This window comes from Phocoena phocoena, chromosome 16, assembly GCF_963924675.1.
Source record: "Phocoena phocoena chromosome 16, mPhoPho1.1, whole genome shotgun sequence".
Lineage (NCBI taxonomy): Eukaryota > Metazoa > Chordata > Mammalia > Artiodactyla > Phocoenidae > Phocoena > Phocoena phocoena.
In genome coordinates this window covers 492,849-611,066 of record NC_089234.1, presented here as the reverse complement: position 1 = coordinate 611,066, position 118,218 = coordinate 492,849, and the positions used below count along the sequence as shown (strand labels likewise).

At 55.2% G+C, this 118,218-nt stretch overlaps 1 protein-coding gene across 1 annotated transcript; it reads right to left on the bottom strand.

Annotated features, from left to right (window-relative positions):
* Nucleotides 1-1,609: 1,609 nt before the first annotated feature.
* CFAP46 (cilia and flagella associated protein 46) lies at nt 1,610-94,112 on the bottom strand. Its single transcript, XM_065894741.1, is given in 59 exon segments — nt 1,610-1,734; nt 2,506-2,586; nt 2,685-2,821; nt 3,692-3,773; nt 5,039-5,151; nt 5,667-5,769; nt 6,259-6,294; nt 6,365-6,425; nt 6,527-6,597; nt 13,047-13,208; nt 14,135-14,223; nt 15,016-15,140; nt 15,434-15,564; nt 15,724-15,800; nt 16,281-16,378; nt 20,938-21,108; nt 21,540-21,935; nt 23,550-23,738; nt 24,441-24,629; nt 28,199-28,334; nt 29,210-29,386; nt 30,481-30,587; nt 30,693-30,893; nt 32,548-32,694; nt 33,416-33,548; nt 34,181-34,279; nt 35,205-35,353; nt 43,846-43,995; nt 44,609-44,761; nt 45,622-45,824; nt 46,088-46,103; nt 46,311-46,469; nt 49,176-49,359; nt 49,721-49,859; nt 52,011-52,095; nt 53,875-54,037; nt 54,413-54,544; nt 62,507-62,673; nt 63,183-63,290; nt 64,155-64,289; nt 64,998-65,163; nt 66,297-66,509; nt 67,774-67,907; nt 68,927-69,054; nt 69,594-69,724; nt 69,935-70,058; nt 71,318-71,438; nt 71,599-71,827; nt 76,238-76,428; nt 78,278-78,376; nt 84,816-84,915; nt 88,227-88,337; nt 89,190-89,284; nt 89,753-89,876; nt 90,738-90,902; nt 92,484-92,548; nt 93,207-93,338; nt 93,495-93,619; nt 94,064-94,112. Coding segments are annotated over 59 exon segments (7,881 nt in total).
* Nucleotides 94,113-118,218: the final 24,106 nt, after the last annotated feature.

The window sequence follows — 118,218 nt, the reverse complement described above, 5'->3', positions numbered from 1 at the left end:
AGACGGGACGGTGACCAGGGTCAGTCAGCCTGGGACTTGGCATCCTCTGGCCATTGGGTGGCTTCTTCCATCTGCCACGTGGCCCCAGAGGTAGGCGAGGCAGGCAGGGGACTTGAGGCCTGGTTGGGGACATGACTTCTGTGCGGACACCGCACCTGTGCTCGGAGCCTGGCAGGACGGGCCCGGGAGCCCCAGGAACACCTGGGCGCCCTGGAGACGGCACCCGAGCAGCCCCGGGGCCAGCGGCCCAGACCGTGCACTCTGCGGCCTGGCCTCAGCGGATCTGGGGGGCTGCCTGCCAGGACCCATGCCAGAAGGGGCTCTGACCCTCCCCGGCCCCAGCCTGTGCGCCCTCTAGTGGGCTGGCTCCACCCCAGAGAGGCCAGGAGTGGGCTCACCCTCGACCCTCAGCCACAGACCTGGGGGGCTCTCGGGACGCAGGGTCCTGGCCAGTCTGCTGCCCACACGTGGGCCAGGCTGGCCTGGGCACGGTGTGAGGAGCTCTCCCGGTGACTGTGGCATCTGTCCTCCTGTGGCCACCTTCAACTCCAGCTGAGTGTCCACCTCTGGGGACAGTGGCCTCTCCCAGGGCTCACTTTGACCAGAGCGGTGACCACAGGTGGTGCCTGGACGTCCAGCTCTGGAGGAGGCTCTGCTGTGCGTCCCATAGCAGTGGGGGCTCTGAGATCAGCGGTGGGGCCCCTCCCCACTCCCGTCTCTGGAAGCTGCAGTCACCCTGCAGCCCGTGACGCCCTCAGCCTGCTGGGCTCAGCCTCCAAGGCACGCCCGTTCATCCCTTCGCCCTGCAAGCACCTGCTGGCCCCGCCACGGCCTGGCGCTGGACAGTGCCCCTCTCCAGGGATTCCCAGCCCGGTGGTTGGAGGTGACCACAGACTGTGACGCACCAGGAGTGGTCAGCGAGGAACAGGACAAACAGGGTGTCGCAGGCCCGCCCCCGCCTCCCCGAGGATCCCTGGCGTGTTCACACGGCCATTTCTGGTCCCGTGATTCAGGGGAAATGAGGTCCTGGACCCAGTCTGCCCACTGGCTCTTCCCGCCTGCCCTCTGCCCGGGACGTGAGTCCCCACCCTGTGGAAAGCTCTGGGCAGGGAGGGGAGGCCTGGGGGCTCATTTCACACAGCCACTTCCTCTCTTTGAGTTTTGAGGTGCTGGGCAGTGCTGGTGTGTGCGTCGGCCGGGGGTGCAGAACCAGAGCTGGTCCCCGCTTCCAGGGGCACAGAAACACAGCTCGGAGGTGACGCAGCTGTTTACTAAAGCACTTCAACAGACTCTGCCTCCCAGCGATTCTGGTCTAGCAGCCGGGGCACGAGGGGCCCGGGGGCCCAGGCCGCTGTGGGGTGGGCCTGGACGCGTTCCTCCCCCAGCCCGTGCTGCCGAGCCCCCCGAGATGCTCTCCTCCCGCCGACAGGGCCCTGGCTTCACCGTGGAGGGAGGAGCAGGCTACTGCCCCGTGCAGAACGGGGGCCGGGCGGGGTGGGGGTGGGCTCTGACAGCGCAGCCGCGGAGGAGGTCATGGGCGGAGGGGCCGGGGACACCAGGGAGGGGGATGGCGGATGGTGGGGACGGGCTGTGGGGAGGCGCGGCCCCATCACACGATGGCCTGGTGCGGCAGCCCGTAGAGGACCAGGTTGAGGGTGACGGGGAGCCGCTCCGAGCCCTGCGGCTGTGGCTGGAAGAGCACCAGCCTGTCCTTCCAGGTCTGCAGAGCCTCATCTGTGGGGAGAGCAGGCGGGCTTGTGAAACGCGGGGCTCACGGGGACAGGATGCCTGCGGCCCAACCAAGGCTCGCGGCGCATGCGGGGAGCACAGCAGAGGTGAGGGTGCTGCTGGCTCTGCCGCTGGTCGCAGCCCGGACGGGGACGCCGGGCGCGGAGGCAGCAGCCACAGGCCAGCGCTCGCCCACCCCTCACACCTTCACTCGCTCATCTGCTCGCTCGCTCCACAAGCATTTGTTGCTCGGCAACTACCTCGCGGGCACCCGTGGACCATGTGAGTTTTGAATTTGAAGCCCCTTTCGCCTTGTATATTTGAAAATTTCATGATTTAAATGACCCTGGGATAAACCTTTCTTAGTTACGGTAGATTCTCCAATCAACGTATCGCTAAAGCTCAGACTCCCTCGCGCTGCATTTAAGGTTTTTACACCAGAATCCGTGTGTAAGGCCGCTGCTACACATGGACTTCAGGGTTCCATTTGCCTTGAAGGAGGAGTGGGTGGGCTCCCCGCCTCCCAGAGAACACACCAGGGCTTTTGGAGTTTGTGGGACTTGAGCTGTTTTGAAGATGAAGATGTTCCAGTGACCCATGTGTGTTTCCGTAAAGACATTCGATGCCAGATCTCACTGGAGGCAGTGGTCTGTAGGAGGCTGAAGGTCTTTGTCAGGCAGGCTGACCTTCGGAGGCTGTGCAGAAACGGGAGAAGTGGGGGACCCCTGACCCTGTAGCCTGAGGGACGAGCAAGGAGGTAGGGCCGTTTCTAGTTACCGTGGTGGACAGTTTCACCGGTTCCCCTCTTCTGAAGGAGGCGGGTCGTTCTCCCGATCGGCTTGCCAGCTGTCAACAGATCTGGAGGAGAAGCAGCCCTTCAGAGGGCCCGTTAGCAGCCCACAGGCTTCCGGGAGCCCCGCGGGGCTGCAGGACGAGCGGCGGCCGGCACGACTCACCTTCCCACAGGATGCTGGCCCGCGTCGCGTTGTCCCGCAGGACCGTCGGCCACTGGTTCGCCACGATGCTCCTGACCCCCACCAGACTCAGGAGGACAGCCGTCTCGACGGGCCCCTCCAAGGACAGTCGGGGTGCACTGCGGGGGACCGAGCTCCCGTGGGCCGGGCCAGCACCAAAGGGCCTGGTCCGAGCCCTCCTCCACCCACAGCCCGAAGAGCGCCAAGTGTTGGACCGGGTATTTGGACTGACAGCTCTTAGGGCTCTCGAAAGAGCCGAGAATTCCTCCCCCGCCCCCGCCCCCGCCCCACACACAATTAAATACCATTTAACAAGAAAAGTCATTTCAGAGCCCTGCCAAGTCCCTCTGGGCGCTCCCAGTCATGGGGTGTGGGGCCAGGAGGGGAACCCTGCCAGAGGGTGTCCTCTGCTCCGCCCGCCTGCAGCCCACAGAGGCCCTGGGTGGGGGGGTGACAGGTGACACGGGGAGCCCTGAAGCCAGGGTGTCCTCCCAGTTGCCAGCCCTCTGCTTCCTGGCCCAAACCCAGCTTCCTGAAGTTCCAGGCAGGCCTGTGGTCTGTGCCGGCGCCGTCCATCCATCCCCCCGCCCTGGGACTCTGCCAGGCAGGGTCACCGTCCATCCATCCCCCCGCCCTGGGACTCTGCCAGGCAGGGTCACCGTCCATCCATCCCCCCGCCCTGGGACTCTGCCAGGCAGGGTCACCGTCCATCCATCCCCCCGCCCTGGGACTCTGCCAGGCAGGGTCACCGTCCATCCATCCCCCCGCCCTGGGACTCTGCCAGGCAGGGTCACCGTCCATCCATCCCCCCGCCCTGGGACTCTGCCAGGCAGGGTCTGGGGGCCAGATCACGGCATCCCAGCGGCCCAGGGGGTGCAAGGACAGTGCCCCAGGCGGACAGCCGTGGCTCATATGCCCCCCCAGGTTCCTCGTCAGCTGCCGGAGGCCAGGCCGCAGGCCTGAGCCCGAGCGGAGGGGACCCCGGGCACCTCTTGTTCTGCGAGGACTCCACGTGGCGCTGCATGCTCTCGCAGGACCGCGCCAGGTCCAGCAGCACCACCATCTGGCACTCTGTGGTCACAGGAGGGGCGGCTCAGTGGCGGGGCACCCAGGGTGAGGGCGCCGTGCCGGCCGGGGTGTCGCCCAGGGCGAGGAGGATAGCGGGAACTCGGCCTGACCCGACCGAGGCTCCGACCCCACTCGTCCCCGTCCTGGGTCGCGTGGGCTGCACGGGCAAGCCGGCCGTTATTTGCCTTGCCCTCACCCTTCACGTCCTCCTTGAGTGACCGGGCCGGGCGAGGGAGGGAAGCCCACCCCGGGGCCTGCCACAGCTCTCCCTGCCTCGCAGAGGGGTCTTGGCTCCCAGAGGCCACCCATGAGGCAGTCCGGCTTGCCAGGGGCTGGACGTCGGTGGCCCTGGCCCCGTGTGCCCACTGAAACGGGGCCAGTGTCCAAAATGCAGCTCTTGGCTGTGGGTGTGCGGAAAGCCCCACCGATGCTGAGGCCAAGCGTCAGGGGCCGTCCCCAGAGGGGGCAGAGCCTCCAGCTGTGTGAGGACAGGCCTGGCTGGGAACGGCGGGGGCACCCAGCGATGCTGTCACCCTTACAGGCGCCTGGGAGCCTATGATTTCTTCAGTGTCACTCACCGCTCGTCTGAGAAGGTCTAGAATTCAAGTTTCAGAGAAGCCTGTTTCTACCTTCTCCTGGGGTAAGAACGTGCGGACCCCACCCATATCGGCAGGGCCTGGGGAGGAGACGGGGTGACGGGCTGGGTTCAGGTATCCCGACCACGGACGGTGTCCACCTGTGCCACACACCCCAAGGGTAGGGGCCTCTCTGAGGGGTCCCTGAAAAGGTCCCCACTCAACCGTGCACAGTGGCCAGCTACCCAGCAATCCCCTCAGGAGAAGGTCACCTGAGGGCAGGCCAGACGACACTCACGGGCACCCTGGGGGTGGGCTGGGTGACGCAGGGGCCAGTGGACAGTGGGAGGGAAAACAGGGCCAGAGTGCCTGCATCTCAAGTAGAACAACTGGTGGGAAGGGGCTGTGACCAGCACTTTCCAGAAACACCCACCCAGTCTTCCTGCACTCTGCAGGCCCAGCCCTAGAGGGGTGACCCCTCCAACGTCTGACCCTGGCCAGGCCTCTCAGAGGAACGGAGGAGGGGTCCCCCAACCCAGGCCCCGCTGTGCCTTCCTAAAGCGCCCCCCCAGCCCTCCATCAGAGCACAGGGGAGACACCTGATAAGACACAGGGGCGCCCTGCTCTGTCCCCGTGTGGATTCGACTTGTGCCGGCGGGTCTGGCAGAGAGGCGGGCTTTTGGGGGGTCTCACCTTCCAAGTTCATGGCGGCCAACCTTTCTACCAATATGTGGGACAGGAAGCTCTCCATCCCGTAGAAGAAAAAGCCTCCGCAGCTGCCCAGCAGCTGCTCCCACTCGGCCTGGCTGCCAAGGGAAGGAGAGAGACCCGGGGTGGATGCCTGCTGGAGCCGCGGGCCAAGGGCGCGATCCGGAGCGGACTGTTCCCGCGTTCCGCTCCACACCCTGCCCCCGGGGCGGTTACTCTGAAAAGCTGCATAGGGTCTTCCATCCGGCCAAGGAGCCCAGGTCCCTGCCCCAGATGGCCCCGCCCCTCCTGGGCCCCGCCCCGACAGAGCCCCTCCCCTCCATCGCGCCCCGCCCTCTGGGGGCCCCGCTCCCTCCGCGAGGCCCCGCCTGGAGGGGCCAGGTCCTTGTGCAGGGGCGCACACACGGCGGGGGCCCAGGTCCGCATCCAGGATCTGGGGATCTAGGCGCCTCCGTGCACCAGAGGGAAGGGTCTGACAGGACAGAAGTGGGGGTCAGGGCAGGAGGGAACCTCGGCGGGACGGGGAGGGGGGAAGGGGCCGCATGCGGAGCACCCCTCGGGCTGGCGCACCGCAGCCACCGCAGGACGGCGTCCCAGGAACCCAGATGCCAACCTGGGAAACTGCTTCTTCCCCAGATGCCCCGCCCATCTCGCAGTGAACGTGTCTCGGAATCTTTCCAAAATTTCCCGGGTCACGGAGACAGGAGTCAGCATTTCTGCGGCCAGAATCGGATGGTGAGAAAACTTAGGAGCACCGCGCGCGTAGGCACGGGCGGTCCCGGTGCCCTTGGCGGCCCTTGGCGGCCCTTGGCGGCCCTTGGCGTGGCAGGGCGGCCTGGGCCTTGGGCCCTCACAGACGGGGGCCCCGGGGGAGTGGAAATCTTAGTACTCCTTCCCTCCTTTGTGGAGAGATGAAAACACCAGCTCAGCAAAAGAGGAGCTGAGGAATCCTGTCCCGCAGCCGCAGCCGCAGGCCCGGAGTGGGGCACAGCGTCGCCTCGGGCCCAGGTCACACAGCGGTCGCCCTGACTGGCTGCAGACGGTGAGGGCGGGGTCTGGAGCACACCGGGGTCCCCCTCCCGCCCACCTTCAGTGTAGCAGGAGGTGACGGAGGGCCGGGTGGCAGCAGAGGCCGAGGCACCCGGTCCACTATGCTCTGAGTGCTGTGGGCGGTGTATGGCTTGTGCGTGGGCGGGAGGGCTCACCTGGGCCTCGGGCCTCCTCGTAGGGGTCCACAACGACTGGGCCTTGGTTAAGGAGAAACAGGACCACACGCTCGCTGTCTGGGGCAGAAGCAGCAGCAAAGGATACATCTGAAGTTGTCCGCGTCGACCGCGATGCAGTGTGGCGGGGTGATCCGGGACACGACGCGCTGCAAAGACAGGCAGGGGCCCTTGGGGATGCGTCCTGGGGGCACGGCCGGACCTCGGGCCCCGCCCGGCTCTCCGCCTCAGCGGGGCCTCGACCACCTACCTTTGCTCCCTTCTTTGCTATGCCTCTCTTTCTGTGATCTTTACCTCTGCTCTCCTTTTTCACATTGCCTTCTGTTGAGACAATAACAAGAAGTGGTGATGTCCTGGAACCAGACAGGGGCCGTGGTACACGGCGTTCGAATGCTTTAAATGCCACTGAATTGTTCACTTGAAAATGGTTAATTTTATATTACGTGAATCTCACCTCAATGAAAAAAACAAGAAGTGGTGTGAACAGTTGATTTCCATTTTTGTAAAGTTGAAATGGCAGTAATCTCTCAAAGGTAAAGGCTCACAGGGTTGGGAAAGGCCCGGGCCAGGAGACCTCAAGAAAGGAACGGCCGCCAGAGGTTCCCGGGCCCACGCGGCTGTCCAATCACACACCACGCTGGGCACCTACCGGTGCCCCTGCTGAGCTGGGCCAGTCGCAGACAGCTGGGCCCTGCTGGCCGCTCTCCCTCTTGCCGGAGGGTTTACACCTGCCCCCGCTGCGCTCCCGTTCTGGTGAAGGTAACCGAAAATAATGCCAGTTTCCTTCATTCCCGTCCGGCCGCCTCAGAGATGTAAGCGCTGATGTGGGCCTCTCTGCCGTGTCCCAGCCTTACGGGGGCACCGCTGGGAAGCAGCTTGCCCTAGATTTGGACGGCTTTCTCCACCAGGATGAGAAGAACTCCTGGTTTGCTAAGAATTTCTATTACGGATGCATGCTTTTTTTTTTTTTTTTTTTGCGGTGCGCGGGCCTCCCACTGCTGCGGCCTCTCTCGTTGCAGAGCACAGGCTCCGGACGCGCAGGCTCAGCGGCCATGGCTCACGGGCCCAGCCGCTCCGTGGCATGTGGGATCTTTCCGGACCGGGGCACGAACCCGTATCCCCTGCATCGGCAGGCGGACTCTCAACCACTGCGCCACCAGGGAAGACCCGAATGCATGCATTTTATCAAATGCTTTTTTTCCTGCATCATCTTGGATGTTTATAAGTTCAATTTCCCTTTAATCTGTTCTTCTGTGATACCTGTAAGTTTTTAAGGTCAGACTGGGTGATGAAATGTTACATGTTTCTTTCTTTCTTTGCTACTCTTGAGAAGTTTGGGTGTCAGGGTCTGGACTGGCCAGCAGAAGGATGGCTTTTTTTTCTTCTACTTGGGGAGACATGTATAGACTGACATGAACGGTTTCTTGAAATTTTGGTAGAATTCAACAGAAAAATGGTAAAAGCAATATTTTTTGTGGGGAAATGTAAATGTATCGATCGTCCTTTCTTCGCTATGAGGCCGCTGGGTTTTCTTTCCGAGTCTCCAAGTATTTTTGAATATATTGTCAAAAAGTTGTTCCTAATATTCTCTTAAATCTCTGATGTGCTTTAGAGTTGGTGTCTCTTGTATTTCTCATATTGTTTATTTGTGCCTTGTCTGTTTATTTCTGGATCATTCTCACCCAAATGTGTCTATTTTATGAGGTTATTTTTTCCCAAATAACTAATTTTTGTCTTTGCTTCCTATTTTGTTTTGGGGTCTGTTCATGATCCTTTAAGCATTTAAAGCTAAAGGATCCTTCTAGATTCTGCTGTGGTAACATCCAGCCAGTCTTTGGCATTTCTATCATTGCTTCTTCTGAGTCCCGTGAGTTTTTAGAAGTCAGTGTTTTAAAATTTCCAGATGTATGGGAATTTTAAAAACCCGTCTTTTGGGCATTGGTTTCTAACCTAATCACATGTGGCCTCAGCCAGTTTCTGTGATTGTTTCACGTGCACCTGAAAAGAACGTGAGTCTCTAATTTTTAGACACAGGGCCCACGTGTCCATTAAGCCAAGTCTGTTAAGTGTGTTGCCCCAATTCTCTCTGTTTGCGCTCTTTCTGCTTGTCTGACCTTTCAGTCGTGGAGGCGTGCGGGAATCTCCCATCGCGGGAGTGGCCACCAGCCTCGCCCCCGGTGCTTGTTACTTGCTGCTTCCCGTATCGAGGCTCTTTGATCCTCCCACGAACTTCACCGCTATCACTGTGTGATGACCCTGCCCTACGGACGCCCGCGGCTGTAAAGTCGGCTCCGGCCGACAGTGCGATGGAGGCCCTTTTGGGGGCGTGCCCGCCCGGCGCCTCTTTCCACTCTTCTGCTTTCTGGCTTTTGTGCCTCCTTTCTGTTCAGGAGAGTCTCACGTGGCCGGCATCCTATCTACGCGCTCTTGTTGACTGTGTCTTTAGTCGGTAGGTGTGGTGCACTCACTTGTTCAGTTCCTGATCTAATGGATGGGCCACAGCACCTTTTTGCCCGTGGGTTCTCCGTCCTCCCTACTCCGTGTGTGCGTCTCCACCACTGGCTCTTTGTAACTCGACTGAGGGGTTGGTTCACTTGTTTTTCTTATTCATTTTCCCTCTTTATTGGTTTGCAATTTATACACCAGTTATGCTCTTTCGTGATTATCCTTAAAGGTTTGCCGTGAATATTTAACACTCAAAGGGCATTCCTCCAGCCTGAAGGGTTCAAGGCTCTGAGAACACTTCACTCTGGGACCTGCAGAATCCTTTTTATCCCCACTCCGTAATGCATTGAAAAGACTTCACTCACATTTATGCAGTATTTTTGTTACTTTATGGTGAGAGTTTGTATTAGGGTCTAGTTGCTGCTGTAACAAATTACCACGAATGTTGGGGCTTAAAACAACACCAATTTATTACCTTACAGTTCTGGAGGCAGGAGTTGAAAGGGGTCCCACTGGATTAAAATCCAGGTGTGAGGGAGGCTGTTTCCCTTGGGAGGCTCCAGAGGAGAATCGGCTCCCTTGCCTTTTCCAGCCTCCAGAGGCGCCACGAGCCCCTTCCGCTACCTCCGCACCCTCCTGCCTCCCTCTTTTCAGGACCCTGGTGATGACACTGGGCCACCTAGACAATCAGGACAGTCTCCCCATCTCAGGACCCTTCACTGAATCACATCTGCAAAGGCCCTTTTGTCACATCAGGGCACCTCCTCTTGGGCCCGGGGTCAGGGCGTGGGCGCCTTTAGGGCCGCTATTCTGCTAACCCCACCAGGGGGTGGTCTGCTCTTCCAGACAATGCTGACGGCCGCAGAGCGGTGGGGACAGGAAGGCCCTTTCAGTAAATGCGGCACGCACAGCGGGGGACTCACGTGGGAAACAGAGACCTGCCCCTTATCTCACACTGTGTGCAAAACCGATTTCGGATGGAAGGTACGTAAAGACGTGAAGGACAAAAAGAGAGACACATTTAGAAGACATCATAGAACCTTCATGATCTTCAGGTAAGAAAATATTCTTTATAAAAAGACCCCAAAAGCACCAGCTGTTAAGAGAAGATGGATTCATTGGAGTATATTCAAATATTTTGTTCACCAAGAGGTACCACGTAAAGGAGTGAAAAGACCAGCTGCAGACTGGGAGGACATCTGTAGTTCATAAAATGATCAGAAAATTTATACAAACCTAAAGAACAAAAGGCAGATAACCCAAGAGAAAAACTGGCCAAAGACTAGAACGGATTTTCACAAGTGAGGACATCAAACGGCCGATAAAATGTGGAAGGGCTGGGCTCGCCAGCAGCAGGGGCTGCAGATCGGCGGGGCTTGAGCCCGAGGCCCCACCCGCAGCTCCTGGTGAGCCCAGCACCGTGGCCTCTTGGGGGTGCAAGACCTGTTCTCTCTCCCATCCGTTGTATCTGGCCCATTAGCGTCCTTTTATTTACTCTGATTTCCTTAAAGAAGCATGTTTGGGACCTTGCGTTTCCATTCCCAAAGGTGATCTTTACCTTTTAACTGGGATGTTTTGACCTTGTACGGAGACTGTGATTACTGATGTGGTTGGGTGGAAACACACCATCTTGCTGTTTGTTTTCTATTTGTCCTGTCTCTTCTTTGTTCCATGTCCCTTCTTTTTTCTGCCTTTTTCTGATTAATCATATTTTTTTTATGATTCCATTTCGACTTCCTTGTTGTGTACTAGCCGTACCTCTTTGTTTCTGTTTTCAGTGGCTGTGCTGGTCCAGTACCCCGAGCCTCCATTCTCCACCCCCCACCAGCCTTTGCTGTCCAACAAGTTACATTTATATAATGCTGTAGAACCCCATGAAACGTTGCTATTATTTTTCACTCCAAGCTGTCAAAATCTTTTTTTTTAATTAATTAATTTATTTTTGGCTGTGTTGGGTCTTCATTTCTGTGCGAGGGCTTTCTCCAGTTGCGGCGAGCGGGGGCCACTCTTCATCGCGGTGCGCGGGCCTCTCACTGTCGTGGCCTCTCGTTGTGGAGCACAGGCTCCAGACGCACAGGCTCAGTAGTTGTGGCTCACGGACCCCGTTGCTCCACAGCATGTGGGATCCTCCCAGACCAGGGCTCGAACCCGTGTCCCCTGATCAGCAGGCGGACTCTCAACCACTGCGCCACCAGGGAAGCCCCTGTCAAAATCTTTTAAAGAGATTTTAAATTAAGAAAAAAGCTTTAAATATGGACCCGCCTAATCCCAGCTTCTGGTGTTTATTTCTCTGTGCGGATGCAGGTTCCCATCCTTTTTTCTCCTGCCTGGAGGACGCTCTGCAGCATTTCTTGTGGGGTAGGCAGGCCTGCTGGGGAAGAATTCCTTCAGCTCACCTATTTCTGAAAAAGTATTTCACCATTGTTTTTGAGAGTTATTTTCAAAAATATCTGCATTGACAGATATTTTCTTTAATAATTTAAAGACGTTCTTCACTGCTTGCATTGTTTCAGCCGAGAAGTCTGCTAACTCTCTTGTATTTGTTTCTGGATATATAATGTGTCTTTTTTCTTTGGCTGCTTGTAAAATACTCTGTCACTGGTTTTAATCACCCTGACTACAATGGTCCCTGGTATGGTTTTATTTCTTGTTTGGGATTCATTGAACTTCTTGGGTCTGCAGGATTACAGTTTTCTTCAAAATTGGGAAACATTGGCCATTATTAACTCAAATGTTCCCCCTGCAAAGACTCCAGTTACAGGCAGGTTCAGCCACTTCACTTTGTCTAACAGCTCACTGGTGTTCTGTTTCTGTTTTTGTTTTTTTTCAGTTTTTTCCTACTGACATTTCTTCAGCCTCACTAGTTTCTTCTCCTGTCGTGTCAAGTTGCATTAATGCTGCCCAGGGCATGTCCCTCCTCAGCAGAAGTTCAGTTCTGGTCCGTTTTACATCTTCCGTGTCTTTGCTTACCACCTCCTGGAACACGTGGATTATAGTTACAGGAACTGTCACCTGTGTCACCTCTGGGTCTGCTTTCGATTGGCTTTTCTCTTAACCACGGGTCTTTGCATGCCAGGTGGTTTTTGATTGGACGTCAAACATTTTGAATTTTTCCTTGTTGGGTCCTGGATTTTTAAAAAACTCTATCCATCTTGAGCTTTATTTCGAGATGCATTTAAGTTACCTGGAAATAGTTTCATCCCTTGAGGCCTGTTTTTAAGTTCTGTTGGTGGGACTAAAGCCAGTCTCCCTAGTGCAGACAGGCAATGCCCTCTGGTTCCTGTACCTGATAGCTGTGAATTATAAGATGTTCCATTCTGGCTGTAGTCTCCACACACGCTTGCACTGACCAGCTCTCAGCAGAAGACTGATGGGGACCCTCTGCAGGTCTCTACTCCCAGGACCGACTTGGGTGCCCAGTCCCTCGTCTCCTCACCTCGGGGAGACTGCCAGGCTCTGCCTGGTCCCCCCCGCCCCCGCCACCATGTGCTACAGCCTGTAGACTCTCTCCAGGCAGAAAGCTGGGGCTTACCTGCTTGTTTCTCTCTCTTGGGGATTGCTGTCCCCCACTGCCTGTTCTCCAATATCTGAAAACCGCTGTTTCATATATTTTTCAAATTATTTATTTATTTTTTGATGTGGACCATTTTTAAAGTATTTATTGAATTTGTTACAATTCAATATTAGCTCCCCGACCAGGGATCGAACCTGCACTCCCTGCATTGGAAGGTGCAGCCTTAACCACTGGACCGCCAAGGAAGTCCCTGTGTCATGTATTTTTGTCTGAGTTTTTGTTGTTCCAGCTGGAAGGGCAAATTTGGTCCCTGTCACCTCATCTTGGATGAAAACAAAAGTCCAATCGATCTACTTTTAATGTAATTTGATACTTATCATAGCGCAACATACATGCAGAAAACAGCACCAGTGTACATCCTGGAGAATTGTCACACCCCAGGCACATCCATGTCACAGAACATGCATGCCTGAGTCCCCAGCCACCCCCAGGCCAAGCCAGGTCCCCCTTGTCCTCTCCCTCATTGCCTCTCATCATCTGATTGATGATTAACTGTGTAGTTGGTTGGTTACCACCAGCCCCTCCTTTGAAACAGAAGTATGTGAGGCAAAAGCAAAGTTAACGTCCCTGTTCAGGGCACGTTCGGCACCTAACAGAGCACCGGCACACAGTAGATGTTCTCTGGATGAACCAGGGCCTCGAGAAGTATGGTAACATCTGGTAACTATTTTTTGACAAGAGTTACATTCTCTTATCGTGAAAGTCACTTAAATATTTGCATTTTAAAGTCAAGTATCAGTGTAGCTCTTACCTGTCTCCTTTCTATACAGGCGGTTCCACAGCATCTGGAGAGAAAACTCTCGTGACACGGAGGAGACCATCTCTTCATCGAACACAGAGAGACCTTCTAACGGCAGCTCCAGAAGGTGCCTGTCGGCGATCAGGATGACGTTGTCTGCGACCTCGGGCTGCACTGTGGGCGGGAACGCCAGCGGCTACCAAGGCAGCGGCAGACACCTGAGGGCCAAGCTCTGCCCCTCGCCACTGAGGCCGTCTGGCCGCTGCACAGCCCCCGCCCGGCGGGAGACGCGGAAAGGAGTCTGAGCCGGGCACAGCTCGCAGGCACTCCAGCGCCGTCTTGCGGGTACACGCTGGCTTTGACAGTGCGGCCGGGTCACAGCCAGGACCTGGACAGAGCCCAGGCCATGGGGACGTCGAGTCCCCTGAGGTTCTGAGGGCCACCCAGGCTCCGCGGCCTCACCAGGGAGCCCCTTCAAGGGACGAACATCTGCACGAACCCCCCTCCCCAAGGGCTGTCCAGGCAGGGGCCACGGCCTCTGGGGACAGCTCCGTTCGAGGAAGGGTAGTGGCGCTCCCGTGACACCATGGCTTCTCCAGCCGTCGGGAAACCGGTGCAAAGGCTGAGGCCACCAGACATGCCAATGGAATTGATGTGTTTGCAAAGTCAAGTTACTTAAAGTCCAGCAGGTTTTCATCTGGGAACGTTTAGGGCAGAAGCTCCGGTCACACAAGTGGTCACTGGGCTCCCAGCAGCTGTGCACACTCGGCGCGGCCTGGGACCTCGGGCACCGGGGTGGCTCAGCCACGGGGCAGGTGGCAGGGAGCAAAACAAGAGCATTTCATCTTCCACGTAGGAAAGCAGCAGACTGCTGACCCAGGAGACCCATCTGCCCTCCTGCCGTCTGACGTGCTCAGGAGGGTGACGGTGACGTCACCATGGTTTGTGCCCGGGCATCTGGCAGGGCAGGGGCATCTGCGGTCGCGTGGGCAGTGGCGGGGTGGCGCGAACCTTCCGGAAAAGCTGCCCCCGGTGGCCCCGCTGCAGCCACAGAGAGCGTGGCTCTGCCGGCCTGCATCCCACAGACGCGGACCTGGGGCCCCACTCACCCTGCGGCAGGGACTCTTCCCTCTCCTTGTCTTTGCCCTTGTATTTTCCCAAATCCGCAACAACTGTGGGAATCGGTGCTCTGAAAGGCAAAGGCAGAGATTCAGGTTTTAAAAACTCCATGAAAATCACTGAGAACAGGGACAGCATCTCCTCAGGCTGTTCCCACCAGGGCAGTGAGGGCCACAAGACTCTCCCGGCCTGCTGCTGGGGACCGGTCTCCTGAGATGGGGACAGGGACAACAGGCAGGATGTGAACACACAGGATTCAGGACGCTCTGACCTGCTGGCCAATCAGGGAAGTTCACCTGCCTGACCCCTCTACCTTCTCTCCCACCAAACACAGACCCAAGGGGCCAGGCACTTCACCGTGCCCTCCCCTCCTTCTCACACCCAGGCCAGCGGCTCAGAGGGTGGCAGGGGCCGGTACCGCGGGGACGCCCCCAGAAAAGGTTTCAAGCAGGGCCAGACTTCCTCCCGATGGCAGGTGGACAGAGCCCGGGCTTCTGTTCTCAAAGAGCCTGTGCACGTCTCCCGTTTAATCGAATGGTCCGATTCAGCGCAGAGAGAAGCCCACCAAGCCTACGGCGCTGTGGCCTCAGAGATGTTTCCACAAAGGAAACAGCTCTGACTTTCACATGCCCACAGCCAGTCGCTCAGCTGGCCCTGGGACTCAGGGAGTGCTTGCAGGCCGCACCCCCCAGCCTGCCCACCCCAGCCCTGGGTGTCCCTGTACCTGTGCACACCTGGGTGCACCTGTGGGGACAGAGAGACAACACGACCCTGCACCTCGAGGGCTCGGGCAATCCAGACGGCGCCTGCTCTCCGCACTCTCAGTCCCTGAGCTCCTCAGGAATCAGCCCTCGATGGGTACCTGGCTTCTGGGGGGCAGCTGAGCAGCGAGAACAGTGGCCTCAGATACTCCTCCATGGGCTTCACGACCTCCGCGAGCCTCTGCACAGCGTGTTCTTCCCCTCTCAGGGGCGCGCCCTCTGACTCCTTCTCGCCTCAAAGACAGCCGCAGTCAGAGGCGTCAAAGGGGAAGAGGGGCGAGACCCTGCAGGCGGCCCCCCAGGACAGGCCCAGCTCAGCAGCCAGCAGCCCCCCACGCCCGACTCCTCTGCCAGCATTACGGAGGCGTCTGCAACAGACTTGGCTCAAGGATTGGCCCCGTGCCTGGTCGGGGAGCCTGACCCGGGGTCCAGCAGCGCCTGGGGGGTGGTCCTCGCCCAGGCCTCCCCACCCTGCCCTGCGGGGTGGGAGCAGCCCTGACACCGGGCTCGGGGCCTCACCAAGCCTGGGCTCAGGGCCATGTCCTCACTGTGCGCCTCGGCCTGGGCGTGCTCCCGGAACTGCTGGGCACTGGCCAACAGGGAGGAGAAGGCGGCCGGGCTCACGGCCATCCGAGCCACCTTGCAGGAGCCTGCAGAGACAGACGCCGCCGCTGTCCCCACACGCGGCTTCGCAGAACACCCCCCGGGGCTGAGGGGACCGTGGGTGGGAACAGGTGCGCACGCTCGGCCTTGGTGCCGGTGGGCGCACCCTGCATGCACCCCGAGGGTGGTGCGCCGGCAGAACTCACCCCCGACCTGGAGCAGTTTGCCTTTGGCCGCAGGGATGAACTTGGGTTTCTCGTAGGCAGCACCGTAGAGATGGGTCCTGTTGGCAGGATGTAGGGTGGGGTCAAAGCCCAGCTCCGGGGGTCCCAGAGGAGCCCTGATGAGGCCGACTCTGTGCCACATACCACCTGCTGGGAACAGGAGCCTCCTCCCTGCGGTGCCCCAGCCAAGTCAGACACAGGGTTAAAACATGCCCCTGGGGGGTCTGTGTGCGGTGCTGCCAGAGGCTGGGACACCAGCTTCTCCCCAGACCAGTGGGTTCTGCGCCACTTGAGCAGTGAACTTCAGACCAGGGCCACGTGCTGGCGGGAGGTGGCACCGTGCCCTCTCCCCTCCCCAGGTCGTACGGGCCAGCCTGGTCATCGTGGCAGAGGGACGGTCGCCCCTCAGCTCCCCTCAGCGGGCAGCCCCCGCCGGCCTGTCTGTCCCTCGGCTTGGCAGCCCCGTGCTGTGTCCACAGGAACCTTAGCGGGCAGAAGCCTGGGTAGCAAGCCCGAGAACAGGAGAGAGAAGGCCTCACCTGTCCCGTGAGTGGTGCAGAAAGAGGATCCGAAAAGTGGGAGGGATTTCACTCAAGAAGTTAAAGTGCTGTTCGGTGACCCAGAGATTCTGCCAAGCCTGCGGGGGGCAGTCAGGAGTCAGCGCCGGGCGGCGGCTGCGGGGCCGGGCGCCGCCACAAGGGGGCAGCAGACGCACGCGGACTTCACCGCTGCCCCGGACACTGGCTCCGCCGGTACCGCCAGAGCCCGACCCGCCGCCGCACACCCGCAAAGGCACCGAGCCCAAAGGCGCACGGAAAAGCCCCGGCACGTCCTGCAGCACAGCCGCCGCCCTCTCCCCTCCCCGCGGTCCCGGCGCCCCCCGCGCAGACACCGGCAGGGCACGCGCAGGACCCGCGCTCCCGGCCCGCAGGCCGCGGGGTGCGGGGGCGGCCGGCGGTTCAGCCTGCCCGGGCCCGGGTCCCGCTTCTCTGCGGGGAAGGGTCCGCAGCGGGGACCACACAGCACCCCGCGGGCCGCCTCCCCAAAGAGCAGCGGTTGCTCAGAAGCCCATTCCCCACTTTCGGATGAAATGAGCTTCAGCTTTGCCCAAGCCGGCCAGCGTCGGCACTCGAGCCCTCGGAGGTGCGGAGGGGCTTCTGGGACGCTTGCCCCGGCGGCGAGCGGACACACGGAAGCCGTGGAAACGGCGCTCGGGAGGCTGCGGGCTGCTCACAGGGGCCACGGCCTCGCTCCGGGGGAGGCGCCGGCAGGCTTCCACAGCTCGGCGGCCCGCTGTGCGAGGCCCGGGGCCCCTCCGCGCTGGCGCACGTGGCGGCTGACCCTGCTGCCCTTTGCTGCCTGCAGAGTGTCCCATCGGTGAGCGCACCACTTCTCATCCCTTCTGTGGACCCTGGGCACCTGGGTGGGCTCCCTTTTTGGGCCAGAAATGCTGCTGTGAGGTCTGTTCTTTGGGGGCCACCGGCCGCAGGGGAGTTGCTGGGGGACGTCGCTTCCAAAGGGGCCACCGGGCACCACCCCCGCCGGGGCCCCGCCTCCTCTCCTGCCCTTGGGGCTTTGCACCTGTTCCCCTTCAGCCCTTCTGGTGGAGGTCTAGCAGTACCTGAATGGGGTTTTAGTTTTTCCATCTTCCTGATGACCAGTGAACTTGCGCGTCATTTACAAAGTTTACTGGCCACTTGGGTATCTTTTGTGAAATTCCAGTCTTGTGACTGTTTTCTGTGGGACAGTCAGTCTTTCTCCTGCCGAGAGGGGACACCTCCTGTCTACACACAGGACACCAGCCCCTGGCCCCTCGCGTGTGTTGTATCTCCTCTGGGGCTTGCCTTTTGACTCCTGGGCTATGGTTTTGATGAACGCAAGTTCTTACTGTCAGTGCAGTACAACTGATCATTCCCCCTTTGATGGTTAGCACCTGTCTCCTGCGTAGTAAGTCTTCCCTACTCCGAAGGCATGAAGAGGTCCCCTTAAAGCTTCTTCTGAAAGCTCTGCTGTGTTACCTTCTCAGGTAGAGCTGCCCTTCGTGCAGGGCTGCACCATCCGCTCTTCTGCCCTAAGTGTCGCGCTTTTCATCTGTCAGGTGTGGGTGGTGGGTCTGTTTCTGGGCGTTTTCTTGTCCCGTCGGTCATTTTCTCCATTTGTGTGCCAATGCCACGCTGTCTTACCTTCTATAGTTTTTAATACGTCTTGGTATCTTGTATAGTAAGCTGGCATTTCCTTACAGACATCTTAGTATGGAGCCTTCCCCCACAAATTCAGCTGCCTCTGGGCTTACCTAGTTCTTCTTGAATTTTCCTTAGGAAGGTTTGCAGTTTTCAGGGTAGAAGTCATGTGTATCTTTTGTTAGATTTTCCATAGGTATTTGATTGTTTTTGATGTTACTGAAAACGGTATTATTCGGACATTGTCATTGCTTGTTTGTAACTGGCATGTAGAGATACAAGTCATGTTTACAGCCTTCAGCAGTGACCTGCCGAATCTGCATGTTAAATCTGTTATCGAGAGACTATGACTTTCAAGGCCCACAATCATGCTGGTTGTGAATAACGTTTTACTTCTTCCTTTTCAGCGCTTCTGCCCTTTATTCGTTTTTCGAGTCTAATTCTTCCATTGAATAGAAGCAGTGATAGCTTTCTTGTGTCATTCTGACTCAAGGAGAAAATTTTAGTATATAGTATGATGTGGGGGTTTTTTTGCGGTACGCGGGGCTCTCACTGTTGTGGCCTCTCTCGCCGCGGAGCACAGGCTCCGGACGCGCAGGCTCAGTAGTTGTGGCTCAGGGGCCCAGCCGCTCCGCGGCATGTGGGATCTTCCCGGACCGGGACACGAACCCGCGTCCCCTGCGTCGGCAGGCGGACTCTCAACCACTGCGCCACCAGGGAAGCCCTATAGTATGATGTTTGATATGGACTTTTAAAGACATTATCAAATTAAGAAAATTATCTTCTATCTTGAGTTTTTGAAATCACAGACTGGTGCTGAATTTTGACAAATGTTTTTTTTGCATCTATCAAGATGATCTTATGATTTTCTCCTTTTCCTTCTGTTAATACGGTGAATTATATTGAATGATTTAAAAGTATTAAACCACGTGGAACACAGCCATTTGATCCTCATGTATTATCCCTTTTATAGTCGCTGGATTTTACTTGCTAATACTTTGTGTCCACGTTGATGAGAGAGATTTCCCTTCCATGTAACGTCCTTGCTAGGTTTCTAGTATCGAGGCTCACTGGGCCTCTTTAAAGACAGTTAGGAAGTATTCCTTTTATTCCTATCCTCTGGAAGTGTTTTGAAGGATTACTTCTTCCTTCAATGTCTGGAAGAACTTATTGGCGAAGCCATTTGGGTCTGGGATTTTCTTTGTGGGAATGTTTTTAATAAAAGGTTCCATTTCTTGAAGTGATATTATTCAGATTTTCCATTCTGTCCGCTTTGGTAGGTAATATTTTTGGAGGAATTTGTCCATTTCATCCAAATTGTTAAATTTATTAGAGTAAGGTTATAAAAAGTAGTCTCTTATTAGCTTCTTGATGTCTGAAGAATCTCGTGATGTCTTTTTATTACCAATACCGAAATTTTTGTTTTCTTTCTCTTTTTTCTTTATCGGGTCTTTCTAAGTGTTTATCAATTTTATTAGTCTTCTCTTTGGAACCAACACTTGTCATGACAGATTTCCTCTGCCGTAAGTGTGTTTCAATTTCGTGGCTTCTGCTGTTCTCGTTCTTATTTGTTTTCCATTTTTCTTAGGTGTTTTTACTCTAGCTTCTTGAAATCACAGCTTAAATCACTGTTTTTAAGACTCTCTTTTGTATTCGAGGTATTTTCCCTCCACGCCCTGTTCTAGACGAGTCCCCTAAGTTTTGATATACAGTATTTTTATTCTCTAAGTCAACTGAAAATATTTTCTAAATTCCATCGTGAGTTCCTCTTTGACAAACTGATGATGACGGACATGGTTAATTTCACGGCAGTTGTGTGTTTTACAGGTACCTCTTAGTTACTGATTTCTGTATTAACTTCCTTGTGGTTAGAAAACAAACGGAATGACTTCAGTGCTTTGGAACTTGTTGAGCCTCTCGTGGCCCAGGGCTGGTCACGCTGGTGCAGCATTCCAGGCCAGGTCTGTCCAGACCTCCGGCACTCACAGACGCCCCACACGCTTCTGCAGGCCACTGCCTCTTCATCTGCTCATCGTGCCAGCGGCCAAGAGGGCGGCCGCAGCCTCCCCGCAGAGCCGGGGGTCTGTCTGCGGCTGCTCTGTCTCTGGCAGTTCTCTTTTGCGCCTTTGAAGCTGCATCACTGGTGCTCACGGGTTCAGGACGGTGGTCCGCGCTGCCTGGCTCCTGGGCCGTTTCCCTCCAGTAGGGCATCTTAGCAGAACGCTCACTGCTTCTCACCTGGTAGTGTTTTCACGGTTCATGTACTGCTTCTCACCTCCTCCAGGCTGGCCTGGCCCAGAGCAGCCTGCACCCCGTCTTGCCTCCGCCCCGCAGGAGGGAGGATTCCCGTCCCTGGGTCACGGCACTGGCTCTCGGCCTGGTGACTTTTTTGGTTGTCACACCTGGGGAGGTGCTGGAGGCCAGGCTGCTGCTAAACACCCACGGCGCACAGGACGGCCCCACCACAGAGGGTCATCCTGTCCTCAGAGGTCAAAAGGAGGAAAGCAGCCTGGGTCAAGGGATATGAGGTCGGCCCATGCAAGTAACCGTGGAAGCCCCGTGAAGGAGGAGGGCATCCGGGCCTGTTTTCTTTGTTGAGTTGCATCAAGTTTAATTTCTTTAAATCTCCAATTCATATTTGCTAGCCCAAATAAAAGCAGAGGTGCTATTAGCTACCATGCTCTGCAAATTTCCTTCAAAATTAAACTCTAAGACTCGACTGAGTATAAAACTTTCCTTCAAACACAGTGAGGGCTGAAAGCAGAGCCCCGGGGTGCTGTCCCATCGCGGCCTGCTGCAGCCCCTGGGCATTTGTACTTGCGAGCTCGCTGACTCTCGCCGTCACCGAGGAGGTGGGCTACTATCCCCCCACCGGGCCCACGAGGAAGCTGCAGCTCAGAGAAGTTGAGTGACCCTCCCAGAACCACACAGCAAGCCAGGATTTGGACTTGGTCCGAGTGTGTCTGCAGAGCCGCGGGGCCAGGGGCAGGGGCAGGGGCGTCCCTAGCTCGGTCACCTTGGATATGGCGGCCAGTCTCTGCTCCACGCTGGCAAACAGGTTGGTGGACGTCCTCTCCTGGCGCCTCAGCCTGTGCCGCAGCTGCAGCAGCGCCGCCAGCTGGGAGCTGCTGGTGTCGGCCGTGGCCGTGAGCAGGACGTCTCGCATGCCCTCCGAGGCTGAGCAGCTCTGAAACAGACCGCGGAGGCTGCCGAGGGGCCCGGGCGCCGTCCAGCGCGGGTGGGCGCTCAGGTGCTCCTCCTGGCGGCCGGCACAGCCGCGGGGCGAGGCCAGGCCGGACCTTCACCGCTGTGCCCGCAGGCCTGCAGCTCAGGACACGGGGAGGAGGGCTCGACGCTCTTGCCCTACGTCGCAGGAACACGAGCTTGGAGGGCTTCCACTGCTCGTGCACCCGTGAGCCTCCGGGCAACCTCGGGGGGCCGGCCCCCTTCTCCTGGTGCCCACGGTGCTTCCTCCAATGAGCGCCACCCTTGAGGCAGAGCCCAATTGCAGCCTGGCTGGCAGGGCCACCAATGGAGGGAGCACCGGGGTCTCAGGGACCCTCCTTCTCCCCGGTGGCTAAGAGGGACCTTGTGGAAGGCGCCCAGAGCAGAGCGCACCTGAGACAGCGCCAGGAACTGGCAGGTGGCCGCGGGGTCCAGGGTGCCGACACACTCCACCATCTCCAGGCTGGCGGCTGCGGCGATGTCCAGGAGGTTGCTGCCCAGGGCTACCTGCAGGCACTGCAGCAGCACCTCGGACGCCTGGGCCAGGTACCGCTGGGCCAGCGCCATCCTCCTCTGCGGGGAGAGGCTCAGGCTCAGGCCAGCTCCGCGGGCAGGGCGCGCCCGGGGCGGGGCTGGGGGCTGGGGCAGGGGTACCTTCAGATCCCAGCCTTTCCTGCTGTGCCCCTCGGGGGTGGCCCTGAGGGCCAACAGGCCGCCGTAGGACCCCTTGCGGTCCTCGTCCTCCTGGATGCTCTCCAGACATTCGCGGCTGCTCAGCTCAGCGCCCCCCTACAGAACACACACCTCCAGTCGGCCCGCACGTCAGCACGGACGCAGTGCCTGCCGTGGCCAGGCGTCTCTGTAGGACCCCTGGGTGAGGGCGCTGTGGGCGCTGGGCCGGCATCTTGCTGATTTAGGTGACCAGCAGGACCCTGGCCCAAGAGCCTGGCGTTTGGCACGTGAAGCCAGGGTGGGGCCTCGGCGTGCTCAGGTCAATGGCCTTCTGTGCTCACTCCCCTTCAGTCCTTCAGAATCACCTCCCCCGGAATCGGGCCGGCCAGGACCCGGGGAGCCAGCTGCCAGTCTGCCCCAGGGGCCCGGGGGGCAAAGGCACAAACAAGGCCCTCCTGTCTGCAAGACAAGCCCCCCTGACGGGGTCCTCAGGGTGCCAAGGGAAACTGCCTAGGGGGCAGCAGGCCCAGGAGGACTCGGGTTGAAGGGGAGCCCTGGGTTTGAGGGGACATGACACGAAGTGAGGCCTGGGGGGCACGTTTCCCCAGCGGCCCCTGCGAGTTGGGGTGTGGTGAGGGCCGCTTCATAGACGGGACGCCCGCTCAGAAAGGAGCTGTGTATCTGGTCCACGTCTGCCTGACTCAGAGCCTCCTGCTCTGGTGCTCAGTAAATACTGGTTGGACAAGGGGCCAAACGCCATCAATTCACTCAAATGTGAGTCACGTCCTGCGGCCTGGAGACCCAGGACAGACAGTCACGGGCTGACCCCGGGGCCTGCACACCCAGCTGGGTCAGGGAAGTGGAGGCACCAGCCCCAAATCACACAGGGGTGCGGCGCCTGGCTGCTCGGGGCTGGGGGGTCTCCTAAAAGAGCAGGGTCTACGGGGATGAGCCTGGCTGCACCGCCAAGCAGGTGCCTTCCAGTTGGAGGAGGTGGCATCTGCAGAGGTGGTTAGGACGGTGACCTGGAGCTTCCACGGCCAGCGGTGGCAGTGGCTGTCACCAGAGCTCCTTCCGGAGGGGTGCCAGGCCTGCTGGGGGTGGGGAGTGCTGGAGAGAAGGGTGTGGGCTTCTGTGCACTGATGCAGCTGCTGGGGTCAGGGCTTCACCTGACTGTATGGGTGGGGGAGGGGAATGAGGGGGCGGGGCTGGAGGGGAGGGAGGGGGTGGGGGAGGGGAGGGAGGGGGGAGGGGGAGGGGGAGGGAGGGAGGTGGGCGGGGCCCCCCACTGTGCTATAGGATGCAGGCCCAGTGCTCAGGTGCAGGCCAGACGCCCAGGTGCAGAGCTGCCAGGGTGAGGGAGACACCAGGGACACCCACATTTGGGGTGGGGTGGGATGCCCCACTTAGGATGGGTCCGTCCTGCCCTCTGACCAGGACCAGCCGTGTGCCTGCCCTTCCTCTCCCACCTGTTCTTTGCAAAGGGCGGCCGCCCCTCCTCGGGCCTGTCCCCAAAGTCCCTGTCTCCGTCCTTCCCTGCGGGCCCCGGGCAGGGCTGCTGCCGCCCTTTCCTTCCTTCCATAGCCCACATCGCCCTTCTTGACGGGGATGATTTGAGACCTGTTTGCTACCTCAGTTCTTACTGAGGTCAGGTGAGCTCTAAATATCTTGTTTCTGTTTTTTAAGCACAGGTGGTAGGTTTGTGAACCAGCCAGAAGCAGAAGCACGTACCAAGAGGCTCTCCTCCCAGTAGAAGGCGGGGCGCAGGGGGTCTGCGTGCACGGCCAACAGGTGCAGGGCCTTCCCGGCCAGGCCCAGGAGCTGGGCGCGGAGCTCCACGCAGCCGGTGCACAGTGGCTGCAGGCTCCCCAGCTGGGCCAGCACAGTGTGCGCCAGGGTCCGCTTCAGGGTGAACCACTTCTTCAGGGACACAGACCGCCTCAGTTACTCCGCCTCCGCCCCGGAAACGCAATAGGCCCACCGCTGCTGCCGCTCCCCAGCGGGACCCACCCTCTAACACCCCATGCGTTGTGGCGAGGGTCTCCAAGGCTCAGGTGTTGGGAGGGTCTGAAGTCTGCTGATGGAACCTTAATTTGGGGCTGACTGACAAGGACATGAGTTTGTATGCAGCTCCATTTCAGGACGAATTTGATCCGTTTAGAGTTACATCAAATTAACTTGATTCATACTTCATGAAATCTAAGACAACGTCTAAAATGCCAGGACATGTTTCCCTAAAACAAATATTTTGCAAATGTAACTTATTTTCTTAACAGACTGCAGCTGACCTTTATGGACTCCTTACTGTGACGACATGACCGTCAGAGCAAACTCGCGCCTTGGGAAGGGAAGCCGTCTGTGCACAGGGGGTCTCCCCCTAAGTACGACCCTGCTTTCATTAGCCAGTTAGACGGGACTGCTGGGACCTGCCGGGAGCTGTGGGGGCAGGGAACCCACTCTGAGGGTTCAGAGACCTCAGGGGGAGGCCTGTGAAACCTGGCCTCCTGGACTCCCACTGGCTGGTCTGCACTTCAGGCACACGGAGGTGGAGGCCCCACTGCAGCATGACAGCCCCCGTGGGTGGGGGCCCCGTGGGACCGGTGAGCGTCTGTTGACGGTTACCAGGCTGACAGAAGTGTAGTCACTGGGGCTCTGCAGGTAGTCGGCCAGCAGCTTGTCCACGGAGCGCTGCTCCAGCTGCCGCTCCAGGGTCTCCTCCCACATGAGCTGGAGCATGTCCAGACACACCTCCACGAGGCTGAGCTTGAGGTGCGCCAGCCTCCTCACCAGAGGGGTGCTGACGTGCTGCAACTGAGACGCGCGCGCGGGCAGTCACGGCACGGGCGCTCCCACCAAGGCTCAGCCTCCACCCAGTCAGCCCCGACGGGCGCGCGCGTTCTGACGTACTGATACCCACGAAGATGATGGCTGCACCCTCGCCCCCAACCCCCCTGCCCCCCCCCAACCTCCTCCTTCTTAGGCAAACATGTGGCTACTTTCTGAGTCTACAAGTTAGCTTGCACTTTCTCGGATTTTACATGAATGGAATCGTATAGCATGTACTCTGCCTGGCGTGCTTCACTCAGCGTGGTTACGTTAGGGTCCATCCACGTTGTTGCCTGTATGTTAATCCCTTCGTACAGCCGAGCAGTGTTCTGTCGTGTCGATGCGCCAGTGTGTTCACCCACTCGCAGTCTGGGGCTGTTACAGATACCACTGCTGTGAGCATTCATGCACACGTGTGTGTGAACACGTGCTTTCACGTCTCTTGCGTAAACAGCTAGGAGCGGGATGGCTGGGGCATACGGCGGGCCTGTGCTTAACTCTTCAGGAAGCTGCCAAACCACCTCCCAAGGTGGCTGCACACGTTGTGTCCCCACGGGCAGCGCAGGAGAGTCCCAGTTCCTCAGGTTGTTCAAATATTCAGTGCGGTCGGTCCTTCAAGTTGTAACCATGTTAACAGGTGTGCAGCGGTTTTTCACTGTGGTTATAATCGGCGTTTCCCTGACTCACTAATATCATTGGCCATCTTTTCAACCTGATTATCTACCATCCACGTATTTTCTTTGGAGAAATGTCTGTTCAAATGTTTGGTCTGTTTTTATTGGGTTGTTTATGTCTTACTAAGTTTTGAAAGTCCTTTGTATACTCTGGAGACAAGACATTTGTCAGATAAATGATTTGCAAACATTTTCTCCCAGTCATTGACTTGTCTATTCATTCTCTTAATAGTGTCTTTTGAAGAGCAGAGTCCAATTTATAAATTTATTGTTTGATGGATCATGCTTTTGATGTCACACATAAGAAATCTTTGCTAAACCTAAGGCTGCAAAGGTATTTTCCTGTTTTCTTCTAGAAGTTTGATAGTTTTAGCTCTTACATTTAGGCCTGTGATCCATTTTTGAGTTAATTTTTACATATGGTGTGAGGTAAGAATTGAAGTTTATTTTTTGGATGCGGATGTCCTGTTACTCCAGCACCACTGTTCTAAAGATGGACTTTGTTCACTGAACTCTCTGCACCTTTGCTGAAAGTCAGTTTTCTGTCTCTGTGCGTGTATCTTACGTTCCACTGATGTCTGTGTATTTTTAACCCTAAAACCACACTGTCTCAGTTCCTGTAGCTTTTATAGTGAGTCAAAATCAGGTGGTGTCAGTCTCCGACTTTGTTCTTCTTTTTGGAAGTTGTGTTGGCTATGTTAGGTCTTTTGAAATTCCATATAAATTTAAAAATCACTTTGTCAATTTCTAAAAAACAAACAAACCCTGCAGTATCCTGATCAGGATTGCAGATAATTTAGGGGGGAACTGACATCTTAATAACTCCAAGTTTTCTGCCATGCACTTGATATATCTTTTCATTTATCTAGGTATTGTTTAATTTTTCTCAGCAATGTTTTGTAGTTCTTGGGGTACGAGTTTTCACTTTTTTGTCAAATTTCATATTTATGCTGTCATAAATGGTGTTGTTTTAAAATTTTTAATATCCAACTGATCATTCCTAGTATATGGAAATATACAATTAATATTTGTATATTGTGCTTGTATCCTGCAACCTTACTAAGCTCATTCCTTAGTACTAACAGCTTTCTTATTTTGTAGATTACACAGGATTTTCTATACAGACGGCCATGTTAGCTGTGAACAAAGACAGTTTTACTTCTTCCTTTCCAGTCTGGACGCCTTTAATTTCTTTTTCTTGCTTTGTTGAATTGGCTAGAACTCTAATAAAATTCTGCATCAAAGTGGTGCAGGACGCATTGCTGTCTTATTCCTCACCTAAGGGGAAAGCATTCAATCTTTCAACATGTGAGCTCTAGTTCTTTTCATAGATGCCCTTTATCAGATTGAGGAAGATCCCTTCTATTAATAGTTTGCTAAGAGTTTTTTTTTTTTAATCAGAAATGGATGTTGGATCTTGCCAAATGCTTTTCCTGCATCTATTAAGATGATCATTTATTTTTAATTTTTAAAAATATATGGTGAGGGCTTCCCTAGTGGCGCAGTGGTTGACAGTCTGCCTGCCAACACAGGGGACATGGGTTCGGGCCCCGGTCTGGGAAGATCCCACATGCCGTGGAGCAACTAGGCCCATGCACCACAACTACTGAGCCCGTGAGCCACAACTACTGAGCTTGCACGTCTGGAGCTTGTGCTCTGCAACAAGAGAGGCCGCAACAGTGAGAGGCCTGCACACCACGATGCAGAGTGGCCCCCACTCGCTGCAACTAGAGAAAGCCCTCGCACAGAAACAAAGATCCAACGCAGCAAAAATAAATTAATTAAAAAAAAAAAAGAAAATTCTAAAAAAATATATGGTGAACCAAACTGATTGATTTTTGAATGTTAAACAAGTCCTGGGATAACCTCAACTTGGAATATAATCCTTTTTATACGTTGTTGGACTTAATTTTCTAAATTCTGTTTAAAATTTTTCCATCTATATTCATGAAAATAATGGCCTGTAGGTTGTTTTTTTTTTTTTTTTTTAATATCTTTACCTTGTTTTGGTATCATCCTCATAGAAGAGTTGGGATGTATTCCCTCCTTTTCAATTTTCTCAAAGAGTTTGTGCAGAATTGGTATTAATTTTCCTTAAATGTTTGGTGGGATTCACCAGTAAAGCCATATGAGTCTGACATTTTCTTTGTGGAAAATCTTTGAACTACAAATTCAGTTTATTTAGTAGACAGAGGGCTATTCAGTTTCTGTTTCTTTTTGAGTGAGGGTTGGTAGCCTGTGTCTTCCAAGCCATTTTCCATCCATTTCATCTAACTGTCAAATATTTGGGCTAGAGTTGCTCCTGATATGCCCTTATTATCTTTTTCATGTGTGTAGAGTCTGTGGTGATGTCACAGCTCTTATTTCTGGTATTGCTTATTTACGTCCTCTCTCTCTCTCTCTCTTTCTCTCTCTCTCTTTTTTTTGATCAGTCTGGCTACAAGTTTATCACTTTACAGATCTTCTTAAAGAGACAGCTTTTGGCTTTATTGATTTTCTTTTTAATTTTTGTGTTTTCTATTTCATTGATTTGTACTGTGATCTTCAATTTCCTTTCTTCTACTTATTTTGAGTTTGATTTGCTCTTTTTCTCCTTTCACATTGCAGAGGGTGGTGAGATCATTGATTTGGGATCTTTTTCTCTTCTCATACAGGTGTTTAGTGCCACAAAGTTTCCCCTAAGTATTGCATTAGAGATATCTTAAACATTTTGATATGCGCCCCCTGCAGCATTACAGTTCCAAATAATTTCCCTTTTGATTTCTTCTCTGGCCCATAGCTATTTTGATGTATGCTACTTACTTTCCAAACATTTGGGCATTTCCTCCATAGCATTCTAGGTTTTTAAAAATTGAGGTAAAAATCACATAACACACTTACACCCTGAAGGGACAGTAAGCCCTGAATACGGTGAAATAGCTCTTCCTCTTCAGCAGCAGCTCTCTGGACCAGGTCGTATGCCTCCAAGTAACATGCAGTTTTCTGTTCTGCATCTTTCTCATTTTGGGCAGATAACCTTTATTGGACGGAAGAGTGGAATTTAGAACAAAAATGTCAAAGCATTACGTCGTCAGTACTAACAAAATGTGTAGCGTGTAATTTTCTTGTAATTATGATGTATATTTTATTAGTACTTTAAATTTTATAAGTAGATGTTTCACCTGGAAAGATATTCTCAATATATCTCAGAGGAAAAAAAAAAAAAAGGAGCGATCTGGAGCGATGCAGTCAGCACAGTGTGACACTATGTTCATAACTAAGCTGTGCTGATACATCAGGTGAAGCAATGCCACAATATTAGCTGTGCTGGTTTAAACACCTAATTTTCCTGTCTGTGTTTTTTTGCATTTTTTAAAGTTCTACATATACTGCTTCTATGATAATACTGTGTTAGGTTGGGTTTCACAGGTGTCAGGTTTCTTTTCCCGCATAAAGGCTGTTTGTAATACCCTGCCCTTGGTTTGCTTGTTGTGTCTTGGACGCTTGCGTGGCCCTGACCGTGGGGGGGCCTTGGGCGGGGTGCGGGGACAGGGGAGGGTCACGTGGAAGGGTTGCCGGCCCGCTGGAGTGGGGGCAGCGCCCGGGCCTCCCGAGGTGACGTGCGTGTGGCCGCGTGTGCACACGCGTGTCCGCACCCGTATGGTCGTGGGAAGACGCACACGCCTGGGGCCAGGGCTGGGCCGGGATGACGTGGGTGGACGCCCCCCAGAGGCTGCGGACCCCAGTACGTGTCTCTGGGGGAGGGTCGTGGAACCCCACGGCCAAGCCAAGCCAAGCCGTGGGGAGGCCCTGCTGGCAGCTGGGCAGGGGTGGCCCGGGAGGAAAGCTGGGCGCGTGGGGGAAGCAGGGAAGCGCAGCGGAAGGCCGGGAGGGGGGCGTGGGCCCACCCACCTCTTCATCTTGGCGCGCTCCAGCTTGATGTCCACACACTTCTCATTGTGGCCAATGTTGGTAAACTTCTCCTCAATTTCCAGCAAGCGATCATCCATTTCCATCAGCAGAAGCGAGTTCTGGAAGGGCTCAGAGTCCTCCGGCTCCTGGGCGGCTTTGATCTGGAGGCTCACACACCTGGGGGGGGGGCGGGGCGGGGAGGCGCTTCCCTGAGACTCGTGGTCAAGGCCACCGCCCACCTCTAGCTTCCATCTGGGCACAGGGAGAAACACTTTCCCCAGCGTTTCTTGACACCAGAAATCCTACAAGACACGCACGTTCTTTGGTCACAATGCCATAAAATTAGAAAGTAACAACTCCCCACCCCGCCCCTCTCTTAAAACACTCAGGGGCAGAAAAGAAAACCCACTGGAAATGGAATCCGTTCATAGGTCACACCTGCAGGCTGCTGCAGGGGGCGTCAGAGGTGCCTCTGCTAGGGGGAGAGACAGAGCACAGGGGCCAAGGAACCCATCCCAGAGGGGGAGACAGAACAGCCATGACAGAACAAGCCCTCTCCCAGCACAGGAAGAACTCAGCAAAGACCAAGAGAGAATACAGAAAACCAAAATCAGGCAAAATCCACAATTCTTTGGTCAGTAAAGCAGAAGCTGCTCTGAGAAGGTGGATTCAGTTGGAATCTGCAAATCCAACTTAGGAGACAGACCTCGAGGCTTTGCACAGTTACGAGAAAGGCACCCATGAACGTCCGTGCTGAAACCGCGAGGAAACCACTTTCTGCGAGAAGATAAACGACCAGGAGGATGGCTCGAAGATAAGCTGCTGATCTGAAAGCTAGCGATCCTACTTGGGGTCTCTCTCCTGCGGCCTCCCGCCTCCCAGGCAGCTGCAGAGACCCTGGTGCTGTCTCTGTGGACCTGACACGCGGCCCAGAAAACTGGCGAGCAGAGGAGCAGACAGACCAACAGACCCCAGGAGGACGTCTGACCACCTGGCAACGTGGGGAGAGGAGAGGCCGGGCCTGCCCCAGCCTTAGAGGCTGCCCAGAGATGGAGCCACTTCCGGGGGAGCTGAGAATCCACGGGACAAACAAGGCCACTCGCCCCATCCTGAGAGAAATGCTTGCTGCCAGGAAGGGATGCGGGCGGAGGCTGTGGGCACAGGGCCCTGTCCTGTGAGCCTCTGAACTTCGTAGGCTTAAAAATTAATAGATGGAAAAAAGTAAACCACTATTTTCATGTTGATTAACATTTTTTCTTACAAAAAATTACCTGGCTTCTAGGTCTGTGGTCATGAATTCCAGTATGGGCATTCGGTTCGGTCTCTCCTTCTTAAGAACGTTGAAGGTATCTATGAGCTCCTGGAACAGCTGGCAGACCTGAGGCAGGCCCAGCAGGGTCACGGCGGCCCCCGCTGTCCCGCCCCCTCCCCCCCCACCCCCCGCAGGCTGCACCGCTGGGTGGGCACGTGGCCGGCCCCTCACCACTGCCTCTCTCCTCTCGTTCTCGGTGGACAGGAGTGTGTCCGCCAGGGTCAGGGTGGAATCGTACCAGAACTGCTCACTGCCCCCCAGGTGCTGGGCCCTCTCGGCCATCTTCCTAGCTTGCCCGTACTTCTTTTCCTTGTTTGCCAACCGTGCCAACAGGTGCAGGCATTTCGATTCTGCACAAGGATCGTCGAGCTCCTAAAAAAGAGGTGCGTGTTGAGACAGGACGGGGAGTGGCGGGGGGAGAGTGAGCGAGAGAGAGACAGAGATAAAGAGATAGAGAGACAGAGAGGCAGAGAGACAGAGAAACTGAGACAGAGAGAGACAGAGACTGAGAGACGGCAGCCGTGGCACCAGGCCTCTGCACACACCGTCTGAGCTCTTGTCTGGCGACATGCCTGCAGTGTGAGGGCGCAGGGGCTGGGCTTGATGCCTGTGTATGTGTTAAAACCTATTCCCCTGACTCTGGAAAGCACTGACAGCCCTGGAAAGCCCGCTCCTGGCAGCAGGAGGGTCAGGTGGCGGCCAGGTGGAGGTGAGGGCAGCGTGTGGATGACTCTTTCGTGGGTCTGGGGGAGGCTGACAGGGAGGGTCACGGATGCACGGCCACAGGCCAGGAGACGGGACTGCGGCGCCTGTGGCATGTGGGTGTTGGCTCACAGCCCCCCACCTCCTTCAGCCACCTGTCCACCCTCTGGTCCAGATCCCTGGCCCCTGGGAGCCCCTCCGTGCCTGTGCTCCTCTGCATCCCCCCAGGGCCCACCCTGGCCGCTTCCCTTGAGCAGCCGCACGGCCTCCTCTGTCCCTTCCCAGGCCACGCTCCCTCTGGAGTCTAGTCTGCGCACACCTGTCCCCCTGCCGAAGACAGAGAGCTGAACCTCCCAAGGCTGTGAAGTTTTTGTACCTTTATTAGGGATGCTTCTCTTTCTGGAGTTCTTCTACAAAGGAAGTGCCAGCCTGTCTGGTTCTGTAGCTTTGCCCCACCCTCCCAGGGAACAATTCTGAACCCACCTGGAGACAGAAGCACCCGTCTGAGGCCCTGGGAGCCGCTGACGCTGCACCCGAGCTACTACCTCTGGGGAGGGAGGGACGCACACACGGGTGGCTCCGCTCTGTCCTGGGTTTTTCCCGAGGGCGTCCGTCCTCACGGGGGACAGAGCCCAGGAAGAAAGCCACAGCTGAGCTGGGGGAGGAGGCAGGAGCCTGGGGCTTCCAGAAGTTGGCACTGGAGGGGGCGGGGCCTGGGGGAGGGTCCAAAGACCTGTGCTCAGGGGCAGAGCAGGCTCAAGAAACCCAGCAGACAGTAGCGGGGTCCTGAGGGGCTGAGCTGAGATCTGAGCATCCAGGCTGGAGTCAAGCCTTTCTGAGGGGGCCGGTGAACCCCAGGCTTCCAGTGAGACCCCGGAGATGCCACAGACACCTGCAGGGCCCACACCGAGGAGCAGCAACAAAACAGCCAAATGGGTTGGGGCCCTGGGGCCCCATCTATCTGCCTCTTACAACAAAACCGAAGCCCTCGGCCTCGCCAGGGGCGCCTGTCCACACGCACATCGAGAGGCCGGCTCAGAAACAGAAGGGGCCCCCCAGCCCAGGAGGAGAAAGAGGCTCTAACACACTCTGATGAAGGAGCTTGAGAAACCAGAGGAGCCGACAGACAAAGGACGTGAAGGACAGATCTCGGCAGAGCTGGATCTGCACATGGGAGTTGGACGGGTGCTCTAGAACAGGCTTCAGCACAGACAGTTCCCTGCCTCCCAGAGAGAAGGGTCTCAGCGGGGACACGGAGTTGGGGGGCTGCTTCTCGGGGGAAGAGGCCCCACAGGTGCAGTGGGCTGGGTAGGTGTGGCCTCACCTGGAAGGCCAGGTACGCCTCTGACAGGAGCAGCCGGGCAGGCTGGTACAGGTCCATCTCCAGCAGGACTTCAGCCTTGAGGGTCCACAACTGCGGGAAGGACATTCCATCCAGGCCCCTGCCGGTCTCTCCGTTTATCTTCAAAGTCTGTAAGACATGCAGGCCCGCCGGTGCTGCGTGGGTGCAGGGCCCGTGCTGTCGAGCGAGGTTCCCCACCGGCCCCGCACCCGCCAAGCCCAGCCCCCACTCCGGTGCCCGTGGCCGGGCTGTCCCCCGGGAAGTCTGTCTCTCCTCATCCACCAGGCCCACCAAGCAGCCCCAGGTGCAGGTGGCTCGCCTGGCCTGTCCTGCAGGAGGGCTCTGCGCACTCCGGGCCCCGGCCATCCCCCACCAAGAAGGGAGTCCCAGGTGTGGCACTCCCATGGTAACAAGTGCTCGTGACCTCGGAGCATGGTGGTGGGGATGGTTATTTCCTTTACGCGCAAGCCCATACGAGGCGAGCCCACCACCGGACGGGGTCGGGGGCAGGCCGGTGGGCGCTCAGACCTCCTGGCCGCTCTGGCTGCGAGGGCCTCACCCTTTCCCCCTTCTGGTTGGCACGGTAGCTCTCCCGGGGGGGCACCCGCTACTCCCAGCCCGGCCTCTCTGAACTGCAGCTCAGGCCCTGCAGTCCCGTCTTCCCTGGGGACTTCCAGGGCCTGTAGGGAGGGGACACATCCCATCAGTCCCTGGATTTCCCAGGAAACCCCGCACCAGGATTTGGAGGCAGCAGGCAGTTAAGACAAGTCCGAGCTTACTGGCTGGAGCGGGGGCCTGTCACTGCCCCCGCTGGGCTAGGAACCAAGGTGCTTCTGCAGAGAGAGGCTACCTTATCCTTTGCTACGAGGGGCTTCATCTCTGCTTGCTGGACTGGAGTGAGGGGCTCCCTCAGTGTTGGCAGACTTTCTTCTAATAGAGGTTCCTTATTTTTCTCCTTTTTCAAGGCAATTTCTTTTCTGCAGCTAATATAAGTAAAGCGGGCATTATGCCAAAGAAGAAATACAATGGCCAGAGACACCTGAAAATGTTTAGTTTCAGTAGGAATCAAAGAAATGCAAATGAAAATAGCTACAAGAAGCCGCTATCCACTCACGTGTTTACAAAGATTTCTTAAATCCCTATGGTTTAGCAGCATATATGACTCCCAAATTTCCACTCCCAGCCCATTCTCTCTTCCAGACTCCAGGCTCATGCATCCAGCTACTTGTCTGACAGCCCGACCTGGATGTTTAACATGCATCTCAAACTTGCATCCAGGCCAGAACTCCACCCCATCTGGAAAGGCAGCCCGCAGAGGCCCCTCCAGCCCCTGCTTCTTGTGGGACCCTCCTTCCCCGTGTGCCCTCAGGACGCCGCCTCCTTCACCCGTCCCGCTCCCCCGGCCCCCTGCACACGCCTGGTGCTGTGTCCCTCCGCCACGCGGCCCCAGCCCGGGAGACGCCCACACACGGGAGGGCAAGTGAGGAATGAACTGCCCCTGCTGCCCAGCCGTGGTGGGAGACGGGGCCTGGGGCCCGAGGAGACGCGGCCGAGAGCAGGGCCGGTGCCTGAGCGGCACGGCAGCAGGCGGAGCTCCGCAGCTCGGCTGACTTACCTCACCTGCTCCACGTCGCAGATGTAGGCGTGCCCGACAACCTCCTCGTGGAAAGTGGCTGCTTCCCTCAACTTCAAATCAGAACAAACTAGGGCAAGTCTGGGGGGGCGAGAGGAGCATCAGCCCTGAGTCGGGCTGCCCTGGGCTCAGCCAACTTGATATAAGTTGGTAAATGGGTAAAGGAATGGATAATCTGAGGCTATTTTCTATAATTTGTAAAGCTAAGCCAGATTACTAGGGAAAAATAACAGATGGCTCCATCAAATTTCAGGTAGAGCACATTTCTACACTCATTCATGAATTTTACTCCATACGCATTTATAGTCTCAGGGTCAGCTTTCGAGGTCAAGACAAGGTGCAGTGGGTGGGGCTCTGACCCGTTACAACTTTAAGCAAACAAGCTCTGCTTTGATTCTTGTGTAAAACAGTTGTATTGTGAAATGATTTCAAGTTTCCAGAAAAGTTACACAAACAATACAAAGAATTACTACATCCTTCACCACCCAGGTTCTCTCTCTCTCTCTCAATTTTATATATGTAAAGATCTATTAAAATTTTATATAAAACTTTATAAAAATATAAAAATTGTATATATAAAAATTATTTCCTGAACTATATATAAACTTTCATATATAGTTCAGGAAATAATTAAAACTTATTTACACATAAATTTTATATAAAATTTATATATATCAAATGTTTTCCTGAACTATCTGAGAGTAAGCTGGAGACACAAAAATGCTCCTTTTTTCTACTTATTCTACTTCAGTGTGTATTTCCCTGGAATAATCATATTCTCTTAAGAACCAGGCAGAAATTTTAAAACTAAAAATACTATTTTTATGTTTAAGTATTCTGATTTATTTGGCTTGACAAATCTTAGGGACTTTATTATTTATATAAATCGTCAACTACAGAATTAATATTTTAAAATCTTATTTGGTTTTATATTGCTTTGGGAAATATTCACCTTAGCCACTTAAATGTCTCCCAGCTCCCCAAAAATAAAGCAGGTGGTACCAACCGGAGGTGGTAGAGGTCCTTGAGGCTCTTGCTGTCGACCACGGAGGCTGCAATGAGCACCTCCAACTGCAGGACCGGGATGGTGAGCTCATGAAGGAACACCTTCTGCAGGGCCTCGACCAAGTGGTCCAGATAATATAAACTGTACGTCTACATCAATACACAGCAAACATGTAAGGTCAAAGACAGGGGAAGGGTGGGCCCCCAGCTCACAGGGTCTTCCCTCCAGAAACTCTGTCCACAGTGCCACGCGCACAGGGGTGCTGAACTAGTGTCTGTTGAGGGAAGGAGTGATGTGCTCTCTGCCTCCTGTCCTTCAGTTAATGGCTTTCAGCTTGTCGTGTGCAATTTCCTGGAATCTTCAGCACCCAAGTATAAAGATGCTCACAAGAAAAATCTATCTGCTTTCATTCAAACTAATGTCCTTGTTTCATTTCTTTATACACACGTACAATTGCTTTCAAATTCAGTATAGACAGAGACGAACTAATACTTCTTATAATGTCACACTAGGTTTGATATTCTCAGTAGAAAATTAGAGAAGTTGGATGAGCTATTTTAAAAATCTGCTTAAAAGCACTGAAAAGTGAACAATGCAGGCAAAAATGACTGGGCCGAGACACGGAAGATGTGAATCGAGAGATGTGAACCTGGCACCTTGGGATACACGTGTCCTGGGATGTCTGCTGACAGAAGAGGCAGCTGAGAGCCTGAACAGCACCTGTGATTCTTCCTTTGCAGGTGGAGTAGAGGGCCCACTGAAGGCTAGTGCCAGACTGGGTCCCCAAAGCCCGCACCTGAGGCTCAAGGGCAATGAAATAAAACAGCCCTGTCAGGGGTTACATCCCAGCCCAGTGGCATTTGGGTGGCCTGGAAAGGGTGTGTTATTTTGAGCAACTAATAATTGATCATTCCTGGTGAGGCCGACACTAAAAGATGATAACAGGATATTAAGGGGCTTCCCTGGTGGCACAGTGGTTGAGAGTCCGCCTGCCGATGCAAGGGACACGGGTTCGTGCCCCAGTCCGGGGGGATCCCACATGCCACGGAGCGGCTGCGCCCGTGAGCCATGGCCGTCCGTTGAGCCTGTGCGTCCGGAGCCTGTGCTCCGCGGCGGGAGAGGCCACAGCAGTGAGAGAACCGCATACCGCAAAAAAAAAAAAAAAGGATAGTAAGAACCACATTATGCCAATAAATTTAAATTTTTATATTAACTGGAAACATCCTAGAAAAACACAACCCACCAACATTACAAAAAATTTATAAAATCTGAAGCGTTCTGTAACTATTTAGTAAATTGGATCCATATTTTAAAATCTTCTCAAATAGATCTAGGCCCAGAAGTCTTCACCAGGGAATTCTTCCAAACATTTAAGGAAGAAATAACAGTTAATCTTATACAAATTATTCCCAAGAAGAGTTAAAAAAGGGAACACTCTCTAACTGACTAAAAGGTCAGTGTGATGTTGTGATAGAATAAGACACACACCTCTGGTCTTTGTTCTTGGTTCCTGGCACTGAGCTCCTACAACCCTTCGGATTTTGTGGTTCACAAGCCCCTTTCACCCACACCTGAGTTTACACTCGCAGGGTGACTCCTGGCCATCCCTACAGAGCTTCAGGATGGGGGCTGGCGGCCGGAGGAACCAACCACGTGATGGGAGAGTGAAACCCTCAGCCCCGTCCCGACATCTGGGCGGGGGGGCGGGGGCTGGAGGCTGAGTTAATTCCCAACGGCCCGAGAGCCGATCAGCCGTGCCCTGTTCCGGAACCTGCAGGGAAACCCTGCGGGAAGGGGTTTGGAGAGCTTCTGGGCTGGTGAACATGTCCACCTGCCAGGAGGGTGGTGCCCGGCACAACCCAGCTCCACGGGGACAGACTCCCCCGTGTTCGGGACCCTTCCACACCTGCCCCATGGACCCCCTCATCGGGCTGCTCATCTGCATCCTTTACAACATCCTCTGTAACAGACCAGCGATCTAGCTAAGTCAAGCGTTTTCCTGAGTCTGGGAGCTGTCATGGCAAACATCGAACCTGAGGAGGGGGTCGTGGGAACCCGATTCATGGCCACACTGCATGGAGTGCAGTGGCCTGGGGACCCGACACTTGTGACCGGCGTCTGGTGGGGGCGGCCTCGAGGGACGGAGCCCTGACCCTGTGGGGCCTGCACTGACCCTGGCACGTAGTGCCAGAACTGAGTTAAATGGGGGGGTCACCCAGCTGGTGTCCAAGGAGAGCAGAGAACTGGCTGTTGTGCGGAAACCCACACACCTGCGGTCAGGAGCGCTGGGAGCAGAAAACAGTTCAGAGTCAGTGCAGCTTCTTACCACTTCCTGACAAGCGTGTAGTATGAAAGGAAAATTAAACACCAATTTCCTCATGAACATAGAGGCAAACACCCCGAACAAAATACTAGCCAGTTGCATCTGATGATAAATGAAACGAATAATATGTCTCAACCAAGTTGACAATATTCTGATAAGCATCAGGGAATAAAATAAGGAAAGAGAAGAAAGCCATTATGTGATAGATGGAGAAAAATACTTGATAAACATCTGTAGCCATTTGTGATTAAAACTCTCAGCAAATAGAAACAAAGGAACTTCCTTAATCAATAAAGAATACCCGTAAGCACCTACAGCAAACATCGACGACACTGAGTGAGATGCTGAAGCCCCCTTGCTCAGCCGGGGAGCAGGACAAGGAGGTGTCACCATCTCTGTTCAGCGCTGTGCTGGTGGCAGCCAGTGGAATAAGGAGATAAAAAGTGTAATGATCGGAAATGAGGAAAAACATTTGCGGACGAAATGCAGACTCTGTGCATACACATAAGATCCAAAGAATCTACAGATCGATTACCAAACTTACCTAGAAGTTAACTAAACTGATGGCTGCAGGGTCAAGATGAAAACAATTATATTTCTAGATTTCGTCTGGAGTTTAAAAAAATGAAACAAAAGAGGTATATTTATAACAGCAACACAAACATCAAATACATAGAAATAAATCTAATGTGTGTAACCTCCACGCATAAAACTCAAATCCATTATCAAGAGAAGTTACAGAAGACCTACGTCAACAGAGAACTAGAACATGCTCATCGATTGGAATATTCAATGTGGCAAAGACGTCAGTTCTCCCCCAAACCAAAAACTGATCTCGAGATTCAATGCAAGCACAGCCAAAACTCCACCAGGGTTTCCAATGGAAGCCAACAAGCTGACTCTAAAAGACACATGGAAACACATGGACGATGGAAAGGACATCCAAGACCTTCCTGAATAACAAGGTCAGGAAATGTTCTCTCCCAAGCAGTCAAGGTGACAAACCTCAGTAGCTCAGACAGTGAGGTGTTGGTGCAGGTGTGGACGCCTGATTCATGACAAGCGTGGCAAAGAAGCCAGGCCAGCGATTTTTCAATAAGTGTTAGAACATTCAGATTATCCAGATCGGAGAGCTCAGAACCGGATCCTTCACCTCACAGCACACACATGAACCAACTTCAAGTGGACCTAAATCTGACATGTAGAAGTATAAAGCTTTTGGGAAAATATCATAAGAGGACATTTTCATGACCTTTGGGAAGGAAAACATTTTTTTAAACAGGACACAACAAGGCACTAGTCATAAAGGGAAAGATTAATACTTTTTCGTACACTAAAAGTTGGAATCCGTATTCACAAGAAGACCTCAAGACAGTCAAGGCCCAGAGTGGAGGGTGACCTGCTGTCATAAACTGTCAAAGTGTTTTCTCCAAGACAGATAAGGAACTCCTTCAATTCAACAAGGTAAAAACAGAGGCTTAATAAAATATGGGCGACCGATTGCACACGCAGGCCACGAAAGAGGACATTCAAGTGGCCAAAAGGCGCTGAGAGGCGTCCGGCCTCACCGTAGTCAGGGAGTGTCCGGCTGAGCCCAGTGAGAGGCCCACGCCCCCCAGACGGCCAGGTGAGAAGGCGGGCCTCACGGCACGACCACTGCGGAAGGCAGTTTGTCAACATGCTGTAGTTGGAGATACACGTGCTCCGTGACCCAGAAACGCCGCTGCTGGGTGTGCCCTCCAGGCACGTGGGCACGTGGGCCCTGAGACATCTGTAACAGGCACGCTGGAGACAGCCCCGTGCCTTCCGTGGCTGAAGGACAGACAGGCCGTGGTCGAGTCACCAGACGGAATACTCGTCACCGACGATGTGAACACGACCAGACACACGAAGCAGCGCGGAGGATTCCCGCGGACGCCACGCTCCAGAGAGAAGCCAGCCATGGGCGGTTAGAGGCCGAGAGTCTCTATTTCCACAAGCACAGCAACCAGGCAGGTGCGGGGCTGAAAAACAGCCCCCGAAGTAGCCCGGCGCTACCCCTGGAACCTGCGCGCAGGTGTGATCAAGGTAAGGATGCTGAGCTGGGGAGGTTGCCCTGGATGATACAGGCGGGCTCCACGTGTCATCGTATGGGCCCCTGTACGTGGGAGATGAGACACAGACACAGCGGAGAAGCCACGTGACGACGGAGGCGGGGGGTGGGGGAGGTGACGCGGCCACAAGCCCAGGAGCCCCCAGGAGCTGGAAGAGGCAGGAAGGACCCTCCCCTAGGGCCTCCAGAGGGAATGTGGCCCCGCCGACATCTTGACTTCGGCCCAGTGATACTGACTTTGAACCTGTGGCCTCCAGAACTGTGAGGAAAAACCTTTGTGCTGCTTTAAGCACCCGGTTTGCGGTGGCCTGTCGCAGCAGCCGGGGGGCACTCCCAGGCACGGCTGAATTTCACCTTCAGGAGTGTGACCTGTGCAGGGAATGCGTGAGGAAAAGTCCCCCGGGTGCTCGGGGAGGGGGAGGTGGCCGGGGACGAGCCTGTGGGGGGGTCTGGGGGCTTATGCCCAGGAGCCCCTTCTTCACAATTCCCTGAGCTGGAGGGGGAGGCGGCCGGGGACGAGCCTGTGGGGGGGTCTGGGGGCTTATGCCCAGGAGCCCCTTCTTCACAATTCCCTGAGCTGGAGGGGGAGGCGGCCGGGGACGAGCCTGTGGGGGGGTCTGGGGGCTTATGCCCAGGAGCCCCTTCTTCACAATTCCCTGAGCTGGAGGGGGAGGCGGCCGGGGACGAGCCTGTGGGGGGGTCTGGGGGCTTATGCCCAGGAGCCCCTTCTTCACAATTCCCTGAGCTGGAGGGGGAGGCGGCCGGGGACGAGCCTGTGGGGGGGTCTGGGGGCTTATGCCCAGGAGCCCCTTCTTCACAATTCCCTGAGCTGGAGGGGGAGGCGGCCGGGGACGAGCCTGTGGGGGGGTCTGGGGGCTTATGCCCAGGAGCCCCTTCTTCACAATTCCCTGAGCTGGAGGGGGAGGCGGCCGGGGACGAGCCTGTGGGGGGGTCTGGGGGCTTATGCCCAGGAGCCCCTTCTTCACAATTCCCTGAGCTGGAGGGGGAGGCGGCCGGGGACGAGCCTGTGGGGGGGTCTGGGGGCTTATGCCCAGGAGCCCCTTCTTCACAATTCCCTGAGCTGGAGGGGGAGGTGGCCGGGGACGAGCCTGTGGGGGGGTCTGGGGGCTTATGCCCAGGAGCCCCTTCTTCACAATTCCCTGAGCTGGAGGGGGAGGCGGCCGGGGACGAGCCTGTGGGGGGGTCTGGGGGCTTATGCCCAGGAGCCCCTTCTTCACAATTCCCTGAGCTGGAGGGGGAGGCGGCCGGGGACGAGTCTGTGGGGGGGTCTGGGGGCTTATGCCCAGGAGCCCCTTCTTCACAATTCCCTGAGCTGGAGGGGGAGGCGGCCGGGGACGAGCCTGTGGGGGGGTCTGGGGGCTTATGCCCAGGAGCCCCTTCTTCACAATTCCCTGAGCTGGAGGGGGAGGCGGCCGGGGACGAGCCTGTGGGGGGGTCTGGGGGCTTATGCCCAGGAGCCCCTTCTTCACAATTCCCTGAGCTGGAGGGGGAGGCGGCCGGGGACGAGCCTGTGGGGGGGTCTGGGGGCTTATGCCCAGGAGCCCCTTCTTCACAATTCCCTGAGCTGGAGGGGGAGGCGGCCGGGGACGAGCCTGTGGGGGGGTCTGGGGGCTTATGCCCAGGAGCCCCTTCTTCACAATTCCCTGAGCTGGAGGGGGAGGCGGCCGGGGACGAGCCTGTGGGGGGGTCTGGGGGCTTATGCCCAGGAGCCCCTTCTTCACAATTCCCTGAGCTGGAGGGGGAGGCGGCCGGGGACGAGCCTGTGGGGGGGTCTGGGGGCTTATGCCCAGGAGCCCCTTCTTCACAATTCCCTGAGCTGGAGGGGGAGGTGGCCGGGGACGAGCCTGTGGGGGGGTCTGGGGGCTTATGCCCAGGAGCCCCTTCTTCACAATTCCCTGAGCTGGAGGGGGAGGTGGCCGGGGACGAGCCTGTGGGGGGGTCTGGGGGCTTATGCCCTGGAGGGGGAGGCGGCCGGGGACGAGCCTGTGGGGGGGTCTGGGGGCTTATGCCCTGGAGGGGGAGGTGGCCGGGGACGAGCCTGTGGGGGGGTCTGGGGGCTTATGCCCTGGAGGGGGAGGCGGCCGGGGACGAGCCTGTGGGGGGTCTGGGGGCTTATGCCCAGGAGCCCCTTCTTCACAATTCCCTGAGCTGGAGGGGGAGGCGGCCGGGGACGAGCCTGTGGGGGGGTCTGGGGGCTTATGCCCAGGAGCCCCTTCTTCACAATTCCCTGAGCTGGAGGGGGAGGTGGCCGGGGACGAGCCTGTGGGGGGGTCTGGGGGCTTATGCCCAGGAGCCCCTTCTTCACAATTCCCTGAGCTGGAGGGGGAGGCGGCCGGGGACGAGCCTGTGGGGGGGTCTGGGGGCTTATGCCCAGGAGCCCCTTCTTCACAATTCCCTGAGCTGGAGGGGGAGGCGGCCGGGGACGAGCCTGTGGGGGGGTCTGGGGGCTTATGCCCAGGAGCCCCTTCTTCACAATTCCCTGAGCTGGAGGGGGAGGCGGCCGGGGACGAGCCTGTGGGGGGGTCTGGGGGCTTATGCCCAGGAGCCCCTTCTTCACAATTCCCTGAGCTGGAGGGGGAGGCGGCCGGGGACGAGCCTGTGGGGGGGTCTGGGGGCTTATGCCCAGGAGCCCCTTCTTCACAATTCCCTGAGCTGGAGGGGGAGGCGGCCGGGGACGAGCCTGTGGGGGGGTCTGGGGGCTTATGCCCAGGAGCCCCTTCTTCACAATTCCCTGAGCTGGAGGGGGAGGCGGCCGGGGACGAGCCTGTGGGGGGGTCTGGGGGCTTATGCCCAGGAGCCCCTTCTTCACAATTCCCTGAGCTGGAGGGGGAGGCGGCCGGGGACGAGCCTGTGGGGGGGTCTGGGGGCTTATGCCCAGGAGCCCCTTCTTCACAATTCCCTGAGCTGGAGGGGGAGGTGGCCGGGGACGAGCCTGTGGGGGGGTCTGGGGGCTTATGCCCAGGAGCCCCTTCTTCACAATTCCCTGAGCTGGAGGGGGAGGCGGCCGGGGACGAGCCTGTGGGGGGGTCTGGGGGCTTATGCCCAGGAGCCCCTTCTTCACAATTCCCTGAGCTGGAGGGGGAGGCGGCCGGGGACGAGCCTGTGGGGGGGTCTGGGGGCTTATGCCCAGGAGCCCCTTCTTCACAATTCCCTGAGCTGGAGGGGGAGGCGGCCGGGGACGAGCCTGTGGGGGGGGTCTGGGGGCTTATGCCCAGGAGCCCCTTCTTCACAATTCCCTGAGCTGGAGGGGGAGGCGGCCGGGGACGAGCCTGTGGGGGGGTCTGGGGGCTTATGCCCAGGAGCCCCTTATTCACAATTCCCTGAGCTGGAGGGGGAGGCGGCCGGGGACGAGCCTGTGGGGGGGTCTGGGGGCTTATGCCCAGGAGCCCCTTCTTCACAATTCCCTGAGCTGGAGGGGGAGGCGGCCGGGGACGAGCCTGTGGGGGGGTCTGGGGGCTTATGCCCAGGAGCCCCTTCTTCACAATTCCCTGAGCTGGAGGGGGAGGCGGCCGGGGACGAGCCTGTGGGGGGGTCTGGGGGCTTATGCCCAGGAGCCCCTTCTTCACAATTCCCTGAGCTGGAGGGGGAGGCGGCCGGGGACGAGCCTGTGGGGGGGTCTGGGGGCTTATGCCCAGGAGCCCCTTCTTCACAATTCCCTGAGCTGGAGGGGGAGGCGGCCGGGGACGAGCCTGTGGGGGGGTCTGGGGGCTTATGCCCAGGAGCCCCTTCTTCACAATTCCCTGAGCTGGAGGGGGAGGCGGCCGGGGACGAGCCTGTGGGGGGGGTCTGGGGGCTTATGCCCAGGAGCCCCTTCTTCACAATTCCCTGAGCTGGAGGGGGAGGCGGCCGGGGACGAGCCTGTGGGGGGGTCTGGGGGCTTATGCCCAGGAGCCCCTTCTTCACAATTCCCTGAGCTGGAGGGGGAGGCGGCCGGGGACGAGCCTGTGGGGGGGTCTGGGGGCTTATGCCCAGGAGCCCCTTCTTCACAATTCCCTGAGCTGGAGGGGGAGGTGGCCGGGGACGAGCCTGTGGGGGGTCTGGGGGCTTATGCCCAGGAGCCCCTTCTTCACAATTCCCTGAGCTGAGCCCCGTTTCTGTGCATCCCTCTCTGGTCCCACTTCACACCAGAAAGCGTCAGCTGTGACAACAAGCCAGGAGGCAGGACACGGACACAGGCCTGGGACGGCATCTTCAGGTCCACTCACCGGCTTCTGGAGAGTTGACCGGTTGACGGCAAAGTTGCTCTGATCCTGTTTAAATACTGATATAGCTTCTTCGGGGCAAGCGTAGGAAGCCCACTCTTCTATGCTTGCTGGTACGTCTTCAAGGCGTTTGCCGGGAGTGGGGCTTTGAAACTGCAAAGCAGGAAGCCAGGCTCTGCTTTAGGAGGTGGAGCTCGAAGCAGACACCCAGGTGGCCCTGCGGGAAAGGATGGGTCGGCAGCGCCTCTGGGGACGTGCGTGGCGCCCTCCCTGGGCTGCCAGCCCGACGGCAAGCCACACCGGACCCACACGTGTCTCCACTTCCTGGAGAGCAGTGATGGGGGAGGGAGGCAGGGGCGTCCCCAGTGGGGACAGTGAGGCGGGACGGCCGGGAGGGGCGCTGCCGCGAGCGCAGCCCCAGAGACGGGCAATTCCTCCGGTGACAAGGTGACGTGCAGCACGGGCCCCCAGTGGATGGAGACAAGGTGCTGTCCCGCCCCGCATGGCCAGGGCCCAGATGCACCTGGGCAGAGGGAGGGAGCCGCTCTGGGAGCGCAGAGGACAAACCACAGGGGAGAAGCCAGACCCTCCCCGTGTCACCTCCTAACACCCGGGGCAGGGGGACCAGAACCACTGGCTCCACTTCCCAGGGGGGGAAACCGGACAGAGCAGCCGGGACAGCTCTGCCCTCTGCGGCCCAGCCTCTGGGACGAGGAGCCTCAAGGGCGGCTGGGGCAGAGCCTGGCTGCCGGGAGGGCACGGTCACCTGCTTCGAGGCCCTGCCCTTGTCCTTGTCTCTGTCCTTGTCTTTTTCTCTGTCTTTGCTTTTCTTCTCCTTTTGAAGCAACAATGAATGTGAACTTGCTGCTGCTGGAATTCTACTTTCTGAAATTGATTTTCCTGCTGTTAATAAAGAAACCTGGCAAAAGAAAATCCGAATTTGCAACACTGATAACAGAAGCGGGTTCCCCTCCTCCCATGCACTCAGGTATGAGGGCAGGTTGGGAGGGAGTGGCCAGCCCATGAGCCGCCCAGCGCAGAGGTGGCAGCAGTGCCCCTCGGTGGGTGGACACATGGCCGCCCTCCTCTGCCCTCGGGGGGCTTCCTCCAGGACTCTGGGCCTGCGGGGACGCACAGCTGACCCTTAAGAAGAGCTTGTCAGCCCCATAAAATGAATTAACGTCTCTAATGAAGAACACACTCAAGTGACTTTTAGCGGTTCTCAAAGAATCGCAGAGTCGCTGCGTGGTGGGTGGTGGGTGGTGGGTGGTAGTGGCCTGGGGCACCTTTAAGACCCAGGACGGCCTTCCCAGTCCTTCCTGCTGCCAAAGGGCGATGGCCCTGTTGTCCCCAGCACATGGCCGAGGGCAGGGTGCAAACGTGCCCCCAGAAGAAAGGCCTGTCCTGCCAACACTGTCCCACTGGGCGGTCACCGACGGCGGGAGGTCCTTGAGAACAAGAGTCGACCAGGAGCTGCCCCGGGGGCCCCGTAAAGAGGTGGTGGGAAGGAGGGCAGCTCGGAGGCCGTGCAGAGGGGGCATAGAGAAGGTTCTGGAAGCCCAGTGGCAGCGCGGTGGAAAGACAGGGTTCTGCGGGTGGTTGGGCAAAGGCGCTGGGGTGAGTCTTGGGGAGGAGGGGCCACTTCGTAGGGAGCAGCGAGGCCCTCCCTCCTCCCCTGAGTCCCCAAAGCAGGGAGGGTGCTGCTGGGAAGGAGGGGAGAGGGACGCTGTCCCGGGAGAGACATAGGACCTGTGCAAGTGCAGGTTCCCGGGGCCTCACCTGCCAGATGCGGCAGAGAAAGGTGTAGGCCATGAGGCAGTAGTCCTGGTGGCTGGCGGCGCTCGGGGTCACCACCAGGGCCAGCAGCGTGTAGGCGCGGGCCAGCGTCTCAAGCTGCCGTACATTCCGAAGCTTCTCCAGGGAGGGGGGCCCCGAGCCCTCAGCCCCTGGGCCCTCCGGGGCCGCCGGAGTGGACACCTGCTCTTCTGGAAGACAGGGGCCGCTGGGTGTCCTCCCTGCCCGCCCCCTGTGCCCGCCTGGTCCCCAGGGGCCCCTGCCACCCGGCCTGGGGTTGAGACTCTTCCAGAGGGGCGTGCCACCTTCACAGGGGCCACCCTCAGGGACGGGCCTCCCAGGGCTCCCCCAGTGGAGACAACAGGCCCACCTGCAGGGACGCTGCAGCCACCGTCGGGGCAGTGAGGGGATGCCGCCCCTCCCTCCGTCCATCTGGCTGGGCTCCCACCACCTCCCTAAGGCCTGGGCTGGGCCTTCCTGGTGGATGAGCTCTGCTGGAGCGGGAGGGACCAGCAGCCGGGGAGGCAGGGCCCTGACCTCGCCAAGCCCACAGGGCACTGGCCTGCGGGGGCGTCTCAGGGACAGCGGAGCCCAGGAGCCCCTCACGGCGGGCGGCCCCTCCCCCCGCCACCGCGCCGCTCACCTGCGGCCCCCGCGCCTGCGGCCCCCGCGGCTGCCGGCTCCGGGGAGCCCCTGTCGGGCCGCATCCTCAGCAGGATGTCGATCGCCCACTCCAGGTGGAAGACGACGTCTTCAAGAGGAAACTGGTTGTGGTACAGCCACTCGCTGAATTCCATGATGTAGTCGACCTTCTGCCACTCACTCTCTGGCTTCTTTGGGATTAAACAGAAAAGGATGGTAAAGACACACACCTGCCACTCAGCAGCCCGAGGACCGCACGGCAGGTGTTGTGTTCCCCCACCTCCTAGAAACAGAGGGGCTGCTTCTCACCCGTCTCTACCGTCACGAGACCACCAGGCTCGGTAAGACCTCCCACGTGCAGCAGGCAGCAAGACCAGAGCCAGGCGAGTGACCCCGGCCTCTGCTCCCTGCGGACGCCCCGCCGCCTGCCCGCCGGACCCCTCGCGGGCCCCGCGTGTCCCTCCCGCCTCCGGAGCAACGCCAGCCTGAGGGGCTCTCTGCGGGCGCTGCGCCACCAGCCCCGGGTCTCCTCTGGCGCTTGGAGGTATGGACGCTTCTGTGGCTCACGGGGCTCGGAGGGCACTGAAGATGCCTCACCGTGCAGTGTGCAGCCCGAGTCAGACCCAGTGTCGCTCATCAATCATCACTGCACGAAGGGAGGAAGCTGCCCCCCCGCCCCCCCCGAGAGCGGGAGCCAGCCTGCCTTCCGCTTGCCGGGCCCCAGGCCCCACACCCCACACCTCACATGCCAGGAGGATGCGCGGCCGGAGGTGAGGGAAGGGGCCGGTCGGTGGGACATGCGAGGTCAGAGTGGACTCTTCCCAGGACACTGCCTGACGTCACCAGGGAGCGGGGGCATCCCAGCCCTGAGTGGGGTCCTCCCCCCTCATTAGCAGGTGGGCAGAAGGGAAGGAGGAGTGGCCCTGAGCGGCAGGGCCTGGAAGCCAGGTGACAGATGACCACGAGTGCCGAGGAGGGGTCAGATGGGGCCTCAGAATGACCGTGACCATGTGGTCACGGGTGGCTTTGACAAGAGCTGTGCGAGAGAGACGACGGGGACAAGGGCAGTGGAAGAGGGAATGGTCATCGTTTCAACAACGGTGCTGGGAAAGCAGGCAGCCACACACTGAGGAAAGGAGCAGGACCCCTAACTCGCACCAAACACACGGCTGAGCTCAAGACGGATCAAAGACTCAAATGTGAGAGCTGAAACTATGAAACCCTTGGAAGGAAATGTAGAAATCTTCATGACCTTGGATTACACGCTGGTTTCTCAGCTACGATGCCATACGCGTAAGCAGCAGAAGAAATAGATAAGTTGGACTTCATCAAGATTATAAACTTTGTGTTACAAATGACATCATCAAGAATACGAGAAAGCGATTGAAAAGACAAGCCACAGAATGAGAGAAAATATGTACAAATCTTATATCCGATGAGGGACTTGTAACCAAAACACATAATGAATTCCTACAGCACAGCAATAAACAGACAAGAAACCAAATTTTTTTTAAAAGGGCAAAGGATTTGAACAGACATTTCTCCAGAGAAGATGTCTGCACAAACGGCCGATTAGCACAGGACAAACATGCCGCCAGTTACTACGTTAGTTACTAGGGAAACGCAAGTCAAACCACGACTCAGGTAGTTAAAGACAGTCATCAGGTGACCTGGGAGTTCACTCCCAGCTATGTGCCCAAGAGAACAGCTGTAACGTGTCCGTGCAAACACTCGCACACGGATGTCTACAGCAGCCCAGTCACAAGAGCTCATAACTGGAAGCAACACCGAGGCCCATCGGCACAACATCCATCCACACGATGGAGGATTATTCAGCCACCAGCAGTGAAGCCCGGACATGCGCTTCAACAGATGGAGCTTGGACGAGACGTCCAGGGAGGGCAGCCGGACACAGAGAACCCACCTCGTCTGGTTCCATCCGTGTAACGCTGGCTCACTGGGGCCGGCGGGGGTGGGGGGAGGGACACAGTGCCCACGGACCTGGGTTTTGGGGGGCTGGTGAAATGTTCTAAAATTGATTGTGATGATGGCTGCATAACCCCGTGAATTTACTATAAAGCACCTTGTACCCCTAAGAAAAAGGAAGCGAAGGAAGGAAGGGGCAGAGAGCCTTTCCACGGAGTCTGTGCAGAGGGTTCCGGCAGCTCGGCTCGGCCAGCAGCCGCCCCGTCCATAGCACCGCCTGCTCCCCCGGCACAGCTGCCTGGCCCCAGGAACCTTGCTTGGCCTGGGCTCCAGGCGCGAGACGCAGGGGCACCCACGGCCGCTTGTAGTGGGCCCAGGCCTCTGCTTGACCAACGGGTCATGACCGCACGGCCATCGATGGAGCCTGTGTTCGGACCCCTTCCCGGGGACACCCCGATCCTGGAGCGCTCTGAAAACCTTGGTGGGATCTGCTCCGTGAAGGAGAAACATTCTGCTCAACGGAAAAGCCTGTCAGGCGCCTGCCACAGGGCACGTCTTTGGGGCGGCTTCAGTCCCACCACCAAGGGGCCGTCTTTGTCCCGAGGCAAGTCCCACAAGCTCTGCATCAAATCAAGGTGCCCGCCCTCTCCCAAATCTCCAAGCGCGTCGAGAGGAACACGTGTCTTGGCTTCTCGGGGGCGGGGGCCATCCCCAAGACCCCGAAACCCCAGAGGCTGCAGAGCCCCGCGGCCCACCCCCTGCCCTCCCCACACGGCCTCACAAGGACTGCATCCCTCACGTGGGAGGACAGGCTCCGTCTGCTGCCCCAGCTCGTGTCCCGCTGCCCCCCTCTTCCTGCCGGGCCTCGCGAGGGGCTAGGCTTCGCTCCGCACCGCCCCCCCCCGCCCCCCACCGCGCCTTCCCGCCCCCGGGGGCTTCATCCGCAGACACACAGTGAGTCAGAGCCAGACCTGCAGGGCCTGGATGGCGTGGAGGTAGCAGGTCAGCTCCCCGGGGACACTCGTGGAGTTGAGGGCCAGGCGCCGCCACATGTGCGCCAGATACTCCTCACTCTGGTCTTTGAATCTCTGAATTTCCATCACGAAGTTCTGGCCGAGTCTAGCCTTCACCATGACCATATGTTTGAAAATCAAGCTGAAGAAAAGTAAAAGAGAGAAATTAGCGCTTGAATGGTAAAAGTCGTCACTATATAGAAGGCACACAAACTGGAGTATCTGTGCACGTTCCTACTTACAGAGAGAAACCAAAGGAAACCTGAGTGCCTTGGGGGTCTTGTGTCGTGCTGTGTTTTGCTTTTTCTTTATCATTTGAGTGTGTTGGGCTTAAATCCCCTCCCTTCGTGTGTTGTCTTCTTGGTAGGAAAATAAAGCCACCAGGGGAAAGAGGAGAGTCGGGGGCTGAGGAGGGAGCCACCCTGTTGGGGGGCTGCAGGGGAAGGCACCCCGGGGGGGCGGCACGGGGAGGGGAGGCGCCCTGGGGGGCCTCAGGGACTCACAGGCGGTGCGCCGTCCGCGGCAGCACCTGCAGGGCCTCATCCAGCACCTTGAGGCAGCCCTCCCAGTCATGCTGGTCTGCGTGGCTGTGGAACAGCAGGCCATAGAGCGCGGCCCTCAGCGTCAGGTCATCCTCGGCCCCTGCGGTGGGAGAGGGGGCTCAGGAGGGGCGCCGGTCAGGGGGTCTGGGGATGGGGGTGCTAGCAGCTGGGGGTCCACAGGACCGGGAGGCCCCCAGGGAGCACTCGGGACACAGCCGCCTCTCTGGGACACCCCGGGCCTCATGCCGCAGAGCCGGACAGCAGGTGGGACCGCGTGGAGATCCAGCCACAGGACCTCGTCATCTGCGTCCCTTAGACACACACAGAGCTGCCCTTCCAGGGCTGGGCCTCGAGCAGCGGGAGTGACCCCTGATCGTGGGAAACACATCAGTCCTTTTGGGACTGAAGGCTCAGGGGCTCCTCCCGGGCGACATCTGCGCTGCTGTCCTCCCTCCCCCGCCTGCCTCACCTGCACCAGGTGCCCCCGGCTGCCCCTCACCCCCACCCCGCCAGGCTTTCTTGGGCCCCGCAGTCCTCCAAGCCCTTTCCCTTTTGGAAACTCCCGTTACTCTTCCGTAATTTTAAAAATAAACAATGGGAGCGTCAGGAAAGAAGAAGCCTCTCCCCACCAGCCTCGCCCAGGCCGCTCGAGGGGCCGCCTCAGCCCCGCCGTCCAGCAAAGCAGAGCCCCTGCCCCTGGTGCCAGACACTCAGGTTGTCCTCTTTTATCTCGTTGGCTGTGTAGCTCTCTTTCCCGTTTTTGAATCGTTATAGCAAAGGGGTGAACACGCCCATGGATCCTGCCGGCATGTTGTCCGGCTGCTGGCTAAAAGGACAGCACCAACTCACACCACTCTGGGCCTGAGGGCTCACCGTGGCCCCCCACTGCCAGCGCTGGGACGGAATACAGGTGCCCAGGAGCAGGGGGATTGAGGCACGTGACCAGATAAACTGGTCAACGTCTTGACACTTGGGAACGTGGATTCCATAGCGTGCTTTCCTCCTCGCATCTCGGCCGGGCCAACTCGGAACCACACGCCGCGGTGGTGAGGGCTCTTACAGTCAGGGCTCTGCACCCCCTGGTTGGCAGCAGGGCCACATGCCCCTGGACGTGGCCACCCCGCTTGCCAGAAATTCCAGACGGTGCCTCGGACGAGCAGGGAGAGACTGCCCGTGCGAGTTCACCTGCTGAGCCGTCGGGGCCATTTGTTACTCGGTGCAGCATCTCGGAGCCTGACTGATGCAACTGCTCGTGCATTACAGAAGTGGAGCATTTAGCTGCTGAACTTGGTGCCAGTGCTTTTCCAGTGTTTAGTTTTTAATTTTCTCGTTTCTCATTATTTAAATTTTCACGTATTTTGAAAGTGTGCCTCTTTGATCACTCTAAACTTTAGGCAGTAATCTTTCCTCAAAACATTGCTTTGCTCAATTCTACTTTCTCATTTTTTCCTATGGTTTGAATTGTTAAAGCTGCTAGCCCATTTAGCTATCTGAGTATGTTTCAGCACGTGGAGTAAAGCGTACACGGGCTCCACGTGCTCCGGGCGGTGCCGGGACCCCAAGCAGCCGGCTCCTCACTGGGCCTTGCAGTCCTGCGGGTCTGGGCTGCTGTCTGCATCTCCCTCTGCGGCACCAGCAAACAATCTTACCTGCGGGGGTCTAGAGTTCAACTCAGTATTTAATTACACACGGTCACATCTTTGTTCACTATTTTAAATCGAGTTTCTCTCTCTCATAGACTCTGAGGCACCTGATGGAGGGGCCACGGCTCTAATCCACACATTCACGCTTTGCAGTACACACCGTGGCCCTTACGCTAACAGGGATGATTATTTTTTAGCAGATAATCATTTTTTATTTTAGAAATAAATTATACAATATGTTTTATTTTATTAAGGTCACTACTTTTTTTCGCAGAAGTATGTCTCCACATTTTTATGGAAATGGAAAAGTGTGATTTACCTGTCAGAAAAACCCAGAGGCTAGATTTCAAGGCTGCCTGGGAGGGCGCAGGGTGGCCCTGAACTGGGGGGCCACCTAGGCTTGGGGGGTTCCTCATGCTTACAGGGGGTCCCCGATTGCTCGCGAGGAGCCCTCACCCTCACCAGGCCTGCCCGAGTTCAGTGCTGAGCAGGCATTTCCCGTGGTCACTGCCACGACTTCACCTGTTCTACACGAGGCTCGGGATCTAACAACACCAGGCCCTGCCCGGCCTCATGTCTGCGGCTCCGTCTGTCCTGCATCTACAAACCTGAGAGAAAACACCCTTCCGTCGTCCCTCCACTTTGGAAGTCGGCTGTGGGCCACTGGTGCAGAAGCAGCGTCTTCCCTTTTTCCTAAAGCAAAAACAAATCAACAATACAGACGTTGGAAAGTTGCAGTTTCTTCTTTCACCAGTTTGTTTTTCATTTGGTTCAGCATCGGATTACGGAAACTGCGGCTAAATTTCTGAAACACTAAGTCACAAAAAGTGGGATCGCATTTCCCCTGTAAGAGAAGGCACTCCAGTTCAAGGTTTACTACCTTAAAACACATACACACACGCACAGACTAGCCCTGCAGCACAGTCTACGGCTTATAATGACACGAAGCAGACAAGTCAGTTGTATAGCTTTGAGTCAATAGGATCAAAAGCACATTAGGAAAACTTATGGGACATGAAAAAGCAGGGCTCAGGGGGCAGTTGACAGCTGCAAATGCCGACATCGAAGAAAAAAGATCTCAAACCAACAACCTAAGTTTACACCTTAAGGAACCTGAAAAAGAACAAACTAAATCCAAAGTTAGCAGAAGGAAGGGAATGTTAAGGATTAGAGCATAGAAAATAACAGGAAAAAAATCAATGAAACCAAAAGTCCACTCCTTGCAAAGATCAACGAAATAGACAAACCTTTAGCTAGACTGGCAAAGAAAAGATGAAAGAAGCCCAAATAACTAAACTCAGAAATGAAAGTGGAAACAGTACTATCAACCCTACAATGATAACAAGGACTACAATAGAATCCTACCAGCAACTGTCTCCCAACAAATTAGATAACCTACAGGAACGGAAAAATCCCTTGAAACACTCAAATTGCCTAAGCTGACTCAAGAAGAAATAAAAAACGTCAACAAACTTCTAACAGTAAAGACTGAATCAGTAATCAGAAACCTTCCAGTTAAGAAAATTCCTGGACCAGCTGGCTTCCCAGGTGAATTCTACCAAACATTAACAAAAAGAATAACACTTATCCTTCTCAACTCTTCAAAAAATTGAAGAGGAAGGAACATTTCCTAACTCATTCTATGAGACTAGCGTTACTTTGATGGGGGTCCAGGTAAAGACATCACAAGGAAAGACAGTTATAGATGAGCACCCTCTATGAACATAGACGCAAAAATTCTCGACACAGTAAGCTGCTCAACTGCGGATTAAATCCAACAACACAGTGAGATGCTGTTCACGCGACCAAGGGAGATTTGTCCCAGGAACACAAGGGTGGTCCAACCTACGGAGCGTAGCCCATCACCTTAACAGGACAGAGGAGAAAACCGCACGATCAGCTCAATTGATGGAGGAAAGGCATGTGACAAAATCCAAAACCGTCTCATCACAAAATCCCTCAGAAAACTAGGAGCGGTGGGAAAATTCCTCAGCACAGTAAAGTTATGAAAAACTCACAGCTAGCGTGATACTCAAAGGTGACAGACTGACGCTTTCTCTCTCAGATCAAGGGAGGTCCCCGGGCCGCGACCTACCGCACTCCTGGGCGACGGCGGAGGGGGCAGGAGGCCTCACTCCCTGAGGCCCACCAGATGCCTGTCCACTGTCAGGCGAAACCTCCCTGGGCCCTGAGTGGGTCTGCGCCCCCACCCTCCCTCCTCTCCCCTTTCCTACTGGCGCTTTCTAGGTCTGAGTTAGGGTTCCCTCGGGGATGGGGGAGGACAGAGCTGAGCCCTGAGCGCAGCCAGGAGCCGCCCCGCCTGCCCCGCTGGGATCTCACGGGTGTCCGCGTCCCCTGTCCCCCATGCAGCCGTCGTGTTCATTGCCTGAGTGCTTCCACGGGGCCCATCTTTCCTCGGAAGCCTCGCCCACCGTGCTGGAGGAAGGACGCGAGAGGCGGCCCAGGGCGCACCTGCTTTCTGGCCTCCGTCTTGTTGATGACGCTGATGACCTCCTGAGTGGCGCTCTTGCACTTCTTCCTGTTGACCGCAGAGGACAGCAGCGGCAGCCAGGTGTTCCAGAAGTGTCGGGCGGCCTGCATCACCAGGGCGCTGCTCCCCGCGATGCCCCCAAACCTGGAAGGGAAGGTCTGACCTGGACAGGTGTAGGCGCCGAGGGGAGGGGTGGGGCCCCAAGACGTCTCTGCAGGACCAGGACGGGCTCCGCTCAGGGCAGCCCCGCTGTGACCCGCTCACGAGCCCCGGCTCCCCGTTCCTCGGGCCCGTCCTGGCTCAGACGCTCAGGGCTGCCGGGAACCCCCGGGGGTGAGGTGGGTGTCACCGCACGGGGCAGGCGATGACCCTGGTCACAGGGCCACTGGGGGAGGGGCCGGCCTCGGGGACAGTCCCCAGCGAGCACCACGCACCGCAGTCACCATCGTCCCCACCCAAAACACGCACCCCAGACGCGCCACGCGCACGACGACCTGGCCACCGGGGGCCGCAGCCCACCTCGCACTCTCTACGAAGGCCTTGGCGGCCGTCAGGCGCAGCTGCTTCCGGCCCTTGAGGTTATCCATGATGCTCCTGCCCTGGATGCAGGCTGCAGTGCTCAGCATCTCCGCCACCAACTCAGCCTCCACCCTGCAGACAGACAAGCGCCACAGCTCCCAGGAGGCTCCTAGGGGAGGGAGGTGCCGCCGAGAGGGGAGAGCCCTGGGGACACCCCACCCCGGCCCCTGGAGAGAGCCCTGGGGAGTCCAGAGTAACGTCATGAAGGTCCCCAAGCCAGAACTAACTGGCTGAGTCCAGTCAACCCGCAGAACCACGGGACAGAACCATAAGCTGATGTTTGAATGACTAATACGTAGGGTGTCTTGTGTGGCAGCAGCAGCAGAACAAGGCGCCCACCCCAAGCGAGGCCGGGCCCTGCTGGAGCGACCAGGCCCCGTGCCCCGTGCCCCAGAGCACGTCTTGTTCAGGGCGCCTAGGCTCTGCGCTGAGAGCTCAGAACGTACAGTTTAGACTCAGCAGCGTCAAGGGTGCCGTGAGCTCTCTTCTCCCAGCCAAGCCGTGGCTTGTGCTCGTGACAACCACACGCACGTCCCTGCAGCTCGGCTCAGGGGGCACCAGGCTTACTCTAAGAGAAAAGCACTGGTTTCTGGGTAGACCTCCCCGCCACGGCCTGGGAGGCCCACCCGCCTGCAGGAGCCAGCTGCTCCGCCACCCTGCCCGTCAGGAGTCTAGGGGAGAAAGAGGCTGTCCCTCCGCCTGCAAGGATCTGCAGGGCACGGCCAAGCTCATGCTCTGGGGGTGAATCGGAGGCTGGCCCCGTCCCCCAGGATGGGCGTGCCAATCCAGCAGGAGGTGGAGGAGAGCCTGGCCCCGCTGGGCCCTGGCGTTGCTGTCCTGGAGACCTGGATCTTTAGGACGTGGTCCTTGGGGAGAGTCTGACAGTGACAACTGGGTGATCTGCTGGTGGTGACCATCTATATGCTTACGGCTTACTCTGTTCTATCAGCCACTGAGAGAGGAACGTCGAGATCCACAGCTGTAATTGTGGCTGTATCTAACATTTTGCTTCTTGAATTTTGAAGCTCTGCTGTTAAGTGTATACACGTTTAAGATTTTTATGTGTTCTTGCTGATTGAACCCTTTTATCTTTGTGAAATGCCTCTCTACCTCTGATCCCACATCCTGGGAGCTTTACTCCAGCCCCACGGCGTTCTTGCAGCTGGTGCCGCAGAGGCCATCTGTCCCCCTCCTTTTACTTTTCACCTGTGTCTTTGTATTTGAAGAGTGTCTCTTGAAAATGGCTTCGAGTTGGGTCTTGCTTTTTGGGTCCAGTGGGATAAACTCTTCACTTTAACTGGAGTGTTGGTCCATTTACATTTAATGGATCTGTTGGTGTGGTTTTGGGTTAAACCTTCGATTTTGCTATTTGCTTTCCTTCTGTCCCATACGTTCGTCCTTTCTTTCCTCCCCTCTTTTGGATTAATTGAATATTTTTAGTGTTCAATTTTATCTTCTCCATTGGATGTCTAGGTATTATTCTTTTATTGTTTCTGTAGTACTTGCTCTAGAGACTGCAACATACATTCCTAACTAATCACAGTCTCTGGTGAATTAATATTATACCACTTCACAGACGGTGTCAGAACTCTCGACATACCCCTATCTCTCCCATTCCCATCCTTTGTGTTACCACTGTCATACATTTTACTTCCACATTTGTTAATAATCCCACAATGCAACGTATTTTTGTTTGAAACAGGCGTGTGTCTTTTAAAGGATTCAAGAACCGAAGGGGGGGAAACGTTTTATGTTCAGCCACACAGTCACCACCTGGGGCGTTCTTCACTACTTCCTGAACTGAGTTTCCATCTGGTACCATCTTCCTTCAGGCTGAAGAACTTCCTTTAGCATTTCTTGTTCTGTGGGTCTTCTGGGAATGGATTCTCTTAGTTTTAATTAATCTAAAAAGGCTTGATTTTGCCTTCATTTTTCAAAGGCTATTTTTGGTGTATACAGAATTCTAGATCGACAGGGTTTTTTCTTTTTTACCACTTAAGATGGTTTACATTGTTCCTGTTGAGAACTCACCTCTCATTCCTGTTTCCCTGTGTGCAATGCATCCTTTTCCCCTTCCACCTTCCTTCCAGGGTTTTCTTGTCACCTTGGTCTCCAGCGATTTGCCTACAATAAAAATAGGTGTGGCTTCCCTCGTGTATATCCTGCTTGGAGTTCATTGAAAATCCTGGATCTCTGGGTTGATACTGTTAATTCAGTTTGAAACAATTTCAGCTATTACATCTTCAAATATACATATTCCCACCTCGCCCTCTGGCCTCTGTCCTTCTGAGACCACACCTGCACTTGTGCTGGCCCATGGGCACTAGCCCACTGGTCCCCAAGGCACTGCTCCTCTGTTTTTCAGGCCTTTCTCCCTGTGCTTCAGTTTCCATAGTGTGCTGACCTGCGTTCAGAGTTACTGATCACTTCTCCAGTGTTCAAATGTCAAGCTCTCCCAGTGATATTTCCATGTCAGAGATTGTACTTGTCATTTCTAGAATTTCCACTTAGTTCTTTAATTAGAGTTTCCATTTCTTTGTTGGAATTCACCACCTGCAATTTGCCCATTAAAATCCTTTCTTTCCTTTCTTGTATTTACAATAACTGTTTCAAATCCATCGTCTGCTAATTCCAACATCTGTGTCATGTCTGAGTCGGCTGACTGCTTCTTCTCCTGCGATGGGCCACAGTTTCTTGTTTCTCCACATGCCTGGTGACGTCTGCTGTTGTGCTGGGCGGGGGGCGGGGGGCAGGATGGAGGGCTGTCTTGCTGAGAGCGTGGATTATGTTGCCTTCCTTTAAAGGAAGGTGGGGTTTCATTCTGGCAGGCAGCGAATTCACCTGTGGCTCACCCTTATCCTACTGAGATCTGGACTAGGCGTCTTAGGGCAAGTCTCGCGTGGCCCTTAGAGCCCAGCCCCTAAGGCGTGGTCTTCCTGAATGCCCTGGCGGTTCAGCGAGGGCTCCCTGACTCTCCTGGGTCAGCATGGGGCCTCCGGCATCTCTGTCGCCTGCTTCCTGCCAGGCCTGCGGGATCTGGCCTTCTCTGTCCAGGAACATCCTCGCTCGTCTTGCATCCTGTGGAGTCCCGAGGCCCCAGCAGCCCCAGGGTTTGGTCTCTGTCTCCCGCGAGCATTTCTTCTGTCTGGGCTCCAGCTCCCGGAGCTGCAGTTTGGGCAGCGCCCTGCGCCCCCAGGCAGAGCGCGAGGGTGCACGTGGGGCTCACTTCTGATGGCCTCTTGCAGGAAGCGCGGCCTTGGGCCATCTGTTGGCCAATGTCTGGAAGCAGTTGTTTCATGTATTTTGTCAAGTTTTACAGTTTTTTAAATAGCACAAGAGTATGAGATCCACTGTGTGTCATGGCCAGAACCGGTAGAAAAAGTGACTTTTAAGTTCACATAAAAACCCAACAGTGATGATGATTATGTCAAATAAAAGTTCTAAACAAAGTAGAAAGGTAATCTCTGTTGGTCTGTTTTAGAGATCTACATCAAATTCCTTATTAATATATATTCCTTTACATTAATAGTATAAATATGAACCTGATTCTGGTAATTACACACTCAGAGGTGAGAATACTAATTGATTAGTAACTGCACTATTTTTCACCAAGATCTGAAAACTATTTTCACTATTACTGTGAAATGCCATCATAAAAATTACTCTGTGACCAATTCCACACTGAGTTTCTTTACATAACTTGCAAAATAGAAAAAATGAGCATAAAAATTTGAAATACGTATAATTGTTTTGAAAACAGGTGAATCACCTGCGGTACATGCCACGTGCTGAAGTTGACCGCGGGTCCTGCTGACTGGGGACCGGGTCCAGGGCTCTGAGGGGCCAGCAAGACCATCGTGCAGTCGGCATCCCCTAGAGAGCCAAGGGCCGCCTACCTCTGCCTGTCCAGCCTTCCAGCGCCCAGCTCCAGGCCTAGACACAGCTGGCCCTCAGTGTGGTGAAAAACGGGTCAGGTCCACAGCCAAGCCCGGGTAGGGGTGACCCCACTGAGAGTAGTAACACCGACCACCACTAGAGGGCAGCAACAGTCTAAAAATGAGTTCTCCAAGGTCTTGAGGTGAAAACCAAACTTTTACATAGTCTTGTACGACCTCCCCTTTCCCTATTACCATATGTAAACATTTATGTTTTTAGCCTATTTTATCATAAGAATTGCTGTTTTAAAATAAAAGTTAATTTAAAGATCACTGAGGAAAGAATGCCGAAGCTGGGGCACACACCCGTCACCGCAGCAGGCACCCTGCCACCCAGTCCCCTGACAAGCTCTGCAGTGCCCGCAACGAGTAGTGAAATCAGCCTTAACGCCGTTATAGGAAGACGAGGCAGCAGCCCTCAAACACCGACTCTTTCTTTATGAATGTAGTCTTTTTCTTTCTTTTAGAATTAACCTTCTAATTTTTATCAAAGTGGTACCTACCACATGGTTGAGAACTACTCCCCTACCCAGCCCCCAGTCCTATTCGCAAGAGGGAATGACTCCTAGGTCTTCAGCTCTATCTTCTAGCAGGTATACGCTTTCCTCCAAAAAACTGGCTTCTATCTTGATTTCCCAATTTATGAATTTTAAACATTACCTACAGAAGTCCCTTTTCCCAACTTATGAATATAGCTGGTCCCAGCATTACTTTTAATTCCCTTATTTATTATCTTTGTACCTCAGAATATCTTGTGGACCCTCAACAAGTGACACCTGGCTATTCAGCTTCTCAGATGAGGGTCTCACACCACCTGTCCTCTTCCCCCTTCCCACTGCTAAAGTATGTTATCTGTGCTTTTACTTTACTTTCGTACTGTCAAAATTGGTAACATTGATATTTTATTGGGTAACCACAAATAAGTCTTCCTTGTCAAAATGCTAATCCTAACACTGGAATATCAATAAACATCAAGATAATGTCTGTGTTTTTCACTGAAGAGGCAAGCTATTACCTTTGTTATCTCCTGGCATTTCCAACTGGCTTTTCTCCCTCCCTCCTTTACCACAATACCTGTAAACTCTCCACAACACTGGGTCCTCCTTTGGCCCTGCCCGCACCCCCAGGGCCCTCCCCTACAGCCTTGCCGAGGAGGCTCTCTCAGCAAGCAGCGCAGCTGGGCACCTTTTCTGGATTGCATCTCCATTTCCAGCATCCAACATCTTTCTCTTTTCTGGGTTACTCCCTTGTTTTTCTGGAGTGTATCCTCAATTAACTTTCTAAAAACAGGTGTGTGACAAATACATTTTCTAGGTCCTCATCTGTTTAAAAGTAGCTTTCTTTACCGGGATACTTGAAAGTTTGGGTGAGTTAGAATTACATGTTGAAAACTACTTCCACTTAGAACGTTCCACTTTCTTCTAGCTGCTAGTGATGGTTTCTGAGAAGACTGATGCGTTTCTATTTCCTTCTTTTTCTTTTCTTCTAAACACTGTAGGATAGTCTCCGTATCTGCCATGACCTGATGACCCCATGACGTATCTGGATGTGAGTATCTCTTCATTCTTCTCGCCGGTCATTTAGTGGGAGGGTCAGTCATGAGACGGTGTCCTCTGCTCAGGGAAGCTCCTGCTTTTCACCCCTTTCTTAAGAACGCTGTCTCCCCTCTTTCTGGAATTCCAATAGCTGGGTTTAGGACCTCCTATTGTTTCTTCTGGCTTTTCTGTCACATTTCCTGTCTGTCCTTCTTCATATATTTCCTGCACGATTTCCTCACACTTTATCTTCTAGCCCTTCACTGACTTTATTTTCAACTTCAGAAATTACCTTTTTAATTTTGAAGAGATATTTAGTCCTTTTCCTTTTATTCCTCATTCCTTTTCCATAACACATTTTAACTTCTAAATGCTGCATCTTCTCAAATACCTTGGACGTTATTATTATTTTTTTTTTAATACTTCTTCTGATCATCATGTAATCTGTTCTGTGGAATGAATTACAGAAACCTCAGCTACAGCTAGAGTCAGGCCAGGCCTGTCAGGGAGGTCCCACGTCCGCCACACATCGCAATTACCCCAAACAGGAAGGGGCCTCGCCTACATCTCAGACAAGAAGGGGCCTCTACTCACTGTGCAGCAGGAGGAAGGAACCATCCCTCCACCCCCGACAGCCCAGCCGATCAGAGTCCGGCACAGACAGCCAACAGGAAGCCTCCGTACTTTGGACCCCCAACTCCCCCAGTGGACTCTGGCTATCACAGCCCCCCCTGACTCCCTCTTTTTCCTAGCAAAGCAAGATCCCCCTCCTTGTTTTCCACGTTTCCTGTGGTCCACCGAAGTTTGCATTTCCCTAATTGCAATTCCTCCGCTATTCCTGAATGAAGCCGCCTCCCCTGGTGAGGTAACTGGACATATTACATTATAAAGGCTGACAGTTTCTTCCGGAGTAATTCTCCCTATTTCTTCCCGTTGGTCTTCTCTTCAGAGCTGAGGGCCTCTCAAAAGTCTGAGGAACCTCGGTTCACACTGGAGAGTGTGTATAAGATGCTGTGGGGAACTCGGAATGGCTCGTCTGCTGACGGGCACAGCTTTGCAGTTGTTGGTGGAGACCAGTGTCTGGTGGGGACCCCTGTGCTAAGGACCAGAGGCTTCCGGGAAGAACCCCGAGTCCCTGGCTGCTATCAGATGTCCTGCCGGGGGGCCGGGTGTTCCGTGCGCTACCGCTGCGCCTTCTCCATCTCCGTAGGCTGGGCACCTGAGCCAGCGGCCCCCTGGCCGTCACGGAGCCCTCGGCCTCCACCTGCTGCACGGTGAAGCCAGGGCAGGACGTTCGAAAGCCTTTCAGAAGCCAAGTCCTTCTCAGGATGGATTGTTGAGCAAAAGCCACCTCTGTTTTGGAGGAAAGGCAGTCACGAGGGAAAGCCTCTTGCGGGGGTGGGCGCAGTGAGACATGCTGGGCTGGCCTGGGGGCTCCATCCAGCCTCTGCTTCAGCTGCCTTGGTTTTCATGCAAGCAGCTGCCTGGGCTCCGGTCCCCGCTCCGCCTCCACCTGCTGGGTGGCCTCGGCGAGGGCCTCAGCCTCTGCCTGCCTTGGTTTACTTGCTCCCAGTACAGGCACGGCAGCCCCTGCCCAGGAGCCGCTGCAGGTACAGATGAGGTGTGGGTGGGGCCTCCACGGGAGCTCTGAGCAGCCTGTGGCCTTGGCTGCATGCGAGGCGGGTGACCACAGCTCGGGTCATGGTCACTTGTCAGCCCCCAAAAACCCACAGGGGTGTCCCACGCAGGCCCCAGAGCAGCTGCTGGGACGTGGCGGCCGTGCTCCCGCACCTGGCCCCGGGATCCTGACCGAGAGAGGCTCAGGCCTCCACTCCCATCACCCAGAGGCAGGAGGCCAGGCCTCCTTGGATCTGGCCTCGAGCGGTCAGCTTGGCTGTGCAGCCACGATGGGTATCTTCCTGGCCTGGGGGCCAGGATCCCGTCTTTCAGGAAATAGACCCAGAAGTAAGGCAAAGAGAAGAGCCTCAAGGGAAACAGTCTTTACAGCAGAAATACAACAGAAACAACGTTAAAACAGCCTCCTGTTCAGGAAGACGGAAGGATCAGGAGCCCTGATTACCGACGAGCTGAACGGGGCCCGGGGCACAGGAGCAAGCGGCCTGGAGCGCCTGCGGCCATCCCGGGGGCCCTGGAGAGCCCGCCGCCAGCAGAGCTTGGGCGGAGAGGAGCCAGTGGCAGGGGGGCTATTTTCATTTCACTGAAATCACCCTTCAGTTACTTCCGAATTTACGTGGCCTCCTAAGTCGCCTGCTCAAAACTAACTCTCAACAAAGCTGCCTGCCTGTGGGAGCGGCCGCCGGTCGAGCCTTGCGGCCCTTTTGGCCTCTGAGCCCCCGTCATGCCCGCAGCTGGCGGGGCTCGTGGGGCCTCGGGATCCTGCTGAACACGGCTCTCCAGGGGCCGCAGCTGAGGCGTTGCCCCGGCCGACGCGGGGCTGGCGGGGCGGCTCCAGGGCCGAGCGGGTGAGGCTGCGGGCCCCACCTGGCAGGCTCGGAGGAGGCACCGCGCCCCAGGGACACAGGTCGGGCGCTGGGGCGACTCACGGACTGAAGGCCTGCAGGTGCTCGATGCCCGTCTGGATGGCCTTCTGCGAGCAGGCCATGGTGGCCTCGTGGTCCCGGGCCACGTAGGTGAAGTGGGCCAGCCGCGTCAGGGTCTGCAGCTCCACGAGGGGGTCCGACCAGCTGCACTCCAAGGCCATCTTCACCAGCTGCCGGTGGTGGGGAGAGGGGCATCTGTGAGTAGGCGGGGGGCGTCTCTGCTGCCAGCTCACGGCTGACGTCACACGGATGGGTCCAGGGGTCACCCGGCCTAGGCTGAATCACCTGCAAGGCCGAGGCTCCAGCTGCCTCAACCAACTGCGGCCAAGCCTGGGTGGGGCTGGCGGGCTGGGGACAAATGTCCCAGTGTCCACACTGCGTTCCTGCCACATGGGCAGCCCTGCCCTCTGACGAGCCAGGAGACCAGACTCAGGGGCCCTGAGGGGACTGCTCGGCTCTGTTGGGAGCGCTGTGCAGAGAACACGGCAGGGCCGCTGGCCACCTGGGGCTCCTTGTCTAGACAGCGCAATTCGAATAAGCACTTCGAGTTGGGGAGCCTTGTCGGGGCACAGCCCCTGGAATGCCTACCAGGCGCCTAGTGACACCTGCGTGGGCCAAGGGGGAGGAAGGTGACTTCTGGAGGGAGGTGACACCTGTGGGGTGAGGGAGCGACAGCTACCTGAGCCAACGGGGGCACCGTGAAGTCCATGAGGCCCAGCCCGTTGCAGGAGTGCATCTCCAGAGCAACGAGGACTCCGGTCACCGAGTCGATGCTCTCGTTGGCGCTCTGGTGGGAAGAAAGTGCAGAGGGCCCGTCAGCCCTGGGGCTGGAGAATCTGGACTACTCGGGAAGTGACCCTGTGAAACATCAGCTCTGCGGCAATGATCGGAGCTGTTTGTGTAAGCGTTTGTCTCCGAGCTACCTCTTCACGTAATAAAGAGGAGTAGGCGCTGCAGCCCCCAAGGTGGCCCGGCGGCTGGCTGAGCCGGCCAGAGGTGGAGGGCAGGTGGCCAGGCACAGCGGTGGCCTTCTGTCTGGAGGCCCCTCCCTTGGTCCTGCTCCAACCCGGTGCTCACTCCTGGCAGGCTCAGATGCCCCTCCCTGATGGTCCCCGCCTTGCCAGCCTCACTTCCCACCTGAGCCACGTGTCCTGGCTCCAGCTGGCGCCCCAGGGAACCTCCCACTGGTCTCCATCCACGGCCCACGTCTGCAGGAGGAGAAGCCGTGGGGCTGGCCCTGCCCCCTCCCCTCTGGGTCCCTGGTGGCTCCCCTGCATCCCCACCCCGACGGCCTTGCGTTCACAGCTCAGGTGGCCCGTGGGACCCTGCCAGGGAGGTGTCCCCCTGTGACCTAGACGCACCTCCAGATAAAGCCACAGCGAGGTGTCACCGAGGGTGCACAGCGCCCCCAGAGACCCAGCGGCTCTTGGTGGACAGTTAGAACCGTGGCCAGTCGGCTGGAGGAACGAGGGGATGTTCCAGCGGCCAGACAGGCAGAGGAGGCCTCACGCCCCATCTCTCGGGGGTCGGCCTGGGCAAGGACGGACCCTCCTGAAGGGAAGCACCCCTTCCGCAGCCCCGCCGCCCCGTCCCCCAGGCTGCTCGCCCTCGGGTGGGGAGGACTTCAGCGGGGGCGCCCCCCGGCCGGCACCTGCTCGTCCGTGCCCAGGCGCGGCCCGACCTGCTGCCGCAGAAGCTGCTTGGCCTTCGCCCACGTGGCGATGAGCTGCTGCAGGGTGCTGACGGGCACCGTCCCGTCGGTCAGGTTCAGGGCGAACTCGCAGACCTGAAACAGAGGTGTCCTTGCTCATGACACCTGAATCCAAACAGGGAACCCGAGCCAAGACCCAAAGCTGCAAAAACAAGCAGACCCGGCTCTGGGTCCAGAAGGGATGGTGGCCCAAACACTCACTAGTCCTGGGGCTGAGGCACAGCCTCAGGAGGAAGGAGGCACCGCTCCCGGCCACACCTGGGGCAGCCGCAGGCTCTGCACATCCCTCAAACTCACTACGGAACTCACTTTCTCTCACGTTTACTAGGAATGGGTGAGGGGTCATCCGATGCTTGTCAACACCCATCAACATCCCTCCTCCTTGACTGGGAAGACCGCCACACAGTCCACGTCACCAGGAGACGCAATCAGGGGACAAACAACCCCACTCGGTCACCGTGGAACCGTCCGTATCCCTGGCCTGTGCATCTTTCATTTGGTGTTGCGGCTTTCCTGTTCTGAACTGGCACTGGTCCTATTTTTCTGGCCTTATGTCCACATTTTTCTGAGCTCTGGGACTTGCAGGGACGTCCCCACCACTGACACCCAGGTGTCCTCGTCTTGTTTCCTCGCTCTTAGGGAAAGGGTGCCCCCCACCCCACGCCCCATTTCTGGGCACCTGAGAATGCCTGCAGCTTCCTTCTTCAACTGCTCTCCCACTGACGCCTGCACTGACCGGGGTGTGCCACCCCCCAGCTCCGATCCCACCCTCGGGCGCGGCACCTCCACTGCGGTCCTGACTTCAGAGGCGGCCTCAGGGTCTAGCGGTGTATGAAGTGGGTTTGAGCGTGTGTGTCTTCTAGACTTCTCTGGCGTCAGGGCTGGGATCCAGGTGGTGATCAGGCCTCGTGCCAGGGTGCTGCAGAGCGTCGCCAGCAGCGCCAGGTCTCTGGAAGAGAAGCATGTCCGGGCCAGGCCATCCCAGGGAGGAAGCCGTGGGGACAGGACTGCCTGCGGTGGAGGCTCGTCCTCCACCAGGCGGCCTTCACGCCTGGGAGACACCTGTGCCGCGTGGGCTGGACTCCTCAGGGAGTCCTGCGGGGCCTGGACACAAAGGCCCACCTGGCCACCGTGCCCACTGCCGGGCCGTCCAGCAGGCCCTCCACTGGGCGACGGATGGAGTGGGCTTGGACCAGAACCTCCCTGCTTCTTCCTGAAACGTCTCAGCACCAAAACATTTAAAACCATCAAACGCGGTCTGACCTGTGTCTACGACAGAGACACGGACACCCGCCTAGAAAGAGAGGTGCTCCCGCAACCCCTACGGTCCTGGGGACCCTGCCAGGGCCTCGCGCCCACAGGAGAGGTGAGGGCACTGGCAGGCCCGTCCTCCATGGCTGCTCCGTCCTGTTCGCAGTGTAAAAATCCCCATGTGCACATGTAGCTGCGTCCTGACTCACTCAAGCCTTTCTGCTTTGGGATCTGGCGAAAAATTTTTAAGTTGAGTGTTTAGACTAAATGCCCAAGCAGCAGAAAACACAAAGAGGGCTTCACACAGTCACCCTCATTAGGTAAAGGTCTGGCCTGACTTGACGCTTTCACACTTCTAGCTTCAGGTAGTGAAAACATCGGTCTCTCATGAGTTCACACCACCTGGATATGAAAACTCCCGGACACTGATTTCCAACCCGCCCCAAATCAGACCAAGGTCGGTTTCCACCCCTGTTCCTACAAGGCGTGGGCCTCGCCAGCCTCCCTCAGAATCGCGCTGTTTGCAACAAGAGTGTGACAGGCTGGGAAGCTGTGTGGCAGTGGAGCTGCTGGGAATCCGTGTACGGGCCCGAGGGCGCCTGAGCACCTCATCGATCCCCACACGTTGCCCTGCGGCTTAGAGAGGGTGAGTATCTTGCTCGGGGTGCACGGCCAGTACACAGAGGCCCTGTCACTGCTAGGCACCAGGTGAGGGTGGCCCCACACGTCCCACCCCACAGCTCCCGGCCCGATCCCAGGGTCTCTGGCAGGGGCAGGATGGGGCCCTCCTGGGAAGCCAGGATGCACACAGTGACCGCCAGCCTCACCCACCCGCTGTGGCCCATGGCCTTGATGATGCCCAGGAGGTGGTACAAGGCGTCCACGAGCTCCCTCTGGCGCCCGGCCGTGATGAGGTGCTGGTTGTGATTCAGGACGTAGACCACGGCGTTCTGCACGATCCACGCCTCCTGTATCGTCTGCCCAATGTCGGCCGAGCGCAGCCAGCTGTTCATGGTGTACTGCGACAGGCCCTCTATCCAGGTCCTACAGAAGGCATGCGTCAGGCTCTCCCCGGGATTAAGACCCTTCCCAAAGCGGCAGGAAGACACCAGTGTGAAGCCATCCCTAGAGCCCAGGGGTCAGAAAGTTGCCCTGCTGGGGGCTGTCCGCCACTCCCGCTGAAGGACCCGGCCTGCCCATCTCCTCCCACCTCCACCCCATCTGCCTGGCTCTCCCATCTCCCTGCTGGATGCCCCTCGCCCTGCCCCTCCCTAGCCGAGGACGGACCCCTGGCCGAGGCTTGCAGGCCGCCAGTCCAGCTCTGCACCTGCCTGTGCCCAGTCTCCCCGGCCCATCACACGCAGGCTGCCCTCCTCCGTCCACATGGGCGCGTGGGACCTGCTGGCCTCAGACCAGCGCCTGGCAAGCCCTTTCTCTAAAGGGCCAGACAGTACCCTGGGCTTCGACAGCTGCATGGAGTCTCTGTTGTGTGTTTCTCGCTATTTAATTTCACAAACTTAAAAGCCATCAAAACCACCGTTAGCTCGTGGGGTGTACAAAAGCGGTGGTCAGGTGTGGCCTGGGCCCTCCCCCAGGTGTGGGGAGCCCGGCGCCAGACAGGAGTGGCAGCGGCCCCTGGGGAAGGCCGCAGGCTGCGCTCTCACAGGCGACTTAAAACACCAAGACAAACCCCATCTGCACAAAATCAGGGCCCTCCTCCCTGTGCCTCTCGTGGGCAGAGGGAGTCCGGCGGCATCCCCAACTCCCTCCACAGCAGGCGGGTGTGAGGGCCCGTCCACTGGGTGCAACAAACAGGAAAGTGGCCCCTGTCCGCATTCAGCGGGAAGCAGCCAACAGCCTCGGCTCCTGCGACACCGCAACGCGGACACTCACTCACCACCGCGTTCACCTCTCAAATATTTAATTTTAGATGAAACAACGGCTAAAAACTGTGGTTGTTTCCACAGCACCTTGATTTCATGATTGAACCGCACTTGGCATCTCACGTGGGCAAGTCTCTGTGGGTTCCCTGTGGACCCTCTTTCCGTTCACATACTTCCCGGGACAGTTTCCCATGGCCAGCCCCGACTACCGCTTCCCTCCGCAGACACCAACTCCCTGACATCTCGTTTCCACCAATAACGAGGAAGACTAACCACAGCGAACAACGACGTGAACTAGTGAGCCGCGCCGGACAGCCGGCCACTTCCCTCGCATGTCTGGGCGTGGCTCCCGTCCCAGCCTGTGCCCCCGGGCCACACATGAGCCGTGCCAGGTGCATAGGACGCGCACCCCGCGGCTCCCCTACCGGTACGTAATCCACTCGGCGTTGTCCTCTGGGGACTCGGGTATGTAGCCCACCGGGTGCTGACTCAGGTCCTCGGGGGGCATCGGACAGTCATTTAGCTGCATGCCCTCTGATCGCAGCAGGTGGACGGTGGCCTGCAGAGGAAGTGAGTGGAGTGGAGGAGAGGTCCTGGGAGCACAGACCCAGTGCGATGCCCCCAGGGCCTTCCCGGCCCCTGGGTCCTCCCTGCCTGCAGCGACACTTCCCCCACCCCACGCCGTTGCTTCACCCATACACACTGCATCTCAGAGAGAGACCGGCTCCTTTCGAGAGCACAGCCTGAGCCCCCAGGGACACAAACATCCCCTTGTCACACCACAGGCGCCCACGGCAACCCAGTCCCCGTCCCTCCACGGCTGTGCACGGAAGCCCTGCAGGCTGACAGGACCAAGGACGGGGGGCAGGTGGCCTTGCCTGCCTCCCGGGGGTGATGCCGGCTCCATCCCTAGCTCCGTGGTCACCTGCCCCCAGCTCTCGGCATGGCCTGGCCCTCAGGAGGCGCTCAGCAAACCCTCACCGAATGAGCCGGGGAGTTCTGGCCAGGTTACCCCATCGACCCCCAAAATAAACAACCTCGAATGGCCCCAACAATCCCGAAGTTACAAAGTATCACCAAAATCACCACCACGTGCAGGTGCAGGGATGCCAGTGCCAGCTTAGACCCAGCTCAGCCACCTGGCTGACGCTGGGGTCTCTGCATGCTCACTGCAGGGGGCGGGAGCGACCCCAGGTCAGGGCTGAGGGGGATGGTCGCCAGCAGCCTTCAGCGGCCTCTGAGGGGCTGAGATGAGAACACACGCTCCTCCCTTACAATGGGTTCAAAGTGCTTTTGAAGCTATCCTCATGCAGAGTGCACTCCCAAATCCAGTAACCATCAGCCTGCAGTACCTATGTCACCGTGGATTCACAGTTCAAACATTACTTCTAAGGAAAATGAACATCTACACCCCTCACAATACATTCTGATTTATATCCTTCTCCCAGAAAATCTTCCAAGAACCCAGGAAAACTTCCCTAAAGGACAGGCTCCTTCGGGAGCAGGGCTGGGGTATAGGGCCACGTCCGTGCAGACGCAGGTGACACAGGGGCCGAGGGGCCGTGGGCAGGGACGCACCTCAGCATTGATGAACCCCACCTCCGCGAACTCGCGCAGCAGGCTGGGGGACGCCGGCCTCTGCAGGGTGGCATCTGACTGGCTCGAGGAGTCCTGCTCCGCGCCGTCCCCGCCCTTCTTCTTCTTCCCTGGAAACAGCAGAGCGGCAGGGTGCTCAGGGCCCGAACAGCCTTTCAGGGAACGCGGCGCAGCCCCGGGTGCGGTGGCGGGGTCTCTGCGAGGTGGCACTGTGCCCAGGAGGGGCTGGCAGAAACCTCCCAAGCGCAGGGGCCCCACGGGGTGGCGAGGTGTCCCCAGAGCCAGCTTGGCCATGGCCAGTCTCCCGCCGATTCCCTGACAGCTGGGCTCTTGGTTCTGTTTGCGCTGTTCTGCCTCTCGAGAGGCCCCAGCCCCGCCCCCAACACCCAGGCCCCGGGCCTCCTGGGACTGCCTGCAGGTCCCCGGATCCTCACCGTCCGCAAGACCAACCTCTTCCAGAGACCTGCAGGCCGGACTTGTGCGGACCCTGCGCTGACGGGGGGAGCCGGCCCAGGCCCATGCTCTGCCCACAGGCCCCCCGCCTGCAGCCCTGGGTCCCCTCGCTGAGCCCCGCGGGCCCCGCAGCAACCCCAGGTTGCCTAGGGAGATCCCGCCAGTGTGGGCGCCCAGGCGTGGCCCCGGGGCCTACCTCGCTTGAGCCTCGCCTGCCGCTCCACCTTGCTGACGTCATACGCGAGGCAGAAACGGCTGGCCGTCCGGCACACATCCCACACGCCCTGCTTCCGGGCCACCTTGGCCAGCTCGGCCCAGATCTGTACCCTGCACAGGTGCGCGATGAGCTCTCTGCTCGGGAGAACCAGCGCAGGGCTCCTGCCACGAGCCCAGTGGACGCCCCAGCCTAGACGCGAGGCGACGGGCAAACCCGCGGGGGTGCTGCCCAGGGCCAGGCGAGGGGGCGGGCAGCGGTCCGGTGCCCCCGCCGCGACAACCCAGGAGACCCCCCATGCCCCCTGGCCACCGCCCGCTCACCTCTCCTTGGCGTTCCGGCCCCGCAGGCACCGCACGTGCCCCGCGGCCTTGTCCACGCTGAGGGAGTGGTGCTGCGCCTTTGCGTACAGGTAGGTGAAGCGGCCCTGCTTTTTCCCGGTGGAAACTGAGGGTGGACAGTGGGACGGGGCAGTGACGGGGTGGGTCTCGGGTCAGGGCACGTTCCCGCAACCCCAGCGCGCAGGACTCTGGACGGGTGTGGTGGCGCCTCCCGGGCGTCTTTTGACCTTTTCATGAAGATTAAGTCCCACTAGCTGTGCCTTTGTCGGCGAGGGGCGCCGGGCACCAGGGGCAGCTGGTGTGCAGAACGACCCCCTCTGCACCCGCTGGGCCGGCCCCAACAGCCTCCACCCGCGCCCAGCACAGTGGTGGCCTCCGTCCCCACGGCCCCCCACCTTCAGGAGCCGACTGGCGGGGACCCCGCATAAGGCCCCCGTCTGGCCAGGTACTCCTGCCCGGCCCCTCGCCGAGTGAAACGCACCAAGAGAGCCCGAGCGCGTCCGGGGCGGCTGCCCACTGGGCCCGTGCCCCTCACACCCAGCAGGACAAGAAGGAAGCACAGGTTGGCACTGCCACGCCCCGGACGGGGTGACAACAGGACCTGGTGACATGAAGCGGCCACGGAGACAGCACAAGGTCCGTGGCCCACCGAGGCCAAGGGTCACATCCTAGAGCCATCCCCCAGTCCACATCCCAGATCCACCACACTGGCCACCGCGGGCTCCCTCCACAGCTCCTGTCTGCGGACGGCGGGGGCTGCCCGGCTGAAGGCTGCCAGGGGTGCCAACATTAAGGGAGCCCTGGGCGACCTCAGGTGGGACTCCGAGAGGAAGGGCGCCGGCGTGCTCCAGAGCCGGGCGCTAATCTGCCATCTGCAAGGGTTCGATATACTTGGGGGTAATGCAGAGAAGCCCAGGACCCCCATCCTCGGGGGGGGACGGTGGTATGGGGGCAGTGCCCCCTAAAGTATATGAGGAAGCCTTGACCCCCAGAACTCCAGAATGTGGCCTTGTTTGGAGATGGCTCTTACCAGGAAAAATTAAGTTAAAGTGAGGTCATTAGGGTGGGCCCTAATCCATTATGACGGGTGTCCTTAAAAGGGGAAATTGGACACAGAGAGAAACAGGTGCAGAGGCAAGCCAGCCATGTGGGCCCCGGAGACAGGCCCAGGCGGCCCCTTCCTTCAGCCCCTCGGTCTCAGGCTTCGGGCCTCCAGGCTGTGTGAGCCTCCCCCGCGCCACGGGAGGTGCTTTGTCGCACAGAGTGGGGACAGGAGGCTGCACACCAGCACCTGAGGCCCGTGTGGGCGGAGGTCGAGGGCGGGTGGGTTCAGGCGTGTGTGTGCTGCTGAGAGAGCCTGCACACCTTTGGCCTCGTTCTCACTGTCGAGCACGATCTGGAAGGTGTCAGGGGCCAGGGCCAGGCCCGCGGTCACCAGCAGCGCCCGCTTCTTGCGCACACTGTCCTCGGGCATCGTTTTCTTTGCCTGCGAAGGGTAGACGGTGTGATGAGTGCCCGCGTCGTCCAGAGCAGCACCGCTGCCCGTCTCTGCTGAGCGCTCCTGGCCTGACGGGGCCCCGCCCAGGACGCCTGCCCTCCCCAGGCGCAGAGGCCCCAGGGCCCAGGTCCGGGGGGGCGGGGCACACCTGCTCAATGGCCAAGGTGGCCTTGTCTTCGGTGCGCTCGGGGACCTGGCACGGCGTGGCGCAGAGGTGCAGGCGGTTGAGGGCCATCCTGAGCGTGTCCTGGTAGAGGCCCAGGGTGTCCAGGAGCACAGCCTTCCTCAGGTGCTCCATGGCAGGCTCCAGCCGGTCCGCACCCTCCTCGATGTACGCCATCTCCATGTGCACTTGGCAACGGAACAGGACCATGAGGCTGGGGGGACAGACAGCATTGCAAGAGCCCGGTGGGGCTGTCGCGGGATCCCCCTGGTGCCCGGTTTTCCAGCCCCGCCTTCCACCCTTCGTTATTCCAAGGACCCACGGAGGACCAAGAGGCGGTCCCTGCAGACCACAGGAGACCTCAGAGCCCACTGGCGCACCAGGGCCGAGGAGTGGTAGCTGGGCCCAGCCGGGCTCCACGCTACAGAGAACGGCTGCGGCACGAAAGCCAGGTGGCGGGCTCAGCAAACATGGGGTGCCCGACGCTGCATCTTGTCCAGCACCCCGGGAGGCTCTTGGCGTGGCCAAGCAGGTGAATTTAGTACAACCGAAGCCCAGGCTTTGCCTCAGTGGATGGGCCCTCTCGGCTCTGCTCTGAGCTCTCTCCGTCTCATTGGCCGAAGCACACACACCCCTGCTCAGAACGCCTCCCGTGGACCCGTGGCCCTGCCTGGCGTTTGCTCCTGCTGCTGCCTCTGCTGGAGCCTCCTGGGCTGGGCGGGGCTGGAGACGGCCGTGTCTAAGATGGTAACACAGTCTCCTCAAAGCCTTTCGTCCACAGCATGCAGAGCCCCATGCCACAGCCTCCACCCTGGACGCGAGCATCAGAAAAGCCAACAAATTTGGTCGAATTAAAGTTCTAGAAGACCCATGAGCTGACCCTCAGCCACGGCAAGGCATAAGCGTCACACGCTAGGCCTGTGACCTCAGGGAAGAGGACGCAGTGCCCAAGGCGCCTGGAGGCTGGCGCTCCGCTGCTCGGGGGCCGGGAGTGGCGGGCAGGAGAGGGCACCTGGTTGATGCCAGGGGTGAGGTCTGCGCTCCCATCAGGGAAGCAGGTTCCACAGGCTCTGCCTGGAAGCCTGGACAGCAGCCAGTAATGGGCCACTTTCTTCTATCTTGAGGCAGGGGAAGAGGAGGCCCACAAAATGGGAGCTGGACCAGCACCGAACTGTGCTCTGGGCAGCCTGACCCTGAATCCATAATGCGAGACTCATCCAGGGCTGGACCATGCGAGGAGCCATCTGAGGCAAGCTGACACCACAGAGAGAGGTCTACACAGCGGAACAGCCCTGGTCAGGAACAACCTGGCAGGCGGAGAGGTCTACACAGCGGAACAGCCAGCATCAGAAACAACCTGCCAAGCGGAGAGGTCTACACAGAGGAACAGCCCTGGTCAGGAACAACCTGCCAAGCAGAGAGGTCTACACAGAGGAACAGCCAGCATCAAGAACAACCTGGTAAACCATTGGCTCAAGGAAGCCACAGAGATGATGGTGAGTAAGCACAGCAGATTCGAATGAGAGACTCCGTCCCTGCCAAAACAGGATGAATGGGACCAGATGAAAAGGACTTAGAAATGAGTAATTTTCAGAGTTCCTTCTGCTTCCAACTGTGATCAAGTCTCTGCCACGAGTAGCCACTGTGAAGCTGGACCAAACACAGCACTGGGTCTGGGCAGCACAAGCCTGGGGTCCCTGGAGGCGGGAACTCAGGAAGGAGCCCGTGCCCTGCCTGGAGACAGTGTCCCGTGGCATCGCGGGCAGAGCACTGGGCCCGGAACCAGGGCACCTGCCGTCCACAGAGAGGGTCTCTGCTCTGGGCTGGGAAGGCTGCTCCAGGCTGGAGAAGAGGAGCCGGGTACCAGAGCAGCTGTTGCAGGCCTGCCCACCAGAGAGGAGAGAGCTGGGTATCCCTCACTCACACCCCGGACGTCAGCCGAGCCCACGGAGATCGCGGGTGCAACCGGGCTAGAGGTTGAGCCCCACTGAGACAGGCTGGAAGACACTGTAACCTTCCAGAGATATGGCCAACAAAACAAGAAGCCAGCTCTCAACCAGTAACTGAAGTACCCAAGAGAACAAAAAGCAACACTCTCTTAAAAAAGATCACAGAATCCACAGACTCCACAGTGCACCAACCACAATATTCGGTACACGATAAAAAACTACTGGACACGCAAGGAAACAGGAAAAGGTAACCCACAGTCAGAACGTAAGAAGGGCCAGATGCTGGGTTTTTATCAGAAACTACGAAGGCCAGAAGAAAATAAAACAACCTCTTCAAAGGGTTTAAAGAAGAAAAAATCTGTAAACCCAGAATCCAGCAACTGGTGAAAATAATCTTCAAAGATGAAGGTGAGGTGAAGTCATTTTCAGATCAACAAAAGCCAAAAGAATTCGTCACCAGCAGTCATGCATTACAAGAAAAAAATAAAGGAAGTTCCTCAGGTTGAAATAACAGCAGAAAGAAACTTGGATCTGAGGGTAAGAAAGAAGAGCGAGCCTGTGGGATTGACAAAGAAGTGGGCAAATATAAGAGCCTATTGATTTTCTCTGTAATTTTCTTTAAAAAACCACTGGCTGCTAAAAGCAAAACAATGACACTGTAAGATGAGGCTCATAACACATTGAGAAGTAAAAGACATGCCAACAACCACACAAAGTGGGGTAGATGAAGGGTAATGCATGAGGTTTTCCCTTTGCCAGGTGGGAAGCACCACCTCACACAGACTTGGCTAAGGAGGATGTGCACTGTTAGCCCTACAGCAATCCCCCCCACCCCAAGGGTACAGTGGACAAAAAAGCTGATAGAGGAAGCAGATGCAATGGTAAAAAATTCAATTAACCTAAAAGGCGGGGAAAGAGCAGCAGCAGAACAGAAGGGACAAATGGAAACAAATGATGAGATTGTAGACAAGTTCAAAGCTACACTAAATGCAAAGAGACTAAACACACCAGTTAAAAGGCAGAGATTATCATACTAGACAGAAAGAAGTCAGACCAAACTACATGCTATTAAAAGCTGTGTTCTACACTTTAAGTTGAAAGATCCACAGAGGATGAGAATTGAAAGGATGGAAAAAGAAATGCTTCAGACGGGCCCAGATGGTTTCACTGGATTCTATCAAACATTTAAGGAAGAAAACACCAATATTGCACAAACTCCTTCAGACAGCAGAGGAGGAAGAATCCTTCCCACCTTCCCAATTCATTTAATAAATTCAGCATGACCTTGATGTCAAAACCTGACAAAGACATTACAAAAGAAGAAAATCACAGGCCAACGTCCTCATGCACCTACACGTAAAAATCCTTAACAACACGCTGACATATGTCAGGACCATGCAGAGAATGCAAGGTTGGTTCACCACTCAAAATTCAATCAGCATAATTCACCACATTAAAGAACAAAAGATGCAGAAGAAACATTCGACAGCACTCAACACCCACCCATGATTAAAAAACAACACAAGGAAGGGACAATAACAATGTTTGTATTCTATTGTGTGCAATTATATCTCAATAAAGTTAATCAGAAAAAGAACTGTCAGAGAAAAAGAGAACAACTAGAAGACATTATTTTTAAAAATCAGGCAAATATGAAAATAAACTAAAATGATATTTTGGAAGAAATAGTCATTAAAATTTAAAAACATAGGCTAAAGAAAGGAAGGAAAATTAGAGAATTTGTAAAATAAAAGAGTACTAATGGCCTGGAGGAAATCTGTCAGAATTCAGCGTGTCACACATGGGGGGTGGGGCCATGAGTGTGGAAGGTTCTCTGGGGGCGGGGGGAGGGGGGGTAGGGTCGGTAGCTGGGCTAGGAGCCTGTCATACATCCCCATGGGATTCCAGAAGGAGAAACTCTTTTTAAAATGGGTAAAAATCCCAGATTTGAAGAGAGATGCAGCTCTTCACAGCCAAGACCCCCAGGTGCTGGCAGGAAGTGAACCGTGCCGGAGACCCTGGGGACCCCCCTTGCCCACCCTCAGGCTGACAACCAGGCCCCTGGCTCCCCTGCTAAGACCCCTGCTCCAAGGGCTCAAGTAGGCGACGAAACCCAACCCTAATTAATCACAGGAGCAGACGGGGCAGGGCAGCTCTCCCCACCGCCCCTCCCTGCGGCTGCAGCCTCTCCTGGGTGACCCTCCACACCTCCTCTCTGCCCACACACCAAGTCCCCGTCTCCCAGACCCCTTGTCTGCCAGGGACCATCTGCAGCACCCCCATGGGCTGCGACCCCCAGCCGGGGGGCCTCACTGACTCACCGCCCACCCCACCTTCCCTCCTGCGCCTGTGCCCCCAGGCCCTGTGCCCTGCCGTCCCCCTGCCATGCAGCCCAGGACCCTCCTGACAAAGCCCTATCTCCTCGGCCCCTCTCGACCTCAGATGGGCGCCGCCCGGGTGCCCCCCAGCCTCCCCCCTGCAAGGCCCTGCCCCCTGCACTCCAGACACACCTCCCCCACAGCCTGCCGGCCTCTCAAGCTGGCCCTTCTGCGGGGAGCCGTGGAGTCCTGCTGCCCTTCCTGCCACTTTTTTGGGAAAATGAGTTGGACTTCGTCCTCACCCCAAGGGTCTCCCGCCCGCTTGTCTCCCCCCAGGGGATAGCCCAGGACCGCCACCTGTCCACCGTCTCCAGGGCCTCTGCGATGCTGGCCAGTGGCTTCCGCAGACGGTGCCGCAGGTCGTGCTGCAGCAGCGGGAGGCACGTGTTCCACTGCGTGGCGCACACCACGTGGATGACCCGCGGGTCGCCCAGGCGCACAGCTCGCTGGAGCACCGTGTCCAGTCTCTGTACTATATTCAGCTGGGTCTGCACAAAGGACAGTGGCCCACGTGTGAGGCTGGGGGCAAACGCGCATCACAGGGCGAGCCAGGGCAGCCCCGGCCGACCCTGAGCCCAGGAGGCTGCAGGTGGGGCCCGGGCCCACAGTCTGAGTCTGTCCGTGGAAATGGCCTGCGTGATTTTTTCTAGAAGGGCCTGGCTCGGTCGATACCCTGCCTTAGAACGGGCTCTGCGCCCTCTGGGTGCGTCTCTCCTCTGTGAGCCCATCTGAGCGAGGCTGCTGATCTCCTGGCCCTGTATATTTATGGGGCCCACGCCCAGTTACGTCCACTGCCCAGTGAACAGCTCCTCCAGTCCGTGCCCCACATGCCCTGCCCAGCAGACAGGCGCTGGCCGGCCTCAGCCTGTGCAAGGGGCCTCACCAGCTCCATGCCTCCCTCAGCGCCCACCAGGGCTGCCTGGGTGCCGAAGCTCAGCCATGTCCATGGGCCCTGGCTTCTGGCACCTGGGGGCCTCCCCTCATGCTGCTCCCAGGCCACAGGGACCAGCACAGGCTTGGGGTTCAGACCCTGTGACTCCTGCCTGCCAAGTTGTGTCCATCAAAGCCTCATTGAACAGGTGCCCCTGAAGGGCCCCTGGCCCGAGGTCCGAGGCCGACAAAGGCAGAGGGACACAGCGCTGCAGTCCCTGCGCCATCACCTGCCGGCAGCAGCACGTGGCCAACAGGTAGCCCACGACCTCCCTCGAGAAGATCAACGCCGGCAGGGGCAGCCGCCTGGGCAAGTCCAAAGGGAACACGCACATCCCCCAGGTGGCCCCAAACTCGCAGAGCCCCGGCCCAGCTGATCGTCCTCTGGCAGAGCTCACAGCGCCGACGCTGCCTCTCCTGCTCCAGAGGGGCAGCACAGCCCGGCTCCAGGGCTCCAGAGAGGGTCCCAGGAGCTGAGCCAGGGAGCGGACACCTGGGCCCCAAAGAAATGCCAGCCGCCATCACTCTGTTTCAGTGTATTTTGGTTCCCTTTTTTCAACTGCAGGATTCTTATTAAAGAACATAAACGACTGCTGGATTCCTTTTCGGGTGGTGGCTGCTGGACCAGCTCTAACTGCATTACATAGGACGCTGAGCTCACACGGTCTGTCACTTTGCCACCGTGTTCACCAGGCTGCCGTGCGCCAACTCCTCAGAGAGGCAGCTGCCTCCTCAGTAAATACCAGTGGAATATTCTAGACAAGTCAGGGGTTTCCAAAGGGGGCAGCGAGGGAGGAACGCTCGTGCGGGTCCTCTGGACCTGCCCTCCGGACCTGCCCTCCACCCTCCTCGAGGTCCCCCCTCCCCCATCCCGTGATGACCTCACCACTTCACTGGAGCCCCTCTGTTTCCCAAGCCCAGCGAGGCCGACAGCCCCGCACTAGAGCCGGGGCAACGTGTGCCTTCCTGGACCTGAGTCAGGATGGCAAAGTGCTCTCATGGGGACTCAGCATTCACCAATGGCAAGTGTTATCAGTGTGCTGGGGTGGGCCACTCCACACAGGCCGCAGGAGGGCTTGGCCAGAGGACGGTCCCACCCCAGCCCCTGGCCCAGAGAATGGGCTGCATGAACCCAGACGTCCGCCAGGCCAAGGTGGCCCTGGGAGCCGTGGGGGATCCAGCTCTGTGCCGCAGAGGAGGACGGCAGCCAGCCTCGGCAGCTGAGGGCCACCCAGGCCCCTGGAGCTCCTGCCAGAGAGGCCACAGTCACGGGTGGGAAACCAGGGCACAGGGGGCTGGCCCGTGCCTGTAAGGTTACCCCCCAGACCTGGCATCAGTCAAATCACAGGGTCCAGGGAACCTGCACAACAGTTCAGCATCTGCTGCGGCTCCCAGTCGAGGACTTACCTCCACAGCCTCTCGGGTGTAGATTTTAATTTTATCTGCAAGTCTTACAGCTTCCAATTCATACTCCAGGCATTCGATTTCAATTAGCTTCCCGGGATCCTGCGGGGCACAGGAGTTGCTGTGTAAGATGGAGAGTTTTAACGAAAGCGATCATGCACATTCATTAACTTCAAAGACCATTTAAAAATATAATTCATGTACTAGGTAGAAATTCAACAAATAAAAATTAGATGATACAAATATATATAAGAAAAACTTAAAATATTTCCAAAAGATGCAAAAATTTGAATGAGAAAGCTAGAAAAAAATTGTTTTTCACCTTTGATAGTTAATTTCACTGGACACAGAACTTTTAAATAACTATACCAACTTCAGACAAACGCTCTGTTATGAAACTTGGCCGATTTCTTTCATTGAATCCCTGCCGGGTTTGGACGGGGCGTCCTGCTGGAGGCGGCGGGGTGGCGGGGGCCTGGGATTTGCTGGGTGGGTGACTGACACACACTTTACTTTTACAAACTGCTCAACTGTTTTCCCAAGGGGTTGCCGTTTCCCATCCCACTCCTGGCCATCTGGGATGGTCAGTCTCCAGTTTAGCCGTCTACTAGGTGTGTGCTTGTGAGATAACAGCTCACAAAGTTTCCTCTTATTGTTTTCTCTTAACGTTTTCCCCAGAAGTTTTATCATTTTAACTCACATTTTGGCTTATGATGCATTTTGAGTTAATTTCTGTCCACGGTATGAAGTGCAGGCCGATGCTCGCTTTCTCGCATGTGGTTGTTTCCTTGTCCGGTACCATTTGTGGATGAGATGCTCTGTCACCCACCGGAAGCCTCTGCACCTCATGCAAGCTGGAGGCCCCGAGTTTGTGGGTCTCTTTCTGGACCCTGTCCCGTCCCTCAGTCTCTGTGAGTCTCCATGTCAAGGCCACCCTGTCTTAACCATGGTGCCTTTATATCAGGTCATGCTTGTCTTCTGGCATCGTTCTGCTTTTTCAAAGCTGCTTTTAGCTATTCTAGATCTTTTGCATTTCCACATAAATTTTATACTCAGTTTGTCAATTTTTGAAACACTCCTGCTGGGACTTTGATTGAATCGCATTGAACGTACAGTTCAATCTGGAGAAAACTGACATCTTAACAGTATTGAGTCTTTTGATCCATGTTATTATCGTCGCTTTAAACAGCCGATTATCTTTTCAAGAGATTTACATATTTTCCCGTCTCTGTGTGACTCGTGTGGCTCCCCTTGCTGGTCCTCTTCACTATTTGTGTGGATCCAGATTTCTGCCTGGCATCATTTCCCTTCTGCCTGAAAAAGTCCTTTAAAATTTCTTGTAGTGTAAGTCAGACTCTTTCAGATTTTGTATATTTTAATAAATACTTATTTTGCCTCTGATTTTCAAAGATATTTTCTCTGAGTGTAGATTTTTTAGGTTGATAGTTTTTTTGGTTTTTTTTTTTTTTTCTTTTTCGGTACGCGGGCCTCTCACTGTTGTGGCCTCTCCCATTGCGGAGCACAGGCTCCGGACGCGCAGGCTCAGCGGCCATGGCTCATGAGCCTAGCCACTCCGCGGCATGTGGGATCTTCCCGGACCGGGGCACGAACCCACGTCCCCTGCATCGGCAGGCGGACTCCCAACCACTGCGCCACCAGGGGAAGCTCTTCCAGACTCGCAGGCTCAGCGGCCATGGCTCACGGGCCCAGCCACTCTGTGGCATGTGGGATCTTCCCGGACCGGGGCATGAACCTGTGTCCCCTGCATCGGCAGGCGGACTCTCAACCACTGTGCCACCAGGGAAGCCCGGTTGATAGTTTTTTCAAATTTTATTTTAATATTTTAAGGATGTTGATCTTATGTCTTTTGGCTTGTATTATTTCCTACAAAAAGTCTGCTGTCATTCTTCTCTCTGTTCCTCAGTACATAATTTCCTGCTCTTTACAGACGATTAAATTTAGAATTTTGAGCCATCATTTCTTAAAATATTTTTTTTTCTGTCCCCTCCTTTCTCTGTTCTTCAGGGACTCTGATTACATATACATTAGAGTCTGCTTCAAGTCGTCCCAAGCTCACTGATGTTCCCTATATCCTCCTTAGTGTTTCTCCTTTCTGTTTCATTTTAGATAGTTTGCATTACTATACCTTCGAAAGTCCGCTAGTGTTTTTTTCTGAAATGTCTACTCTGCTTTATTTTTATGTAAAAATTTTAATTTAGGTATAATTGACAAATAAAATTGTATATATTTAAAGAGCAAATGTGTAAAGTGTAAAAGCATATACATTGTGGAATGATTCCCATAATCAAATGAATTAATACATCCATCACCTCACATTGCTATTGTTTTGTTTCCTTTTTGGTGAGAATGCTTAAGATCTTTCTTACCAAATTTCAAGTATACTCTACAAAATTCTGAACTATAGTCACCAAACTGTACATTAGATCCTCAAAATGTATTCATCTTAAAGCTAAAAGTTTGTCTCCTTTGATCAGCACCTCCCCACTTCCTGCACCCCCAGGCCCTGGCAACCACCAGGCTATTCTGTTTCTCTGTCTGGTTTCTTTCACTGAGCATAGTACTCTCCATATTAATCCACACTGTCACAAATGGCAGGATGTCCTTTCTCATCGCTGAACAACACTGCATTACACACACACACACACACACACACACACACACACACACACACAATTTTCTTCATCCATTCATCCATCAACAGACACCTAGGTTGTTTCCACATCTTGCTTTTGTGAATAATGCTGCAGTGAACATGGCGGTGTAGGTATCTCTTTGAGATCCTGATTTCATTTCCTTTGGACATACAAACAGAAGTGGGATTGCTAGATCATATAGTAGTTCTATTTTTAATTTTTTAAAAAACTTCCCTACTGTTTTCCATAATAGCTGTATCAGTTTACATTCCCAACAGCAGAACACAAGGGTTCCCTTTTCTCCACATCCTCACCAACACTTGTTATCTCATCTTTTTGATAATAGCCATTCAAACAGGTGTGGGGTGATACTCACTGAGGTTTTGATTTTATCTCCCTGATGATGTTGAGCACCTTTTCATGTACGATTTGAGTACCTTCTTTGGAAAAATGTCTATTCAGGCCCTTAGCCCATGTTTCCCAATGGATGATGATGATTTCCTACTGATGTATGAGTTCCCTATATATTTTAGATATTAAACCCTTATCAAATATTTTTCTCCTATACCATAGGTTGCCTTTCATTGTGTTGTTTCCTTTGCTGTGCAGACACTTTTTAGTTTGATGTAGTCCTACTTGTTTACTTTTGCTTTTGTTGTCATATTCAAAAAATCATTGCCCAGACCAATGTCAATAAGTTTTTGCCCTATGTATTCTATAGGAGTTTTACGATTTCAGGTCTTAAAGTCTGTAATCCATTTAATTTTTGTGAGTAGTGTAAGGTACGGGTCCAATTTCATTCATCTGCATGTGGCCATTCAGTTTTCCCAGCACCATTTAAGAGGCTGTCCTTTCCGCACAGCGTTTTCTTGTTGCCCTTGTCAAAGATTAGTTGACATTATGTGTGTGGCCTTATTTCTGGGCTCTCAGTTCTGTTCCATTGGTCTGTGTGTCTATTTTCGTACCAGTACCATATGTTTTGATTACTATAGCTTTGTGGTATAGTTGGAAATAAGGAAGTGTGATGCCTCCAGTTTTGTTCTTCTTTCTCAAGAGTGCTTTGGCTCTTCCGTGGTTCCATACAACTTTTTTTTCTTTCTTGAGAAATGCCATTGGAATTGCGATAAGGACTGCATTGAATCTGTAGGTGATTTTGGGTAGTATAGACATTTTAACAATTTTCGTCCTTGCAATCCAAGAACATGGGATATTTTTCCACTCTTTGTGTCTTCTTCAATTTCTTTCATCAATGTCTTCTAGTTTTCAGTGCACAAGTCTTTCAATTCTTTGGTTAAATGTATTCTTAAGTCTTTTACTGTTTTTGATGCTATTGTAAATGGAATTGTTTTCATAATTTCTCTGTCAGATAGTTCATTTTTAGTGAACAGAAACATAACCAATTTTTGGATGATGATTTTGAATCCTGCAACTTAACTGAATTTGCTCATTAGCTCTAATGGTTTTCAGTGGGGTCTTTAGAGTTTTCTCTGTATAAACAGGTTATGCCAAATGCAAACAGAGACACATTTACTTTTTCCTTTCTGATTTGGATGACTTTTATATCTTTCTCGTCTGACTGTTGTGGCTACAACTTCCAGTACTACGTTGCACAGAAGTGGCAAGAGTGGGCACCCTTGTTTTATTCTTGATATTAGAAGAAAAGCTTTTAGTCTTTCACCACTGAATATAATGTTAGCTGTGGGCTTGTCATATGTGGTCTTTGTTATGTGGAGGTACATTCCTTCTATACCTAATTTGTTGAGAGTTTTTATCATGACAGGATGTTGAATTTTGTCAAAGGCTTTTCCTGCATCTATTAAGATGATCGTATATTTACCCTTCATTCTGTTAATGTGATATATCACATTTATTGATTTGCCTACGTTAAACCATCCTTTCAACCTCAGGATAAATCTCACTGACCATGGTGTTTGATCTTTACAATGTTCTGCTGAATTCAGTTTGCTAGTATTTTGTTGAGGATTTTTACATCTGTGCTCATCTGGGATATTGGCCTGTAATATTCTTTTCTTATAGTGTCTTTGTCTGGTTTGGTATCAGGGTAATGCTCACCCTGTAAACTGAATTGGGGAGTGTTCCTTTCTCTTCAATTTTTTGGAAGAATTTTTGAAGGATTAGCATTAGTTCTTCTTCAAATGTTTGGTAGAATTCACCAGTGAAGTCATCTTGTCCTTGTTTGGAGATTTTTTTTTTTTTTTTTTTTTTTTTTTGCGATACACGGGCCTCTCACTGCTGTGGCCTCTCCCGTTGTGGAGCACAGGCTCCGGACGCGCAGGCTCAGCGGCCATGACTCACGGGCCCAGCCGCTGCCGCGGCATGTGGGATCTTCCCGGACCGGGACACGAACCCATGTCCCCTGCATCGGCAGGCGGACTCCCAACCACTGCGCCACCAGGGAAGCCCGTTTGGAGATTTTTTGATTACTGATACAATCTCCTTACTCACTGGTCTATTCAGATTTTCTACTTCTCCATGATTCAGTCTTGGTAGGTTGTATGCTTCTGGGAATTTATCCATTTCTTATAGGTTACTCATCTTCCTGGCATATAATTGTTCACAGTAGTCTCTATGACCCTTTGTATTTCTGTGTTATCAGTTGTAATGTCTCCTCTTTCATTTCTGATTCTTCTCTTTTTTTCCTAGTCTAGCTGTTTGTCAATTTTGTTTATTTTTTCAAAAAACCAGCTGTCAGTTTCAATGATCTTTTCTATTTGTTTTCTGGTCTCTATTTCATTTGTTTTTTGCTCTGATCTTTGTTATTTCCTTCCTTCTGCTAACTTTGGGCTTTGTTCTGTTTTTTTTGTTTTTAGTTCCTTGAGGTATAAATATAGGTCATTTATTTGAAATCTTTCTTTCTTCTTATTGTAGGTGTTTTTGGCTTCCCTCTTAGGACTGCTTTTGCTATATTCTATAAGCTTTGGTATGTTGTATTTCCATTGTCCTATGTTTCAAAATCTTTTTTTCCCTTTTGATTTTTTTCTTTGTTCAGGAGTATGTTGTTTAATTTCCATACTTTTGTGAATTTCTAGCTTTCCTCCTGTTGCTGATTTCTGGTTTCACACCACTGTGGTCAGAAAATCATCTTAAATTTGTTGAGACTTGTTTCATGATCTAACACAGGGGTCCCCAACCCTCGGTCCGTGGACCAGTACCAGTCCACAGCCTGTTAGGAACCAGGCCGCACAGCTGGAGGTGAGCGGCAGGCCGCTCCCCAGCACTCGCATTACCACCTGAACAACCCCCACCCACCATCCGTGGAAGAACTGTCTTCCTTGAAACTGGTCCCTGGTGCCCAAAAGGTTGGGTACCGCTGATCTAATGTATGATCTGTCCCGGAGAACGTTCCATGTGTGCTTGAGAAGAATGTGTATTTTCCTCCATTGAATGGAATGTTCTACGGATGTCTATTAGGCTCATTTTGTCTAAAGTGTAGTTCAAGCCCAATACATACTTATTGACCTTCTGTCTGGATGATCTATCCATGTTGAAAGTGGGGTATTAAAGATTCCTACTATTGTTGCATTGCTGTCTATTTCTGCTTTCAGATTTGTTAGTATTTGCTTAATATATTTAGGTGTTCCAATGTTGGATGCATATACATGTACAATTGTTATATTCTCTTGACAAATTGGTCCATTTATCATTAATGATACTATTGATGCAAAACTGCAAAAATCCCATCATCTCAACTGTATGAACTGCACTTAAAGAAGACTGCAAGGAAATTTACCAATACAACAATTTAGGCCCTCCTGGTGAGGGGATTTTGAATTCCTTTCCCGTTTTTTTTTTTTTTTTTTTTTTTTTGCCTTTCATGTCAAGATCACAGTGAGTAGGGGTGGTGCACCCAGTCCCTGACCACCTACTTTGCTGTCCATCTTCTTCAAGTCTGAGAGGCAGTCAGAGGTGATCTCCCCACATTTCAAGATCAGAGAAAGATGAGCTAATTCAAAAAGCAAAAGAATTCTGGAAACAGAAACAAAACAGCATTGGGTCAATAGGAGACAACAAGAAACACCCACCTGTGGGTAGAATAAGCCTTCAGCTGTCATTTAGGGGTGGCAGGAATAAAATGGAAGAGAAGAGAAATCCTATGGTGAGGGTCCCTAAGCCCGGCCCCCTCTGGCCCTGACACGGGATTTGGAGGGACTTCCACTGACTCAGGGCAGGTGCAGGTACAGCCTGATGAGGGGCTGTGAGCCCTGGGCATCACCATTTGAGCCCTTGGTGGGGGGCAGGGGTGACAAGAGACAGACACACATTTCCTTGGGGCCGGCTCTTCCTATCCTGTGACCAGAGCATTCACAGTCACCAAGTGCCAATCGTGGTCTTTGTGGGAATCAGCAGGTTGATGCTAAGATGTGCACGGAAACACAAAGGACCTAGGCTCTCCTAAGCAACTCCGAAAAAGAACAAAGTCAGAGGACTAAACTGCCTGATTTTAAGACTTAATATAAAACTGCAGGAATCAAGGCAACGGTTCTGGTGGGAGATGGGCCAGGCTTCTCGGCCCGACACCATCGCGTCTTGATGAGGCAGTTCTCTGCTGGGTGGGGACCCATCCTGCACACGGTGGAGTGTTTAGCAGCACCCCTGCTCACCAGCAACAGTGGCCACCAGCAGCGTCCCCAGACATGCCAGCCTCCCTTGGGGATAAGCCAACTCCTCCCTGCTCTTTCCGAGGCAGGCATCATAACCTGACTGTGGCTGGACCACACGGACTGCACTTGGGTCAGCTCCTCTCAGGCCCGCAGTCTCACCCCCGCCTCCTTCTAGTGACCGTGACCCAGCTTCCGCCCACTCACAAGGAATGCGTCCAAACCAGAGGAGCCCCGGCAATGCTAACCCTTGCCTTCACCTGATATGAAAACTGAAGAGTGCCCTGTGCTGACAGTGGTCATGGAACCCCCAGGGGAGGTAAACCCTCGGTCCCACTTGGTAGTCAGGTGCCATATTTAGCTCTGGCCCCTTTAAGTCCTCCTTTAAGTCCCCTGTGCCCCTTTTGGTGGCTCAGAGCACAGCTGCGGATGCCTCTGGATTGTCGTCCGCAGACCGGTCCTGCCTGTGTGTCAGTCCCCACAATGAACTTCCTAACTGCACTTTACAGAGCTGCCTGCTTTGTTTTTCAGTCTCAAAGATGCTTCTCAGCCAGGAGAATATTATCCAACATCTCCATCTCCCAACACCCACCCCGGAAGCAAGCAGCCTGTCCGCTGTAATAGGCACCCTCCCTTCTCCCTTCACTGGGGTGGGTGCGGGTCCCTGCCCTCGGCCCCGACCCGTGCAGCCCGGACCTCCAAGCACCCTGGTGGGGCCTCCAGACCCACAGCCCCTCTGACCTCCCCAAGCTCCGGCCACCTGGGCCTGTTGTGCAGGGAAGAAGGGAGAAGCCACAAAGGGAGCCATCACTGATTTTCAGTGCTTTTTTGGTCTTAACCTCACAGAACTCTTATTTCTACCCAGAATTCTAGATACAGGAGCCCTGGTGGGGAGGGGTCAGCGGGCCCCTCACAGATGGCTGGAACCTCGGGGCTGAGGGAGGACCTGACCCCACAGACAGCATCTCTAAGCGGCTGAACCTGTGACCCAGGCCAGCAGGGGCCACGCCCTTCCCAGGCCTGGGGAGCAGCTGGGCTGAGCACTCGGGAAGCCACATCACAAGCCACCACGCAGTAACCTGGCAACCGCGAAGCCACAGGCCCACAGGCGGGGTGGGGGAGGGGGGCGTGTGGCAGGTGTGGGGGGCCAGGAGCAGGGGCGCAGCTGGCTCCGTGCAGGCCACATGCCGGGGCTCCTGGGGGAGCCAGGTCAGCGCCCACCAACCGGGCTGCTGGGCCAGAAGCGTGGGGACTCCTTGATGGGTCTAAATGGAGCCTGGTCCAGGATGGTGGGGGATGAACGTCAGCTCAAATTATTCTTATCTTAAATAAAACACAGCTGGGGACTTGCCTGGTGGCGCAGTGGTTAGGAATCTGCCTGCCAATGCAGGGGACACGGGTTCGAGCCCTGGTACGGGAAGATCCCACATGCCGTGGAGCAACTAAGCCCGTGCACCACAGCTACTGAAGCCCGCACGCCTAGAGCCCAGGCTCCGCAACAAGAGGAGCCACCGCAATGAGAAGCCCATGCGCAGCAACGAAGACCCAATGCAGCCAAAAATAAATAAATAAATAAAATAAAAATAAAACACATCTGTACATCAAAAATTGTTTTAAAAGACCTAAAAAGCAAACATACTGACACAATTGATAATTATACTGGAATTGGAAGGCTCGAATTTTGAAACAGAAAAAGCTTTTGCAAGTCCTTAGTAAAATGATTTACAACCTACTTTTTAAAAACTGGGCAAAAGAAATCATTGGAAAATTAACGAGAGAAAAAAAATGTCCGTAAATATATGAAAAAAAGTTCCACTTCGCCAGCAGGGAGTGGACCTGCAGTGGAGTCAGTGCAGTCCTAGGAGGCGGGGCAGGTGTCCTGGTGTCATGTGGTCCCCTCTGGAACCTCCCAGGGCCCCTCAGGGAGGCCGTGCCCAGGCACGGGACGAGCAGGACCTGCTCTGAGTTAGAGCAACTCAGAGAACCTGATGAAAGAGCTGAACTGGGGGTACATTCCAGACCCTTCTTTCAGCCTCTGGCTCAACTACCAGTCCCCAGGAACCCGATCCAGGACTGAGCTCTGAGCTCCCAGGACTCAGGCAGCAGAGAGCTGACAGCTGAGCTGCTCAGGGAGAGGCACGCTCCCCTGCGGCTGAACTGTGAGGCGTCTATCCAGAAGGTGTAAGATGGTGTCATAACTTGAAAAGCACTTGTGATTAGAAGTCGAATTTGACTTTAAAAAAGTATGATGTGAAGTTTCATAACCCAAGTGCTGCCAAACAGTACACACCTCAGGACATAAAAAGACTAGACAGGGGCTTCCCTGGTGGCGCAGTGGTTTGGAGTCCGCCTCCCGATGCAGGGGACGCGGGTTCGTGCCCCGGTCCGAGAAGATCCCACATGCCGCGGAGCGTCTGGGCCCATGAGCCATGGCCGCTGAGCCTGCGCGTCCAGAGCCTGTGCTCCGCAACGGGAGAGGCCACAACAGTGAGAGGCCCGCGTACCGCAAAAAAAAAAAAAAAAAAAAAAAAAAAAGACTAGACAGAAATACACTAAAACCTCCACAATGCTTGATACTTGCTTGGGTAATGATGGTTATGTGTTGTTTTTTCCCCACATTTTCCTATAGCTATGAAATGCTGTACATAGATGTGAAACTGGAAAAACATAAACACTTACTTTTCCTCTCTGATTGAAGGAAAGTTCTGGTGATTGTAATAACTTAAACATTTATAGGTATCCTTCAGAATGTTGTTGGTATCTTCAGATAAATCATTTTTATCCAGTTTTCTAGAATATAGATTGATTTAATCAAATATTAAATAACCAAAAGATCCTGTCAGATTTCTTTAAATTCTCCTAAAAAAAATCTGAAGTCCATGAACTTGTGTCCTCACTGAACAGAAGGCCTAAGGTAACACCTTCTCCTTCTCCATTCTCCTGATGACCTCTCACGCCCTCCTCCCTCACTGCCAGCCCAGGCTCTATCTCCCTCCATCACTAAGGACGGATCCCGAGGACACCGTGCACAGGCCCTGTACCCAGAACGAGTCCCACACCAAGAGCCCACCGAAAGGGAGGCTTGGCCCTTCCCATCTGCCCAGATCCAACCCAGACCAGCACCTGCCTCCCTCTGGACAGCTGTCCTCCCCACTCACACCAGGATCTTCTCACTCACACGCTGGAATCTCCTCGCGCACCCACACCAGGATCTCCTCACACCCCGGGTTCTCTTCACTCACACACACCGGGATCTCCTCACCACACACACCAGGTTCTCTACCATCTATTTCCCTCTCGCCACAGCAGGTCTCTACCTGGGTATAATCTCCCCCATGCACTGTCACCCAGTCCCATGAGGGTCTCACCCACGACTATTCTCTTTTTGTTCAAGCTCATGGTCAGGTCTCAAGCTTCCTCTGGCAGGGCCAACTGAAGCATCTGACATGGCTCTGTCCCTCTCTTCTAAAACCACCCTCCTCACTGCTGACGAGCTGCACTCACTCTGGCATCCTCCCTGGAGTTTCTCAGTAAAGGGAGCCAAGGCCGAGCCCGCCATCCAGCCTCACCGTCCCTGCACGTGTGCCCCCCACCCCGGCACAGAGACTAGTCGGCGCCTATCCGCCTTCCCAAAGCACTTACGCTTTTAGCTCATTAATCTGGAAAGTGACAGACAGGCTAATAGAACTTCTCTTTTCTTCCTTTAACTGAAGCTCATCCATTAATTCATGTCGGACCTGTTATAAGATGAAAACAGAATATTAACAGAGGTTTAAGCAAATAATTAGGGAAAGACCAGATATTTTATTTAGCTATTATTTTACAAACATTCCTCCTTTAAAAGTAAAATTTCGTAATTAACAATTATTTTCTCATTTATTATGCTTTATGTTTAGTTTTTCTTATACAATTTGATTCCTATATATGAAATTAATAGGTGATGAATGCTCTTTACACACTGTTGCCGTAATTACTTAAATTACTAATTTTCTGCTAACTTTTTAAAAAATTCAGTGCTGTTAAAAAGGAAATATTCAGTCACAACGAAGGAAAAGATTTTGTTTTGTTCTGTTCGTGCTGGTACATATGTATGTATGTTTTTGTATCTCTCAGTGGATGGTCTTGTCTGTTTCTTATACATAGTTTCCTGAACAATGGCTTAAGAAAATGACTTCCTTCTACAGTTTGGAATATTCCAACTTTACCATAAGAGCAAATATTTGTCGATACTTCAGCGGCGCATTAGCCTTGATGAAGGGGGCTGCAGTGGCACAAAGCTTCGCGGCCTCCTCGTTTCTTCCAGCTTGTAGATAACACTCCAGAAGCTCCCTGGATAGTACAGAAATAGTCCATATTGAACCGGGATGAAGTCATTTCCTGCTGCAAACGCCTAATAACCCGGTTATTATATTTTCACGTTTTACAAATTTCAGAAAGATGCAGGGACTGGCCAGCTCCTTACCCCACGCCCAGTATGGGGCTCACTGAGCTGAGGCCGGGGCTGGAAAGCTCGGCCACTGCCTGCAAAGGGAAAGGGGACTGTTTGGCTGTGATTACCAAGGACTCAAACAACGGTGTTTTACAGAAAGAGCATAGTTTTACTTATTTTCGGTTAAAGCCTCCCCAAAGAGCTGTAAAGCAGGTGAGGAATGCCTGCACGCTCTGGATTCCAACTTCAGGGCCGACCCTCTGGGCCCCGCCAGTAGCATCCACAAAGTCACTGGCCGCAAACAATGCCACCCAAATACAGGAAAGTGTCATCGAGCGCCTTTCAGCGCGCCTGGGGACGACTTGCTGACATCCACGCAGGGCTGTCTGTCCCTGGGGTTATGCGCTCAGGGCAAGCTTCCCTAAGTGGGGCCACCCGGATGCGTGAGCACTCTGGCCAAGCTGTATGTTGCTAGAATGTCTACTAGATTCACAACTTATTTATTTTCAAAACCACGAGCCAGGACTATGACACAGGCTCCCACTTCCTGGGTTCTGAGTAGAAGCACGTGTCCTGTGGTAACACCTGTCTGATCAGGACACCGTGAGGCCATCTGCAGAGTTTAGAAACATGTGCAGACAAGACACACAAAACCTGATTCTAACTTCGGGCTAGAGAGCATTGCCAGGGCTGCGGTGTGAGATGTGGTCACAGGAGGGGGGAGGGGACGGCCAGCGTCTGCCGGGCGTCTGGGGACTCACAGCATCAGCTCGGCCCGCCAGCCTTTGTCATCCTCCTCAGTCTGATTCAACACGCTCACGATTTGGGAGAGGCTGGGGATCAGGCGGTGATGATACCCAGGCTTGAGAAATGGTCTCACCATTTGCCAGTAGAGGACCGATGCATTATACACCAGGAAGTAATACCTGGGGCACAAGAAGAGGGTGGGTGAGGCTCACCCAGAGCCAGTCCGTCCTGAGCCCCTTCCTGAGGGAACCCAGGGCCTCTGTCTCTGGCAGGTGCAACAGCCCTGCCCGAGCCGCCCTGGCCTGGCTGCCAGATACACGTCGGGTGGATGCAGCATCCTCCCAGAGGCAGCCACGTGCCCTGCTCAGCCGAGTAGGTGGCCCCAGTTCAGACCCCGCCACGGGCTCCTGGGTCCAGACCAGAGGTCGCATCACTCTTTTGGCCATTCTGAAAAGCGATCAGCTCCCCATAAAAGTACCCAATGAGGAAGGCCTCCTTCGGCTTTCAAGGGATAGACAAGAATGGGCAAGTGCAGGGGGCATCGAGGAAGGCTGCCTGGAGGAATCAGCCAGGAGAGCAGTACAGGGGAAGCGGCTTGGGTGGGGTCCCCGTGCGAGTGGATGAAGTGCACGGTGGGTGAGGAGGAATGCTGGGGCGGGAGCAGGGCGCCCCGAGAAGCTGGGCCTTTCCCTGAGGGCTGCAGGAGCCCCCAGGAGAACCCGAGTGAGGGAACCCAGGCGCCTCTCTGGAGGGGCCACCTCTGCCTTGCAGGACCCAGGTACCTGGCGGTGCTGGCTGTCTGATGGACGGTGCTGCCGATGACCACTGTGCCCCAGAGGAGGGCAGGCCAGGCCCAGCAGGAAGACAAGGCTGCCTGCTCCTTCGTGGGGTCTACTCAGACCCCTCATCCACCAGCCCCCGAGGCTCCTGGTCCCTCCCAGGCAGTCTGCACGTCCCCCCAAGACCCCTGCAGTGCAGCATTGACCAGACCCCTCCCCAAGGGTGCCCACAGCTTGGGCTCCAGGGCTCCAGGGCATGGTCCCCCTGAAATACCCACTGTCCTTAGAACCTCTGGCTCAAGGCCGGGCCTTGCCGTCCAGATGTCCCCGCTGAGGAAGGGTCTGCAGAGCTGGGCCCTGTATCCCCAGCACCTACGACAGGGGCTGGCCAGCGGAGGCCATCCACAGCGACACTGGGAGAAGGAATGAATGAACCTAGGGTTTATACTTAAATGTGCTTTAAACGTTGTGTCCTGTTTAAATAGGCTGTATCAATACCAGTTTGTATGCGAACTTAACAATTTCAATAATATTTAAGCAGTAATTAAGTAGAAAACTGTGTTGGAGTTTCAGGGGAATCACTCCTCCAGACACGAAGCCGTGGGCCAGGCAATCTGCCAGGGGGAGCACAGGCCGGTGGGGGCAGGGCAGGGAGGGAGCCCAGATGCCAACCCCCCAGAGAGGACAAGAAAGGGAGGTGCCTGGGGACTGGTCAAAGGCGAGTTCCCACAGAGAAAGCAGGCAAAAGGCATCTGCAGGTCATAGAGACCTTTGCACAGGGAAGAGGATGCAGCTAAAGGGTCCAGTGTGCACGCGGCCCAGCTCCAGCGCTAGAGACGTGAGCCCACAGCCATAGATGCAGTAAAACACGAACAAAACAAGACAAGAACCCCGGCGTCCAAACAGACAGAATCACCTGGTAAGTTCTGGTTCTAAGCCTTGTACACACTCAGTTAGAAACGGCCGTTCCGTTGTGCTCACCTCGGTTCTCCTTTTGCAAAGTTGATTGCCTTCATATACTGAGTCACGCAATTTTCAAATTCCTCCTAAACAACATAAAGAATGCACAATTAGATCAAATTTGCTACTAGAACATCAATCACTGTTCACCGTCACTCCCCTGAACATTAAGCCTCTCTGAAGACAGCCCGGCCCCCACGGTGTGAACAGGGGGAGTGGACGCCCACAGAAGCTCTCAGGAGCTCCGCCCCCTCCCTGGAAGCCTGCAAGTCCACCTCCCACCCCACCCTGCGCCCCACCTGCGCTGCAGGCATCACCAGGCACGGGGACACAAAGGGCAGAGGTCAAAAGGACACAAGCCAGACCCCTCAGGGAAAAGCACAGATGGGAAATGCGGCATCTCACTTCACTGAAGAAGAATCTGGTCACCCAACTCCCAACAAAGCCGTTTTAAGGTGAGTCTAGCCTGACGCCGTCTGGAGGTGGGGGAATTTTAACTGCGGCGGTACAAGCCGTGGAACTTTGAGGAGAATGAAAGCAACCTCTCAGGGGAAAAATACAGTAGGACAATTATATATTCATTTCAGGACGGCAAACTCGCTAAGGGTGCGCTTCACCTCGCCAAGACACTCAATGTTGTGCACACCAAGGCTCCATGACCCAAAGGACAATAAAGAAAATCCGGAGGAAGCAGCACGCAGGGCTGGCGGGGACGCTGGGACAGGGCCCGGAATCGCCTCTCACCATGTTTTCGGTGGACTTGGGCGCACACAGCTGGGCCCTGCACAGGTGCGCTCGGCCCAGAAACTGGGTGACCGGCCCCTTCACCTTGAAGTACATCCGGATGCAGTCCTCGCTCACCTCGGGCTGCCCCATCTGCGCAAGAACACAGACCCCCCCCCCCCAAGGAGGTTCGCAGAGGGGGCGGCCCAGTGGACCACCCACCAGGGGCTGCCGCTTCCCGATTCCAGTACAAACCAAGAAATCGGGGTCCCCTGAAGGCGCCTCCCTAGGACCCCTGGGATTAATCACCTTCAGGGCCTGTTCTGCACACAAAACAAACAGGTCGGGGCTGAAGCTTTCTGTGGGGTCAAACTCTGATTTCCCCAGGTTGGCGGACTTGATCAACTGATAAGCCCTCTTCAGGGACGCAGCATCTATCAGGACAGGAGTTGAGGCAGATTTGGTCATCACGCAGCCGTTGCACCACCAAGCAGCAGTGGGGACGGTCAGGAGGACCCGGGACAGGGCTGGGGTCGGGCAGGCAACCCCGTGCTGGCCCCCGCGCCGGCCCGGTCCTCTCCGGGGGAAGGAGCCCAGCAGCGAGATGCCCGGGCTCAGCCCTCCGGGCCCCGCAGCAGCTCTGCGGCTTCTGCTTCAGGAGCAGCGTGAGGTGAATAATCCTTGAGGAACGGTTAGGAAGGACGAAAGGCTTCCTTTTAAAAAGGCGCCTTAGTTTGCCCAAGTCAGACAAATCCTCGAAGTGCTGGCTTCAAGGGGTCACTGGATCAGGCAGGGCGGGGGTCAACAGGGTGGGGACAGCCTCCCGGTGGGGGGGCGGTGACCGGCGGGTCCCGGGGTCTCCCCACCCACCCACCCACCCTGCTGGCTCTCGGCGCGGGCCAGCTCCTGCATTATGACCGGATCCATGGCGCCGGCGTCTGAGGCGCCCGCTGTCCAACGTCCGCGGGCTTTCTCTCCGCGGCCCAGGGGTTGCCTAGCGACAGAGAAAGGCGCCGGACCTACGGGTCGGCGGCGGGGCCAGAATTGTCCGGAGGCGAACCGCTCCGGCTCCCACCCGGTGAGCGCGCCTCCAGCCCCTCGGAGAGGACGTGAGGGCGAGGCGCCCGCCTGACCGGGGTCGCGTCCTCGCAGGCGGGTCCGCAGGCTCTGCCCCGCCTCCCGCCCCTGCCCACCCCCCGTAGCGGGGCTGCCCAGTGCAGCTGCCCTGGGTTCCGATCTGGGTCCCTGCCGGTCCAGGATGCCCAGGGTTCGGGCCCTGACCCTCTGCTGAAACCCCCTCGCAGTCTCCCACAAAGCGGTCCTGCATTCCTTAGCTCATTCATTCATGTATCCTGCAAATAGTTAATTGCCCCCTGCCACTGGCCAGGGCTGAGCTGGGCCTGAAAAGGCAGCCGGGTGGACGGCCGCCCCCGTGGGGAGAGGACATCACACCCACACAGAGTAACTGTGCGCCCGGGTGCCGCCAGGGCAAGCGCGGGAGCCAGGCCACTTGTAGAGGGGTGTCGTCCCGAGGGAGGTGTTGGGGAGAGTGCCCCAAGCTCAGGGCAGTTGGGCTGAGGTCTGAAAGAGGGGCCAGGTGCTGGACAGAGAAGGAAGGGGAGAGGATGTCCAAGGAGTAGCACTTGCCAAGGCCTGGGGAGGGGCGCGGGAGGTGGGGGGCACAGCAGTGCGGATGGGGGTGGGGGCGGGAGAGCGCGACTGCCAGGGCGGGTTCTCGTTCCTACTGCTTTAAGCCGTGTGCGTGGGTCTGAGCATGTTCCATGGGCGCCAGGTGAAAACTGGGTGCTGGACGTGGCGCCAGGGAGGGCCAGGGGACTACACACCTGGGGGTGGATGGGGGCACGGGCCAGCCTGGGGAGCTCCGGGAAAGGGCAGGTGGTGTGGGGCTCAGGAGGACGTCGGGCCTTCTCTCTGGGACATGTGGATCGGGTGCTCAGAGCCCACATTTGTGGGAGGTGTCTGAGCTGGGAGGAGAGGTCCGGGGCTGGAGGCTCAGGCCTGTGAGCAGGTGTGCAGAGGTGATGGCGTGCGGGTGAGATTGCAGAGGGGGAGGATGGCGGGGCGAGGAGTGCTGGAGGCAGCCCTTGAGACCCCTGGGCCGTGGGCAGGAAGGAGGTGCAGGGGAGACTGGAGAGGTGGACAGGAGGCCTGTGCAGGGCTGAGTCCACAAGCCAAGGCAAGGGAGAGAGAGGGATCAGCCAGGTCAAATGTGGCCCAGACAGTGGTGAGGTGAGCCCTGGGAAGTCAGTGTCGGGTTTAACAGCACCCAGGGGAGGAGGCTGGTGACTCAGGAATAGCTACATCTCTAATTGGAGGGAGGGAGGGGGCGGGTGTTGGAGGGGGTGGAAGAGTGAGCGAGGGAGAGGAGGCAGAGGGAAAGACTTGGGTACATAATTCTTTAAGAAGTCTGGCTCTTAATGGGGAGGAAAGAGACTTGGGGGAGATGATGTAGGGCCTTTGGTGTCTGGGGAGGTGTCTTATTAAAGGTAAAAGACAATTAAGCACTTTTCAAGTTGATGGGCTTTTATTCGTAAACAAAGTGATCATGGGTGTAAAAAATCCTGTGGCATCTACAAAACTACTACAACTACTACTAAGTGAACTTGGCAAGGAGCAGGATACAGTGCCATCCGTGGATATCAATTGTATCTGTGTATACTGACAACCAACAGAGAAGGGCAGAAACGTACCATTTAAAATAGCATCAAAACCAACTACCTTGGGATAAATTTAACAGAAGATGTGCTAGTACTGTTCCACTGAAAACTACGACATCTTGCTCTGCGCAACTCCAGGAGACCCCCGTGAACGGAGAGGATCGCTGAGCTCGTGAACTGGAGCTTATCTGTGACATGTCCTTCTCCCCAGGCTGATCTTTCTACTCAATGAAATCTCAGTCAGAATCCCAGAAGTGCTTTTCTGGAAATTGAAAGCTGATTCTAAAATTTATATGGAAACACAAAGGCCTAGAATGGCCAAGATAGCCTTGAGGAAGAAGAACAAAGTTGGGGGACTCAAACTCCTGGATTTCAACACCTACTCTAAAGTCGTGGTGTGGGCTTCCCTGGTGGCACAGTGGTTGAGAGTCTGCCTGCCGATGCCGGGGACACGGGTTTGTGCCCCGGTCCGGGAAGATCCCACATGCCACGGAGCGGCTGGGCCCATGAGCCATGGCCGCTGAGCCTGCGCGTCTGGAGCCTGTGCTCTGCAACGGGAGAGGCCACAACAGTGAGAGGCCCACGTACGGCAAAAAATAAAAAATAAATAAAGCCGCGGTGTTTCAGACAGTGTGGTGTTGGTGAAAGACAAATGAATAGACCGATAGAACAGAATAAATAGTTCTGAACCAGACCCACATGGATTCGGTCCATTGCTTCTGCCACATGTGCCACTTCAAGGGGGAAAAGGAAAGTCTTCGCAACAAGTGTTGCCAGAACAAGTGGGCAGTGAACTGCCTGGAACCTGCATCACGCCATGGACAGAACTAATCTGAGGTGGACCGTAGGTAGACTTTAAAAGGAAATTTTAAGTGCGTACGGCTTCTTGAGTAAAACAAAATACTTCACCACCCTGGAGCAGACAACAGTTTCTTAGGTAGGAAATAAAAAATGGCATCAAAGGAAAAGAAAGAAAGCTGTCCTCATCCAAAGTGAAGCCTCCGCTCTTCGAAAGGCACTGTTAAGAAGATGAAAAGGCAAACTGCAGGGTGGTTGAAAATAATCACAGTGAACATCTAACAAAGGACATGTATCCAGGTTATAGAAAGAAAGCCAATAGATCAATAATAAAAAGACAACACAAATTTTGAAAGACGGGCATAAACTTGAATAGACTCTCAAAAATACAAGATATTTGAATATCCAATAAGCACATGAAAAGGTGCTCAACATCGTCGGTAATCAGGGAAATACAAATTACAAATTTTCAAAAAGAGATGATGTCACCATAGACCCACTAGAACGGCTACAATGGAGACAGCCGACAAAGGTGGAGGTTGGGATTCTTCTGCGCTGCTTGTGGGGATATGAAATGTGCTATCACTGGAAAACGATGTTTTTAATAAAGTTGAACATCCCCCTACTCTCTGACCCAGAAATCCTTCTCCCAGGCATTGACCCAGAGGAATGACCACATGTATGCACAGGGACGTGTACAAGAAATTTACACAGCAGCTTTAATCTGAACGGCCCCAAGGTGGAGACAACCCCAAACGCCCAACGGTAGACAGTTGTGGCACAGCCACGGTGGACCACAAGTCAGCAACAAGAGTGAACCAGCCACGCAACCCCAAGGCGGATGAACTGGGGCAAAAGCACCAGGCATGAAAACCACCTGCACAATCCCGTTTCCACGAAATCCTAGGACAGGCAAAGGGACACTAAGGTGACAGATATCGGGTGGGGGCCTGACTGGGGCGGGGTGGCATACAAGGTCCACGTCTTGACTGGACAGTTGGGCACGTGGTCGTATGCATTTTTCAAAATGCAGCGAAGCGACATTTAAAGCAGGAGCCTCTTCTTTCACTGTGATGACAGCCAAGCCGGAATGAACCGTGAGCTGGGCCCACTCAGAGCCGGGGTCCGCGGGCCGGGCGGGTGGACCAGAACCAGCGGTCAGCCGGAGGGCGCTTTGCCTGGGAAGCTGAGAGAGACCAGGTGGTCTGGGGAGGACTGGGCGTGGAGGAGGGTGAGCGAGTGGGTGACAAGAGGCTCCTGTGGACCCTGCGTCGTGGGGCCGTGAACCCCGAGTGGCACCCGCATCCCCAAGAGGCCCCCGCAGGGCACAGCTGCTCAAGTCCAGGGTGAGAGAAGGTCCCCTGGGGCCCCTGTGGGTGGGAGGCTGAAGGAGCAGGGGAGGTGGGTGCGGGCATCGGGCGGAGGTGACCGGGAGGGAAAGCTGGCGGGCAGGGTGGGGTGGGTCTTGGTGCCCTGGGCGGGGCTGGGCTCTGGTGACATGGCTGCAAGAGCCCAGAAGGCCAGCCTGCAAAGAGGAAAGTGTCGTGGATGATTTGACAGTCGGCAGCAGAGGGGCAGTAGAGCAGATCTCCCTCACCTGGCCTCCCAGGCTTCGGGGAGATCTTGTCGTACTCTGTCTTCTCCCCTTCTTCCTCGGGAATAGATCCCAGCTTTTAGCAGGCACAAGACGTCCCCAGTTCCTGCCTTCCTTATGAACAGTATGGCCAAGTAACCCAGCTCTGGTCACTGCAATGCAGCCTTAGGGGAGTGTGCTCAAAGGGAGAGCAGCCCCTTCTTTGGTCCTTTTGTCTGCTGGTGGGACAGTGGCTATGAAGACTGGAGCTTGAGCATCCATTGTGTGCCATGAAGAGGAAACCTCTGTGCTGGGGTGAAGGAGCCCGGGTCCCCTTCTGTGGGCAGCTGCTCAGTCCTGGGTGGCCTCATATGAGAAAGAAGTAGTCTCTCTTGTTGAATTCACGGCCGCTTTGTGTTTCCTGAGACACCCCCAACTGACATCCTCACCAGGGCTTTAGCTGTGCCCGTTGGTGACGGTTAGGACACAAATGCAGATCACAGGGCAGTAGGAGGGAGGGGAGACGTCTGGCACATTTTCTGACAAGTGTCTAAGTTTTCTTAGATAAAGTTTAGAGCCCAGCGCATGATGAAATATGGATGCACATGTTCTTGATTAGGCTAGCTAACTTATTTTTAAATGTTACTGTTTTCCTTTTTTTTAAGAACCAGCTTTTGGATTCATTTATTGATCCTATCATTTTTTATTTTTTAAATCATTAATTTCTTCCTTAGTTCTTATCTCATCCTTCTGTCTGCTTAACTTGGCTGTATTTTTAGTTCTTATTGAATTGGATGCTTGATTTATTATTTTCACCTTTTCTTAGTAATTAATATAAGTAAAAAAGAGTGACTTTTCATCTGAGCGCTCTATTAGCTGTATCCATGATTTCTGATATATAATGCAGAAGCCTGATTCTCAAACTGTTGAAATGTGTTTTTTATACAAATAGCTGGGGGTGTGGCCGAGAACCCGCGAGCCCATTGATGAGGAAACTGGCGGATGGCCATGAGGTCCGAGGTTGCAGGACATAGAGTCCCGCCAGTGGACCAGGGACAGTGAATCAGTTTCCTGCCTCAGATCCACACCTGGTGCACGTCGCACAGGACGATGAGTGTATAGCCTTGGGGTCACTTCTGTACCCACACACCATCCCCTTTCCACAGGGTGACCTCTGGCTTCCCAGGTTGGCCGGCCAGCCCTGGGGTCACGACAGGAGCCCCCAGAGCTCTGCCTGCTGCACGGGGCAGGCGAGGGCGTGGCCTGATGCTGAAAATCAGAGCCCTTAGCTGCCTTACTTCCAAATTCTGGATGCATTTTCTTGAGCAGCAGGGATTACCCTAGGATTGCTTTCTAGATAGTCTGTAATGAGAGTTCTTTCTTCTCTGGCTCAGGAGTTTCTTATGCAAGTTGAAAGTTTTTTGTTTCCTGCCACTTCAACTTCTCGTGGTGTCGCATTGTGAGGAGAGACCACTGTCCCGGCTGCACCTGTTTTGCTCTGCACCTTTGGGCCCAGATACGCAACCGGTTCTCAGGATGGTCCCGCAGGCACTGGAAACATCATGACACGTCATTTAGAACCTGGCACCGATTCTACTGTCCGGGTCTCTGCATCCTCGCCTTTGAAAACACGGCATCACTGGTGTGCTTCTGCCTGGGTCTCCGTGCTCACCTGCGGGCTTCCCTGCTTTCAGGGCCTCTGGTCCTGTGTCACGTGTCACATTGGTGTTGGCAGCCATTCCACCTGCCCCGTGGGTTATCACCTCTGTCATATCGTTCATTTCTTTTGCCTGGAGTCCAACCTTGTCTGATGTGAAGGTCACAGCCCTCCTTTGCTTTTCTCTCCCTCACAGTTTTGTGTATCTTTGTGATGTAATTCTTTGACCTGCAGTGAAATGCACAGGTCCTACGTGCCATGTTTGGAGGGGTTTTGACAAAGGCATACACCCCGTGACCACACTCCCACCAGGACATGGGTCATCCCGTCACCCACGGAGGGCCCAGCGTCCCTCCGCCAGAGGCAACACTGCTCCGATTTCCACCTCCACGGTTTGCCTGTTTAGAACTTCCTGTAAATGAAATCTTACCGAGTGTTCCCTCCTGCGTCCGGCTCCTTCCTCACTCGGCATAACCTTCCTGAGGCTCGTCCACGTTTTTGCGTGTGTCGGCGGCAGCTCCTTTACACGGCCGTGTGGTGCTCTACTACACGAGCACACGTGATTGCGTACCTGTTCCCGTGTTGTGGGACTTGGGTGTTATGAACAAGGTTACCATGAGCTCCACGTGCAAGTGTTCCTTGGACGTTCGTTTTCATCTCTTTTGGGCAAAGGCTGAGCAGTGGGAGGCTGAGGTCCAGGGCGGGTGTACGCTTGCTTCCCCAAAACTGCAAACTGGTTTTCAAAGGGCTGTACCACCTTACCACCAACAAGGCGGGAGAACCCGGTTGACCCAGATGTTTGGCAGCACTGTGTAATCTGCCTGTTGTTTTAGCCATTCTCGCGGCTGTGAGATGCCATTTCATCGTGGTTTGAATTTGCATTTCCTTAATGACTCATGATGTCGAGCACTTTCACGTGCTTTCGGACCTTCCTGTGTCTGACTTTGTGAAGTGTCTGTCCAAGTCTGTCCTGGTCACTTTGGCTTCCTCGGGAACCGTCCAGTGCATCCAGGGTTTCAGGCCATTAGCACAGAATTGTGCTAACCGTCTGCGGAGCCTTATGCAGTTAGTCTCCTCTTCCCAGAACGAATTTTGTACCTTGACTTTTCCTTTGATTTTTTTTTTTTTTTTTTTTTTTTTTTTTTTGCGGTACGCGGGCCTCTCACTGTTGTGGCCTCTCCCGTTGCGGAGCACAGGCTCCGGATGCGCAGGCTCAGCGGCCATGGCTCATGGGCCCAGCCGCACCGCGGCATGTGGGATCTTCCCGGACTGGGGCATGAACCCATGTCTCCTGCATCGGCAGGCGGACTCTCTGCACCACCAGGGAAGCCCTGATTTATTTTCTTGATTCAATTATCAGTTGGTTTAGCGAGTTTGTTGTTATCATTTTGCTTTTTTTAGAAAGAGCTCCGACAAGATAGGAACCAGCAGGCTATGCAGGCCACACAGACCCCAAGCCACCAGGATATCTGTCAGATGGAAGGGGCTGGCGCCAGGCCTGGGGGACAAGCCCAGGCTCGGGGGTGGGGAGCGACCAGGCACTCCACACGTTTCTCTGGCCGACTGTGCTCGCACCACTGACCCTATGTGGCCACTCGTGCCCCCGAGGGTGGCCGCTCCCACCCGGGTGGCCTCCCCGCATCGCAGGTCAGTGGAGCAGAGGCAGCCTCGGCCTGGTAGCCACGGGGCACAGGCGCCTCCTTTCTCTGCCCCCCAGGTGTGGACGTCACCGGAGACCCCCGGGTGGGCACAGCAGAGGCTGGTTGCCCAGGGCACGCTGGAGTGGGGTCCAGGTCACTGGGGTTTGGCAGGCCAGGCAGTAAGAGGCTTCCTAGTGGGAAGGGGGCTCAGGCTGCCCCCCGGGCATGGGGAAGAAGGACCACGCCCCCCCCGGACCACCTGGACCACCTGTGGCCAGTGGGTGAGTGTGCCCCCGGCCTGACCTGCCCTATGGCCCCAGGAGGACATGGGGCCTGACCGATTCCTTCACCCACATGTCCGTTTGTCCACTGATGACTGGGGGTGAGTGTGGAGGTCATCTGACCCTGGATTTGCTTGCCGTCGCCTGCCCTGCTGGTGCTGCCAGGCCCTGAGGGTCGTCAGGGGACCCCGGGGAGGGTGGCTGGGGCTTTAAGGCACCATCTCAGCCTCCTGAACAAGTCACTCCGTTGCCGCTCCAGACCCCATCTCGGGGCATCTGCCCACAGACCTCAGGGCCTGCAGACCCCTCCTGGGGGCCCTCGAGGTTGGATCACAGGCGCTGGAGGTGCACTCAGGGCTGGACTTGGGCAGAAGGAAGTGTCTGTGTAACAGCATGTGATTAAAGCGGGAGCCACGCAAACAGCGTGTCCAGGAGGGGCGCTTGGATGCATCGAGCTGTCAGAAGCCCATCCCAGCAAAGCCCAGACTTGGGCCTCGTTCTGCCCCTGCTGCCCTCGGTCCACACTTTATAAATGACCACCCGCCTAGGAAGCATCGCCTGGCTGACCACTGGGCCCCATGACAGCTCGGGATCCGCCACCCGGGGCAGAAGGGTGGCTCTGCTGGGGTCACCTCGGCCTTCAGCTCTTTCTTATTTGGAGGCAGCTCTGAGCCCGGCTCCAAGGCCGCAGGCGCCCAGGTCAGACGGCCACACTCTGATTTCCCCGGGGACCCTGCCCCTGCAGTGCCGCCTGGCGTGGACTCGACACTTGGGCGGGTGGGGAGGAGATGGTGACCTTGTCTGCGAGGACTTAGACAAGGTAGGGTCACCCCTCCCCTCCCAGCACCACCTCCTGACCCGGCATCTGGGCTACACCTCTGGAGATGTAGCTTCTGCTGGGGTGTGGTCATGTGAGCCCACGTGGGCCCCTTCCCTTCTGCGGGGCCCCTAGCCCTGTTCCGAGCCATGTCCTGACAAGCACCCCTGCTGAGTCCCACCTGCCATTCTGGCCAGGCCCGGGTATTTGGGGCTAGGGGTTGACCATTGGCCCTGCTCTTGGGGTCAGGCCTTGGTCCCACTGCAGCCGAGCTGAGGGCCCTCGGAGCCTGTGCTGAAGCCTGCGTTTCCCGGAGACGGTCGAGGCTGGGCTGACACCAGCGTGGTGTGCACTTCCTAGGGTGGGGGGGAACCCTCCTCTGCCCCTGCTGGTCCCTCCCCTGCTTCTGCACCTCCCTGGCCCCCCGCCCTCCTGGGGACCCCGCTCCACCCGCAGCTGGAGCCTGGCTGTGGCAGCCTGAGGTCTGTGGGTCGGTGGGAGGCCCGTGTGGAGAGGGCAGGGGCTGCGGCCCTGAACTGTGTCAGCTGGCGGCCTCCGCTCCCAGCACAGAGGGGAGGAAGGCACTGGCCTTGCGTCCGAGTGTCCAGGCTCAGCTCCTGGCTCCGAGTGGATCTGCTTTGATGTAGTCCCTCTAGGCCGCGGTGTCACCGATGGGCCGTGACTGGGAGTGGGTGACCGTGCAGGCGGGCAGCCGAGCAGGGCCTCGGGGCGCAGGGCAGCCATGCAGGCGCTGGGCTTTGGCTGGGTCCCCTCTGCCCGCTTCACAAGCAGCACCTGTAGCTCTAGGTGTTGGAGCCCAGCGTGAACTGGCTGACGGTGAGAAGTGGGGGCAGGATTCCCGGTGTCCACGGCAGGGACGCTTCCTGCCCCTCAGGCCGTGACCCTGCTGGGGGAGAACCCTGCGTCCAGGACGGTGTGGGAGCCTGGCCTTTTCCTGTGATGAAGACGCCTCGGTAAAGGCTACTGTGTCGATCATGACAAACCCAGCCTGCCTGCTTCTGAAAAGGATTCCAACCTGCAAAGCTACACATATGGAATTTACCAAACTTATTACTGAGCTTTACTGGACCTTTTTCCTTAGATTTTTGAAGACGGATTTTACCCTTAGTGGCAGAAGCCATGGAGCAAGAGTAGAGCCAGCCCCTGTCCTTCTGTGAAAAGTGCAGCCCCTTTAGTTCAAAGCAGCCCAGAGCACTCCCTTCAGTGACCCAGAATCTCAGGCTGCATTTCCTTTGTCCAGAGGCAGCTTGTGAAGGATTCCTGGCACCTGGCAGCCACAGGGCGGGGCTCCCTCAGAGAGGGTCCCCAGGCGAGGCCCTGACGGTGGTGGGAGGGCACGGGAGAAGGTGTCTTTCTTTGTCACCTGGGAGCCTCTCTGTTGCTGGGGGCAGGAGGGAGGGGGCCAGCGTCCTCACCGAAGGAAGGGATTTCTTCCCAGCTCAGAATCGGCCTCTGATGTGCCAGGCTGAGTCTAGCGCTCCTCTGTTTTCTGTGCAGGGAAGCATGTCCTGTTTACCAGGAGAACGGCTTCCCGAGGGCATTTAGGGGGCCCCTGGCCTGCTGTGGCCACCACTTGTGGGCTTGAGCTGCTTCTCAGCTCTCCCCCAGGGTCACGTTAGAGCCCATCTTCTGATCAGTAACAGCTCAGCTTCTGAAGCGCAGGGCGGAGCCCCGACGTCTGGCTTGCTGACACCCTGGAGACACCTCTTATTTCTGTGTTAGTAACACAGCCAACACTCACACTGATGCCAAGAAGCCTTCTGAAGGTTGCCCATGACCACGGGAAGAAACAAAATCGAGATCCGTCGCGGGGAGTTTAGACCCAAGAGGTGAGCCGTGTGGCTCCGATCGCGGGGAGGACCCACCGCTACATGGCCAGTGTGGCCACAGTCAGCTTTCCTCACCTGGAAGGGCAGCATCCCTGAGGGTGGCCGGTTGGCCCAAGGCACGGAGGCCACAGCTGGCCGAGCTCTGAGCACAGCCGTGGACTCAGCCCAGGGTGCTGCCTGGGCAGCAGCTGGCTAATTCACTCCATATCGGGGCCCCGTGTCCGTGAGCTGTATGAGGTGTCTGGTCCTGGTGGGGGCAGCCCCAGCTAAGCCGTCGATGGCAAAGGGCGGTTCCTCTGCCTGCCCTGAGCAGGGTGCTGGCTCTGCTCCTGGGGCATCCTGGGCTGGATGAGAATGACCCTCTGGCTTGGCCTCGTGGGCATCCCTGGCGCCCTGCAGACACTGCTGGGACCCTCGAGGAGGCTCGCCCACTTGGCGGCGGGGAGGGAGCTGCACCTGGAGTCCTCCCACAAATCCCCCTTGTGCTGCTCAGAGACCAGCAGCTCGGCCCCTCCTGTTAATGAGGCATTTGCTGTGCCCCTAACGGCTCCATCTTCCCAGCTTCTAAGCGCTGGGTGGGAAACCCATGTGCACAGAGACGGGCGGGCCAAGCAGAGAACAACACAGCGGAGTGAAGGGAGACCATGGATGGATGGAGCGGCTCATGTGAGCTGGTCTCTGGTGAGTGACATCATCACCTGGCCCAGAAGCTTCGGGCTGGACACTGAGACTTAAAGGGCTGGGCCCTGGGCTGGGGGTGGACCCTCGTCATAGCTGCCACCCTGGCTGCCCCTCAGCGCCCCAGGAGCCTCACGAAGGATTCCTCACCCTGTGGATGAGCTGCACCAGAGACAGAACCGGCGGGCCGGCAGTGGGTCCAGGGCGGCTGGAGCGCCATCCAGTCTCCGGAGCGTGAGGCTGCCCGGTGGAGGCTGGCACTGCCCGAGGCCCAGCCTCCGCTCAGGGAGCCTCTCCTTTCTGACGGTGAACAGCGGAAGTGCCTCCTGGAAAGAGACTGGTGTTTCTGGTGCTGAAACCTCAGCGGAAATGAAAGGAAGAAATATAACTTTTACTGTCAAAACTTGTCTTCCTTTTGCAAGTTTGAGGAGAAGCACAGATGCGTGAAACTGCACTTTCGTGGCCACAAGCAGCCCCACCAGGTTTCAATCCACCTGGAGCCCCCCGCCCCCTTCAGAGCGGCTGGTGCTCACAGGACGTGCCGTGGCCCCTCGTCCCTGGGCATCTGTTTGGGACGTGGTGGCTCCTCGGACAGTGGGCAGGAGGACACTGTGGCCTGGGGCCCCCGTGGAGGGTGAGAGCCGGCGTAGGCGCTGTTGAATTCCGTGGCATACGCTTGGGCTGTGCATTGTGATCAATAAACTCTTCAGAAGCTTCAGGGGAAGGGCTGACTTTGGGGTCCTGGAGTTTGGGCAGCGGACGTGCTGTTTCCCTGCAGGATGTGGGCTCTCGGACAGGCCTGGAGCCCCTGAAGTGCCCAGAGACTCGTCCCCTCATGGGCGAGGACAGAGGGGCCTCAGGCAGGGGCGGGCGGCGTGCTCAGGAGCCTCTGAGCTTCGAGCCTCGGCCGACCGGGGCGGCTCTGCTGTGAGACTGTGCGTCCTGGGCTCCTGGTGAGATTTAGTTCAGGAAAGTCAGGCTTTTCTGCTAAAAAGAAAAAAGAGAGAGAATGTGGAGACCACTGGCTCAAAGTGCTCTCTGCTGCTTGGGCTGGAGGAAGATCAGGGTGGAACCAGACTCCCGTCGGTGCCCTTGTGCTGATCTCCCTCTAAACACAAAGGCGGGCATGTTGGAGTAGCTTTGGAGAGGCTAATGATGATGACATGATGACAAAGCCTGAGCTAAAAGAATGCCTTTCCATTCTCCCGTCACCAAATAAACCATCGCGTTCCATCGAATTCTTAACCTCAGCATTTTCCAGGTCACAGAAGTATCCTTTGGGTTGTATGATCTAGGAAGCTGCCACCTTCTGACGATGGTGGTGGTGCTGACGGCAGGGATGATGGTGAGTGTGGTGGTCGTGAAAGCGGTGAGGATGGTGATGGGAGGACGGAGATGGTGATGGTGATGGTGATGGTGATGGTGGTGGTGATGGTGATGGTGATGGAGATGGTGGTGGTGATGGTGATGGTGATGGAGATGGTGGTGGTGATGGTGATGGTGATGGAGATGGTGGTGGTGATGGTGATGGTGGTGGTGATGGTGATGGGGATGATGGTGGTGATGGTGATGGTGATGGAGATGGTGGTGGTGGTGATGATGGTGATGGTGATGGTGATGGAGATGGTGATGGTGATGGAGATGGTGGTGGTGATGGTGATGGAGATGGTGGTGGTGATGGTGATGGTGATGGTGATGGTGATGGAGATGGTGGTGGTGATGGTGGTGGTGATGGTGATGGTGATGGTAATGGTGGTGGTGATGGTGGTGATGATGGTGATGGAGATGGAGATGATGGTGGTGATGGTGATGATTTTTATGGTGGTGATGGCGATTATGGTGATGGTGGTAATGGCAGTGTGCTAGTGGAGACAATGGCCTCTGACACTTACAGACAACCCCTCTGTGCCCTGTTGTGTTACCAGACTTGATGGCATTCCACTCTTTCATCTGGTTGGCAGGGTGTCTCTTTAAAGGAAGACTGGAGGTGGGTCTGCAGTTTTGCTCCAGAGACATTTTAACCCACAGTTAGGTAGCTTCTGGGCTCCTGTGTGGCCCTGGTGTGTTACAGAGACTGAGCCTTGTGACAATGACACGTGGCCTTGGCAAGTGTCAGCCTCAATGGTGCTGTTTCTGTGGACCTCGGCACTCCGGGTTCAGAGCTCTCCCCTTGCCACGGTCAAGGTGGGGGGCTGGCCGGCTGGGAAGAGGAGTGGACAGCAGGACTGAGGCCTGTCACCCTGGCCAAAGGCCTTGAGTCTCTGTGTTCCCCACCTCCATGTTTCCACATTGGGCTAATTCTTGGGGAGTAGAGTGTGAGAGCTCATTCCTAGGTGATGCTTCCCTGGTGGTTGGACCCATGTCCACACCTAGCTAGAGGGACCAGAGGGGCAGCATGGAGCCCACGCACCTGGGCACATGAGGACCAGCCACTGCCTTGAGACAGGGCAGCCCTGCTGTGGGAGGCACAGCCAAGAGGGGAGGTGACGCGGTGTCCCTGGGGTGGGGAGGTGACGGCGGTGTCCTTGGGGTGGGAGGTGACGGTGGTGTCCCTGGGGTGGGGAGGGTGATCGCTGGCATCCTGGGCTTTGGATGCAGCCTCGGGTGGAGTTGAGGAGTGTGAGCCCTCAGGAAGTGGCCACCAGAGGGAGATGATGCTCTGATGGCAGCTGTGGGCCCTCCTGCCGGTTCTCCACCAGGCTCCTGACTGCACTGCTGGGATCCCAGGGCTGAGCATCACTGAGGGCGCTCCTTGGGCCGATAACCTCCTGGATCCCATGGGCTCGGAGCAGGGCCCCGAGGGCTCCCAGGCTGTCCAGGGGATCCTTTGCTGCTTCTGTGGTGAGGACAGGGGCAGGATTGGTCAGAGAAGCTAGTCTGTGGACAAGCCTGTGAGAGTACGATGGTGGCGGCTGCTGGGCTCCTTCCTTGTCGGCTGGGCAGTGATGGGGGATGACATTGCAGAGCAAGACTCTCCCCCACAGACGGGACACCACAGATCACCCTGGAACAGTCCTGGGTGGAGACAGTGGAGGGCACGCGGTCGGGGGATTGGAGGTGGGTGCGGCCGGCCCTTGCAGGCTCTGCTCTGCAGCCCCAGAGGCACCTCTGGATCCTGGCATCGCCCGCGCCCACGGGTCCCTCACCCTCTGCTCTGTGGCCAGGCCTGCCCCTGCCGTGCGTGGTCCAGCTCCCCGATGCCACAGGGACCTTGGACCTGTCGTTGACTTGAGATTGGTTTTTTTTGGGGGGTGCGCGGGCCTCTCACTGTTGCAGCCTCTCCCGTTGCGGAGCACAGGCTCCAGACGCGCAGGCTCAGCGGCCATGGCTCACGGGCCCAGCCGCTCCGCGGCATGTGGGATCTTCCCGGACCGGGGCACGAACCCGTGTCCCCTGCATCGGCAGGCGGACTCTCAACCCCTGTGCCACCAGGGAAGCCCACGTCTAGCGTTCTTTGCTGTCAGAATTCAGGAGCTATATCTGTTTTTAGTCCCTAACATAACCTCTGCAATAAAATATCTGGGCTCCCAAAGTAGGGGCAGAAGGATTTTTGGATACTCGACAGCTGAAAGGATTTGAAAGTGTCCAGTTTTCCTGTTTCAGCTTCAGTGTGACACATTAATTACAAGGTCACCTTTGGCCGAATAGAAGACTGGCGTTTCCTTTGTGCAAATGAGACATGAGAAAACTCTCTGTGATGTTTGTTGTGAGGCAGAAGGACCCAGGCAGAGCCTTTATGGGAAGAACCGGCCTCGGGCTCCACCGGCCTCTCGCAGCCTCTGCCTCGCCCCGACAGACGGCCGTGAAGCGAGTTTGCCCCCAGAGCCCTGGCAGGGAGGAACCCGGCTGGGACGTCCACGTGCTCACGCACGCCTGCTTTCCTGGCCCGTTTGGAGGCCTGCTTCGGGGGGCCTTGGGCGAGACCTCCCTCCTCCGACTCAATCTCCTCTCCCAGCTCTCCCCCCTCCCCTTGCCGGCAGGTTCCAGGGCAGTTCGGGGCACTCAGTGCACGTCCACAGTTGTGCAGCCATCACACTACCCGCCTCCAGGACTCTCTGATCCCCGAGCGCCGGCGCCCGCCAGCGGCCACTCCGCGTGCCCCTCCGCCAGCCCCTGACAACATGGATCTGCTTTCTGTCTCTTTGGAGTTACCTTTTCTGGACACTTCGTATACGTGGAATCATATAACACGTGGCCTTTGGTCTGGCCTCTTCTACGGAGCACAGTGTTTTCAGCGTTCATCCCCGTTGTAGCGAGTGTCAGGGCTTAACTCCTTCTCGCGGCCGAGTCACGTTCCGGGAGTGGCTGGACCACGTTTCATCTATTCACTCTCACCTGTTGATGGACGTTCGGGCTCTTCCCGCCTTTGCGCTACGGTGAGTCGTGCTGCAGTGAACATCTGTGCACAGTGTTTGTTTGAATTCTCGTGTTCAGTTCTTTGGGTGTATACTCAGGAGTAGAACTGCTGGGTCTTATGGAGTTCTACGTTTAACTTTCTGAGGAAATCTCATCTCTCCCGTACAGGAGAGTGACTGCGCGTACTTGGGTGTCTATACAAAGCACACAGTTTATAAATATGCTGCTGACATAGGTTCAGTCATGCGTTACCTTATATTTAAAATAAGCATTAGCGGAGCTCAGCGTCAGGCAGCCCCTGTTATCTGTTTATCAACTGTCATTCTGATGTGCAAATTCACACCATTTGAAACGCTCTTAGCTGCGCTGAATTATCAGGCAGAGCAGGGAAGCTGGTTCTTTTTCATTTAAACACATCTTGGGCTTGAGCGGTTTTGTATTTATAAAAATAATAAAAAGGCCTCTTTCAGAGCACTTTGGGTATAAAAATAAACCAGCGCCTCTTGGGGGAAGCTTGTCATCTTTGCAGCAGAAATTCCCCAGGGGCTGGTGGAGTGGAAGCCGTGTGCAACCGAGGCAGCAGGTCCGTCCACGGTTGCTTCTAGCTGGACTTGGCTCTCGGGGGAGGATCTTAATTAATAGCAGTTTTGAAGAATGGGATTATACACTGTGTTTCTTCCTTAGCTGGTCGGGCTTTTTCTGTATCTATCTCAGAACAAAGGATTGTTCGGGGGAATAAAGGATTCAGACCCCACGAAAACACGTTCCCTGATTGTGGCCATGGACATTTGCCCCGTGGGCAGTATTTCCATTTGTCTGGTGTTTTGGGTCCCTACGCAAATCGTCTCTCCTTTAGATGCCACCCCAGGTCCCTGTGTGTCCCACCTGTCAACCAGGGGCACCTCATTCGTCTGAGGGAAGCTGCGGAGCTCAAGGGTTTCAAAGGACTGTCTTGGCTCTGGGTGGGCGGAGGGAGGGTCCCCAGGAGTTGCCACGATGGAGACCCCCGTCCTGGGAAGCGCACGGGGCCCACATGGAGCCCAAGGACACGTGGCCGAGGCAGAAGAGTGACAGTCCCAGCAGCAGGTCACCTTTGACCTAGGAGACCAGAAAGGAGCGTGTGGGTCTGTCCAGCCTGTGCCAGGCCCGGGTTGGCCCCCACCTGGTATCTGCCGGTTTGTCCCACGACGGCTGCAGGACTTCAGCTCCCACGTGGGTCTCTGCAGGGTGAGCTGGCGGCCTTTGGGGACTAGGCCCCAAACGTGAGCTTGTGTCAGGGGAGGGGGTCTTCGGGCCAGGGTAGAAAGCCAGGGCTCTGGTCACCCGTTAGAGGAAACTGCGTCCAGACTGCGTGGCCCGTCACCAGGTGTCTGGGGCGAGGACGGGTCAGGGTGGGGTGGGGCTGACTCCTCCTTACTTGGGCCCCCACTCAATGGTGACAGCGCTGGAGGAGGTGGTGGCTGCGTGTTTGACCAGAGACAGGGCTCTCTGAGCCCGCGAGCCTGGCTGTGCTGGTGGACGCGTTAGGGTTAGGGTTAGGTTAGGCATTCACTTTCTGTAGAAAGAGCTATTTTTCTGAATGTGTGTACAGAAAAGTTGTCAAAATTCCTCCTCTGGAGACGCTGGGCTCCAGCCTGCGCCCGAGAAGCTCGGCACCGCTCGCCCGACTGAGGCCATCTCTGCTGGGAAGCGTCTAGCTCCATGACTCACGTGGCCTCCTCTCCCGTTGCGCCAGCCTTGTCTGTCCTGTCTCTGTGGGAAATCAGCCCAGGGTAAAGTCTTTGCTGTCAAAAGAATAAAGCAAATGCAGACGATGATGACAGCTCACTATTCAGAACACGTTGTCCAGAGGCATTGGCCTGGCCTCCTGGCTGAGCTTTGCTCGGCCCAAAGACGTTATCTGTGCTTCAACGTTGATAAAACCAGAACAAGCGACCACCATGCTACTAGCTGTCGTCACGGGGACTAGAAATCCAGGATCGTGTTGTTTGTTGTTACCAAAATGTCGGATGGATGCCCTCCTGGCCCACTGCACTCACCGGGTTCTCTTCACCCCCAGCCCCGCCTGGTGCCCACCTGGGCGGGACGGCAGGTGAGGGGTCAGTGGGCAGTGGAGGGGAGAAGCCCACCCGAGCTGGCTTCTGTCCGCGGGAGGAGTGACTGCAGCTGACCCGAACCCGGGCGGTGCCGGAGCCGCTGCCCCCGCCTCCGAGCCCAGGGGCCTGGTCCTGCCCTTCCGTCTGTGCGGGAGCGCCCAGCAGCCCTGCCCTCCCACGCGGAGCAGCCACTTCTCTGGGACCCACTCTGCAGGCCAGGTTTCCTGCCTCTGGCAAGCCAGCGCCAGGCCGCGTCTCTGATTCCCTCTACGCCCACCGTCTGCTTTTCCCAGGAAGGCCCTCACCCCCGGTGAGGACGCTGCCTCCGGGGAGTCAGCTGCCGGCCTCTGCGCACCAACGCTTTGATGCTGCTGTGTGGCCCCGCCCGGGACCAAAACTTGCCGAGCTCGCTCTGACGTGCAACTTCTGCCACTTTGTGTTTTCATTCTGAATTTAAACACGATTCCCCGCCCCCTCCGTTTTTCTTTGAAAACCCTGGCCCTCGTCCTTCCTGTTCTGCTCCCTGCTGGCTGAGCTGGTGCCGACTGGACCCCGCCAGCCAGGAGGCGCCCTCCCATGCCCAGGCTCCCCCACCGGCCTCTCCATCCCTAGCTTCCCCGTGGGTGAGGGCCGGTGGTGCGGGGTGTGCCTCCCTGCCAGTGTGGACGCCTAGTGGACTTGGCCTTGGGTGTGGCCCCACTCAGGGCTGACCAGGGGCGATGGGCAGGGAGGTGATGGATGCTGCTGTTGTCAGAGGCCGCTCCTGGGGACCCTCTGTGCAAAGACCTGCTGGATCGTCTGTATCTGGGTTTGCATGAGTCGGCTCTGTAATCGTGAAAGACGTGTTTTCACTGGTTTTAAAAAAATGTATGAAAGGGAGCCTTAAGACACCTTATTCTGATGTGGCGGAGGACATGGTCTTTTCCTACCACGCTGATTTCCAGAACAAACGCAGCAGCTTGTCCAGCACATGGTGGGGGACACTTGCAGGTCATAGATGGCATGAGGCCTGGCCCGCGGCTCCCAAGCTGCTTACCATGGGCTCTGCCCGCCTGATGATGTCGTTCTGACGGGTCGTGCAGAACTTTATTTTCAGTTAATCGAGTTACATTCTAAATACAGCCCATGGAAGAGCTCTCTATTTAAAAGGAGCTTTGCTGAGCCTCGATGCGGGAGCTGATGCAGGAGCTGATGCAGGTGACGCCAGCTCACTTTATTTTCCTTAAAACCAGGAACAGGCTTCCACAAGTGACTGACACAGACCCTGTCACTCCGGGTCTGAAGGAGCCCCTCCCACAGGCCGGCTTCCTTTCGCACGTGGAGCTGGTCCAAAGGAACCGTGTAAAGTAAACACTCTCCGAGCCGAGTCCCGTTGCCCCATTCCCAGCGCCACTGCAGACATGGACTTTTCCAGAAAGCACTTTGGCCCCAGGACATAGTGAAGTCATCCGTCTCGGGCCAGGCACCAGGAGTGGAGTGGACAGGCAGGCGCCCAGGTGAATAACTGTGCACGCTCTGTACCTGCACAGTGCATGCACACTCACACACCTGGGCACGCCTGCATGCACACACTGACACACAGGTGTGCACACGAGACACACACACCACGCTCACCCGCACGCCCAGCCACACACGGACGTGTGCCCTCCCCCCACCCCCCTCAGCTCCACCAGCTCCTCATCTCTTCTCCGTTTCTGCAGGTTTTCCATTTCCAGAATGTTACAGAAAAGGAATCACGCCGTGCGTAACCCTGGGGACTGGCTTTTTTCAAGGAGTGTGGCTGCCTGGAGGCTCACCGGGTCGTCCCCTCGTTTCTAGGGCTGAGTAGTTGTCCGTGGTCTGGGCACGTCTCAGCTGCCTTATTGTTGAAGAGCACCTGGCCTGTTCCTACACTTTGGCTGTTATAAATAAAACTGTCATAAACATTCGTGCCCAGGTTTTTTGTGCGAAAAAAATGTTCGTTTCTCTGGGATAAACGCCCAGGAGTGCAATTGCTGGGTCATATAGTAATTGCATGTTTAGTTGTTTTTTTTAAAAGCTGCCAAATTGTTCTCCAGAGGGCGCTACCATTTTACCTTCTCAGCAGCTGTATCTGAGGGATCCATTTTCTCTGCCTCCTGCCAGAATTTGGGATTTTTTATTTTAGCCATTCTGAAAAACGTGTAGTGATACCTCATTGTGGTTTTAATTTGCATTTTCCTAATGGCTATGATGTTGAACATCTTTTCATGTGCTAATTTGCCATCTGTAGATCCTCTTGGTGGAAAACCCTTTGTGACTTTAGCTCATTTTATAACTGGGTTATTTGTTCTTTCTTTTTAAAAAAAAAAAAAAACTGTTGAGTTTTGAGAGTTCTTTATATGTTCTAGATACTAGTCCCTTGTCAGATATGTGGTTTGTAGTTTTTTGTCCCAGGCCATAGCTTATCTTTTCCTCCTCTTAATGGGGTCTTTCATAGGGCAAATGTTTTTGATTTTGTTGAAGTCCAACCCATCAATGTATCCATTTATGAACTGAGCCTTTGTTGTCAAGTCTGAGAGCTCTGCTTAGCCCTAGATATTGGAGATATCAGACATTTTCTCCTGTGCTTTTTCTAAAAGTTTTATGCTTTAAGTTTCACGTTGAAGTACATGGCCTGTTTTGAGTTAATTTTCGTGTAAGGTGTGAGGTTTCAGCCAAGGTCCTTTCTTGCCTGGGTGCCCACTTACTCCGGTGCCCTTTGTTGAAAAGGCTGTATTTCCTCCGTGGGATTGTTTCTCTGTCTTTGTAACAAGTCAGTTGAGCACATTCGTGTGGGTCTGCGTCTGGCTCCTCTGTCCTGTCCCACTGATCTGTGTGTCCATCCCTCCATAGACACTATCCAGTCTTCCGAATACGTCTTGCAATTGGATAGACAGATACCTCCACTTTTTCTTTTCTTTCTTTTTTTTTTTACTTTTCCATATACATTTTAGAACAACCTTGCCTGTATGTATGAAAAACATTAACTAGAATTTTAATGAGTTGTTGTAAGCCTGTGTATATCGATTGGAGAGAGTTGATATCTTTCATTGATTCTTCCATTATCATTTTGTAGTTCTTACATAAAAGTTCTGTACATGTTTTGGTAGATTTATTACAAGTAAATCTTTCTTCCTCTCACCCTTAGTTTTCTTCCTTTCTTCCTTCCTTTTGTGATTTAAATGTCATTTTATCTTTAATTTTGATTTCCATGTGTTTATTGATAGTATATAGAAATATAATTGATTTTTGTTGATCTTGTATTCTGAGAACTTGCTATTAGTTCTCGTAGTTTTTTGTTTGTTTTTTGTGAGGTTTTTGTTTTGTTTTGTTTTCTGGGATTTTTTTGATAGTCATTGGGATTTTCTACGTAGACAGTCATGTCATCTGCAAACACGGACAGTTTTATTTCATCCTTTCTGGTCTGTATGGCTTTTAATTCCTCTTCTTGCCTTATTATGTTGACTAGAACTCCCAGTAAAATGTTGAATAGGAGTTATGGGAGTGGACATCCTTGTCTTGTGCCTTGTTTTAGGGGGAAAACATTTAGACTTTCACCATTAAGTATAAAGTTAGTGCAGGTTCTTTTTAGATGTTCTTTAACAAGTTGAGAGTTTTTCTCTATTCCTATATTTCTGAGAATTTTCATCATGAATGTATATTGACTTTTTCAAATGCTTTTTCTGCATCAGTCAATACGAACACATGATTTTTCTTCTTTAACCTGTTCAGATGGTAGGTTACACTGATAGATTTTCAAACACTGAACACAGCCTTTCATCCCTGAAATAAACTCTGCACTTTCGTGCTGTATAATTCTTGTTATGTGTTGCTGAATTCTATTTACTGATTTTTTATAAGGATTTTTGTGCCTATATTTATGAGGGATGATGGTCTGTGGTTCTCTCTTTTTGCACGGTTTTGGTATCAGAGAAATTACTAACTTTATAGAATGAATTACGAAGTCTTCCCTCCTCTTATTTTCTGGAAGAGTTTGTATAGAATTGGTGTTAATTCAACTTTAAATGCTTGATGGAATTCTCTAGGGAAACCATCTGGGGCTGGAGATTAATTTTGGGAGAATCTTTTAATTATAAATTCAACTTTCTTCATAGTTATAGGGCTATTCAAATTATTTATTCATACTGAGTGTGTTGTGGTAGTTTATGTCTTCTAAAATATTGGTCCATTTCATCTAAGTTCTCAAATTTATGTGCTTAATTTTGTTTGTAGTAGCTCTCCCTTTATTACCTTTTTGATGTCTGCAGGCTCTGAATTGATATCCCCTGTTTCATTCCCAATATAAGTTATTTGAATTTTCTCTCTTTTTAATCATTCTTTATAGAGATATGTCAATTTTACTTATATTTTCCAAGAATCATCTCTTTGTTTCATTGATTTGCTCCATTTTTCTATTTTCAATTTCATTGATTCCTGCTTTTTAGTATTTCCTTCCTCTGTTTGCTCTAGATTTATTTTGCTCTTCCTTTCCTAGGTTCTTGACGTGGGATCTTAGATTATTGATTAGACATCTCCTCTTTTCTAATATATACATCTTAGTGCTATAAATTTACCTCTCAGCCCTGCCCTAGCTGCATTCTACAATATTTGATGTGTTGTATTTTTATTTTAATTCAGTTTTGTGTATTTTTAAAATTTCCCTTGACACTTCCTCTTTGACTCATGGGTCACTTAGAAGTGTGTTGTTTATTTTCCAAGCATGTATAGTTTTACCTGTTATCTGTTTGTTATTGATTTCATTGTGGTTGGAGAACACCCCCTGTATGGATTCAGTTCTTTAAAATTCATTAAGGTTTGCTTTATGGTCTGGGACATGGTTTATGTTTGTATATGTTCCGTGGTCACTTGAAAGAATTCTGCTGTTGTTGGGTGGAGGTTCTTTAAAAGTCAATTAAATCCTGTTGGTTAATGGTATTGTTGAGCTCTTCTGTATCTTTGCTGATGCTCTATCTTTCAGTACAGAGAGATAGATGGGATGTTTAACTCCCCAACTGCAATTGTGGATTTGACTATTTCTCCTTTAAATTCTCTCAGTATTGGTTCAAGCATTTTGAAGCTCTGCTGTTTGGTACATACACATTTAAGACTGCTGTGTATTCTTGGTGAATGGACCCTTTTATCATTATATAATATCCCTCCCTGTCTCTCTGTCTGTAATTTCTTTGCCCTGAAATCTATACTATCAATACTAATATAGCCACTTCTACTTCTTTTGATTAACGTATGCATGGTATAGTTTTCTTCATTCTTTTACCTTCAACCGGCCTGTATATTTGAAGTGAGCTTTTGGTAGACAACAAATGGTTGGATCATGTTTTTTAAACTACTCTGCCAATCTCTATCTTCTACTTGGTGTATTTAGACTATTTATATTTTTAAAATTAAGATCTAATTCACATACCATAAATTCATCTTCTTACATGTACAGTTCAGTGGTTTTTAGTAAATTCACAAAGTTATGTAACATCACCACTATCTAATTCCAGACATTTTCATCACCCCAAAAGGAAACCCCATGAGCAGTAACCCTTCATCCCTTCTGTTCCCCAGCCCCAGACAACCACTCTTCTACTTTGTGTCTCTATGGATTTGTCTATGCTGAGCATCTCCTGTAAATGGAGCAATACAAATGTGGCCTTTTGCAACTGGCACTCTTCACTTAGCCTGAGGTTCTCAGGGTTTACTCGTGTTTTAGCATCAATCAGCAAGTCATTCCTCTTAATGGCTGAATAACATTCCATCATTAGAGATGGCATATTTTGTTTACCCATCATCGGTTGAAGGATTCGCCCACACTGTCTTTAATTCAAAAACTTGGACCTGAAAAGAAAGGGCTTCTGTCACACAGAGGCTGCTTCAGATGAACGCAGATCATCAGAACGTGAAGCTGCTCTGTGTGCTGCCAACGTCTTCTTTAGAAAGCGTGAACACAAGCCATTTCTAAAAGCCCACATGGAGGTAAATAAAGAGTGCTGTTTATATACAGTGAAAACGAGCCTGAGGCCAGAGCCTCCTTGAAAGAACGGAAGCACCAGGTGACCCAAGCACCCTGCAGTTTGGGGCACCCTGTGTCTGGAGTCCTGTCCTCCCCGAGCGTCCTCCTCCCCCAGACCTCACCAAACCCAGCAGGAGTGCAAGGTCACACCAGAGGGGAGGGTAACCTTGGGGGCCCCTCTCTGCGGGAAGAGACTTGGCCCAAGGGGCCTCAATGGGTAGGGAAGAAGGGACTGGGCGGTGCCTCGAGAGGTGGGGAGTGTTCGGAGGAGAGAGCAGGGGAGAGGGGGCATCCTCTTTAAGAACAGAGCACTTGTGATCAGCTCGTATACCATCTGGGGAGACCCTGGGGCCACTGGAATGGTGTTGGGGTGAGGCTGCCGACAACGCTGCTCCCAGGTGGGTCTCTGACTGGGTTCTCAGATCAGGGACCTGACCACGCCCCACTCCGCCCACGGTGAAGATGGGAGCGCCCTACTCCCTGAACTTACCTCTAGTCGGGAGACAAACAAATGAAGCGAATGCGTCCAGAAGTGAGCAAGAGAAAACCAGGCAGTGTCCTCAAGCTGTGAGCGCCCCTGGGATGTGCTGGGA